Source organism: Rattus rattus, chromosome 11 (assembly GCF_011064425.1).
Source record: "Rattus rattus isolate New Zealand chromosome 11, Rrattus_CSIRO_v1, whole genome shotgun sequence".
Classification (NCBI taxonomy): domain Eukaryota; kingdom Metazoa; phylum Chordata; class Mammalia; order Rodentia; family Muridae; genus Rattus; species Rattus rattus.
The window spans coordinates 68,512,636-68,634,531 of record NC_046164.1 but is presented as its reverse complement, the minus strand read 5'-3'; the positions used below and the strand labels follow the sequence as shown (position 1 = coordinate 68,634,531).

Sequence of the window (121,896 nt, the reverse complement as noted above, 5' to 3'; positions counted from 1 at the left end):
TAATGTTCCCCAAATTCAAGGTTCCATCATCACTGAGTTTCTCCCTTTAAGCTGTTTTGAACTATTTAGACAAAACAAGCCAGATGAAGGGCAGCCTGACACAGCCGAGAAAATGTGCCTTTACGTGCTGCATTACCACACACACTGCCAGACTCCTGTGGTTGCATAGTCAGCCCTTTTCAGCTAAAGCTGCTGAACAGCACAAAGTTCTGAAGGTCTAGTCAGCCTTGTTCATAGGCTCCATGTCAGACTGAAGAAAAACTGTCAGAGGCTAGCAAGGTTACTCAGCCAGTATAGGTGCCTGCTTCCAAGTCTAAAAGCCTTGAGTTCAGTCTCTGGAAACCCATGAAGGGAGAGGAATCCCAAGAGTTGCCCTCTGACCTCCACATGCACTCAAACACAGTAATGAAGTCTAAGAATGGTTGACATCAAACATGAATGGGATTTTTAAGTCTGTATATGGCATTGTGGAGAATGCATAGCTATATGCTATTTTATATAAGCCACTTGCATACCCTGGTTTTAGTTTCCTGGAACCAGTCAGGTATGACTAGCCTGACTAGTGATATTTATAAATCAGTCAGCACTAACAGGAGATATGTACACATTTCCCCTTGAAATTCAGGTCTTGCTCAGCCACATGCAAGTCTAATGACTGGAAGCAGCTGGCTAAGTTGTTGAGTTCGGCTAACCAGAGGCAGCTGGAAATGGGCCCTGCTCCATGGAAATCTTTGGCCCTTTCAGGATCAGATTCACTGTGATGTGTAGCTGCATGGCCCACAAAGCCTTCTGCTCTGCTGACAGCAGCTTACCACCTTGGGTCAAAAGCTGGTTTAACAGCAGAGTGTGCTATGAAGCTGGAGGATCAAGAAGCAAACAGACACAACTCTGTTCTCAACAATTTAATGTAAAAGAATAATAAAAATGGTAGGGTTTCAGTTCTTAATACATTCTTGGAATGTTGGCCTCCCAGAGAGCATTATTTCAAACAGTTGAAGAATTATCTGACTTTTCTGACTCAAAGACAGTTTGTTTAAATTTGAAAAGACTTGGTTCCATGGGGATGTAGTAGCTAATTTATCAAGAGAATTAAATACAAACATGTCAATGTCTGAGCTAACAAAGAGTAATATGCCAGAAACAGCTGGGGCAGACAGGAGAGCAAACAATCCTAATATTACTTTTCCCTTGTAACAATATTAATACTTGAACATAAATTAATTATACATTCATTATGGTGTTTTAAAACAGTCACGCCCAAATAAATTTATATCATCGAAAGATGTACACACACTATATGCCTGCTTAAGCACAGCTTTTTGTCCAACAGCCCTTGGCCACTTGTTGACAGAATCCTCTGCTTCTCAAGCTAATGTAGGTCTGGCTGTCATTTTGTAGAAGACACACTGAAACTTCAAACCTCACCAAGCTGGGACTGGTGCTGGAGAACCAGGACAAAACCAGTGGTTCTCAAACTTGAGCTTGCATCCCAGCCACGGGAACGGTTTGAAAAACACCCTGCTAGTTCCTGTTAATGAAGCCCCCAAATCTCTGCTTCGAGAGTTACATGGGGTATGACTGTATTTCTGACAGTGCCTGGGGAACCCTACTTTGAGAACCACTGGCTTAACTAGGCACTGAGCACCAACCACCCCATCGCTGTTCAGCAACACCAACTATGTCCACTATTCAGCTGCAGGGGGCAGTGTGGAGCTGGTCCTGACACCACTGCTCAGCATCTTCTGGTGTCAAGAGGAATCTGGGCCTGGCTCACAGGGCACTCCCCTGCTAGCCCACAATGCACTTTACAACTAAAGCCATATACGGTATATTTGAAATGTTTTATTTAATGCTGAAAAACTTACCCTAGGGGACAGAGGATGTAAAATGAAAAGGCACGTCGTCATGTCGTCCTTGGAAATGAGTTGTTTTCTTCAAAATAACTTCACTTTTACTTCCGAGCCCAAACACTCTATGAGGTAAACAGGCTCTTGTACCTCAGGGACAGGGGGTAGGGGCTGTGGTCACTCCAGGACTCTAAAGCAGGGTCTGGGCGTGAAAGCCCTGAGCAGCCGGAAGACAAACGCCTTCCTCAAGTTTAGAAGGAAGGTACCATGAATCCTTGAAGGAGGCCCCAGAAACAAGCTTTTCAGTAGGGCTGGGAAGGAGCCATTTCTGAGTTTGTTTCAAGATCACAAATCAAAGCAGTGTACAGGCTCCAAGGCACAAGCAGGATGCTCTGTACTTCCAGGCCCCCTGCCATACCCTGATCAGCTCACTGAGCCAGGCTAGCTAGCACATCTTAATAGTGAACGGGAATCCGCAATGGTGGTAGAAGTCCTCAGCACCTACTGCCCCATCTCAGCACTGCACACCCTGCCTTGAACTCAAAAGGGCCTTCCAAGTCAGGTGTACTCTAAGCGTTCACAGCAGCGAAAGGCAGCCCTCATCTGACCCTGTGGCCCTTCCATTAACTGCTTTCCCAATTACAGGGGACAAGAATGTGCCAAGAGAGCCTGCCCAGGGAGCCCAGACTAGGCCAGGCTAAGATGAAGCAAGCACTATTGAGGGCCTGAAATGGCTGTAGTCAGGCAAGTGGAAGTTCATGTGGTCACTGTGTGCAAACGAAGGGCTCATTTTAAGTGGCTCAGTGGGGAGCGGGCCTGGTGGTGGTCTCTGGCCTCCACAGCAGAGGGTTCTGTGCACAGCCTGCCTCCCGGTAAAGTGCGGTGTGCCGGGGCTGTGCTTGGGGTGTCAGCTGGGGGTGGAGGGGGGGTAAGCAGTGGGCTCAGCAAAGGGGTGCCAACACCAGCCCACCTGAGTAAAAGCTTGTGTCACCAAGGAAAAGCTGATGGTAGGAACACACAGCTCCTGGCTCCCACAGCATAACAGCTTCTAAACCCAAACGGGGAAAGGCTCATGAAATAAAGGGTACTCGCTCAAGGTGGGGGACAGTCTTCAGAGGAACACAAAGGCAGGCTGTCTTCTGAAAGGATTACCTTAGGACTAAGTTAAAAAGACACACGCTTATCTCCCCCATGAGTCAAATTTAAGATTGCTACTATTGCTTCTTCCAGAGGGTTATGAAAAAAATTAAGCCTTGAAAAAAGGATTCGATTTGTTTAAAAGAGCAACAATGTTGGGGGAAGCCCCCGATCATTTGGCTCACAAGCTGCTTTAGCATCGTCTGCCTCAGGAAGCATCCCTAGATATCCACCCACTTTCTGTGAGGAAATTTAAAATCCTTTTCTTTAGGACCTTGTCCAGATAACTGGGAAGGCGACTTTTAGAGGGGATCCCTTGCCGCTTCTGGAGGTGATCTTTAATTATAATAGTCTTCACAGTCACATAGCGTGCAGGACTCAAGTTCAAAGAGCTACAGAGAACCTTCTCCCGATCTGACAGCAGCTCAAACCCTGGAAGGTTCTCGATGGCTGCAAACTCGCTGTCTTTGCCATCCTCCTTCCCCCTTTTAGAGCTGGCCAGGTTTTTGTTCTCCTTCCTCCTCTCCCGTTTGTGTCTGGCAGCCTCGTATTCAGCCGACTCCTCCATCTTCGTAATGCCATTGCGCCGGTACCGCTGCAGCTCTCTGATCTTGGCGCGAAGCATCTTCTCTTTGTGCATGTTTTCAAATAAATCGTCAAATTCTTTGCAGGACATGAACTGGTAGAGTGGCCGTAGTTTCAGCCGCAGCTCTTTCTCCTCCTTGGTGATCTTTCTCTTCAATGTCTTCTCTTTCTCCTTCTTGTCCTTGCCCAGGAAGGCTGGTACCAAGTTATAGTCTCGGGCAATATTCTTCCGGCGCTGCCTCTCCTTCAGCTTCCTCACATACATGTCTACATGAGCACGTTTGAGCTCAATCTCCACATCATCATCATCATAGTTCACAGACAGCCCACTGATGAGCGTCTCAGCATCCTGGTCGTACTCAATCTCATAGTCATCTCGCAGCGGCATGTAGCCCAGCTGCTGCTGCTCAGCCACTGAGATGTCCAATGGGGGCAATGGTGTGGTAAGGCTGGGTGAGAGAGGGCCTCCACTGGGGCAGGTATGATCTGTCACCCGGTTGGGGATGGTGTCAGGGATACAGGCTTTGCCCAAGTTCCCATGGATATACATACTAACGTAGTGCTCCATCACTTCCTGGGGAGTCCGTGAAGCACCAACATGAGCAGCCATGTCTTCCTATAACGACAAAAGCCAGACCATCAAGCCACTTCACTCAAATTCCTCCCACCATCTCACAAAGCTTTATTTGGGCCACTTACACACACACACACACACACGCACGCACGCACGCACGCACGCACGCACGCACGCACGCACGCACACACACACACACAATTATCCCCTGAAAGATCTTTAGGTATGCATCGCATCCAGATGTACCTGAGTAGGAAGATCCAGACTTGTGCAAGGCGATGGGGGAGCTAGTGACAGAGCTGGCTAAAATTCATTCTTTGTTCTTTGACTTCTTAAAGAGAAACCAGACATGTGCTATTGGACATTATACCCACTGAAAACCCTGAAGAACATTTGAAGACAATCTGGTGTCAGAGGACACACTTCTCACTCAGACTAGAAAGCAGACTTGCCAACTTGCCCAAGGGCAAGCAAGTCCACGCAGAATGACTACAAAGGGGACCGTTTCTTTTTGCATCTCTAGGACAAGAGGCCAGAACTCCTTTAGCTTTGTCCCAGCCTTGGGTTCTAGAATGGAAACGTGTTCCTCTTAGGTGGCTGGAGATGATGGGTATTCAGAGGCTAACTGCAGTGCCGCCACTGCTGAATGCATTCTCCACTTCTGCCAAGAGAGGAAACTGAATGGCTCCCTCAATCTTTTCCTTTTGCCAAGAGGCCTCTTCCTTAAAGTCAACCACTAAAGCCACTTCAGAAAGTAATTGCTCAAAATGCACACTCATTTCCCGGTTGCTATTCTCAACACCAGTTCCAGAACCAGCAATACCTCTTTTGAACTGCAGGCTATACACAGCTTAGTGGGGTCAAGTTGCTTTGGACCCCAAATGGTCATTCCTGATCCAATTTCTATGCCCTTGATGGCCAGTTGGAGCTGATGGCTGTCCTGATCATAAGCTAGGTACTGTGTGAGGTAAAAAGGCCCAATTCAGCTAAGGAGCCCTCAATCTGGGCCTCCTATGGCACATACACCTGGAACATAGAGCTCCTGGACCCTCCACTGGCTTAACCTTAACAAAGCAGAATGAAGAAAGCAGTTCTGAGACGCAGTGGCGGGTTCTCCTAAGACTCCTAAGGAGGAAAGTGAAGATTATAGCAAGGCATAAACTCTGGTCTTCGGAGTTGGGGGTGGGGGGCTTTACATGACTCCAACTTTAAATGTCACTATTAGCCTTCTATTTCCCCCTGCTCGTTCCTCTTAAGCAGTCTAAAACACCAAGGCATCACTATGGCTGGTGCTGCTGATTCTCGCAGAGCCTCTGACCCTGTCCAGCAAAGACACAATCACTCAGGTCAGACAGGGTCTGGTTTTCTCAGAGGTGCTCCTTAGTGAGATATTCAGAGAGTGCACAAGGCTTCTCAGTTGCAAAGATTTAGATACATGTGTGTATATGCATGTGGTGCAGGGGCCAGAGGATGACATCAGGTCTATTCCCTAACCATTCTCCATTTTCTTTGGTCTCTCTTTTTTTTTTAATTTATTATGTAAGTACACTTGTAGCTGTTTTCAGACACACCAGAAGAGGGCATCAGATCTCATTACAGATAGTTGTGAGCCACCATGTGGTTGCTGGGATTTGAACTCAGGACCTCTGGAAGAGCAGTCAGTGCTCTTAACCACTGAGCCATCTCTCCAGTCCCTTCTTTGGTCTCTTACACAACCTAGAGAGAGGTCACTGATTTGACTGGATTAGCTGACCACTTAGCTCAAGAACTTGAGATTCTCAGCCGAGGTCCCGTTCACAAGGCAGTAGGAGAAGGTCAGATGCATTGGGAAGCACAAGCACAGTACCCAGGGCCAGGCAGTCTTATGCTCTCCAACATCATCACTCCTGCTATTAGGAACTATTAGGTTCACTCAAACTGTGAGTATACTTGTGTGTAAGTGGTCCAAGTGCACAGTCTTCCAAAGCTTCCCTTGTGGCTCTACCTCTTCTGTTCCCTTCACTTTTGCTGCTTCCCAGCCTGTGATTGCTCCTCTTAGGGGTTTTGTTGTAGTCCAATTAAAAGTAACAGGTAAGTGTACCTACATACATCATCTCACTGAGACCTCGTAGCTGTACCCAAGAGAGCAGTGTTCTCACTGCCCATAGTTCAAGGTCAATAAACCTTTGGGTGAGCTACCATAGGCCACATGGCCAGTCAATACCGCGCATCTCAAATTTAGCAGTCTGGTCAGGAGTACTACCTGTCACCACATGCTTGGAGCCTCAAGCCTCTCATGATTGTCAGTGCAGCACATGCTGGCGCGTCTTTGCATTACAGACTCCCTGACACTGTGATCACACATCAAGGCTGGACTATAGGCCATTGCTCTTTCCTGGTTCAACCAGCTCTCAAGCCCCACAGCATGGCAGGCCCCCAATCAGACTGGTGGAAGGGTGCTATGCACACAGTTCCTGACATTTCCAGCACCTTGACTGACTCGGGCGGGCCCCACAGTTTCCTTCCTGTCCTTCCTCTTCAGTAGACAACCCCACCACAACCCAGCTGACACTTAACTCCACTGTTGTCTTTATTCTCCCAGCAACTGGACTGTGAGGCACAAATCAGGCTGAGGTTGGCCATAATCAGGGGCTGGGCTTTCTTTCCTAAAAACTTTGAGGCTGGACTTTGGGGTAGGAAGGACTGTGTGTCCTCTGTGTAGAGGGAGCCCTCGCTCCTCTTCCCCCTCTGCAAATGAAAGCCTTTATCCAAAGGGGCAAAATCCAAAGACAAACCCCTTTCCTGGGGAGGTGCATTAAAAGGCTGCCAGGAAACAGGCAGCATCTACAAGGCCAGGAAGAAAAAGGAAACACAATGCCCTTGAAAGAATTTTGAAGCCACCCAGGGAAAGGGCAGGTACAAAGCACTGATCACAGCGTACCCAGCAAAGTGCTCCTAGGCAGTTCTACCTCATTCTCTTTGTCCCCAGATGGTCAGTACTGGACAAAGCTGCTGTCAGCCTCTCAAACCCCCAGTGAGCTCTCACAGCTAAGCCACTGCTGCACCTGCTACCCCATCATGGCTCTGTGCACCCTCAGATCACACCCTCCAGGGTCTTGAGAGGGGCAACAGAACAGTGTGGTCAGGAAAAAGGCAAGTCAGGCCACTACCAATTCCCTGAGATAGTAGCTAGCAGGCTAGCTCTGCCAGTTAATACAAAGGGACATCTAGACATGACTTTTCTTCCTGCCTTACAGGGCACAGTTGGTCCTTGAGATGGCTGACTCACACTACTCTTCTGAGGTATTGGACAACTCTGAGACCTCATTCCTTGGGCCCTGCTCCAGCCTCTTTTGTATTTAAGGGCACTCTCCTGGTTGTTCTGATTCAGCTAACAATTGGGAGTCAGTGTTTTACATGACCCCTTAGCTGTTTCCCTACTCGGGATCTTTCTTCCTCTAGTCTGTCCTTATCATGTTTACCAATCCTTCTGTCAGACACATAGGCTGGTGACTCACTCCTGCTGCTAACTAAGAAAGTCTTCTGCACTGATGAAAAGGGTGATGGTCCTACAGCCTGAGAGTTCCTACAGATGACAAGTCAGTACCTGGGCTGGTACCTGGCACCAACAGGCCGGTACTATGCTGTCAGTGATCTAACAAGGCATGGGCCACAAAGACTTTCAGTACAGTTGGCTTTTCACAGTAAGGGGGTGAGGGGGTGGGGATCTGCCTCAGAGTGTGGGCAATCAGAGGAATAAGGGAATAGTATAACACACCGGCCTTGAGGCCTGGCACCAGGCAATGAACATCCTCATCATAACCCTGTCTAGCACCTGGCACATGGTTCAGCTTGGGTGTAGATGTGCTACCCAGGGTACTCCATTTGTCCCTAGGGACAAGAACCTTCTCTGCTGGTTTCTCTTACTACATTCAAAACCACATACGTTGGTCTAAGCCCCACTTCCCCCTGATGGACACCCCTGTAGAGGAGCTAGTCCTCTCAAACTGCCTCTTCTGTGATAGTCTGATGTCTTCAGAGCCAAGCTTTAAACACCCCAATCACACATTGGCTGGGGCTTAAGGCTTTTCCACTCATGATTCTATACAAGTTCACCTACATTCCTTAACCATTCCATGGGAAGAGTCCTCGTCTCCAGCCTTCTACTCAGTAAAGCCAAACTTCTGCCTAACCCACAAATACAACCAACTCCTAGATCAAAAAATACCTCCTTCCTCCAGGCTACCTTCCCACCTATGCGGCCTTTTCTTGTCCTTCTCCACACTGGATAGAGTTCTACTCAGTCACACCACAAGGTCACAGCTGACCCAGCAGTGTCTCTCCAGAGGGGTTAGCACATAACTGACTGCAGAACACATGCCAGTGGGTAGAGGAATGAATCTGCACATTGGGCATGGTTCAGCCTTTGGGTGTCAACTGTCATCTAAAGAGTCTACTCCACCTGCCCCCAGGGACAAGTACTTTCTCCGTTGGTTCCTCTACTACACTCAAAACCACATACACTTGCCTGAGCCCCGCTTTCCCCTGATGGACGCCCCTGTAGAGGAGCTGGTTCTCTCAAACTGCCTCTTCTGTGACAGTCTGATGTCCTCAGAGCCAAGTAACAAAATTGATGGCTCATCTACTAAAGCTTAGAGTATCCTGAAGCTCTGAATGTCTGCATATTTGTTCTCATGTGTTCCAGAGTTCACACATCACTGAACCAGCAGAGCCCACCACAGGACAGCTGTCTGGAGCCTCTAGGCCTGACCTGGGTGTGTTGCTGAGGGCCACCTCTCCCTCAGTCACTCTCCCTTCTATGGTATGAGCGCTCTGTGACTTCTCTGTGGTACAGGTCTTAGCTATGGCTGGTATGAAAGCCTTCTGGTGGTACTGCACCTCCACTACTGTACCAGTAAGCTTCTGGTCTCCAACCACATTACTTAATGCTCTTAGTGCTGTAGCGGAGGTCCAAATTATAATCACACCTAGCTATCAGGGGCAAAGCTATGGAATTCTTGGCAAGTAGCTTATATTCTCAAAGTTGCCGTCTTTCAACTGCAAACTAAGACCATAAATTCACCCCCACGGTGCTGCTTGTGCAAGTCACACGACATGTACATAAAGGGTACAATGTAGACTGGCATAGGTTCTATACAGGTCCAAAGTGAGACATGCTTCAGTGTAACAGGATATAAGCTTGGAAAAGAGTCACAAATCCAAGATGTAGTGCTTTTGATGGAGAAAAACAAGGCTCAGAGGAGTAAAGCAACTGGCCTAAGAGAGCACAGATAGAGGGGGTCACAGTGCCTCCTATTCCTGAGGCTCAGTGGCTACATTACTCAGCCTGACCCTGAGACTCCTGCTGCTTCAGCAGGTAGCAGTCCATGTGCTACACACAGGCAGCCAAGCCCCAAGGCTCTTCCCCTTGGGCTTTACTCCTTCCAAAGCTAAGACTGGGCCTTATGAGAACTTGCATCTTAACTTAAGCTCCTCTGGCCTTCAAGCCTGAAAGTACTGCTTCAGAAGAGGCCTTCCCCATCTAGCCTGTTTATTCATCCACGTTTTACATGCTTTAGTTCCTGAGTGCTGTGTGCTTCTGACTGTACTACATGAATGGGGCACAAACATGAGCCCAGGTACAGACTCTACAGACCAAGATTTCTTTCCTTTTTAACAAAATAAGATAGAACAAAAACCATAACATTGAAGTTGGACAAAGCAAACCAACAGAAGCAAAAGAGAAGGCACAAGAATCAGAGACCCACCGTTCACACTTGGAAGTCCCATAAAAAATACTAAACTGAAAAGTAAAATACATACACGATAGCCTGGTGCAGACCCATGCCAGCCCTGTGCTTGCTGCTTCAGCTCTGTTCATTTGAGTTCATCTGAGCTGTGCTCAGTTCATTTAGAGGGCCTTGCTCTCCTGGTGTCCTCCCCTCCTCCCCTCTGGTATCTTCCCCTCCTCCCCTCCTCCCCTCTGGCTCTTATGTTCTTTTCACCTCCTCTTCTGCAGGGGTCCCTGACTACAGCCCATATTTCAAGAGATAAAGTAAGCTCAGGGCTGGAATTAACACTCTGGAAATAAGTGCTGCGGAAGAAAGAAAGGCCCTCCAAAGCAGTGACATGCAAGGACAAAGATCAGTCAGTAAGTAGTCTTGAGGTGAGAGCACCTCAGGCAGAAGAAAGGAAAAATGATCAAGGCAGTAAGCGTGAGCTCACAGAGAACCATAGACACTGTCAGGCCTTGCAGGCATTGTTTGTAGTGTAATTTAAGAAGCAGCAGTACTGCAAGTTGCTGAGGGCCAAAGAGATGCTGCTTATGCTTTTAAAGCCCTATGTTTGTATGTGAGAAGGGCTATAGAACAGAAGGAAGAGGCAGGTAAACCATGAGCAGTAATCACAGGAGGTAATCCGCATCTGGTTCTGGCCGGAATTAGCAGCTACCTTCTGCACATCTTTTTAAACAGATGACCACTGACCAACTAGATGTGGATGAAGGCTTTAGGTTGGCTCTGTGTGTAACTGAGTCTTCACAGGCAATCAGGCGGAGAGGGATCATCAGGTATGTGACAAGCTCCAGGAACAGAGCAAATGAATGCCACACTTTCTGCTCTGAGGCTCTTCTTCAAGGTCCTTCATGCTGCCTGATCTGTACAAAGCAAATGCTCAATACACACCAATAAACACCACTTACAAAGTAACCCATTGTTTTTGGAGAGCAGGAGCCATGGTGTTTGCCACTGGGAAAACATCTGTGGAGTAGAATCCTTCCTAAGTGGGGAAGTGGGTCCAGAGGGCCACTCATATGATGATCAGGAACAGGAGGGCAGTCCGGCTGGAGCAGGGGAAGCTTGGAGAAGCTAGAGTCAAAGGGTCCTAACATACCAGGGAAGAGTCTGGACAGGACAGGGTCGTGCTTAGCTCCCTGCTTCTCTGAAAGCCTAAAGAGGCTACATATTCCTGGAGGCAATGGTGACAATGCAGCCAGATCTGTTCCCTAACACAGGTGAGGAATAGAATGGAGAACTCCTTAGATACCCCTAGAGAACACCCAGGAGCCCAGCACACTATCTGGCTGGCACACACGAAGGCTCTTGTCACCAGCAAGCCACCTCTACAGAAACCTGACAGCTAGAAAGCAGACCCCAGGATCCATGCCTCCTCAGGAAGACGCCTTTGTTCATTCTTTACTGCCCACCCATCACACCGTGTCCTGGGTTCTGTGGAGACTAAGAATTAAGCAAGACACTTCTACTCATAGAGAACCTTAGCACAGGGCACATGCTGACACCCACAGAAAGCACACGAAGCCCCGAATGCAGACTAAGTGCAGGCGGTATGGGCAGCCCAGGCTTCTGGCCTTCCCCACCACTATGCCCAGGAGAACGCAACCGTATCAGGGGAACTCAGCAAGCACCGTGGGATCTAGCTCAATGCCATCGGACTCAAGGATAAGCCTGGCAAGGCACAGGGCCTACCCTCCACCCGCGTTCAAAGCACACCTCTTGAGGACGAGTGTGAAGGGCAGACAGCTCCGGGTCGGGGCCATGGGTCAAGGCCCTGCTCTACCAGCTGTGTGGCCGCTGGTGACCAACACATTCTGGGCAGAACCGCCCGACCACCTGCGGCCCTCCGCAGCGTGCACCGAGTCAGCCAGCCATGCCCTACCCCTAGCCATAGTCCGCCGCTCACCCAGTTGCCGAAGCCGAACTGCTCGATGGCGTCCAGTAGCAGCTGCTCCTCGCGGCTGGTCCAGCCGCCCTCTGCCTCAGGACCCCAGAGTGTGAATCGCCCGCCGTCTACCAGCTGGTAGCCGTGGTAGCGGCGGTGGTGGCCGATCTCCGCGCCGGCCGAGAAGCACTCCGGGCACAGCTCGATGTCCTGGCACTCTGTGCAGCGGAAGCGCAGCGGGCTCACCTCGGCCAAGCAGTACACGCAGTACTTCTTACCCAGCTCCGCCATCTTCCCCGCTCGCCGCCGCCCGCCCGCAGCCGCCACGCCCCCGGCCGTCAGCGCCCGCCGCCTGCCGGGCTCGCTGCGCCTGCCGCGCCTGCGCCGCTGCCGGCGCCCCACGGGCCGCCCCTGAGGCGCCGCCGGAGCCGGCCAGGCGGGCCGCGTCCCGCCTCAGCACGCAGGCGCCCTCCGGCCTGGCCCGGCCGCCGCCGCCGCCGCCGCCGTCTCCCCGCCGCATCGCGCAGGCGCCCCGCGCGCGCCCCCTCGCGGACAGCAGAGCTTTTGCTCTGCGCCTGCGCGCGGGCGCCTCCCGCTGCCTCATGGACTGGAGAAGCCGCAAGGCCCCCCCCTAAGCCTGTCAGCCGGCGGGGCGCGGACCGGAAGTCGGCCACGTGAGCCACGCCTCTCGCAAGCCAGCGTCCAATTAGCGCCTCCCTTCACCTGTTCGCAGATCTTCATTGGCCTAATATTACCGGGAGGTGGAGAGAAAGGAAAAGCAAATGACCAATCGCGGGGCCCACCGCGCGCCCTGTTGCCCCGGGAAACCTAACAGCAGGCATCAGCGGGGCTCAGACCCGGGCCAGCGGGTCGAATATGGACAGCCAAAACGGGGACACCGAGGGCGAAGGCCGAGCCGAGGAAGGCCTGATCAGGCAGCCGCCCGAGATTAAGGTTAGCTCCGAACCTCTGACTCCGGCCGACCCTACGGAGCCGGAGCGGGAGCCGGGACCGGAGCCCGAGTCGGGGCAGGAGCCGGAGCCGGGGCAGGAGCCGGAGCCGGGGCAGGAGCCTGAGCCGGGCCGGAGGAGCCGGAGCCCGGGCAGGAGCCGGAGCCCGAGCCCGAGACCCAGCCGGTGGCGGACAGCTTAAAAGCAGAGGCTTCAGAGGAGCATGAATACACGCCTGTTGAGGCCCCGGAAAGTCCCAGGGACTCTGAGGTCGCGGGCGAGGCAGTAGAGGCTGCGAGCGAGGCGGTATCCCAAGAGCCAGAGAGTCTACCACAGACCGAGCCCAAGACCGAGGCGGAGCCCAAAGAGCCGGAGGACAAAGACGAGGACGAGGATGAGGATGAGAGCGACGAGGACGAGGATGAGGACGAGGACGAGGACGAGGAACTCGACAAGTCGGAGAAGAAGAAGGGGAAGAGGGAGAAGACGAAGGAGTCACGGTTCCGGCCCTCTCTACCTCTGACCACGATTGTTGAGGAGGCGGCTGCCCCAGCCCCACGAGCTGCGAAAGAGAAAGCAAAGGGGCCACAGAAGAGAGACAGTGAAGAGATCGAGGTGATAGGTGGAGAACCGCGCAAGAAAAGCACAGAAGAGCATCTTCAACCTGGAGAGGAGAAGGAAGAAGGGGAAGAGAAAGTAGAGAAAGAAGAGAAAGTAGAGAAAGTAGAGAAAGAGGCGGACGCTGATGAGTTTGAGTGGTCGGCGGATGTGCGGAAGCTGCAAGAGCAGCAGCTGCGGGGCGAGCTGGTAGAGCAGTATCACTCCCTGCTGGTGGAGCGTAACCGTTATCAGCGCTACAACGTTTACCTACAGCAGAAGATTCATGAGACCCTACGCAAGAAGGGTCTGGAAGCAGCAGCGGAACCTGTGGACAAGAGCGCTGAACCAGAATCTCCTGAGAAAGAGCAAGCATACTTGCGCTATCTGGCCATGCTGGAGGAACTGAAGAAACAAGAGGCAGATGACTTAGAGTGGTACCGTCATGAGGTGCGTGAGCTGAAGCAGCAGTGCCAGGAGAAGCAGGCCAAGGTGGAGAAAGAGTGGAAGCGTTTCCAGGCCCTCAAGAAGCAGGTGGTGATGCAGGTCATGGGCAGTTGCCGCATGCGCGGTGGGCGCCAGGCTGCTCTGAGAGAGGTGGAACAGATTCAGGCTCTGGAGGATAAAAAGGAGAAGGAGATGAGCGCCGTGCGTCTCGAGAACGTGCAGCTGAAGCAGAGCCTGGTACACTTTGAAACCAGGATGAAGGCCCAGGAGGACTTGGCTGAGGGGCTGCTCCTCATCGACTTTGAACAGCTAAAAATTGAGAACCAGACCTTCAATGAGAAAGTAGAGGAACGAAACGAGGAACTTTTAAAACTGCGTACTAAGGTGACCAGCAACGTCCAGATTATAACACACGTGAAGGAAAAGCTGTCTTTCATAGATATGGAGAACTCATGCAAAAAGGCACAACTTTCGGAGGTGGATGCCAAGGTGGCCCTAGGAAGAGACCTATTGACGAAGACAAAACAAGCCCGAGACAGCCTGCGAACCGACAACGTCAAGTTGAGTCAGAAATGTGGGCTTCTGGGTAAGGAATCACTGCTCCGAGATTTGGAAGAAAAGGTGGAGAAGACAGAATTGCTTAATAGGCGCCTGGAATCCCTGAAGCGCCATCACGCCGGGCTCGCCTTGTCCTGCAAAGGGGTGAAGCAAAAGATTAGGGAAGCCAAATCGTTCCTTCCCTCTTGACAGTCCTTGACAGGACAGTTGGCAAAATGTCTGCAACTCCAGAAACTGTCCCTTACTCTCTTCTGCCTCTTGATTGTCATTCTGTGGAACTTGGAATGCAACTTTTTGGTCTGGCTTCCAGCTTTCAAATTTCTGATGAACATATCCATCTAGCAGTAGGTTCTACATGAGGTTAAGTAAAATATATCTAGAGAGTGGGGTAATTAAATTGACTTCTGATGAAAAGCCTTTATAGCCACGTAGCCCCATGGTCTAAAGGAACTGTTTCTTGCCTATGTCTAAGGATGGCTTAAAGGTTCAACGAGTGGGCAAGGTACAGAAAACCTCTATGCACTGATCCGATGACTCGGTTGTCTTTGTACTAATTAAACTTAGAGTATTTAATCACTGACTTGATTAGCTCACAAATTATCGTCTGTGTGCAGGTGTGTGTGGGCATATGAAGGCCTGAGGAACATATGGGGCATCTCTTTTTTATTTTTTCCGGAGCTGGGGACCGAACTTAGGGCTGTGAGCATGTAGTTTGGGCTACACTGTCAAGCTAGCATGAGGATCCTGGGATCTGCTTGTCTCTGTTCCTCAACACTGGGGTTACAGGCATGCAAGGCCAAGTCTGGCTTTTTTATGTGGAGGCTAGGGATTTGAATTCAGATCCTCATGCTTTTAAAACAAGCACTCTTCTTACTCTCTGAGCCATAACCTGCATCAGCAATCTGACTGTTGATAAAACCCTGCTTCCTTCAGATGACACGACATACTTTTATTTGCTGAAATATATTGGCTTCGAAGTCAATGAAAGTTAAAAGTCCCTTGTCTGACTTTTATGGCTTGAAAACATTTTTTCTCACACCATACAAATGCATTACTGAGAATAGTTCAAAAAGCTGACTCTTTTCATCGTCCTCACTGAGTTGCTAGTTTTAGTGTTTCCTCTACCCTATCCTTCAAGGCCAAAGCAGTTGTCTTTGTGCCTCCAACCAAGAGCAGAGGGACTTACAGGGCTACGTAGCTGTGGAGACTCCCAAGTGAAACACTGTCAGTGGTACCAGAGGCATTTTCACTGGGATGGTGTCCTTCAGAGTTTTGGTTCATTCAGCTGATTCCTGTCCATCAGCTACCCAACTGAATGCTTCATCCTGAACATTGAACATGGTGAGCAGTGGATCGTGTCTGGCACCAAGGTCTGCCTTAAGTTACAAATGTATCCTAAGTAACTTATATAGTAAGTCCCCAGTGAGCCCTTGATCATAGCCCCTCATCCTGAAGGCATTGCACTAATTACCAGACACTCTTCATTTGATTACCTCCCCATTGGTCTGGTCCTAATTAGATCTCGGATGAGTGCCTCATCATGAGATCTCAAGTAGCGCAGGACCTAGAAAAAATGTAGGTACTGAAGACATTCGGCCTGATATTTTAAGTCTTATGAGAAATATCTCCTTCAATATCAAAGGAGGGTCTATAACTCAGCCACCTACTCAGGGACAGCCCAAGGTATTAGAAAAGGAAACTTTATTTTGTTGACGTGCCACAATTAAGATTCTTAAAATTACGTAAGTAGAAATAGATTTTAAGTTCATCTGCAGCTGTAACATGAGCTACTATGTCCATAAAGGATCAGTCAATGTCTTCCAGCCCAGCTCATGTATTTAACTTCAGAAGGTTCCAGAGTGCAAGTGACAGAGTACATGAAAGGATAGCACCTCAGAGTTGTGCAGTGTCTAGTCTGCCTCCCTCTCAAAATATCCTTATTTTTACTTAATGACAAAATATGTGCATTAACTTTAATAAAATTGAACTCCCTAGGGTTTTTTGTTTTGTTTTGTTTTCTTTTGTTTTTAAGGTTTTGTTTTGTTGTTCAAGCAAGACAGGGTTTCCCTGTGTAGCCCTGGCTTTTCTGGAACCAGCTCTGTAGGTCAGGGTGACCTCAAACTCAGATGTCTGTCGCTATCTCTGCCTCCTGGGTGCTGGTATTAAAGGCTTGTACCACCATCCCAACTCAATAAAATTACATATACACCTAGAAGACACAGAAATGCCCAAACTTTGATCCTACTGACCTAGGATGGACATCTGTCTAAGCCTCATGAAATGGAGAAGCATTTGAAAAAAGGACGAGCCTTCCTTTCAGCAGTAAAATTACAAATATATTTATATAATATATTCTGGTATGCATGTATTTATAAAATATATAAATATTATAAAAATATTCAAGAGAACATTTTTTTTTGAAACCAGAACATTTATGACCGATTGAAATCCTCAAGATGAACTGGATGCTGCAACAGCTGCCCTCTTGGGTTTAGGTGTTGTTCCTTCACGGAATCCATGTCTGAATCTTCAGGAGACAATCTTTAGGTGCCTCATCCGACCAGTCCCAGTAGTGTTTCGCCTCTTAGCCTTGGCACTCCAGTTATACTTCCTCTTGCGCTTGGTAGGGTAGCCACATTTGCCACAGGTCGACTTCTGAAGGTGGTAGGCCTTGGAGGCACAGTGGCGGCACAGCGTGTGCGTCTTATTGCAATGCTTTCCAAAGGATGATGTTCCTTTCATCATCTTGCTTCTACCGGTGAGGCCAAAGAAACCAGAAGAGCCAAGGAAACATTTTTTAAATTCATAATTCACAACCAGAAGACACTAAGAGTCCTGGGGAATATAGCTAAGGGATAGTGTGTTGGTGTAGCATGAGAAGGGTCTTGAGTTGATTCCCCAGTGCTGAACTGGAAAATGTACAGCCACATACCAGAATAAGCTGGGCTTGTTGCACACTTGAAACTCCAATGTCACAAGCTACAATGTGAGTCTACGTCTTTTTCCCTCCCCCATTCTCTCATGTACACAAGATACTAAAAGTTTATAAGCTAAGGACACTAATCTAGCTGCCTGGAGAATAGCCATGGATTTATGGGGCAATTCAGTCTCTTATTAATATTTCACAAGCTAGTAGAAAATAGGTCTCTCAACCTTTAGTTATAAGAGGAGAAAAAATGGCTTGAGAATTTCAGCAAATTCTCCAAGATCACAGAGCTTCTAATGCCAATGCTTGACCACTGACCACGAGATTCAACTCTAGGGCCCTGCTCTTGCCCTCTAGCCAAACTACCTGCAGCCTGGGTTTATTTCTGGTTAGGAGCAGTGTCTACTGGAACTCTTAAGACAGGGACAAGAAGCTATTTGGAGAAGGTGGGTTCTCTCATGCCATATGAAACTCCCTGCAAGGTATAGAAATCCTGGGGTGGGGGGTAGATTGTAAGGCGTCCAGGGAGCAGCACATCATCTCAGTATGAGCAAGCTGTGGGGGGTTATAGGCAGTGCTCACGGAAGATATACACACACACGCGCACACACACACGTATGTCATGGCCATGTCTCTTGTGTAGGGAGCTGGAACACCACCAAATATTTCATAGCATATTTAGTTCCACATATAAGCATATCTACTCTTTTCCATTCAAATCCATCAAAGTGCTTCCAGGTCTTGATGAGGTTCCATCTAAGAACTGGTTTTAGGTTCTAAAGCTGCCATCTGCTGGGCAGTCCTTTGTCCTTATCCACCTGAAAGCTCTGCTCAAGGCTCAGTAATATCACTAATACTCGTGCACAGCTCTTCCCTTCTTCAGACAGGCTTATGATGGGCATTCGTGATGGGTGTCTGAACTGCTGGCCCCACATGAAGGCTTCAAGCAATGCATACTGGAAGTACTGGAAGGTATGAAGAATCTAGACCTTACCCAGCCCTGTGCTCAGGTTCCAAAAGGCCCCAAAGCAAGCCAACACTTTTCTCAGGGATGGTACGGATGCCAGCTGTTACCAATCTGCTGCAGGAGCCTGAGAAACATTTTGTACCATATTCTTGGAATGGGAACAACCAGTCTCTTCCATGGGGCTGCCATGGAGATAATAATTCAGGTATCACACTTGGCCCAGTCAGCCAGTTCTCAGCAGCCCCACAGTCTATCACCTACAGATCAGTGGCTTGGAGAATGAAGCCATTGATTTAAAGGCGGGCTCTGTGTAGGTCCCTGCTGGAGGCTGGAACACTTTAGGCAATCTCCCAGCAGTCTTGGAAGGTTCAGAAGTGACAGCAGTAGGGGTTTGGAAGGAGAGTGACATACATAAGCATTTGTCCTATCTGGTTCCAAGTAGCCTGTGGATCCTACTACACACACAGCTATTTTCCTAAGCAGCTTACAGGAAGGAGCTTACCCCGCTGCACCCCAGAGTTTAGAAGTTAGAGCTTCCAAACTCTAAATAGCTCCAGAGTTGGAAAAAAAAAAACAAAACAAAAAAAAACAAACAAACAAACCCAAAACCAAGAAGCTTTAAAACCTCATAGCCAGGTAGTATGGTACACATCTTTAATCCCAGTACTTGGGAGGCAGAATTGTCCATCTCTGAGTTTGAGGCCAGCCTTGGTCTAGAGTAAGTTCAAAACAGCCATCTCTACACAGAGAAACCCTGTCTGGGATGGGCGGCGGGTGGATTAAAAGCTCAGAGTGTGAAGAGCCTTGGCTCAGCGCTAGTACAGCTTAAATAGATGTGGTTGCCTGCTCTTGTGGGCACACGGGCTTACAGTGGGGAAGCCAAGGCTCAGGTTCAGAAAGTGCAGCACAGCTGGGATGCCCGGCAACTCGGAGAGGACAAGGTCAACTCTGGAGTCCCTAAGGAGAGTAAACCCCTGCCCTGCTTTGTGTCTCATAAGCCCTGAGTATATATTCTAAAATACTTTCTGCTACACTTCAAAGCAAAAATGTCAGCTAAACCAAAGTACACAGTGAACATAAGTAACAATTTTACATGACTTTATTTTAATAAAACCACATATTTACAATTCAAAAAGTCCTAGTTTGATACACTTTACTAAACAAAATTAAAGGTTAACTGTACAAGCAATTAAAACATGATATGTAGCAAGTGTTATCAGGAGTTTTCTATTGGCAAACTGTTTAAAAAAGTCACAAACTGAGCAGTTAGAAGTACCTTCGAAGTAAGCACTGCTCCCAAGTGACAGGAAGCCTCTCCTGAAAGCTCCCCCAAGAGTGCCAGCTGCCCAGCACCCTCAAGTTTGGGACTGAAAGTCAATGGCAATTGAGGTGGGAGGTGCAGACCTCTGTAGGGTCAGTTTCCAGTTTGCCAACAGGAGTATGAGGGACGCCCTCAAAGTAGAGGAACGTGGAACTGTATAGCCTCGAAGGAGGGCACATTAGGCTCACACGAGCCCCAGTCAGTCTATAAAGACCTTGTTTGGACTAGAGATGCAGTCAGTGCTTGGCTGGCATGGAGTCTTGTTGGAGAACTTCATGCATGCCCACAGATTTATGTCAAACAAGAAAAAGTTAAGGGCTGGGTTGTGAACACACAGAGAATTCTACGATGGCATTCACAACAAGGTGCCCAAGTCCCCTTGTCACAACACTTTCTGTATGACTTAAGGAATGTCTTTATGTACAGTAAGAAAATATATACATCTTGAGAGAACAGATGCCCATGTAGTGGGAGGAAACTAAGTACATCTGCAAGGAAGGACAGCAGACAGGGCTGGGTAGTGCGCTTCTCGTGGCCAGCTGGGCCTGGGCTACATTCAGTATCTGATGTCAAGAATGGCTGGATCTGGAGGCCATTGGATGGCTGGTGAAGACATCCTCCTCCAAGAGGTCAGACATCAGCCTTTCACACTAAGGCAGAGAGCGACATGGAGGGTGCTCTGTGGCCTCCCTGAAGAAGTCACAGACTACAAATGAGACTCCAAGAAAAAAGTGGGAGCATGGGGTGAATAGCATGAACATGACAGCCTGCTGATACACTAGATGATCACCAACAGGCACACCAGATGAAGGGAACCCATGCAAACACAGCGCCATGAGGCTGACCCAAGCCTCCCTGCCACATGCTGTAGTCAGTCAAGGGCTCCCCTACAGCTATCAGAAACTACACCGATGGAGAGGGTGAATTCTGGGGTAGAAGGTATGGCTGTAGAGGGCTGTGCACTACAGACTACACAGGTGTTGGCTGGAGAATATGTCCTCAGCCCTAGGCCAGGACTGGCCTACCTGTACCTCAGGGTTCAGAATGCCAGTGGATGATCAGGAGGTAACCCGTTTCCATAGATACTGGACTGTCCTATTCTATGTAGAAACTGTTCACTTCTGTGAATTTGGATAATCATTTCTTGTACAAAGTTCTTAAGTCAAGGAAAAGCTAGAACCACCACCACCTCCCCAGTGAGCTGAGAGAAATCAGCTGCAATGGGGAAGGGCTCGGGACACTGAGAATGTGGAAGACTGCCGTACTCCAGTCCTTTCAGCAGTGTGTGAAGCTCATTTTCTAAAGCCAGATGGGGATAGGGGACAATCACTGGCACTTAGAAGGGATCCAACTACTCAGGTGACAAAGGCAAAAAGGGACATTCAGCTTAAGCAAGGAAACCAACTCCTACACAATGGTGTTTTCAGAGGCTGTCATGCTAGCCTCCCCAGAAGCGAGCGGGTAAGAAGAGGAGAGTTTGCAGTCTCGTCCTACATCTCTCTTTACAGGGCCGGCCTCTGTCCCTCTGCAGCAAGTGGCTTCCCTGCTCCAACCACTGTGGCTCCCAAGATGCAGTGAGTGCTACTTTGAAGAGTAGGATCCTAATATGAACTCAGCCTTCTTGCTCTCATGTGTCAAGGCAACAGGGTCAATGTCAGCACAAAGGTCAAGTGCATTTTCGGAGCCTGTGAGCATTCACCAGCAACTGCCCTCCAAGGGCCCGTCTTCCTTACCCTGTCCTTGGTATGAGATTTAAAACACACCCTTCATCTCTGGAAAGCTTATCTCAGTAACTAAATAAGTAATTCCTTTCTCACAAGCATATGAGCCAATAACAACTCTGAGGTTTCCTAATAACATTTCTCATGCATCTTGGCTAAGAAAGATTGTAATGTACCTTCCAGTAGTTGGCATAATAGCATTACAATTTAATTGACTGTTGCTGGATTTAAGGTTCAGAGACAGCCTGCCCTTTCTTGAACCCATGTAGAAAATGCAGCGGCTAGCCATGACCAATGACAGTGCATGGGTCCACTGAGCTGCTTAAGGCTAAACCTGGATGTAATTCTGTTTTGTTGTAAGGCCAACTTGAGCATCAGAAAGCCAACATGGAAAGAGCCCTGTTCATGCCAGGCTTCAGTCTGAAAGCACACTGGTCCATGTCGAGCTCTGCTGTAGTGGCAGGTGGGAGTTAGCCCTGAGCCTCAGTGTCTGAGCGATGGGCTTCCTTTCTCCATTTCCCGGCTGTCTTTCTGCAGTGCAGACAGCACCTAGAATCACAGAGAAGACAACTGTGGTTAGACCCACAGGCCACACTGACCCGAGAATCTCATAGAAACATCGGAAAAGCAGCAGTCATCTCACACCCCACCCCAACCCCACATGCCTCTCTGTTAGCCCCTGAGCACAGCATTGAGGCCCAGGCTTCCTCTGGGGCACTAACAAGATCTTCTCCATGTTGCACATGCAGCTGGTCTCTTTCACTGGGAAGTTGGCCAGAGGTGTGACAGCCTTGAGGTGACTGTGCTCCCCTCTGCTCCCCCAGCATCCCGCTGTACTGCTGCCTAACAGCAGTGACAGTCAAAGGCTCCGTTGCTACCCACCCACTGCATGCCAAGCAGAGCCTCTGTGAGGCAGGGCTGCCCTCACCTTCAACTCAACATCTTATCGACCCAGAGTCAGAAGGTCAGTGTCCCTCTGAGGGTCCTGGACTTCTGTCAAATGCACCGAAAAGCTGTCCAGTTTCAAAACCCTGGGAATCCCAACAGCACAGGACTTACCTTGCAACACAAGTGATGGGGAGTGAAGCAGAAACCTATTAAGTGAGGTTCAAGAAAATTGGACAAAGGGAGCAATAGCAGACTAAAGCACCCTTTATGCTCAAAGGAACACAACTGCCAACCTAGCCTACATAGTGTCTTGTTGTGAAAAGCTCGCACTACCACACACTCTAATACAGGGCTGAAACCGAATGTGCATATCCCTGCGTGAACTCGCCAGTGCCCACTACAATCAGATTATCTGCTACCACTAACCCACTAATGAGACATTGTTTCACGTCAAATAGCCCATGACCTAGTTCTAACCTAATCCCTAAAACATAAGAAACAAAACCTGGACTGACTCCTTCCTTCTGCACGCTGTGTATGTACAGCAGCCGACAGAGGTGAGGCATGAGCCCTGCTATCTCTGGAAAGACCGTGGAAGACAGGCAGTTGTGGCTGTGAGAGCAGGTAGTCAGGGAAGGGCAGGCCTGCCTCTGAGAAAAGGATCATCTCAGAGGATCCTTTCTCTGGATCCAAAAAACCAGAATAAGTGAAGATTCCAAAAGCCCTCCCACAGGCCTCCCACACAGCTTTCAAAGTGACTCTTTCTCTTCAGGCTCTGTTGCCACCATCTTAAATTCTAAGCCTAACTTCAGAGCCAGGACCCCAGGTTTCTATTCACACTGTTCTTTACTAATAAAGAAAGGCTCTCCTCTGTCCCTGGATCGTGGACAGCACAGTCAGTCCTGCTCCCACTGTGCACACCTTTTTAATTGCTTTGTGGAACCAGAATTCATAGCCAACTCACTCACATAAAGCATGCAAGTCAGTGGTTTTCAGGTTTTCAAAGGTGTGTGCAAACCTTTCCAAAAGTCAACTTTGAAGCATTTTCACCTCCTTAAGAAACACCTTGGGCTGTTGAGACAGCTCAGAGGTAAAAGCACTTGCCACCCTGAAGACCTGAGCTCAGCCCTGGGACTCACACAGTGGAAGGAGAGAACCAATTTCCATGAGTTGTGTGCTGACCTACACACTCTCATGGGGCATGTATGCTGCTCCTCCCTCATACAGTCATATACACAGAAAATAATAAAGGGAAAAGTTAGGGAGGAGCAGAGGGTTTTGGCAGAGTCCTACAGACTAGAAGGGCTGACACGTCAGAATGGAGGGGTCTTCCTACACACACTCCTCCCTCCGGCTGTCAGAGCCAGCTCTGCAGCGGGCTGCGCACCTCCAGCCTGAGCACTATTTTGAGCAGCACAGTGCTTCAGTCTCATGGCTGTGCTACAGACTCGCTTACCTGTGCCCATTTCTTGTTGCGGCTTTGCATCTGGACTGTAGAGATAGCTGCGAACACGTCGTCTGCTGGCAGGTCCTCAGGCAGCCTGGTTAGAAACTGGGCACTGTGGATGAAGTCCATCCTGGTCAGGATATCCTCAAAAAGCTTCAGGATGCCCAGAGCTGTGCGGAAGAGAAATTCCTCTCCATCTCGACAGAATACATCCCAGATGCGGCAGGCCAAGTCCAAGGGCAGGGACTTACTGTACAAGGTAAAAATCCTGGGGAGAGATGGAACTTCAGGTTTGGGATCAAGTAAGGCATTGCACAGCACCTGGAGTCTACATCTTTTACAAACTGTGAAGGAAGGACACTGGCCTGCGTTCACTCAGAATGCCAATTTACGTTTTACACAAACAGCACTTCAGCATCCATGTGTTATCAAACACCGCACAGCTTCTAAATCAGACACTGGATAACTCCTACTTGTGGCAGATGTCCATCAGTCACCTACTGTGTGCTTGCTGATACTGAGTCTAGTAAGACATGCCATAGTAGGACACGTGTCTAAGACACCCTTAGTAGAGCTTGGAGTCAGCTAGGAAATAAGAAGAGTGAGAAGACGACTCATTTTCCTAATAGGAGTCAGCAAAACAACAAGGTATCATTCTTTCTGTTATCATTGCTTGGGGTTTTGAGACAGAATCAAGTTACACAGCAGACTAGGCTGGACCAGAATTCACTCCTGTTATAACCTCTGAGTAATGGGATTACAGGAGAATGCCACTATGCCTGGCTTTCTCAATAAATCTCACTGTAAATTACTAAAAACTGACCTTATACTTTAATAATGCAAACCATCAGATGAAAGGTATTCTCTTAAGAATGTGAGAATTGGGAGCTGTGGAGATGACTCAGTGGTGAAGGGAGGACCTGGTTTGATGCCCAGCACCAGGTGCAGTGACAGGCACCTGTAACCTCAGATGCAAAGGCGGGCAGTTCCCGGGGCTTACTGGCCAGCTTAGGCAGTCTACGTGATGAACTCCAGGCTGATAGGAAACCCTGTCTCCAAAAACAAGTTGAACGGCTTCTGAGGAATGACCCCTGGAGCTGACCTCTGGCCCACACTGTCTACACTCAAATACAAGTGATAATTACAATCTAAAATCCCTAACAACTGTGCTAGAGTAACAGCTGTGTCCTGGGGTCAAGCACTTCTAACCTGGACTGTGCCTAAGCTGGATCCATGTGGATCCAGAACACGTGCTTTGTTTGGTAGTACACATGTGTAGTCTCCCATCCTTAGGGGACTGAGACAGAAGGATGGATGGCAAGTCCAGGCCAGTCCGAGCTATAAAACAGCACTCTGTATAAGAATAACTAACAATCAGAATGTAGAAACCTAACCACACCTCCCACACACAGGTTCCAGACCACACACGGCAACGCCGTCTCCTGTCCCCTTAAAGACTGATGGGGCCAACGAGAGCAACACAAAGGATTCCCCTCATAGTCCCAATCCATGAAGTAAACTTGATTCCCTTCTTTTTCTCATGGAGCATAAAACTCCTAGAGTGTATGTGCATGTGGGTCTTCCTCAGCTCCTCTAGGGAGATACGACCAGCACTGAAGAGCAAGGTGTACCCATCCTTTCTGATTCTAAATACATCAGGTCAGACAGCGTTTTTTCTCCCAAGATTTATTTATTGTTTTAAATTATGTGTACGTGTGGGTATGTGCACATGAGTACAGGCACCTGTGGAAGCCAGAGGCATCAGGTCCCCGTGGAGCTGGAGGTATAAGTGACTGTGAACCACCTGATGTAGGTGCTGGGAATCAAACCTGGGTCCTCTGGAAGAGTAGAACATGCTCTTAATCCCTGAGCCACCTCTCCATCCCCTTGGGCCTCTTTAAAAAGAAAAAAGTAGTCCAGGATGGCTTCAAACTTGCTATCCTCCTGTGTCAGGTCTCAAAGTCCTAGGTCATAAATACTTCCTAGAAGCCTGCTGTATGCAAGTTGCTGCTCACTGGCGATGAAGATCCCAAGCACTGGACAGACAGACAACTCAAGAACAGAGGGACAGACGAACAGATGGGGTTTAAGGATAGGAAGGGACTGTCAGGACGCTATGCACTAAGCATGCACAGAGGGCTGAATGCATGCGAATGCTCTACATGGTTGGTCAGGAAAGAACACACTGCAGAGGAGAGACACCTCCATGCACCCTGAAGAGGAAGCTGGGGGCCAGGAGAGGAGCTCCAAGGATTCCCCTATACCTATGGCGGAGTTCATGACAACTACACGTGTGAGGCCGGCATGATGACGGATCGTGCCAGTGGATAAGGAAAGGGTGCTGGAGAAAAGGCTGTCTGGGTAAGAACAGGGCCAGGATGGGCAGGGCGGGTAGGCTGTTCTACAGGCATTGGACTTTATCCTGAGGGAACTCTGAGGGAACAGCTTACTGACAGCTCCTAGAGATGCAGGCTGGACAAGTGGTCCAGACAGTTGCTGTCTTGAATTTGGGCATGGAGCAGAGAGGGAGCAGGGGAACTGGTATACTTCAAGTATGAACCTGGGCAGTTGTGGGGATGCAAAAAAGAAACCCAAGACTTTAGGTCACCAGCTAAATTACCCAAAGAATGAAACTGTCATTTTATAATCTGAGTTTGAGACACATTATGTGATGAAAGTTGGACATTCAAGTGATACTTGAATTGACTAGCAGTTCAAAGGAAAGTTCTATGCCAGTAACATAGCTGTGCAAACAGTCTGTGGAAAAAGCACTAAGCCAAGAAAAGACCACCAGGATCAGAAAGTGAAGGTCATCAAACTGCTTCCAGCCTACACCATACATCTGATTGAGGCTTAGACTATATCACCTGTGTGTGTGTCTCTCTCCCTCTCTCTTGTCTCTCTCCCTCATCCTCTCTCTCCCTTTCTCCCCCCTCCCCCACACTCTCTCTCTCCTCATCCAAGTCCCAGACATAGTGACTTCCTTGGGAGGCTGTTTCCGACACTAGGGTCAGAAAAGGGTAGGTGTTTGCTTGCTGTTTTGTTTGGAGGCATTTTGCTTTGTCTTGTTCATGCTGAAATATGGACATCTATTTCCATACAATTTGGTGTCTTTGTGGGATTAAGATGTAAGCAGGGATGCCCAGCTTCTTCTGAGACCTCCTACCTGGCTTGTAGAAGGCTTGCTCCTCTCTGTGTCTTCACATGGTCATAACCAAGTGTTTCCTGTCAATGTTCACATTGTACCTCATGCATCCCTTCCCTGTCTGCCATTCAATGCAGCCATGACTCTCTGAGACAGTACAGAGCTGGCAAGGAGGTGACCTATCATTACTAATATCGAGTTATTTCTCTGTGCCTTGCAAATCTTTATACCTTCAGTGCTTTGCAGATTCCAGCAGACGCCTCAGTAACAAACTCTGCTTAGGTCAGGGTCAGGGGCTATCAATGCCATGGGCTCCCCTCCTGTCCTTGCTCTAGGCTGCGAGTTCCCCCAGGGCTCAGACCGGCAGTGCTTGGCCGCCCCTTCAGACTTCCTTCCCCCAGCTCAGATGCTTGGAGGAGGTGCCCCATCTCTTCTCTCTTACTGCCAGGAATCTAACTGCTTAGCTAGACTTCAAACCACACTCAGACGCAAGAGTCTCTGAACAGAGACTCCTGAGCAGAAACCTCACAGGCCAGGAATTGATGCCAGATTGGTCCTGGTCCTACAGAACTGGATGGAGTGGGAGGGCTGATCTGCGCATAGCCTTCCCCTGATCTCGGGGTTCAAATTAACATCCTCTCTAGGACTAAACCCTCAGACATTAAGTCAAACCCAGAACAATCTCCAGGTTAAGGCAGAAGCTACACAACAGATATCTGACGCTCATTCCCAAGGATATAGGCAGGTCTGCTCTATCAGGTGGTTTGGATTGGGCTTTGTCAACACTCAGAATTACCTTCTAGAGGTTCTTTTGCCTCCTGAGGAAAAATGAGGAGAAACTCGAACAAGTCAGCTTTCTGTCCAGAGTAGCTAACATGTTCATTTTACCTCTCTGAGTTAGTGTTGCAGTTCAGATAGCCCCCAAAGAGCCCCTTTTCCAAGACAGTAGTCACCGTGAAATGCCCTGAACAGCCAATCATCAAGGTCTCTGCAGGAGCACAATTAGAGATTTCCTGGCCCTTGCAGACCATGATGCAGTATGTCATGCCTGGCTGGGACACAGGGTTCCTGAGGCACGTAATTCCACCACATGACAACTGTTTCCTGCAGCACTCAGGTCTCCAGGTCTGTCACCTGCCCTCAACCTGGTACTCTTGAAGGTGACCCAACTACTTCTCTCCAAAGACTTAACTGATCTACTGCTTAAGCTGATAATTCTGAAGCCTCCTACTCACAGGTCTCTGGAAACTTCTATTTCAATCTCCCAGAGCCCCTCAAAATTCTCACGCTCAAAGTCCAGCCCCTCTGTGTTTTAGATCTCAGCTGCTGATACCAGCAATCCCTCAGCAGCACCACAATCAACACCACGATCCCCTGGCAAATCCACAACACATTCTTAAAACCTGCTAATGACTCTTCTCCCTAATTTCCACCACCCCTGCTTTCCTTCAACTGAGCTCTCACCCAGGAACTCCTACCTCCCAAGCTGCTTCAAGCTGACTTATATAACAAGCACAAACTGTCAACCATGACCTATGGCCCACAGCTTGGCCTCCTTGACCCAGATGCTCTGGCTTCCCAAACTCCCCACCTTTATCCTTAGCCTTTAGCAATGGACCCCAACACCATCAACCTAAGTGCTATACTATTGTGAGGTCACACATGTTGCTCTCCACACCTCCATGAGCCTAGGTTCAGGTCCACCGCCTTCTCTCTCAGTGTCTCCAACTGGACAGTGTCCAAAGTTATGAGGGCCACATGCTGCTTCTCCCTCAAACCCCCACATTACATAGTGGACTTCTAGTAAAAGGTCTGGCACAGACTTGCTGCCCAGAGACATTTATTTAATGGATTGTGCTTTAAGAACAGATAGGTCTAAGACTGAGCGAGTCAAGAAGGCCAGTGAAATCGCAGACTGTGACAAAGAGCCTGGAGGATAAACCACAGGTATTCAAAGCAGAGGGGAACTGGGAAGCAGGAGAGGGAAACTCAGATGAGTCCTCCAAGAGGTTGGCAGTGACAACAGGAAGTAAGCAGGGATGAGAAGAACTCTGGAAAACAGAAAAACTGAGTCTTACCAATCAATTAGGTAGATGTCTGCAGTTAAGTTGTTTTTCTTGAAATGCGCAAACAATTTCGGCAAGTTTTCTTCAAAGAATACCTCAAATGCAGCAAAGTAAGTCAACATCTAGGAGACAATTTAAACACATTAGTAAACTAGTCGTCAGCATGATTTTCCAATCCACAAGAGTCAAGAGTTTTGCACACTTAGAATATAATAACCGTTACCCAGGTAACACACAGATAAGTTTATCTCTGTCTCTAAGCTTCCCAGAGCAGCTCTGTTCAATCCCTTCATTTCTTCAAGTTATAGGGGAGACACCAAAATCCAGAGCGAGTGCTTAACTTGCCACACAGGGGCAAAGCACAGGTACATGGGAGGTGGGACCTGAACCATGCCCTGTGGCGCTATGAAGGCTGCAGGAGCCTGTGTGAGAGAGCTGGGAAAGCAAGGCTGCCTGCTGCCTATGCCTGGCCCATCCAGAGGGAGAGGCAAGACTAGAGTCTGAGGGAAGGGCAACAGCTCCAGCTTAATCATGCAGGCCTTGACTACAATGGGTAAAGACACAACAGGCCAGCTTCGCACAAGCTTTGTAAGAAAGATAGCAGGGTGGGGAGAGACAGCAGGAAGCAATCCCCGCCCCCCCCACAGAAGGAAGAAGAGCCCCTGCTGGGTGGGAGCAGCCATGCCTGCAGCTCTACAGATGGCACACCAGGTGCAGGGGCAGAGCCCAGCCCTGACCTTTTACTCATTTTCATGGCAGGACTATACACTGCAGAGTGCAGGGATGTGAGGCAACGTCTACAGACTTGTGTGTAGAAGCCTCCAATGAGCAGGAAACCCCACAGCAGTCATCTGGCCTAAAGGTTGCCAGTGCTGCCCTGAGCAAAGGTCCCATTCAACGCTACATGCTGCTTCGCCCTTTCTCCATTCCTAATTCAGGAGAGTAAGCTGAAATTAGCCAAGGCAGGTACCATTACTGTATATCGAATGGGAAAGTTAGAGTGTGGCGTGTTAGCGCACACCCATGGCTCTAACAGTCAGAAGGCTGAGACAGTAGGCTTACGCATTCAAGGCCAACTGGCTTATCAGATAAGACCTTGTTCCAAAACAAAACAAACAAATTGATTCAAGGGTGTGAATCTCTCCTGAAGATTTCGCTCTTTTTCTTGGAGAGGAGAGTTTTCATCTGCTTGTTAAGGGAATCTCTGTAACTACTCAGCTAAGAAAACTTAAAGCACAGGAACACTGTAAGCCAGGCCTATGGTATATCCCGATCCCAGATGGGAGGCTATGGCAGGGGACCAGGAGTTTGAGGCCAGCCAGGGCTACACAGTAAGACATGGCCTCAAAATATTTAACAAAACAATGATTAAAAACACTAATTCATGAAGGTCTATAAGTCATAGTGGTTATGAGATTAATCCCCTACTATTACGTGGAGTGACTGCCACACGAGGTGTCCTTCATACTGTCTAAGTGTGACAAAGCTGTGCTGGGGGGTCTTGGTAGATTTCACTTACATCCCATTTCCCCTTACCCCATTTTAAACCCTTCTAATAGTTACAACTATAAATAATCATGTAATAACAAACTCTTTACATAATGCTTTCTTCACAATTAGGACTTTTCTCAGAACCAATTCTTAAAAGAATTTTGTACCAAAGCCACTCTCAGCTACAGAAGTGGAATACCAAACGGTCCTCCTGAAGGGCCATAGCTGACCCTCCCCTAACAGCCAGAGTGAGCAGCAGCTTCAGAACAAGGAATGTCTGAGGAAGAAGTGCTCAGCTGACGTGCACCCTCAGACCACTGAGGTATGGACAGGCAAGTGGTAATGGCCAGGAATTCAAAGCAATGCCAACTTAAAGGCTGATGGATTAGTGAGTTTTCTCACAGAGAGAACAAAGGGTTCAGGACCTGGAACAGATTCAAACCTCAGCTCTCCCACGTACCAGATGTGTCTTGGACAAGCCATTTCTTTCCTCAGTCTGTCCCCACATCTGGACTATGCAGAGGGCCCAGCTGTGAAATTTGTGGGAGGTTCTTAAAGGCCACCAAAGGTAAAGGCCATCTGCACAGCATACTAAAGCACTGCCCCATATGGGAGCACGGTCAGGAGCACACCTCCTTCTTCCTGTGCACGCGCTCACTCTGACAGTGAGCAGCGTAGTCAGCCCTGGCACTCAACAGCTAAGGAGAACACTGCTGTTACACCTCCCTAACCCAAAGAGCATGTGCTTGCCCAGAAATCACCTTCACCCTCATTTTAAAGAGTACAGTGTTTCAGACACTCTCTCTCTAGCAGATTGCATTAACCTGTCCATGCGAGAGGTGATGGCCGTGTGCTTCCACACAAGTTCAAGTGTTCCCCTCATTATGAACAGCCCATTAGAAAGGGCATATACATTTCCTGCCTTGAAAAGACAGAATGGTTGGAGAGCTCTTGCTGCGTAAAGACATGGTACTAAGATATATAGACAGCATACTCACAAGGCCATGGTCCACTCGGAAAAACGCCATTTGACAGGGTTTATTCAAAAGATTAGAAAAAGCAATAAAGGCATCTGCAGTATCGAGGTTCAAGATCAACACTGCAGCTATAAAGGACATGCCCTGAACCTGAGGAAGGAGAGAAAGGTTATGTTAACTAATGTGGCCATAAAGGTCAGAGCAGCTTTTATTTATGAGAAACCAGCTTTCCACTAAAAAGGCCCACACAACTACCCTTTCACCACCTGAATAAACCCTGTCGAACCAGACCCACCCTCTGCAGAGCCACAGCTCTGGCCATCAGCCACCTGCTTCCCCTCTATCCTTTACCCCCTCCTAATGAAAAACCATAAGCCAACCCCACCATAGGCCTTTGGCATCTGAAATATTGCCCTCTGGTATGTGCCATACTGGGTGTGGTGCTGTGGTCACACATGAATTTAGCAGGCTTAAGACCATGCACACATACACATCTGTTAAACCACAGGAATAGCAGCAGCACACTTTCGAAAAATGGTTAATGGTAAAGCTTTTTCTATTTAATGTCAGGAGTAAATCGCGTGCAAAAAGTAAGCATCACATCTAGTTAAAATGCGATGCATACCACAGAGCAGCTGCTTCAACCCAACTTGGCCAAGGAAACTGAAACAACTTATTTATCTCAAGGTTTTGCATAGTCCTCAAAAAGCCACAATGACATTCGATATAAAAGATGGGCAATGTTTTGACTTTTTTTTTTATAGACGATAACATCATAAAAAAAAACTGGAAAACATCACTTACATAACCCACATCCGGCCGGTAACAAGTATAAGCGCCCAAAATACTGTGCAACATGTCATGATATGGACCACCCTAAAAGGATTGACATATAAGATCAACACATGCGTAAGTACTGTTAGTCTCAGAACAGCGTCTGGTAACACTGCTGCTACTTCTGCTACTGTCACCCTGCTGGACACGCACTCTGCTGGTAGCTCTAGATGCATTATGCAATTAATAAATGAGCTAGTAACTTGCTGTTAATGAAGAAGTCTGCAATTCTGTCTATGAAGCTGCTCTACAAAAGCTGAAGGGTCGGCTGTGCGCAGGACCCTTGTGAACTGCCCTTCCTTTGGCCCCTGTCATAAGTCATGCTCCATTCCGAGTTCAGGAGGTAAGCCGCATGGCCAGGACTCCTCAGAGCACGTGGCCTTGTGCCCACAACAAGTATGGCCTCTCCTGTCTCCCTTTCCTGCCTGTCACTGTTTCCTCTGCATCTTTCTGAACAGCGGCTTTGGAAAGCATGTTTTAAGTCTTAGCTCCTAGTAGATGCCATTTCATTTCAAGCGCTCTCCCAACACCCTCCCCACAGCCTGCTAAGATCTCATTTGTTCTTGTAATTTGTTGCAAAACTGTCTGATTTCCCCCACTTAATTAAAAAGGGAGACAAGCTCAGGGCTGCCCCACACTGCTTTCAGTGTGCCAGAGACACTCTAAAGGGACGAGCTGGACCCACCTGCAGCTCCAATCACCTACCACACAGCCTCAGTTAATGCAGGAATAAATATGCTTTCTGGCATACGACTAGGAAGTCACTCCACAGGTAGCTCTGGGTGGCTTACAAAGGAATGACAGGAACCAGATGATCACATTTTTTGTTTGGTTTGGTTGGTTGGTTGGTGATAGGGTCTCACTGTATATCCCAAAATGGGCAAACCCTACTAATCCTGCACTCAGCCCCTTAAGTGCAGGATTTACAAGTCCCAGCACAGACTATTATATTCTCTCCTATAAAAAAGCTATATCAAAGAAGACATACTTTCAAAACACAAAGAGCCAAATAAAGAAAATACAGTGAGGTGGAGGAAGGGCAACATCCAGGGCTGGAGACAATGGTGGCAGATCCATGAGCTGACCTGAGGGCTAGAGTGACTACAGAGATATTCTATGTGATCTGAGACTGAGAAAAACTATACTGATCTTTCCTTAGAGAATTTTCCACCTTGTCATTCCATCCCTCACAGTGCTGCCAGCTCCTTTTCCTGAGTGCTCCTTCTGCTAGGCTCTCAGGCTCCCTCCCCAGCCTTCACACTTACTGTTCTCTATTCCCAAGAGTCTAAAAACCTCGGGCCCACTGACCGAGGAAGTCTCACTTAAAGGAGGCCTGAGAGAAAGAAGAAGCTACCTAGAAGGGACCACGGCACTTCCATGTCCCCTTCTTTGAGCTCACCCTGGGCTCCCAGGTAAGCACCAAGGGACTGTCCATTTCAACACTTCTGAAGTATAACTCGGGGACCATGTTTCAGGAGAAGCTCCCTCAGACCCCAGGAATGCAAAGCTGGGCCCTCAGCCTCTGCAGAGCCTTTACAGGCTGTTAGGGCTCCATGACACTGAGGTGTGGCCCACGGCAGAGAAGGACCTTCAGGAACATGCAGGGAAGCCTGTCCTGCTTTGCTCTGAGTCCCACTTGCTTCTTTGTCTCAAATTTCTAGTTTTACCTCTGCTAATGAAAAAGGTTAGGAAGCCTCTCTCTGGCAGGCAAGAGACCAGGCCACAAGCTCCCCCTGAAGATTCCCATGGTTCCATTTCTGGCTGTCTCTAGTGAAAAGTCTTTAGCCTTTGATGGACCTTGCTGTCATTTAGCTTCAAATACAGTCCAGGATAATCAATAGTCGGTACATCACTGATGGCTTCCCTCTGTGCGTTAAGTACTATGAACAACCCCGTAAGGCTGTGGAGACCATCCCTAGTCACACGTGACAGAAGAAGGGGCAGAGAATGAAATGTTTTACCTGAGACCAAACTACTGGCAAGAAGGCAACTCACTGCAATCAAACCCAAGTCAACCCTTGTAAAGCAGCGCTGCCTGATCCCCTTCAAGACCTGGGGCCACAGGAACCCCACTGAGATGGGACAGCCCAAGCATTCTGGACACAGAAGGCCTCCAAGGAGATGACCAAGAAGTGGGCTGAGGCCTACAGAAGCGAGCTAGGAGGAGAAAGACAATCCTTCAGAGAGAGTCTTCTGAAGAAGACTGCGCAGTACTCCCAGGGGTTAGACACTCGGCCACAATTCTGGACTTTCTCCATCACCTCGGCTGCAAGCGTCCTGAAGACTCAGTGCAACATTTCCAAATGTATTAGGATACAGGAAGCCAAGAGAAAACAAAGGCCCCATCAGGTACCAGGAGGGTCCTCATCTTACCCTCTGATCCAATCCAGAGGCACAGAGGCCAGAAGAAACAGTGAGAGAATGCAGGTGGGGAGCAAGGCAGGCAAGGGACAGCTTATGGTCACTGGCAGCTGACGGTACCCAATGTCTTAAGCTCCTCCACACTTAGACACCGGGTCCCTGCTCTGTAGAATTACTGAGCCAGCAATAACCCCATCACTGGAAGCACCCACAGCACTCAGCATGGTGCTACTCTCGAAGCTGTCTAGTCTCTGATGCCTGGCCAAGTCATGCCCCCTGCCTGCTTCTCAGACACAGCCAAAGTCCTAGAACTCTGCCCTCTACATTCTCTGCTCAAGTTGAGGAACAGTCCTCACCAGTGCTGCATTTACAACCACTGGGAACCCCTCTAGGAAAGCTGCAGGGACAACTGTGTCTTCCACACTCAATCACTCAATCCACAGAACCGACCCCACACTTCTGCCCCAGGCTGTCCTTCTGCCCCAGTTGTTGTTCTGCCTGGCACCCACTCGCTGCCAGACTACAGTAATTAAACCTAGTGTATGCACAGACAAGACTGCTCCCTTCCTCCTGGATATGACCTGACTCTCCAGCCCTCAAAAGAGGACAGTGCCTCTCTTGTGCTGTCAAGGCTGTCCAGCCCAAGCCCACCTACACTCTGTTCTGAGCCTGTTCATTCTGCAGCCACTTCACCAACTCATTCCAGTTTGTTACACCACCCTTTCCTAGTAAGCCTCTGTGTATGAGGCATGTCAACATACTGGGAACCATGATGCATGACTGGAGATTCCAATAGGATCAGCAAGGTGAGTGGAAGGACACAGGGCAGTCAGGAGAGGTGAAGGAAGCTGCAGTGGTGACCTACAATGCCTAGGCTCTCTAATAAAGCAGAGAACAGAGAAGGGAAAGATGGAGAAGTATTATGAAGGAGAGCTGGTGACATTCTTAGCTTACAAGAGAAGCCTCAAAGGACACCTCTGGATGTACATCTCCTGGCTCAAAGAACACAAGACCTTGAGAAGAGGACTCTAAGTCCAAACCCCTCTCATCTGTGCCCAAATGACTGAGGAGAGGCCTTTTTGATGCACTAACACCCAGACAAGAATCCATTTCCAAACCCCGTGGCTCGTCATCTCAGAAACCCCACCACCTCTGCTCAGCCACCCATCCTGGCTACCTCAAGGCTATGGGGCACTACTTCCTGACACTCCTTTCAGCAGATCCTGAAACCACACTGAGGCTCCTACAAAATGGACACAGCTACCTACAGTCCTCGAACAGAAGAGCACCAAGACCTCTGACAACACACTACCCCTAAGCCTTCTGCAGTGCCTGTCAAGGCTCGGCATGCACTTTACAAAAAGAACCAATAGCTTTTAACACAGAAGTGCGACCAGGAAGAACCAGCTACACCCATTTTAAGCATCTAAACGCATTGTCCCTGACCCCCATCTTATTCCCCCTAAAACTCTAACTAACCTTTCAAACACGACTACAAATACATGCGGCTGAGTATTCATAAAACTTAAACAGGGCACACTTGTGACGAACCCCACCACTTACTTGCTGGAAAATGCAGAGATTAGGAAATGTTCTAGAAATGTCCAGTTTAATAAGCTCCAGACTGGCCTCTCTGTCTGCTGCTGAAAACCCAGCATCTGTCAAAAAAAGCAGAAGTCATTGCACCAGGCTTTATAACATGACACCTAGAGAGAGTCTCTTCCCAAGTACAATCAATTACGCCTTTTCTACAGTGTCCACCATCATAGTGTGTGCACGGGGAGTACAGAACCTCTCACTCCAGGGATCCAAATGCCTCACAGCATGAGCTGGAACATCGAGTCTAAAAATCAAATCTAATTTGATAGTACTTGTTATCATCGACAAGTTGAGAAACACACACAATGAACCCAGGAGTGGGGAGTCATAACAAAGATGACCTTCCACCTAAACAATCTCTGGTAAAAATGTTACGTGTTGCCTCAAAACCTTAAAAGCAAAACTACGCACAATCCAGCAATCCCACTCCTGGGTGTGCAACTGAAGGAAGCGGGAGGGTTCTGCAAAGACCACTGCATGTCATGTTTGCTTCAGCACTATGCATGGCAGCAAGAAACACATCAGCCTACCTGTCTGTCTGCAGGTAAACAGATGAAGAAAAGGTGACAGATATGGACAGCAGATGAGCTGAGGGGCACTGTGCCAAATGAATAAACCAACCCCAGAAAGACACGGACTGTGTGACAGCATTTGTACATTCAATCTAAAAAAAGCTGAACTCTGGGTAGCAGAAAACAGAACAGGTTTACCAGAGGCAGGGGAGGATGGAGCAGGAAGGAACCAGGGAGATACTGGTCAAAAGATAACAAACTTTCAGATAGGAAATCCCTACAACATGATGGCTATAGTTAGTTATACACTGTATCCTTGAAATAGGCCACAGGAACAGAGGTAAAGTGCTTTCCCCATTAAAACACCCTAAGGAAGGGGTTCAGTTAGGGACACAGGTCAGTAGTAAAATGATGACCTAGCATCTAATTTGATATTACTTATCATCAACAACAATGAGGAAAATATGTGCTGAGATAGAAAAAGGAGCAATCTGTGGGAGGTAATGCATATTATCTTATATAAATTACCTAAATTTATACTTTCATCTTAAATACTGAAATCCCTAAAGTAAAAAATCCTGAAAATAGAATTCTGAATTTTTAAAAACATATTTAAAGGCATTTACTTACATTTTTATCATGCTTCAAAATATGTACATGATAGGCACACACGATCCCGTCAATTTATAAAGTAAAAATAGGATCAGCTTGTGTTTAAGTATTCATAACGACATGACTGCCTAGCCACTGAGGTATTGCTGTGTCAGTGGACCTTTCCTAATCTCACAGCTACACACTGGTGCCTCTGGAAGCTAACACTCAATGAATCAGGCTACTGGGCAACTTTAATTAGAAGCAATTGGTTGTGAAGAGACACAAACCCTCTCAGGAGCTGTGGGGTTCTATTTCTTCTAAAAGTTATTTCCTTTCCATTTTTGTTTTTTATGTATGTGAGTATATTGCTGCTCTCTTCAGACACACCAGAAGAGGGCATCAGATCCCATTACATGAGTCATGTGGTTGCTGGGATTTGAACTAAGGACTTCTGGAAGAGTAGTCAGTGCTCTTAACCACTGAGTCATCTGTCTAGCCCCCATTTTTGTTTTTTAACAGTCCCTTTGCCACAGGCCACACTAGCCAGTGAGGAGTACTGCCGTGAGTCCCCACTCAGTGAGGGAAGAGCTGTACCTTCATTCTCCACTTCTGAGCCTCCAGTGCTGAGGGACCGCCACCGCTCCTTGGCCCGAGCAAGACAGATGTCAAAGAGCTCTGAAAGAAAAGGTTCTGGTAAGTCTTACATGTACATGTTCCTTCGACAACACAAGAGAACACACAACTCTCTCTTTCTCTAAATAGAGTAAGGCATTCTTCTGACAATTCCTCCCGGCTTAGCCTGAAAGAGAGCCATTTACAAAGGAAGGCCACGCACACTGCCACGGGGCTTGGTGCCTTCTTCTGCTACACAGCTACCTATTCATATCTTGCTCTGACCTTCTGTGACTGGCCCACTGCCTCTCAGATGACCAGTCTCTTGCTTACCTCGGTATCCAGACTAATGGCCTGGGGACTGAAGAGAACAGTCAGTCAGTGTCTCATCTTTGTATTAAGGGGTGGGTGGACAGAGTCCATCTGGATTCTAACAAGATTGAATCATAATCTTAAAAAAAAAAAAGCTTTAATCTGAAATCCTTAAGACTTAAAATCCTGAAAATACGATTCTTAAAAAAAAAAAAAGACTATTACTTCTTAAGAGATTTGAGAAACACAAAAACAATGGAATACTTCATGTATTGATTTGTGCAACAAAACAGGCATCAATGCTACCTTAAGTGTCACAGTGGATGGAGGACATTATACACCTAAGTCACAAGCAGATGACCTATATAGGCAGAAATGTGCTGAAAAGCAAAGGATATGAATAGCTATCATTATGGTTCATAACTGTGCACTAGGCTTCCTAACTGTGGCCATGTGAAACACTGGCCAGGAGACCTGAATCTTTAATCAAAACTAAGATGGGTTACCCTGCATACACAGTCATCCAAAGAGCCGAGACTTTAAAGAATGTTCACAGATGCAGATGTCCAAAAGGACATCTCACTCCACTATGCTTGCAGACAGGGGCCTAGCATACATGTCCTCTGAGAGGCCCCACCCAGCAGCCAATGGAAACAGATGCAGAGACACACAGACAAACATTAGTCGGAGCTCTGTAACAGTTGAGGGAAGGACTGAGGGACCCGGAGGGGATAAGCCTCCACAAGACCGGGGTTGGGGATTTAGCTCAGTGGTAGAGCGCTTGCCTAGCAAGCGCAAGGCCCTGGGTTCGGTCCCCAGCTCTGAAAAAAAGAAGAAGAAGGAAAAAAAAAGACTCCACAAGACAAACAGAGTCAACTATTTGAACCCTTAGGGGCTTCCCAGAGACTGAACCACCAACCAAAGAGCAAGCATGGGCTGGACCCATATATGTAACAGATGTGCAGCTTGGTCTTCATGTGGGTCCCCCAATAACTGGATTGGGGGCTGTCCCTGACTCTGTTGCCTGCCCAAGGATCCTGTTTCCCTAACTAAGCTGCCCTGTCTGGTCTCAATAGGAAAGATTTTTCACCTAGTCCTGCAGTGACTTGATGTGCCAGAGTGGGGTGATACCCAGGGGCTCCCCCTTTTCACAGGAGAAGGGGATGGGGGAAGAAGCTATATGACAGGGGGATCAGGAGGGGGGCTGTGATCAGATGTAAAATGAATAAATTAATTTTAATGAATGAAAAACAAAAGGACATGTCTTTACGGACTAAGAAGATTTTTCATGCATGCACACAAACTCACACATCATCAACACCATAGTAACTCACTTTCACATGGTCAAATCTGCAAGAAATTTGTAAAATGAATCACAGTGATCTGAAGTTTATAGACAATTTCTACTTTGAACACTGAAAATGGCATGAAGACATTGCACAGAGCACAGGGGCTGAAGAGATAGCCCAGAAGTTAAGAGCACTGACTGACTTTCTAAAGGACCTAGGTTTGATTCTTAGCATCCATACTGTGGCTCACAAGCATCTGTAACTCCAGTTCTAGGGGTTCTAACACTGCAAATGTGGCTCTCAGACATACATGCAAGCAAAACACCAATAACCATAAAACAAAAATTAACAAAATCTTAAAGCTGTGCACGCGCACACACACACAAAACAGCACAACTGCAAAAACAAAACATTGACAACTTGGGTTACTTAAAGACAAAAGAGAGTAAAGGACAGGAAACCATTTTTCAGTGGTAGAATAGGGACAGCTCTACGAAGGTGGCCCACAGAAGCTGACAGCACATCAAGTTGCTCTCTACTATAGGCCATGGCTCTGCGTGTCACTGCTCCTTCTCAGATTCTAGGACTCACCATACACAGAGGTAAATGTCCCTGTGACACTTGCTGCATGGCCTCCAGGACATACTTCCCGCACCCACTCCACCTGCACTCAACAAACCACAGAAGCAGAAGCTGCAGAAGCAGAAGCTGCAGAAGAAGCACCACCCTCCAGCCTGCAACAATGTTGCCAGCTTCTAGAAGAATCCCAACCAGTAACTGCTGACCTCTTCAGATAAATGCGGCTCGAGTTCCTTAAAAGCTTCTGGATGTCATTAGCTTGGAGAAACACCACTGCTGACAAACACTTAAAAAACAACCCAGGCATTTTAGACCCTGCTGCTTTGCATCTTCCAGAGAACTTGGGTTTCTACCTCTTCTCCATGGGAATTGCTTTGGATTTCTGTTTCCAGGATTTCAATATTGAAAATTTTAAACTTTCAGGCCTATGACTTCTGGGATTAAGATGAGTGTTGCCTTCAAATAAGGACATGGGGAGCTTGCTACACACATATGGCACAGGATTCCTCATCTCGCTGCTGAGGGAGGGGCGTAGAAACTAGTGCTCTGAACAGGCAGAGCCCTCAGAGAACAGTGATTTCTGCTGTCAGAGAATTGTCACAATAGTCTTGAACTCTCTTCCACATTCAGAAGCCGTGTTTTCAGCAGCTTTGCTCCTCAGGCAGTTGCTAATAATCAGGTAACTTCAGCTTCCAAATAACTACTGCAGGCCGGCAGACTGGGCCACTAGAGGACCACAGGCCACGCTCATGACTCTACAGGGCATCATGCCCCATGCACTAGGTTTACCTCTTAGTGTCCCAGCTCCTCCGCCACCCCCACACCCTATACCTCCCTCTGGCTTGTTTATTCCCAGCTCCCATATGCTGAGGACTGCTAACCAATCACTGCCATTCTCTGAGTGTTTGCCACGTTACCTTTCTCATCATTTACTCTGCAGGGTAAAGCAAAGCACGGCTGCCTTCATGTATCTTACTAAGTGTAGCTCATCCTAATGATCCCATAAGCTGGCCTTATGACAGCTCTAATATACATGCAATCTATGCGGTGTGCCATGGCCAAACAGCAGTTATGACACACAGCTTATATTGTTGTCCTCTAAAGAGAAACACAGAGTGCTCAGGGCTGGGGTCTAGAGCATGACCTCTGCCCTCAAGCTCCAGGTGGGCTGGCAGATTTAGAAGGACATGTTCAGTTTGAGAAAGCCCAGCTTTGTTCTTAAAAGCTGAACAACAGAAATTTGCTGCATCTTAACCTAATCAGACTATTAAGACTTCCTGGAAAAGTGAGGCTCGGAATCCAAAATTAGGGCTTAGGTCAAAACATTTTGTCACTCTCAGAGGATGCACACAGGACTACCTCACGGAATGTTTATTGCTGGACTTTCTTGAACCTGCCAGTGCGCCTCCAGGCACATCAGACTTCCTCTGCATCCTGCTGGAGAATCTTCCTGCCTCTCAATTTTTCTCCCAGAGTCCTTATCTCTGCCTGGAAGTTCCTCCCACCCTTCCTGATTCAGCTATTGGCTTTATTAAGCCAATCAAAAGGCGAGGAATGTGATGTTTACAAACTATTGAGGCCGGTGAAGGTCCATAAGAATAACAACACCAGGGGTTGGGGATTTAGCTCAGTGGTAGAGCGCTTGCTGGGGGGGAGAGGGGGATGATAACAACAACACCAGAATCTGAACAGCACACCAGAGTAATACCAAGACAACCTCCACACAGGGTATGAAAACGTTACCCCAACAGTACACGCCCATTAGGGCTCCACCTCACAAGTGAAGAACTCAGTGCCTCAGAATAAAATATGTCTGCGTCTGAGCCCACAGAATCTCCGCCACAGCCACAGTTTTACTGTCACATGTATAGTCATGGTAGAAAGGCAACACTTCTCTCAGGACCCCAGCTCCAAACTCTTTTTAAAATTCAATTTATGGGCTGGAGAGATGGCTCAGTGGTTAAGAGCACTGACTGCTTTCCCAGAGGTCCTGAGTTCAATTCCCAGCAACTACATGGTGGCTCACAACCATCTGTAATGGGACCTGATGCCCTCTTCTGATGCGTCTGAAGACAGCGACAATATACTCATATACATAAAATAAAGAAATCCTTAAAAATAAAATAAAATTCAACTTATTATTATGCATACACAAGTGTGTATTGGGGGAAGAACTCCCATGTGCCCCAACATACATATGGAGGCCAGAGGACAATTTTGGGGTCAGTTCCCTCCCTCTATCCTTCTATGTGTTCCAGGGATCAAACTTATAGCACTAGGTTTGCATGGAAAGTGCCTTTCCTGCTAAGCAATGCTACCAGGCCCCCAACCCCAATTCCCAAGTGCAAGCCTGTCTTCCCTAGGTGTGAGGTTTGGATGTTTTGCTCTACTGGGGAGAGGGTTGTTTATGTAATTGGATTTAGTTGTTGTCAACTCCTCCCTCACAACCCCACACCTACACACATCCACCTCAAGGGCCAAGATGAAGGCACAAGCGCCACACCCGCTCAAGAGTGAAGCTTAGTAGTGCTACTGGACCCTGGGTCTTCAGAACATGTACTTCAGAACCAGCCAAAAGTAGAATGAGAACTTTGACCCCACACACACTGGTCACAGATATGAAACACAATACCTAACCTTTTTCAAGAAGAAAATGAGGTCGCAAGAGCTGCCTGAGACCATCACAGCTGACATTTAATGAGACATGAGGTAGTGAACAGCAGCTGGTGCTTGGCACCCAGCAAACCAGAATCACTGTCTCAGACTGGCTGGGACAAACAGTAAGGTGAGGTCAGAAAGGTGCGTTCGTTCACTCAACCAACACTTCAGAGGGGCCTGCCACATCCAGAAGATTAGGCTGGGCACAAATGACAGAGCAGACGACAGTGCAGTGAGGCCACTATGGTGGGGACAACGGACAGGACCAGCATTCACAGACAGACATAAGCTACACAGAGTGAGCCTGGACCAAGGCACAGGTCCTGGGCAAGATGTACACACAATTAGGCAGCTGCTCGGCACCATCTCCTCAGCATCTAGCTCGTCACAGGTTTTAACTGAAGTAAATTAAGCCAAGTTAAATACATCTATGCACTACGTGGGGCATCCAATTAGCCACAGGACTGTGGTGGTGTTGAGAAGATCCTCGAGCACACAGATCTTTGCATGTTCAGCAACTTCTCACCTCTTCTTCTCAGAGGCTAAGAGCTACTTCGACATTACACATCTTCTCACACAAAGATCTTACAGTGAAATTTTGGCAGCAGATTTTAGTCAGAAAAGGAGTTTGGAGAAGAAGGTTCCTCACCCTGCCATCCTCCTTGAAGGAAGCCAGTCACCACAGAGCTGACAGCTCTGCTATTCACCATGGAGACACTGCTCAGAACAAAGCTGCTGCCGTGGCAGAAGCTATGCTGTCAAGATGAACACAGTAACCTAACTAGAGGGGTCAGGCACAGCAATCTGCCTTAAACCAGAGTAAAAGCAGCTTGACCTCCATGAGGGGAAGGAGAGGCCGGCCCGCCTGCCTGCCAGAGCAGCTCACTTTCAACAGGAGGAAATAGGGCTCCCCTGCATTAAGGCTTCACCCTTGACCTACGTGCTTCTAGACCTCTGACACCCAGTGCCTGCTGGGAACTACACGTACATGAGTCAGTCAATCTAGGCTGCTGTGGCAGAGCACACAAAGGCTGAGCACTTGAGAGACTTGAGGATTTGTTTTATCTTAGAGACAGGGTCTCACCCTGTAGCCCAGGCTGACCTTGATCTCGAAACAACCCTTTTGCCTTAGCCTCTCATGTGCTGGGATTACAGCCGTGCACCATCACGCCCACTTGTTTTTCTTCCAAGTTTCAATACTGGAGACTGAACCCAGGGCTTTGCTTATGCTAGTCAAGCACTCTACCATGAAGCTAGCTGCTTGAGAAGCATTGTAAACAGCTTAAAAACTGGGGGCAGAGGTCTCCCTCCCTCCCTAACATGCTAGCTTCACATGCTAATGCCTACAGATACCAACCCTCGCCTCTCTAGGGCTCAAAACAAAACAAAAACCACCAAAGGGTATCCTAACCAAACACCTCCACTTTCCTGTCCGACAATGAGGACAGATTCTGCCTACCCCACTGTGCCTTAGAGCCCTATGTCTGCTGTCTTTCTCTTTAGGAAGCCTTCTCTGACCTGTCAGGAATCTGGAGCAGCCAGCACTGAACCCACTACTCAGATACCCTCTCAGAGAAGACAAATTTACCTGGCCTTTCCACCAGAGCTTCATGGCAGTGGTTACCATACTCTCTAATGTGGCAAAAGGGACAGAAGGGAGTCCCAGAACCCCAGAGTGAATCTCGATGCCTAGAATCACACAAGCCACTCACCGTGAGTGATGTTCAGCTCGTTGCCAATGGCCAAGCTCCAAACTTTGCCTCTTACACTCGGAGGGATTCCCTGCCACCACAAGTCTCGAACCTTCTTAGAGCACCACCTGAACAGAATGGAAGCGTGAGTTTCTAAATTTGCTCTCAATGGAGGAAGGCTCAGCTGCACACAAGCCTCACCCCCACTTACCCTTTCCCTCAGGGAGCTTACCCTCCTGACTACTGACATCCAGACAATACTGCTGTGACAGGTATTGAAGGCACAGCACGGAACACCACAGACCAAAGAACAAGAAACCTTCCAGAACCAGGTTTTGATTGATTAGTAGAAGTTTACACACATGAAGAATTGAAAAGACTTTCTGAGCAGAAAACAGACAGGGGAAACAGAGTGGACTCCTACAGGACTGCAAAGAGCTGTGCACAGGTGAGCAGCACAGGGCTTAGGTGAGGTGTGCTGGGCACAGGGGAGGCATGCAGGCCGTGCTCTTCTACAGAAATGTAGTGGGAAGGGGCCTCAAAGGGCAGCCGCACACTACCGCACACTGCAGACAGGATGCTAACTGGGGAACATCTAAACAACACAGTCATTTAAGACTGCTGGTCACAATGACCCTGCCCGTACTGGCCACACAGGAAGAAAACAAGATCTACAGCAGATCCTCAGAACTGAGGATGCCACAGCTGCCAGGCACTGTGGGGTGCCACTCTGTACTGACACTGCAGGTTGACATCAAAGACAAGTGGTTTCCACCCTCAGAAAGAGACAGATGCTCAAGCAGACAGTGCCAGGAGACTCAAGGGAGTCTTCCACAGGTGGGGGCAGGAAATTCTTCCCTGTGAAGACTAAGCCAGAAAAAAACAGGATTTAGGATAAGGAAAAGGTTCAGGACACTGTGGACAGGGAAAGGGCAGGCAAAGATCCCGAGGTTACAGATTAGCAGCTCCTACTGAGTAATCTTAGGAACAGTCTGCAGAGACAGGGCAGGCCATCTCACACAGAAGCCTGTCCCTTCAGGTACAGAGATCAATTTCATATGGAGACTGACTCACAACAAGCTACCAGAACTTTAAGTATGGAGTGACACAGGCATAAGCTTTACAAACATGGCTCAGGCTCTAAAAGATAAACTGGGAGAGGCTGTCACCATATCCAGCAACTACTGGCCACAGACTCCAGAAAGGAGTGGTCACACAGCACCAGTGAAGCAATGCTTACATGGTTTCCCAGTTAGGCAAGATCTCATTATTCCAGGTGAGGACGGCGTTTCCAATGCTCTCTTCAACCTTGCACCTTTCCTCCAGCTGCTTCTTCCGCCGCTGGGCTTCTTTAAGCTCTATAAATTGTGATGAAAATAAAGAAAACACTGAGCAGAATGCCAGGTTCACCATGCCAGAAAACTAACAGTGAGGGAGGAGTTGGAGATGTGACTTAGTAGTCAAGTGTTTGCTGCAAAAGCATGAGCCTGGGGTTCAGATCGCAGCACCCACATAAAGGCTAAGTATGACTGCATGCCTGTAACCCCAACACTGGGGAGAGTGCACAGGAGGATTGCTGGCTGCCAGTCCAGCAGAAGACATAAGCTTCGAAGTCAGCAAGAGATCTTGCCTCAAAGAGTAAGATGGACAACAGGACACCTGATAGATGCCCCCTCTGGCCTGGGCGCATGTTTGCGAGAGTATACACACACACACACACACACACACACACACACACACACACACACACACACACAGGTGGGGGGCTGGGAGGAGGGAGAGAGAGAGAGAGAGAGGGACAGACAGAGACAGACGGGTGGTGTGGGTACACAGCAAACGTCTACTCTTGATACTCACTTCATAACCTATGGGTTTACTGTGTGAACTCGGGGTCTTGCTATGTAGTCCAGTTTGGCCTCAAACTCAGTATTTTCCTTTCTCCAGAGTGTAGAGATTACAGGTATAAGCTATCATACCCTACTCCTCATAGACTACAGAACATTCTATCGATCCTTCAGTAAATGCTTTAAGTATAGCTTGCTTTTTTTTTTTTAAGATTCTATTTATTTTATGTGAGTACACTGTCGCTGTCTTCATGCACACCAGAAGAGGATATCAGATCTCATTACAGATGGTTGTGAGCCACCATGCGGTTGCTGGGAATTGAACTCAGGACCTCTGGAAGGGCAGTCAGTGCTCTTAACCACTGAGCCATCTCTCCAGCCCTATCTTGCTCTTTTAAAACAGTGTACAAGCACAAATATAATTCAATGAATACCACACACAAAGCCTATGAAAGCATCCAATGAAACCAACAGAATACACAAGAACACTGAAAGCCCATTCCATTCCATTCCCTACCCCACTCTTTCTGAATTCAACCCCTGAGCTCACTCTCAACATCCTATGCAATGCTCTTTTTTCTAACTTTATGTGTACACAGTATCTTGCCTGCATGTATATTTGTGTATCCTGTACATGCCTGGTACCCTCAGGGGTTTAAAGAAGGCATCAAACAAACTGAGGAACTGGAATTACAGATGATTATGAGTTATCAAGTGTGTGTTGGGAACCGAGCTTGCATCCCCTACAAGAGCAACAAGTGCCCCAGCCCTTTGTGTTTACTCTCCATTTACCACCACCAGCAGCAGCAGCAGCAGCAGCAGCAGCAGCAGCAGCAGCAGCAGCAGCAGCCGAGGAAAACTAAGCACATCTTCTTAGTTTATACCACGGTAACCTCTGCGTTCCTGGGCTCTCTCAGCTAACCAAATCATGTCTGTACCAATCATGTGTAAACTGTCTTCTTGTCATTGTTCCCTGAGCAATCCTCTGATAAGTATCTACATGGTATAAAACTATTGTGGGTATACAGATGACCTGAAGTACAGGATGGTGTTCACAGTTTATATGCACATAGAATAGTGCCATTTTATAAATATGCCAGTGACTAAAGGACAGATCGTATATGAGCATCTTTAGATGCTGGAACAGCAAAAGGTTCTGGAACCCATTCACTCTGGATACTTGGGAACAGTTAGTTTTTTATTATGGAGAGACATAACACAGAATTTACTATTTTAACCTATAACTGTCTAACTTCATAACATTTATTCTTACTGTGATACACTCCCATCACTATCATATCTAGAACCTTCTCATCTTCTCCTTGACTAAACCACTAACTCCCTGTCTGCCCCTCCTTAGGTAGCCCTCTGCTGAAAAGACTCTCGGCACACTACCTCATGGCACCCAGAGAAATGACATCGTACTACCTGTCACTTAGTCACAGGCTTGTTTCACTTTGGATCGATCATGTTCAACCATTTTGTACCGTGTTAGACTTTCCTTCTTAAAGGGTGAATGATATTCCATTTATTTATTGTCTGTACTTTAAAACACTCCAGAATCACAGCACCGTCTAGCTTTTTAAATGCTGCAAAGAACTTATCTAACCCCTCACATCTTATGAAGAGAAGAGCCAAGGAGGGGAAAGAGCGGCATGCCACTGTTAGCTGCAATTCTTTCTAGCACGCACCTCTTACCCTAGTCTCTTCTCATGTAAATCTATGTCAAGGGGTCTTGTTATATAGTAAAGACTGGCTTTGAACTCATGATTCTCCTGCCTCAGCTTCCCAAGTGCTGGGTTAACAGGTGTGCCTACCACACCTTGCTCTCATGTAAGATTATTAAGCTCCCAGGAGTGGCAACATATCCTTTTTTTTTTGTCTGTTTAATGGAAAAGTCATTTATTTCAAAGTGTGAATTTGCCTTTGTCAAGGTTAAAGCTAACGAACTTAAACAGAGTAGAAGAGAACAGAGCTGGCTGGCTGTCACAGTACCTCGTTTCTTGGCCTGCACCACCATCTCTTCATACTGCTGTCTGTGCTTTTGAGCTTCTTCAGCTGGCTTTGCTGGGAGATTCCTTGACAGGAAATAAAGAGAGTTGCACTGTTAACAACTAGATAAAAGTCTGAGGGAAAAGCAACACCTGAAGCATTATTGCATAAAACCTCTAAAACCCAAGGTTTAAAATCCATTTTTTTTTTTTTTCCCGGAGCTGGGGACCGAACCCAGGGCCTTGCACTCGCTAGGCAAGCGCTCTACCGCTAAGCTAAATCCCCAACCCCTAAAATCCATTTCTTAAAGCTACAGTTTTTCAGACACTGAATCTACATTTGTTTTGTTGAGATTTACATGGCCCAGGAGACCCTGCTACCTTAGTCTCTCAAGTGCTGGACTACAGGTGTGCGCTACCTTGCTCAGCTGGGCTCTGAGCCTGGGGCCTTACACACACTAGTCAAGCTAGGGCTCTACCACTGAACTATCTCCCCCAAAGACATTACGGACAAAGCAAGCTCCTCAGTGTGAAACACTGGGTTATAAAGATTCATAAAAAGAAGTCAACTGGGGTTGGGGATTTGGCCAGTGGTAGAGCGCTGTCTAGGAAGCACAAGGCCCTGCTTTGGTCCCCAGCTCCAAAAAAAGATCCAAAAAAAAAAAAAAAAAAAAAGAAAAAGGACAAAAAAAAAAAAAAGAAGTCAACTTATTCTTCAAAGAAATGGTTCATACTGCAAAGCTGTGTCAACATCTGATCGCTGCATCAGGATGATCTCACAGTGTATATCTATGGCAGCTTAACTGCTTAGCTTCTTTCAGATCAGCTCCTATGATGGTTAATCACACTGCCAGCTACAACCCCTGAAGAAACATTCCCTGGGTGTGCCTGGAGGGTATTTCCAGACTGGTTTAAAGAAGGAATGTGGGTGACACCATTCCAAAGGCTGGGAGGAAGCAAGAGAAGTACCAACATTATCTGCTTCCTGCCAGCTGATACCACGTGACCAGCACCTCCTGCCGCCATGCCTTCTCCACCACAATGGACTATATCCTCAAACTGTGAGTCAAGTTAAGCCTTGTTTCCTTGAGATTCTTTTTCTTTTGGTCAGGTGTTCATCACAGCAATGAGAGCAAAAATCTATATAGTGCTGTAGTTCCTTTGCTCTGTTTTATGCAGATGCACACAGGAGCTCCATGGATCCCATAGAGAATGCCAGTAGACTCTGGCAGCTGACCTGATGGGATGTGATGGCACCTGGCCTGTATTCCTCAAGCACTAGAACCACTTTCCCTGTGAGAGACTGCAATACCGACACCTGCCAAAGGGGGCCAGCCTGGTCTACCTTTCAGCACACTAAGAGAGCTTGACCTCTTTAACCTAGAGTTCCAACCTTCTCTTCAGGGTTTTCTACAACCCTGAAGATATACTCATTAGACTTCACATTTTAATTGTTTAATTACATTTTCTCTTCCTTCTCAGTCCTTCCTCCTCTCCATCCTCCTCCATCTGTGTATATGTGTGTGTGTGAATGCATGTGTGAGTGTGAGTGTGTGTGTGTGTGTGTGTGTCTGTGTGAGTCAGAGGCTAACCTGCAGAAGTCAGCTGTCTCTTTCCACCATTCAAATGCCAGGAAGCAGGCTGGGCAGCAAGCATCTTTCGTTACCTACTGACCTTCATGGTTTTCAGTATCAGGGATGGACAGGAGGCTGGAATGAACTAGCCCAGGGCAGGACAACCTGTCGTTCTTGTTCTTCCTCAAGTAGGAAACCTTCTCCCTGACACACTGTTGTATGTGTAAATTCAGTAATGAGATTATCTATGACTCCCACCTCCCAGCATGATTGCCCTATCACACAGTGGGGATTCTAGGCCCAGAGAGGAACCCTGACTCAAACTACCCAAGAAATTCCACAGGCAAGTCTAAGAGATACCGAAAACAACCAAAAAAGGCACCTCCAAAGCACTACTATGAACCATGCTTGCAGGGTTCCTGGTACTCCCCAACTAGCCTCGCCCTTACAGCAGCTACACAATGCAAACCTGGACAATAAACTACAAGCAAATACTGCCTGAAAGGACGAGTCTGGTTAAATTTCTATGACACAGGACAGTTTCCTAAATCACCATGAGATGTCACACTGAGTGAAAGCCAACATGGAGGTAGTAAGAGACACTCTTCTCCCCTCTCCTGCCTCCAGAAAAGGAGCGTGTATCCCCACAGCAGACAGCACAGAGGCTCTTCCTCAGACTCACGCGGGTCTGTCCTCAAGGATGAGCGCTGTGGTAGACAGTGGCTCAAAATCCAGGTTCTTCCTCACATTCTGCTTTGGAGAGGGCGGCCTGCTTGGTCTTCCAGCCTTGTCTTCATATTCCTAGGACAAAGAGATCAAGGTGACTTTGAGCCCAGCCAGTTCCGTATCATCAAAAACAGAGCTACTAGGAGCTGAGTTCGTTGTAAGGGTGAGTGCACTTCAAGTCTCCCCTGCTGTTCAGAAGGAAAGCCTTGGGCAGAAGGGGCCACCGGCTCCCTGCTGTGCTGATGCCTTAGGACAGGCCCACACTCCCAGCTGTGCTCACAAACCTACAGGGGTCGGCAGTCCCTGAACCACAATTCCCACATAGTGACTGGCCTGTACTTCTTAGTAAGAGATGAATGGCTATTGTGATGGCCATTGCTGTGCAGTGACCATCGCTGCACAATGTCCTGTCAATAATTCTACCATGCCCTGGAAATCTAAATGTGACCTCCAAACCCACTGAGTCACAAATTAGATCCACGGACAGCAGCCACAGCAGCTTAGTCACGCCTAGTGACCCAGATTCCAAACACCCAGTAGAAGGGTTCAGGAGAGTCAGCTTCTGGAATAATGTATGATTTGGGCTCCCTGCAAAATCAAAACATGTTCATTGCTGGTTCTCTGTCACAGGTGAGAAGCATCTCTAAGGAAAATGATCCAATTGGGAAGAAAGGTAGAGTTGCCAGAGATTCATAGCATTCTGGATGCCAAGAGCTATACCATCCTGGGAAAAGGATTTATTGACACTAGCTAGAAAAGTTACTTCACAAGCAATTATTCCCTCACCCAGAAAAGACAGCTACAGCTTCTAAAAAGTGTGACAGCTCCCATACATTGGGTGCACAGAGTTAGGATCCTACCTTGCCTAACGTAAGCTGATCCCCACTGAAGAGGGAAATCCTTTTCAGTTACCTAACTCTCTAAAGTTGAAAGACTGATGCTGGCTCATGGACCATGTGCAAGGCTGAGTGGCGACAGCACAGTGCTAGCAGCAGGATGTTCAAGTTAAGTAGGCCTCAACATCTTCATCTCTACCCAAAGCTCTGAGCTGATGGGGATTCTACTGCAAGTAGCATCTGGCAAGAATCAGTAACAATCATCCCATTGGGTGCTACCTATCTGCAGAGCCTGGTCAAGTGCGATTTATGCTAAGGCCAGCAATCTCATACCACAAGTCAGATGCCAGAGTCTGGATGCGTCTTCCCACTTGCTGTGGCTCTAGATACGGTCTGACCTGACCTCCCTAACAATCAGCATGTCACCCCGCCTTACAGACAGACAGGATGCTGCAAGTTCAAAGTGCAGGGTTGGGGTTGCAGGTCCTCTGCACTGCCACTCTAAGGAGACCTGACCTCCTTCGAGACTATACTCAAACAAATGTGTAGTTTGGGAGAGAAAACACCAAGTCCTCTACGGGTTACAGAGGTGCAACACCCAGGTCCACTAATCAGCAGCTAAGATTCAGGCAAAGAATGTTCTTAGAATTCTCAAGCCTGGTTCCCACAGCCACCGAGTGGGCATGAGCACTACCAGAGCAGGCTGCTGCCAGCAACAGGGAGACGGGCATACACCAGTCAGTTAGCAAGTATAGCCCCTGCAGCATAAGGACAGGGCTGCACGCACCACTACGTTTTCCCTCAGACCTGAAATGACTGCAGAATGCAAGGGAAAACACTGCAGTTCAAAACACCGATCAGAGAGTCCAGCAAAGTCTGCAAGCCCAAGATATGGGACACAGAAGCAAAAGGAAGGGAATGCCTTGATTCGAGGCCAAAACACCAGATTTTGCCAATAAGCACTTGTTACTAACTCAAGCGGCAGCTGATCAGGCTAATGTACCAAGGGCCTCCCAAGCAGAGCTGATTTAACCTGCACACCAATCCGGGGAGGCAAAAGATGCCACCATCACCACCCCAATCCTAAGGGAGATTGGAGGCCCTCAGATTTTCTCTGCTCTGCAGAGAATGGGAAATTGATCAGACTCTGTGGGGTCTCTGTTTTAATCTTTTGCCTCTCTCCCCTAGGGGTATTTTGTTCCTTTAAAGAAGGAGTGCACTGGGTTCTTTTCCAACCATTTTAGGGACATTTTCACCGCTCTGAGTTTCATTTGTTCTATAGGCTAATAGCCACTTCTGAGTGCATTATACCAGAATGATATTTTCACTGAGTGAGCTGCTCACGGGTAAGACTCCATAGGAAGCAACCTCATTGCATTCAGCCTCAGCATAGCTTCCATCCCTGACAGAGCTGGTAATCCTGAGTCAGTCAGTGCCAAATGGGGTCAAATAGCATGGTTCATCACACAGTGATGCATCATTAAATGATGGTATCTGGCCTGTCGAAACCTGAAATCCCAGGCAGAGCCTTTATAAAACCCAAATGGGGCTGGAGGGAGGGCTCAATGGTTGGGAGCACTGGCTGTTCTTCTGGAGGACCCAGGTTCGGGTCCAGCACTCACATGGCAGCTCACAACTGTCTGTAACTCCAGCTCCAGGGGATCCAACACCCTTACACAGACATACATGTGGGGAAAACACTAATGTACATAAAATAAAAATATAAATAACTTTAAAAACTCAAACAGTACTTGTAAATACAAGTAGAATGGTACAGCATGGTCACAAGTCCTGCCCCAAACCTAGTTTTTTCTAGAGCCACTAGAGATGTCCACAGTAGGCTCTCTGTGCAACCAGACAAACCAGCTCCAGATACAGGAGGACAATACTCACTACTCTAAGGGCTGAGAAAGGACGCTCGCTACTGGCTAGTGCCAACTAGGGCCATAACAATGCGGCAGGAGCAAAGCCTCAGACGACCAAGATCTAAGTCCTTTTACCTTAGGCAAGTCTGGACTACCTCCTGCTTCCACTCCATCATTATAAACAGAAGTGACTGTGAGAGTTAAACAGGGTAGGATACTGTAATGTCTCCCTGTTCTCTGATGAACTGAGGTCTTCCTGTAGGGTAGGCAAAATCTGTGGGATCTGTCCCGCCTAACTTGTCACAGGATGGAAACAAGTGAGGGAGTCTTTCTGCCTCAAGTTGAGCAATGCGTCTGTGTACCACTATTGGGCTTATCAAAAGCCCTGCAGACCAATGAGTAAAATAAACTGCCCATACAATCAACTGTGGCCTCACCCACCCTGATCATCCCAGCAGAGAGGAATTTAGAACAGTATTCTTCAAAGTCCTAAAGCAAGTCAGTTTAATTGGTTATGAAAGACTTAAAAATGTTGCAAGCCCCTGGTTTGGAAGTACCTGGATGAAATTTCTGACCTGAGCATCTGGTAATAAATCCCAGTGAGGAGGATGAGACCTGGCCAACATAGCTGCTAACCATGGGAGAAGCTGGAGGGTGCAGTCTGATAAGTGAGTAAATTCAGAGAAAAAAATCAAGAAGCCGGAGTTAGGCCTCAACTCTAGGCAGAGGCTATGAGCAAAGCAAATTTAGCGGGGGAAAAAGGGAAGACCACCACACAAAAGGAGAAGCTCGTTTGTGAAGAGACCATGAGGACTCTTTAAGAGACCCTCACCCACAGCCTTGCAGGAACCCCTCACAGGAAAAGTAGGTACAGGCACAAGCTACTGCACAGCGCAGACCATGAGAAATGCAGAGGGCTAAGAAACAAGAAGGAAAGGGCCAGAAGGAACAGGAGACAGCATCTCAGTACCTGTACCATTTAAGCAAAGACAGATAAGGTTTATGCCAGAGGCCACAAAAGAGAGAGACCTTCTGACAAGACAAGCAGAAGCCAAGGGGCACACAGTGCTGGTGGGGATGGCCCTCCCTGGACACAGCAGATCATGGCAGGCCCACCCCACATTGTCTGTCTTCTCAGGTTAGTTTACACTAGCCCAAGTCTCTCCTTCATGGGATGGCCTACTTCAGACACAGATCCTAGTCAGTGGGTTAGTAAGACATTTTAAACATTGATACTGAGTCAAAATTGTCCTGCCTAGCCATGATGGTCTCAACACACAGCTACCCACAGCTGGTGGAACAATCCAAAGGAGAGGAGTAGAGTGTGGATGTGGTTAGACCTTATCTGTACACTGCCTAAGGCTAAGAACCAAGAAACAAAAATCAGTAGACAACAGAATTTGTTTTAAAAAGAGAAAAAGAGAACATGTGTACACGTGCATACATTCGACACCCAGCAACAGAGGAATTTGTATTAAAAGGGAGAGAAGATCAGATCTGAAGCAATGCAAGAATGTCTCCCAGGAGGAAGAGAAGAGAGATGGCTATCCATCAGTACTATCCCTAGAACTAGAGTCACACTAAGAAGATAGCCAAGAATGTCGATAATCTGATCAGACCCCCACTAGCTTCCTCAATTAGTCCACTGAAAAAAGGGCCATCAATCAGGCCTGTGCTCACATCTGACTCAGCCATCTACAGCAGCAGGATCTGTCTGCTGATAAAGTCCAGGGTTCAGGACCTATGTCTGGAATAGGTTATCCCATGGGTACTCGGGCTAGCATAAACTAACTTGAGAGAGAGAGAGCATAGGGCGGTTCTGCCAACAGCAAGGCAGTGCAGGGAGGAGCTGCAGGATGAGCCAACCCTAGCAGCACTACCTCCCTGGGCACTGTCTTCCCCTCCATGCCTACTCCTTTGTCTGTTAAGATTAAATGAGAACAAGTAGGCATGAGACATGTACCCAAAGGAGAGACCAGAAATGTCAGGTGCATGGTTGTCACTGTGTTGCTATAAAAATCACTTCCTGCAACATTTCTCTGAAAGGGTTGTAAGAAAGACAAAGGAGACTCAAGCGTGGCATGGCAGACTGGTTTTACTCCTCACCGGCTGGAACAAGCGTTTGAGAGACAACTGCTGTTCTAGGACAGGAAGCTGTCCCCCTTCAGGTTTTACAGAGGCTCAGCTTTCCAGAAGACAGTGATGGTGATCATGCCTTGACCACAGGGCGGTAGGTAAAGGCTCTGAACACCTGGGAAAGCTCCTCCTCCTCCTCCTCCCCCCCATCCCCGGCCGGGACTCTGGTCTCTACCCAGGCACAGTATCCTCCCAGAAGGCATTCTCTCAAGTTCCCAGGAATGCTGGCACCCGAAACAGCAGCTCTCAGGAGACCTTCCCTGGTGGTCAGATTACTCACAAACATAAAGAACACAAAAGTTAACACAGCCACTAGGAACTGAAATGTACCAAAACTGCACTGAGTTCTGAGAAACCCAGCTCCTGTCTGTCGTGAGTCTCCTGTTCTCCAGACGCCTCAAACAAGACCATCCTATCTCTAGTTGGCCCCTGGCCTAAACTGCCCTGACTCTGGAAAAGGAGCGGCGACTCTAGGAGTAAGAACGAGGGCTGGAAGGGTGAGTTCTCTGAAGCAACACTGAGCCCTGAAAGAAAATCCTTCGTGCAGCAGACACAAAGAAGGCCATGGGGAGGAGGTGCCTCACTGGTGTCCCCGGCAAGCTCCAGCTAGTGGGTAAAACAGATGCATGTGATGTGCGCTCACCTGCACTCAGGCTTACAGCACACAGCCGCACACACCGCACACAGGACCAAGCAGGCCTGGAAGGGCAGGCCGAGACGCTAGTGAAGGCCAAGCTGGGCGGCAGACCCGCATAAGACTCACCATGAACGCCAGGCCTCAGAGGCGCGTGGCCGGCGGCTCCATGCCCAGTGAGTGGAGGCCAGCCTCACTCCAGCCTCTGGACCACGGATCTACACGCAGCTCCACACTGGGCGGGTGAGGCGGGCTGGTGGCCGGGACGGCAGGACACTCAATCGCTCGCAGATGCAGCGATTCCCGGATCCCTGTTCAGTGTTCCTAGGTTGGGCTGTGCTAGCTGTCAAGGACCTCCTCCACAACAGACGGGGCGGGGCTGGCTGAGTCAATGCTCAATGGCCTCCGTGCCAATTTTGCAGAGCCCAGCCCCACAGAGGAACCTTGGGGTGCTAACTACAGAAAAGGGAGTTAGCAAAAGACAGCATGTTAAAGAGAAAGAGCTAAGTTCTACTTTGTAAGATTATAGAAAAAAAAAAAAGAAATATGTGTCACCAAAAGAAGCTCCATAAACATAATTAACACTTCTCGAAGCTGGCCTGGTTATAAGCATAAAGTACATACTGACGGAGTTCACGATACAGCTTCCTTCTGGAAAGTTATCTGAAGAGTCATCAGACACCTTCCAGAGTGGCTGAATTGTTATCTGAACATGCATTCATTAAAACTGACTAGTACCTTCAGATCAGAAGGTTCCACTGTAAATTACACCTTATAAAAATTTTCACAAATCTGTATAAGGGCCAAAATTATTTCTAGTGAGTAGGCCAGTCCAGTGCACTAGAATAAAGTCAGTAAGAGAGCCACATATTCCTGGACACACACACACACCATGCAGATGCACACATGTATCCTGGACTAGGAATTACAAGGTACCTCACCCACCACTGGTTTTCTGACAATTCAGCACTTAATTATTCATTCACCAATAGGAACCTCCTCACAAAGCAGGAGCCCTGGAGATCCACCATTAAAGGAAACACTGGCAGAGCACACGGTGACACCCATGCAGAAAGAAAAGCTGGGATTCTCTGGTGGCAATACAAAACAGGAGGGCCACTTTGGAAGCAAGTTTCTTAACAGTTCAACATACACCAGCCATACATCTGAGCAGCTCTCTAAAAGAAACCACCTATAAAAAGCCCCATGTGCAAAACTTCACAGCATCTATGTACCAACCAAACAGTAAGACAATCCAAATGTCCGCCAGCTGAGGAATGCATGAACAGCTCTGAGCCAGCAACAAGAGGAAACTACTGACACATGCTGCCGGTCGGTGTGCCTCAGAAACACTGTGGTAAGCAAAAGCTATCAGAAGGAAGCAAGCCAGGGTGGGGCCATGTATATTAAATCTCTTCAGAAGACAAATCTGTAGAGAATATTTAGCTGGTATTTGTCTGAAGAAGGGATGGGGACAGACTGCAAACTTTTGAGGATGGAAATCTTCAAAGGTAGCATGCAGTGGCAGGTGGGCAACTGTACATTGGGAGCCACTAAGCATTTATGTGGATACCATGGAGGCCATGGGTAGCATGCAGGTCCAGTGTGGGAGGCACTGGGATCGGTTTTACTACTTTAAAGGGGGGAGGGGTGTGATTTTTCAAATCTGTGGAAGTGCTCAAAAAATAATTTAATGAACACATACACATGCTCCACCCAGAACATAAAATGTTACAGTATTCACCTTACTTACTTTGAAAACATTTACCCTTTGAAAGAAAGTTTGCAGATATCATGGCTGCTCCTATAGTTAAGTCGAAGGGGAGAAAGAGGGGAGGCTGGGTAGTGCGTGTACCATTATTGCACACCCTTATAGAAATACTCCAAGTCTTAACTCAGCAAGGTCCTGCATCCTGGTTTTAGTGACATGTACAATTGTCATTCCATGCTCAACAGACTCACCTTCTCTCACTGACCTGGTGAGGGTCCAGTGAAGCATGTGGCAGAGGCACACAGAACCTGTGGAATCAGTATGTCATCACAAGAGGCCATCTGTCTGCATGCCTGCCTGTCATCCAGCAAGTACACCAAGTGCTTGGCCCTAGCAAAGAAGCGGAACAAGGCCCTTGCCCTAAGTCACTCACAGACAAGCAAACAGGCAATGTCTACCCAGTGCTAGAAGATATGACAGAAAATGGAGGTTGGAAAGGAAGTCCCCGCCAAACACTAACATTATCTCCGGGAAGGCAGCCTTTCTGGGAACAATGCTTGTGGAGGAACCCTCTGGTTAACAGTGTGAAGCTTAGTTCCCAATGACAAGAGCAAGTTCTTGGCCTGTCCATACCTGCTACTTGGGTCTCAAAGCTTAGTGCCCACCCAACATTTTTTCAAGTTAGCCAACTGGGGCCAGAACTGAATACTCGAATTCACTCACATTAAATCCAGTCAAGACGGACATAAAGCATGCCCTAAATAGTGTTGGCACCTGTGACTTTTGTACCGTATTTTAGAACTGAAGATCATTTATAAAGTTTTGACTGTATATTATACCAGGAGATAGCGAGCAGGGTGACTTCTACTCACATGTGAAACATAAATGACCAAATACATCTTTCAAGGTTTTTTCTCCTTCAAACACTGGCATAGAATCCTGACTTAACCAGAGCTCATTCCCAGGCTTCGTGCCTCCCCGTTAGTGTGTTTGGTCTCTCTGCTGCTTGGTTTGTGTGTCTGTAACACAGACATCTCTACCCACTGAGGTCAGGAAGGCGAGACTGACTCCTGTTCACTTCCTAGCAGATCAAAACCTCAAGGGCCAACAGGACACTGAACACCATAAGAATCAAATGATGGTTGTAAGAAAAACTTCAATGTCCAATCTAGGGTGCTGGTCAGTAAATTATTAAACAGCAGCTTCAAAGACCACTATAGAAAAAATGAAATCCTGCAACAATATGTAAAGCTATAGAGAAATATATATGTTGTCAAACAGTAGAACCTGTCTTAACCGCATCCTAAAGCTGAGCATCATCCTAAGCCACCAACGAGCAAAGGCGATGTGACTTTACTCTCCTGAGCGTATGCTGGTGCTGCCTGAGAGACACGCAGTGAGCCACAAACGAATGGACAAGGGTCCCAATTCAGAAAAAAATGCTGTAGGGGCTGGGGAGATGGCTTAGAGTTAAGAGCACTGACTTTTCTTCCAGAGGTCCTGGGTTCAATTCCCAGCAACCACATGGTGACTCACAACCATCTGTAATGGAATCCAATGCCCTCTTCTGTTGCGTCTGAAGACAGCTACAGTGTACTCAAATAAAATAAATAAATCTTTTAGAAAAGAAAGGAAGGAGGAAGGAAGGAAGGAAGGAAGGGAGAAAGGAAGGAAGGGAGGGAGGGAGGGAGGGAGGGAGGGAGGAAGGAAGGAAGGAAGGAAGGAAGGAAGATGTTGTACGGGAATACTTGTGAAGCCTGATGGAATCCCTTTAGACTAGGTCAGGTTAACTGAGAAGACATACCTGAACTGTGACCACCCCTTAAAAACCACACCGAAGGAAGGGCACAAGCAAAGGGGAAGGGAAACAGAAAGAAAGTCAGGAATCCCAAATGGGGGAAGGAGAAATGTATGATGGGGTGCACTGGGTGGAGGTGGTCCTTCCAAGTTCATATTTGGCCCAAATGTGATCAGCAGCCATGAGACAGCGTGTACTGACAGACTTTGTATCTGGAGTCTGCACCAGGATGGACATTAACTTCCTAACAAGAGGTGGTCGATCTGCACTCAGATTCAACCAACTGCAGATCAAAAGCATTCCTCAAGAAAGAAAAACAAAAACCAGAAAACAAAGTTGCCTGGACTGACCACCATACTCCCTGCACAACACAATGCTTCCTACACAGTCGTTACACTGCTATGGAAATGTAAGCAATGTAGAGACAGTTCAAGTGCATGACAGGGTTAAGTTACCATTTTACATGAAGGACTCGAGTGTCCAAGGATCTGAAGCCCCATAGAAGGTTCTGAAACAAGTCTCTCACATGCCACTAAGACAACTCTCTAGGTTTCGTGCTGTAAGAAACCCCACCATGGACATGGTCCTTCCCAGCTGCTGCGGCTGTCTTTGTAGCATCCTCTACCAGGTGAAAGGTTCTGTTCCTACTTTGCTGAGTCTTATCAGAAATGATTGCTGAATTTTGTCAAATACTCTTTGGGCCTCCACAGGACCATGTGGTTTTCTAACCACACAAGTGATGACGGTTTTTCACACATCATGCCATCCTTGCATTCCTAGGACAAATGTTCCTTAGTCCTGTGTTGGCTTCAGAACGTTTCTGAGGTTCAGTTTGCTAACAGCCTGCTGAGGGTCATGGTCACTGGCTAGGGTTCAGTATCAGCAGCATCAAGGATGAATTGGGAAATGTCTTCTTCCTTCTAAACTTGGCAGCGTTTTAAGATAATCTTTAAATTTCATCAGTGAAACCATGTGGGCCAGGAGTTAACTTCCTGGAAAGTTATGTCTTGCCATTCTCCCTGCTGTGGTCAAATTCCCTGACAGAGGCAACTTAAGGGGAAAGAGTTTGTTGTGGCTCACAGATGCAGAGGGATGGAGTCCACCATGGTGGGGAAAGCACGAACAAGAGCAGAAGACCAGCTAATGACACTCATCAACACACAGCAAGCACAAAGCTAGTAAGAAATGGAACCCCAGCACCTTAAGGCCCACCCGGGGATCCACTTCCTTTACTGAGGTTCCACACCTTTCCCAAACAGCTCCAGCAGCTGTGCCCAAGTCTTCAGACGTGAGCCTGTGGGGAGCACTGCACATTCAGCAGCACAGTATTTAGCTGTGATTTCCTGTCCTAAACAAGAGAGTAAAACTAGGAGGATCTCAGTTCTGCCCCCTTTGCTCGTCCCTTGTATTGAAAATGCGCCTCTCCTTCCTTGGCAGCTCAGCTGAGGTGCGTCAGGACTCGGATCATTCAGAGCCCACCCTGCCCCCACCCACACCCTCCACCGTTCTAATTTCACTTCTATGCTTCTGTATCATTCGTTTCCTTCTGCTTTTTAGAGTCTTAAGATAGAAACCTGGCTTACTGATGTGAGACCTTCCTTCTCGCATTTGAATGTTATATATTTCCTATCCAAACTGTATCTTCCAAGCTTTGGTATGTTGTATTTTTATTATGTCAAAATATTTTCTAGTTTTCCTTATGGCTTCCTCAGAAGTTTGCTACTACTTATCCACACTTAAGGAGAAGCTCTTAATATTTGTTACTGCTTTGTTTCACTATGATGAGTAACATATTTTACTTTAGTCCTTTTGAATGTTTAAAGTTTCTTTTATGACCCTCACATGATCTGCCTGGTGAGTGTTCCACACACACTTGGGATGGCTACTATGGAAGGGTGGAATGTTTGGCCAGGTCCTTCAGCTTCTCCAGGTTTGCTCTGTCTGCAGCTGGTTCTTCTCACGTGTGTCAGAGCCGCACTGACCCTCCATTTGTGAAGTAGACAGGTCTAGTTTTGCGCATCTCTGCTTGGATTTGCTGCAGTCACTAATGTAGGAAAAAACCCTCCAAGCTATCTGGTCTTCATTAGGCAAAAGCCCTTTTTATTTCTGGGAACTGCCTTTGAAAACCAGTTCTTACTTTTTATGGCATTAATATCTACCCTAAGGAAGGTGCTGACGATTGGATCCAGGGCTCACCAAGAGCAAACTCTACCACTAAACTACACCCTCAGCCCTATCTTTTCCTACCTCTTAAGTGTTATCTTACATGTTTTGTATTTGAAGAATTCCTTGGCAATAACAGAACTGGGCCATTTTTTTCAAGCCTCCTTAACACTTGTGGGGGAGTGTGGGGAGCATCTATAGCTCACATAATTTATAATTTGGTCTGAGTTTAAGGGCCATCTTACCTGCCTTTTGTTCTTCCCTGTTTCTTCTTTTCTGCCTTCATTTTGAGATTACTGACTTTTTAATTCCATTTTAATTCATCTGTCATGTCACCTTTCTGCAGAGTTCACTGATTGGCCTAGGAACTGAATTATATATTTAATTTTCCATGACCTAATTGAATTAGTATTTTATCGATTCAAGTGAAAACCCATTGATCGCCCTTGCCTTGGTACATGATTGTCTTACATGTTATTTCTACAAACAGTTAAAGACACACACAGTACTAACTTTTGCCATTAACCTATTTTTTAAAGAACCCACTGAGAATTAATTACCTATCTGCAATTATATCTTCTGCCCTGCGTCTACCATTTCTATTCCTCTTTCTTCCTGTGTTCCAAGGTTTTTGCTAATGACCCTGCCATGGCCAACTCTCATGAACTATACAGAAATGATCTCTGAAAGCATAGTCTTCGGCCAACTCTCTTACAACAAGGCTCCTGGCAGCAAACACTTCAGTCTCCACCTGGGAGCACTTTCCTTCCCCTTTGTTCTTGATACAAGATGCTGGGTTGACAGTCCTCTTCTGTTAACAGTCTAAAACTATGGATTCCCTTGGTGAGTTTTTAAAAAGGTTTTCGTTGTATTCTGAACTGTGTGTATGTGGGGTTATGAGCAGGTGTCTGTGGGCGCCAGCAGAAACTCACAGGGGGCACTGGGTCCTTGGAGCCTGAGTTGCAGGCGGCTGAGTCTCCCAACCTGGATGCTGGGAACTCAAGTCTGGTTCTCTGCGAGCACTGTAGCTGCTGATTGTTGGGCTATCGCCTCTCCAGCCCCTCTGTGGTTTCTGATGAGAAATTCACAGACATTCATATTATTATTCCCAGTAAGCAATGCACTGTCTTTCTCTTGATGACGGTAGACTTCTTTGCCTTTACTCTCAGCAGCTGGGTTATAACTCGTCAGGCCACGAACTTCTTAGGATTCATCCTGTTATGGAGCCACTAACTTGGCTTGAATCTGTGGGTTTATGTCTTTTGCCAAATTTGGGGCATATTCCTTTACTTATTCTAGCAATTTTTTTGGTAATGAATTCTTCCTCCTGGGATTTCAGTGACACAAATTCAAACTTCAGTGATTCTGGCTTCTTTTTTTTAATTTTTGTTTTATTTATTGGGTAGGTGACTGTGGGTGAGTACAGGCACACCCATACAGAATCTGGGAATTCCTCTCAGGTTGTGAGACCACATACAAGCACCTGGCCCTGCTAAAACTGTCTCCATCTTGTTGGATTTTAAAACATTTTAGTAGTGTCTCCTATGTTCAAGATTATATTATTTTATGGACTTTACTTTGATCTGTACTGGTTAACTGATTGCATTCAGTTGTGCTTTTCTGTTACAAATGTCCACTTATTTCTTATATTTTCTATTTCTCAACTAAATTTTTTTGTCTTTCACTCTCAAGAGTATCTACCCTATTTGCTGTAACATTCTTCTAATTGCTTCTTTAAGGTCTTACCCAATCCAACATGTGTTGATTTTAGGATCAGTGTCTACCGATCATCAAAAGACAGTCTAGTTCTGAAATCCAATAATTCTGAATGGTATTCTAGACCTTTCTTTTTAATATTTTTTAAAGATTTATTTTATATATATACATATACATATGCACATATGTATATGTATATATACCGTTGATGTTTTTAGACCAGAAGAGGGCATCAGATCCCATTACAGACGGTTATGAGCTACCATGTGGTTGCTGGGAATTGGAACTCAGGACCTCTGGAAGAGCAGTCAATGCTCTTAAACACTGAGCCATCTCTCCAGCCCCTCTTTTTAAAAATTTTAAATATTATTTTATTTTGTATGTATGTGTAGTTTACTTGCATGTGTGTCTGTGCACCACATGTATGTCAGGTGAACCTCCTTGTGGATGCTGGGTATCAAATCCAAGTCCTTTGTAAGAACGAGTATTCTTAACCACTGAGCCAATTCTCCAGCCCACAGACTTTTCAAACATTATGTTCCAAGACATGGCCTTGTGTAAACGCTGACAATATTATAACCTATTCGGATTCCAGACATAAAAACCTCCAAGTGCCAGCTGGCTTTTTTTTTTTTTTTTTTTTTTTAAATCAAATTGATGTTCAGCACTTTGGATTCTGTCTTGCATGTGCACCACCCAGTGGCCAGTCAGAGATTTGCATGTGCTCTATCTATCCAGTTCCTTAAGTTACATGTACCCAGACAGACAGTGGCAGGAAATCCAGGAGTCATAACAACCTTAAAGAAATCACTTTCCGGCATGTCTCTTTGCAACCACCAAGTGCCTCCTAGTTCCCTGAGTCTCCCTGTTGTGGTTAAATAGCCACACACTTCCCGCAACTGTGTTGAGAGAGGTGCAATCTCCTTTTCTCATCAGCTTCCCCTCCCAAGAGTGTTAGGTCCTCTCAGATACCATAAGAGCCACCATGAGACTTATGAGGGCTGGAGATTTGGCTCAGCTAAACCAAGACCAGCCCCCAACACCCATAGACATGGCTGCTCAATACTGTCTGTAACCCCAGTCTCAGAGGTTCTATTACATCTTGGACACCTCCTTGGGCACCAGGCACAGATGTGGTACACATACATACAGACAGGCAAAATACATATAAAATGCATACAAATACACAGAAAATAACAATTTTTTTAAGATCAGAGGGAAAACAACACAAAGGAGAGTCTCTGCCTATCTCTAAGTATTGGACCCATTCTTTCCCCACAAACCCCCTATTGCTGCTCTCTTTGGGTTTGGTCTGCCTCTGTTCAGGCTAAAAATGTCAGAAGGGGAAAATCCATGAATTCAGTTTCAGTCCAGCAGCACTGTGAATCAGTCTTCTTGCGCAGCCCTACTACCACATGCCCTCCCGCACCAGCCAGCGGACGCTCTGCGCACTCGGTCCACAGACACTCTTCCTGGGCATGACGAGGTGCCATATGCTCACTCTGCTTACCTAAAACTGGGCCTGTTCCAAATACTTCTCTTCTAAAATCTTTACATTGTGTGTGTGTGTGTGTGTGTGTGTGTGTGTGTGTGTGTGTGTGTGTGTGTATGCACGCGTGCCTGTGCACATGTGCAGGCACGTACCATAGCTCCCAAGTAGAAGTCAGAGGCCAACTTGTAGGAGTTGCTTCTCTCCTTCCAACATGTATGTCCAGGGGTTAGAATTCAGACTTAGTAAGTAGAGTTGATGAAATGAAGGCTGCATTCATTTCTTTGTGTTTTAAACTTTGTAGATTTTCAGCTACCTCTGTTGACCAAACATATCCTTCCTGTAATGTGTGATCTTTTGTATCCCAGACCTCTCAGAAACCAGAGTTCAGGAGAATGAATGTCACTCTAAGCTGCCCTGGATTTACCACTTTCTGGGGTTTTCTAACATCTAAAAACTGACTTGATTCCATGAAACCATCCAAGATGTTCCTGGGAAAACAAAGCTAACAACAGACCTGGAAGCCTATGGTTGCCGGAACCAGCAGCTGCCTCACCGAGAACCAGCAGCGAGCGCTTCCGCTTTCTGCTCTGCCTCACTCCCAGAGAACCGTGCTGATTCCTTAACAAACAGCAGTAGGGTGCACAGAACAAGACACCCCAGCTTATTCACTATTGACAAGGGACAGGACCGTCCTTCTGAAGTGCTATCACCGCCCCTGCTGAGTGGCCACAGCCCTGTCACTCAGGCCCAGTGGGCGGACAGCTGAAGGCAGCACTTCTCTCTCCAGCTAGAGATCGCGTGCTGCTGAGTGAACTCCTGGCCCTGCGTGGAGCCAGCCACAGGGATGACCACCTTCCTCCCAGCAGCCAACAATCTCACTGCACAGCCATCATCCTTAGTATTATCTCCAATTACTAGAACATGGCTCTGGGTCCCCAAACCCAGGTTTACTTCAGAGTGCTGGAGACACGAAGCCTGCAGACTTACATACAGGTAACAAAGACACACCTCATCTCACTTCAAGAATCACGGCTTTAGTTTTATTCTCTATCCTGGGTCATTTTTCATTCCCGTAAAAAAGTGTCTCTAAAGTCATCATGTAAGCTGATGAAAAGCAAGACAATTTTCAAGGTTTTTATGAAATTTGAGAAAAAAAAAAAAGAGTGACATTTTAGCATCCCTCTTCTCTCCCCCAACTCCCCACATGCGTCCAAAGAAACTGAAGTCTCTAAGGCAAAGCCAAGAAATGTGACTCAGATTGAATGAGGTCAGGTGCCCTGGGCAAAGCACAGAGAGTTACTTCCATGACAACGTAGCCTATTTATTAGCTGGAAATCGCAAAAGCATCCCTTACCAACTCTGGGCAAAATACATCACATACACTATGTCTTATGTTAGAGCAATACTGTATTCTAACACCCAGTCCACACCTGAGGAGACCCAAAAAAGACAACTGCTCCAAGGCCACACAAGTGCAAGGAATCCAGCTCATGACTGGTATGCACACCCTCCCTCTGCTCTACCACAAAGTCGGCAGCCGCATCAGCACACATGCTCTCACGCACCTGGTGCCTGGGACACCACCTAATACAGCACAGTGCGCACTGTGTGCTGGTGCACAGCATGTTCCAACAATGCCTATGTGCAAGGGTCAAAACACAACTCGCAGGAGTCAGTTCTCTCCTCCACTGTGTGAGTCTCATAGACTGCACTCGGGGAATTAGACTTGGCAGCAAATGTTCTCTCTCTCTCCTTCCTTCCTTCCTTCCACCACCCCCTGCCCTGGTAATTCCTCCACCCCAGCCCCCATCAAGACAGGGTTTCTTTGTGTAGGCCTGGCTGTCCTGGAATTTGCTCTGTAAACCAGGCTGGCCTCGAGCTCAGAGATCCGCCTGCTTCAGTCTCTCAAGTGCTGGAATTAAAGGCATACTTCACCGTCACCTGGCCCAAGTTTTTTGTTTTTTGTTTTTTTTAAGATTTATTTACTTTATGTATGTGAGTACATTGTTGCTGTCTTCAGACACACGAGAAGAGGGCCTCAGATCCTTTTACAGATGGTTGTGAGCCAACATGTGGTTGCTGGGAATTGAACTCTGGTCCTTTGGAAGAGCAGATGTGCTCTTAACCGATAAGCCATCTCTGCAGTCCCCCTCCCCCCCAAGTTCATAAAGCACCATTTGATGATGCTTCTCCACAGAAAATAATTCTAGAAAGAAGAATGAAGCATTTCAAGAATCCCTGATTATGTTTTAGCTCTAAACAGAGTTACTGTCCCTGTCTCAGATCACACGTGTGGACAATCAAAGACCCAACTCTGGCTTCTGTAAAGTCAGAGCTACCAAGAGTGACAGAAGCCATCTCAAGCCAGAGGTGCCCAACGTATTCACCCCGACTCTTCCTCTCTGGCTTTGCTAGGTTGGGGTCAGACGTAAGATATGAGAGGGCCAGAGACATACAGCATATACAAACAGGTCCCAGGCAGGACTGTGTGACTCATGCATGGGGTACAGTTACTCTCTTCATTAGTGATGGGTAAAGCCAAAGGTCTCTCAGCAGAACCCGTTCCTGCACAGCCAGCTGGCCTCCACAGTCCGGTTCACCATAAGACTCCAGAGCAGACAATACAGGAAGCAAGTGATCTCAAGAGCCACATGGATGGATGCCTATTAACTGTCACTCCATCTAGGTGTGATGAAATAACCTTACCCTATCTCCTAGGAAAGTTACAACTGAGTTCTGCATACATACTCATATTTAATCGTATGCTCTCTTAATAAGTCTCCATAATGACTAAAAAAATCAAAATGTAATTTATAAATGAGGTGGTGCACACCTTTAATCCCAGCACTTGAGAGGCAAGTCAGGAGAGTCTAGAGTGAAATTCCAGACCAGCCAGGATACACAGAGAAACCCTGTCTTGAAAAAAAAAAATTTCCAACACTGATGACCTTAGTGAGTTTCCCAGGGAAATGGTAAACAATATTCTAACAAATTCAATTTGCAAAGACCTTAAAATGCACTCTGTGGAAACCCATCTTATTCTTGCATACCCTACATCTACCTACCAGTCATCCGTCCTGTCCTTTGCACTCACGACCTCAGCCAGAACAGGTGCCTCTTCTCCAATGCGGACTTGCAAGTGAGCTCATCACACTCACCTAAGAAGGGGTCCAGCCAGAGAGGCACCAGCAGACCGCTTGGGTCACAGCCTGGACCCCCAGGCTCAGCTCTCAGGGCTCACATCAGGTACCACCTGTCCAGCCTGGCCCCTGACTCCCTGGAACAGTATTCCGGCCCTGCCACTCTAACTATTATGACTCTGCACAAGTCACTGAACCTTGGCACCTCCATGCTTCCCCAGTCAGCTGAAGACAATCACCATGTCTTCCTTATAAGGTGGGTGGTTATACGGGCAGGAGAAGGAAATGCTGTGGGAGAAGGGAGAGCTACAGTACTAAGAATAATAGAAAAAGCAATAGGGGAACATGTTACGTTTACTTAAAAATATGTGTGTATGTATATACATATATAAATAATTTAAATGAAGTTCATTTGAGGTGACCATGCTCTCCCTGACAGCCATAGACTAACAAAGACCCCAGTGCCAGATAGGAGAACCCTTCCTTCAAATTTTGGGTCAGGGGAGTCCATGAGACTTCCCAAAGAATAAAAGCTGTTGCCAATGCCTTTGGTTGTCTCCCAAAACTTGAAGATAAGACATTACTAAAGGTACCACATACTCAGATAAAGAACAGTCGGAGGACTCTAACTGGAACTGAGCTGTAAGCCTGAGGACCAGCACTCATGGTATTTCAAAATGCTACGTAAGCTGCCAAGGGAGAAAAACAAAAGTCCTACTCAGCTGCAAAGCCTACAAATGACAACAATGACCGCATGGCAAGATACACCCAAGGTCGGATGGTGGCACCCACATCTTAGAAGTAACCAACAGCCACCCCACTGGACTTAAGGCCCACTTCATAGGAGGGAATTCCTGACAGCCTTGTACACCTGGGCAACTATCCATGTCTGGTAAGGTCACGGACCCTACAGGACAAATACTACTGTCATCTTCTAAACCAGCATAGCTCCCAGTTGAATTCTAAATACCCATTTTTACACCCACGGGTAAGTGTAGACCTTACTCACAAAGAATCTTTTTTACAGCAGGTGACACCATTGCAAAAAACACTTAATCAAAATGCAGAGAACAGCTGATGGTAGGGAACATCTATAACGCAACCCACACCTAAGGCTTGGGAAACATCATGGCTCATTATTTAAAATAAACTAGAAGCACAATGCTACAGGTTAAAACTAGCACACAGTAAGCCCTCAGCACACAATCCCCACATCAACGTGCCATCTTAAGGAGAAAACCTGTCTACACCATGCTCTGCCTGAGGTGGGCCATGTCCTTTCTCAAACCCAATGTCAGTCATGAGGACCAGCACTTAGTTGGTTCCCAAGATGACTCAGAGACTCAGCTAACTGCCAGTGAACATAGAGCTAAGGTGGGAAGAAAGCTGCTGAGGACAGCTACTTGGCCAACAGTGGACTTTCAAAGTAAGCAGATTCAGAGACTCAGAGAAGTTGCTGGTGCTATAAGCCAGGGCTGCCTAAGAGCTGTCACCATGTGGCCTGAGCTCCTCCCTGAGAAGATGAGCAGGTGCTCCTGCTACAGACACAAGGAGCAAGGAAGTCAGAGGGGTTTTCGTACAGGCCTGGCCTAGCCTAGGCTTGAATCTAAGCAGACATCTAAGAAACCAAGGAGTAAGGTCCTCCCAGAGCCTGGGAGTATGGTAGCCTAGCCTGCATGTTCCAGAGCAAAATGAAGGATTAAAGCTCCAAGATAGTGGAGACTGCTTTAGTATCAAAAACAATAAACTTGATTATAAAGACATCTGCAACTGTTACTGGAAAGACTGACTAAAATTTATCAAGTTTAAGCATCTAAAGCCCAGCTGAACTTCCCTGTATGCATGATACAATCTGTCAAGAGGTGAAGAGAGTTAGATCCCAGCACACGCTGTATTCAGATTTGCGTTTAAGATCCCAGGCACCCAATGAACACAGAGAGCTTTCCAACTTCAAGCCTCAGTGAGGACTACCTGTGTGGTTCATGGGCACATGCTGCCCACATCAATGGCTTACCTTTTGTGTTTTCTTTGAATCTTTCTGAGCAGTCTCTCGGAGTGGGACTTTTCCAAACAGCTTCCATCCCAAATCTCTCTGTCTATCAAGTCTTGCATTTTGCTTTCTAGCAAGCAAATTCCTATAGAAAGAAAAGAAAAGGGCTAGGCCATTTCTGGGTGTTTATAGAGACACTAGGAAGGCCAAGGCAGGCTAACACAAACAAATCAAACTTTGTTTTGTTTGAGAGGGACTCTATGCAGTGAGCACACATTAACACCTCAGACTTGGTTTGCACACACACAGACTACACAGACACAGATCTTAGATACAAGATTGCTATAGTCAACTACGATGTATACCAATTCCACTATTTAGAAATTTTAAAATGTATTCAATAATAAAGTAAATCGGCAAAAGTCAGCCAAAGCAAGCTGAATGCCTGGCTCTGCCATTCACGAGCTGTGAGTCTGGACTAGGAGGGTGGCCTGAGTCTTGGTTTCCTATGAGTGAGAGATCCCATATGTGACCCACAAGTTCACTGATAAACTGACATTTCAAGGTCAGCAGTCTTTCAGATCAGAATTGCTTTAGTAGTCACCCTCTAGCTTAAATTATCTACAAAGTGATCCATACAGCCTCCAAGGACCAGAGAAAATCACTCGTGAGATGGTCACAAGGTCTTCTCTCCCAACAATATGTAAACAAAAGGCCCCAAAGTACAACTCCTAACTGGCAGTGTAAACAAACCTGGGCCTCAGCTCTACTGTACAGGCACAGTCAGACACAGTCATTAATGGAAATGGCTCCCAGGGTGCTCCCCAAAAAAGACATGCCTGTAGCATTCCAGTAAGGTTAAAAACATATCAAAACAAAATCACAAAAGCTTCCAAAAATAACAAATAACCAGCCATGGTACCACGCACCTATAATTTTGGATGTTGAGGCAGGAGGACTACTCTTTAATTCAAGTTCAAGGCCACCTTGGGCTTTATGATGAGTCTGAGGCCAGCTTGGGCTGCATTATAGCAAGACCCTGTAAAAAAAGAGGTAAAGGAAGGGGAAAAGAGGGGAAGGGGGGGATGACAAGACTATGAGAATGAATTGGTTTCATGTGTTCTTCCCATGTTTCTCTCGTGACTGTAATAGAATCCATTCAGAAATTGTTTTACAGCCCAAAATATTTGTTAAAGCAAACAAATGAACTTTGGGCACTCTAGAGTTTCAACACATTCACCATCTAAGAATAATTTATGCAATTTAAACCAAGAAAAGCCCCAGGCACCCACAGATACTAAGAACATGGGATACCTAGAACCCGAATTACTGGAAGGGTTACGTATGCCTGAAGAGGAGCTGGCGGAGATGGTGAAACAAGTCACGGGGGAGGGAAGGCTGCACACTGGCAGCAGCAAGGACAGTACTGAATGTTCAGGGAAAGACTCTGAGATCTCAGAGCAACCAAGGTATGGGATGTATAAAGGGATGGGAACCTAGGCACGCTGAGACTGTGCAATGGAAGTGCAGGCACAACTAAAGAGTATCCAGATTCAAAGCTGTTTAGTCAATGCCAACCTAAGATCTTAAGCTCATAAACAAACCAAAACTTGACAGATTCATGGAAAGCATCTTGATTATATTATTTTTTTAGTTAACACCTTGAAAACCCTAGCTCACAATGCTACATATAAAATGGTACTGCACGCAAGTGCTCTCAACACACAAGTGCTTTTTAGACTAGTGTGCATCACATGGCAATGCCAGCATCCAGCCAGGCACTGTGAGCACATAAGGAACAAGCAGGCACGAGCCAGAACCCTGTATCACCTGGGCAATCCTCCTGCCAGGGGTCTGGTAGCACCTTCGGGACATCATTTAGAACCCATACATGTAGTACCATTCTTGTCTAGTATTCAAGAGCTCCTTTCCAAGACTATGTCACCATCTGCCCACACTGCCCATGGGACACAGAACTGGGAGCAGCCCTATTCAAGCTTTAGGCGGCTAGCCTCTGCCTAGCAATAGACCCTCACACTTGTCCAAGGCTCCCAAGAACTGTTTCCATAGTACTCAATACTTCCTGCTGTCTTCAACACAGGCTTAATTCCCTCCCCTCTGCTTTGTGTCCCTAGCAGGAGGGCAGGGAAGTCGCCTCTATATTCCCAGAATCCTCTAGCAAAAGGTAGGTGCTCAGCATGTTTGCTGGCAACTGGAGTGGCCACATGTGTGTCTGCAAGGAGGCAAGGGCAGGGGGATGAAAAGGCATGGCTACCAACTCTGTCTGAGTTTAATATTAAGTGTCCGCCAAAAGGTTCATGTGTGGAAGGCTGGTCTCCAGCTGGTGGCATTACTGAAAGGTGACTGAATTCATCAATGGGTTAATCCACTGTTAAATTCACAGCTGAATGGACTATTCATTAGGAGGTGGGGTCTGTTTAAAAGTAGGTCAAAGGGGGTGTGTTCTTTTTTTCTCTATTTTTAGATTTTATATAATTGATAAAACAGTGCTTGTATAAAAATTCAAACAAAGTTGCTAGAGAGCATACAAGTTCTGGGTTTGTGGTACATTCAGTTTTCTAAGGGTGCACTCAGATCAGTGTAACAGGCAGACATGACATGGTATCTCATTCTCTTTGGTAAAACTATTCTTGTTATCACTCCTCACAGTAGTCACTCTGATATCCACTTTGTGCAGGGTCTGCGCTTCCTGGGATGTCAGACATTAAGGCTGGATCTACAAGAGGCAAGGGCTGCCCACAGCAGTGAGTGACAGCCAAAGGGGTGTGTTATTGAAGGGTGTATCTAATCCCCGACCCTTCTTGCTATTCTCTCTGCTTCCTGTCTTACCACAGCCCAGAAGCAATGGAGCCAGTTGGACTTGGAAGCAAAACCTCTGAAACTCTGAAGCAAAATAAATCCTTCCCCCATGCTGTTTTCCTCAGGTGTTTTGTCACAGAGCCTGAAACATGACTAACATACATGTACACATAGCCACATCCGTTAAAGAAGTCAGCAACCCTGTTTATATCACAAGATCAACAAAGACCTCATTGCAGAGGCAGAAGAGCCTAGGAAAGAAGGGGCAATGCAGGGCTGAGGGGAGTACTTAGTAAAGTACTTGTCATTTGTCTTAGTCAGGGGTCCTATTCTGCACAAATATCATGACCAAGAAGCAAGTCGAGGAGGAAAGGTATTTATTCAGCTTACACTTCCACATTGCTGTTCATCACCAAGGGAAGTCAGGACAGGAATTCACACAGGTCAAGAAGCAGGAGCTGATGCTGAGGCCATGGAGGGATGTTACTTACTGGATTGCTTCCCCTGGCTTGCTCAACTTGCTTTCATATAGACTACCAGCCCAGGGACGGCACCACCCACAATGGGTCCTCCCACCCTTGATCACTAATTGAAAAAAAACGCCTTACAGCTGGATCTCATGGAGGCATTTCCTCAAGGGAGGCTCCTTTCTCTGTGATAACTCCAGTTTGTGTCAAGTTGACACATAAAACCAGCCAGTACAATCAACAACTTGACACACAAACACACTATTAAGCCTCAATCCTTACTTTCTTATTCATCCCCAAGATCTAAATAACTTTAAAAGTCCCACAGTCTACAAATCCTTACATATTAAATTTTCAATCCCTTTAAAATATCCAATGTCTGTTGAAATTCAAAGCCCTTTTACAATTCGAAGTCTCTCAACTATGGGCTCCACTAAAATACTTCCTTACTTCAAGAGGGGAAAATATCAGGGCACAGTCACAATCAAAAGCAAAAAATCAAACTCTTAACTGTCCAATGTCAGGGATCCACTCAACAATCTTCTGGGATCCTCCAAGGGCTGGCTTCACTTCTCCAGCTCTGCCCTCTGTAGCACTCTAAGCTCAGGTTGATCCACTCCACTGCTGCTGCTGTTCTTGGTGATCAGCCATGGTACAGGCATCTCCAATTCACTGAGTCTCTGCTGCAACGAGGCTTCACCAATAGCCTCTCACAGGCTCTCTTCATGGTGCCAAGCCTCAGTGCCTTTGCATGACCCCTTCAGTCCTGGGCTATCAACTGTAACTTGAGGCTTCTTCACTTTTTTTTTTTTATATTTATTTATTTATTTATTTATTTATTTATTTATTTATTTATTTATTTATATGTGAGTACACTGTAGCTGTCTTCAAACACACCAGAAGAGGGCATCAGATCCCATTACAGATGGTTGTGAGCCACCGTGTGGTTGCTGGGATTTGAACTCAGGACCTCTGAAAGAGCAGTCAGTGCTCTTAACCACTGAGCCATCTCTCCAGACCGGCTTCTTCACTTTTACCAACGGCCTTCCAGGCCTCTCACAGTGCCCAGCCTCAACTGCTCTTCATGACCCCCTCATGCCTTCAAACCCAGTACTATCTGGGTGACTCTTACACATTATCAAGTGCAGCTGCAGCCTGAGATACAACCTTGGCTGTCTCTGGAACACAGCTTCTTTGTGCTCTCAGAAAACACTTCCTGGAAGATTTCACCTTAGTGATGCTGGTCTCTTCCTAATCACCACTAATTTCTTAGCTCCAGCTGACCACCATCAATAGTCCCAGTAATGCAAAGGTTTCACTTTAGTAGTTCTGGTATCTTGTTAATCACAGCTGATTCTTCAGCCCCAGCTAACCAAAACCACAGAATCTTCACAATCAAAACAGCAATGACCCTGATAAACATCTGTAATCTTCCCTCTGAAACTTCACAAGCTAGGCCTCCATCTTCTGCACTGTTCTCAACATTGTCTTCCAAGCTCCTACAGAACATCCCACAGAGCTCTTAACATCCAATGGCTCTTCTAGCCCAAAGTTCCAAAGTCCTTCCACAGTCCTCCTCAAAACTTGGCCAGGTTGTCACAGGAATGTGACACATGTGCCTACTATGTGTGTACTAATTTGTCTTCGTCAGGGTTTCTGTTCCTGCACAAAACATCATAACCAAGAAGCAAGTTGGGGAGGAAAGGGTTTATTCAGCTTATACTTCCACATTGCTGTTCATCACTAAAGGAAATCAGAACTGGAACTCAAGCAGGTCAGGAAGCAGGAGCTGATGCAGAGGCCACGGAGGGTGCTGCTTACTGGCTTGCTTCCCCTGGCTTGCTCAGCTTGCTTTCTTATAGAACCCAGGACTACCAGCCCAGGGATGGCACCACCCACAATGGGCCCTCCCACCCTTGATCACTAATTGGGAAAATGCCTTACAGCTGGATCTCATGGAGGCATTTCCTCAAGGGAGGCTCCTTTCTCTGTGGTAACTCCAGTTTGTGTCAAGTTGACACATTAAACCAGCCAGTAATGAGGACCAAGCATGAGGACCCCAATCAGATTCTAGAACCTAAATGAAATGCCAGGCATGAAGCGCACTGGGGAAGCAAGGTGGATAGCTCCTGAGGTTGACTGTGGCCTCCACAGGCACATGTGCAAATACACACAAAAGATGGAGCAGTGGAAGGTAAGGACTGGAGGTGCCAGGAGAGAAAGGGCACTCACTATGCTCTTGGGGAGAACAGAAAGGTGGGGGACAGTTTGCAGGGGGTAAGTGTCCACTATAGAGAAGTACTTGAGAGAAAACAGTTCCCATAACTGCTGGACTCCTTGTTCTGTATCCCTAGAAAATTATGGCTCCTTGGTGAAAAGATATTTTTGTGACTCAAAGAGGAAAACTACCCTCCTTGAAGCATTAGGGACAGAGAGCCTCAGGGGCTACCAACATGCAGTCCGGCCTGTGGCCCTGCTTCCAGTCCATGCAGGCCTCATCACACTGCCTACAATGGCGTCCTGACCACTTCCGACTCCAGATCACTAGTCCTGTGTGTTCATGTACACACTAATGTGGCCCTCCTCTGCCAGTGTAAGCCGGTCTCAGTTCCTCACTACTCACTTCCCAGATGCTCCCTCAAATCCCCCTTCCACAGAGGAGGCACAGAACCTCTTTCTACAGGCATCAGTCTGGGTAAGAAGCAGCCTTCAGGCTTCACTCCTGCCATATTTCCTGGGACTTCAACTGTGTACTCAAGGATAGAAAGTCCCAGGTGAAGGAAGGCCTCTTTGTAGTAGCCGCCTTGCCTAGGACCCAAGAAGAGGCCTGCCCTACCTACGTACAAGTCCTGGCCTTTTCTTCAGCTACCCTTCAGGCCCTGGACCCAGGGTCCAAATACATCTAACAAGCACCACACTCTGAAGGCAGAAATGGCTCACACTAGCCCTCCCATCTTCCAGTGACTTGACCCTGCTTTTAGGGGCCATGTGGCCTGGCTCCATCTCCATCCCTATTCCACAGTCTGCTCCCCATGCCTGGGGGGGGGGGGTTGCAAATAGGTGGCATGAATGTTAAGTGAGGTGGCGGTCAGAGCTCAGTATAGCCATATCCTTGGGCTGCAGGAGAGCTGTCCCCACCCATCCATGTTTCCATGGTTCTCCACTGAGCAGGCCCCAGACAGCAGGGACTCCATGCCAAATCCACCACCCTGACTGCATCAGTACTCAAACTCCCAAAACAGATCTGCAGAAAATGATCTCATGACAACAGGATGCTCCCGAAGGTGGTGGTCTCAGAAGCAGTACTCAGCTTCTCTAGCAGCCCCAGAAGCTGCCTGCACCAAAGTAATTGCAGAATCCCACTGAAGCTGTCTCAACCTCTCAGACTGAAGACTAGGGCGGCGTGCAGGAAGTACCAGTGACGAAGCCACACCGAGTACAAGGGACTAAGTAGGATTCTAACAGCGGGAAGTGAGGCCTAAATAACCATGGGCAGACAAAGCTGGGCTGCAGCTGTTTTATCCAGGGGCTGGGAAAGTCGTTCTTTTCATCTCAGTGCATCAGTAATAACTCAGGAAAAGACACAGACACCCAGACAAAGTAATGTTGGGAACAGTAGTGTGTCAGCTTCTGGGAAACCAGGAAAAAGTTCATCGGTACAATGTGCGAAACACACAGAGAATTGGGAACTAGAATTGGGAACAAGACAGTTCCTGACACATTTTACCAGGGGCTGACTAGGATTCCAGCATGAAGATGTAGGACCAGAATCCCTGGCACCTTACTCTTAGGCCACCTAGGGTACCCTGTATAGCAGGAAGTAGATATAACACAAACACCGGCAAAAAGACAAGGGAGACTAAGAGCCAGGTGAGGGGACAGCACCAAATCTGAGACAGAAACTCTCCGTACCCACAGTCAAAGGGTTTGGGTGCAGCACTGTACAACAATGGAGTCACCACCCACTGTTTCTACCTTAACCACAGAAGGCACTGCAGTGAAGTGTGCTGACTGAAACACAGTGTTATTTTTTAAATAAAGAGTGAAAGCCAAAAGTTTGAGACATATTTATATAGCTTTAAGAAGGATAATGGATATTTTATTAGAGACTGAGAATTATCTGTTGTCACAGCAAAAGCCAGAGTCTTAACAGTATTAAGTAAGACATCTGACCGGGTGCCAGCCTCTGCTTGTCCGGGGGTGGTCTCCCTGCTAACAACCACCCCTCCTCTGAAACAAGTTACTAGATATGACATGCAACTTTCCACCACATACTCCACTGTACTCTTTGAATTGTGAACCATGCAAATGTATCACCTGTTTAAAGTGTATAAACAAGAAAAGCTACTACAAAGCCACTAGAAAACAAAACACTTGCATTTCTCCCCAACATCTCTCCCCCACAGCATCACTCCCTAATATTGCACCTCTCTCATATTGCGTCACTCCCTGATACTGCACCACTCCCCCATTGCATCTCCACACTACATCTCTCCCCACTGCACCACTCCCTCACTGCATCTCTCTCTCTCACACACACACATACTGCATCACTGCCTCTCTGCATCTCTATACACACACACACAGTATCACTCCCTCACTGCATCTCTCTACATACATACACACACACACACACACACACACACAGCATCATTCCCTCACAGCATCTCTCTCTCTCTCTCTCTCTCTCTCTCTCTCTCTCTCTCTCTCTCTCTCTCTCTCTCTCTCTCTCTCACACACACACACACACACACACACACACACAGTATCACTCCCCTCAATATGTCTCTCCTCTTAAAAACTGCCTAACTCACAGGTAATCAAGTCCCAGTGAAGCATTGAGTTTTCTGCAGCCCTGCCACAAACCCTTGTTAGTATAAATGAGTCCATGGTGCTCTGTAGAAGTGGCCTTAAACAAGGGAGAAGTTAAAGGCAAAATGAAATTACTCAGTGACACCCCACTGGCACCACAGACCAAAATCTTTTGAAAGAGGAACTGAACAAGCTTGCTCAGCTGCTGACTTATAAGCTTTGCCTCAAATCACTCACTCAGGCTAATCCTTTGCCCTGCATCATGGGCAGTGTGAGCAGCCTGCAGAGGAGGCTCGATGAGGAGCACCTCAGGAACTTTTTCCTGAGCCTTTCATGCTGTGCTTCCCGGAGGCTGAGCTCCTGCCCAAATCTAAAAACACTAGTAGCAGGATGAAGGCCCCAGCCCTCATACCAAAGCCTAGAAGGGGAAGGTAGGGACTAAGGGCAAGGCATTCAGTGGGGCAGATACAAGAAAGTCAAGAACATTTGAGCGTTAGCCAGAGGCCCTGTACCCTAGCTCTAACCTTTCTCTTTTCCATCAACCACACAGTGGAAGAGAGGGAGGACAAGACAGAGGTCATGACACCTAGTAAGCTATCAATCAGTTCTCATTTCTCTCCCTGTCCATCCCCAGCCAGTGTGTGTGTGTTGTTTTGTTTTTGTTTTATTTGTGTGTAGGTAAGACACATCTATTAACCTCTATTTCCACCTCCTAGAACCACTAATATCAGGATGCTTAAGAGATAATAACCTACCCAGGTCCAGCTACAAATACAAAGCAGTTAATGCTGTGCTGGGAAGGCAGCTACCAGGGTGCCTGCAGGTCCAGCTTAAAATACAGACCCCGTGGAGGCCACCTATGGCAGCTATCTGGACAGTAGCACATCTCAACAGATGTGTAGCAAACACTATGCTCAGCTGCTGGTGAGACAGAGCATAGGAAGCAGTATCTGCCCCCAGGGACCTCACAATATGGGAAACCCACAGGACCAGCCCACTCTGTTCAGATTCCCCATTAACTCTGAGCCTCCACCCCTTGACTTTCCGAGATCAGACTTAAACCACAGGTTCCTCTCCCAGGAATGCACCAAGCACTCGCTGCTCCACCAGCAGCCTGGATTCCTCCAAGATGGCCAAGGAGGCAGTATCCAAAGATAACAGGAACCAGAAGCCTTGCACAAGAACAAGAAAAAGGATCACAGCTTCAAGAGGATAGAAATGCCCATCACGGTATCACAAGGAAACCTGAGTCACATGAAAGTTTCACCTTCGTCTGTCTAAACACTTCCCAACTGAAATAGCCATCCAGATAGATACTGACCTTCTCTGTGTGCTCCTCTAGCATGGACCTGCTGCCCCACAGAAGTAAACACCACCTGTGGCTTCTGGTTAAGATTAATGGTAATATTCCAAGGTGTTGGGTAAACTCCTAAGACCACCCGCCTGGCAGTCAGGCCTCCCCAAGTCAAGTGAGGAAATAAATAGCATTGGACATGACCCACAAGTCTGAGTTTTCTTTCAGTGCGTGCGATAAATGGCTGACTCTTATCAGAAGAGTGGTTTGCAGCACAGGGAACCATTCTCCTGTTCTGTTCCACTTCTAAGACAGAGGAAAGGGGGATGATAAAGAGCTTGCTCAACTGTCCACCTCATTCATGCAGATACCCTCATTCCTCTATCGCCTGCTTGCAGAATCACATGGGTAAGGGATGGTCTTCCTGGTAAGAACCCAGCCACACTAACTCAAGCAGTTCAGGCACTTATCTACTTCAAGACAATGGTACAGTAAGAACAAGCTCTGTTTTCTAGAGTGCTCTTCAATGTCAATTACTGGTTGAATATTGTTTGTTTGTTTTAGAAATCTCTCTCTCTCTCACACACACACACACAGAAAGAGACATACAGACACAGACAGATACAGAGACACAGACACACACACAGACAGACACACACACACACACACACACACACACACACACACACACACACACACACACACACACACACACACACACACACACCACCCCTACCTACCTGGGTTTCTGGCTTCTCTTGAATATCCTATGTGAGCACAGTGGCAGCCCAGGGAGCCAGAGCCATGGCAGCCTGTAGTATATGTTGGCCTGTAGCACCCAGCCCTGCCCCCATTTATCACATAGCTAACACCAGCATTTCCATCATCTGGTTTTAGGGAGGGCCTGACCGAGAGTTTTAGGGACTCTCTAAGCTTTGATAGCTTAGACAGGAGACCCTCTAAGAAAAAAAATTAATTATGAACACAAAATTAGGGTTAAATGATGAGAGCTTTTGGAGACTAAGAATCATTAGCATTGCCCTACATTTAATTTAGTCCCAGCCCTGTGGCATGTGAAGCCTGGAGCATGTCAGCAGCCGGGGAGACTCTAGCAAGGACTTAGAGCCAAAGTCCATACCCTGTTGTTAAATGCCTCTGGCCTTGGATTGTTACACTTGTCCTCATTAACTTTTCAGATAAACTGAAAACAAAAGACGGCTTCAAAAGCAATATGAAATCTCACTGACAACAAGATGTGTGCAGGAATGCACCTGGCCCCTGCCCTCAGAGGGCAGTCACAGAGAACACAGGGACAATGTCAATCTAGTATTTCACCAGGGTGTAAAGCTCCCAAGGCTGCCTCTGCCAGTCACTGCTTCATCTCTAGTGCCCAAAGCAGGTCCTGGGTACATTACAACACACTTTCCAAGGCACTGAGGACACAGTTCAGGCTCCATTAACCAAGGCACTGGAGTATGCCTGTAATTCCAGCACTCAGAAGGTGGAAACAGAGGGACCAGAAGTCTAAGTCATGCTTGACCACATGATAAGTTTGGGGCCAGCCTGGGCTACACAAGACTGTCTTAAAAATAAAAAATGTAAAAATCTTGACCAAGGGATTTTTATAAGGGTTACAGAAGGATTGCTACTGGACACTACTATAGAGGAAACCAGGCTCTAGAGCACTCCAGGAGACATCCAGCCACATGGAACTAGGAGCAGTTGGAGGAGGAGGTTGGCTGAGTGGGTAGATAGCAGCCCCTGGCCTGGTGGAGCAGGTTCAACCAGCCAGGCACTCCTGTGGGATTTCTAAAGCTGCTGAGGTGTCAAGGAAGTGAAGCTGTGTAAAGGCCTCCACCCTCGGGGTTCTGCACATGTGAGGGGCATGCAGCTTGTTACTGGATCCCACCATCATTCCTTATCCCTTCCCTCCTAGGGCTCAGGACATCAGAATCCAAAGCTGAACTGCGGCACTCATCTCCAGGAGAGCTGCTGGTCCATTTCCAGTCACAGCTGCCTGTTGTCACCCTCTGACAGCCTGGAGCTGACCAGGCATTTGTCACACATTTTACATTCCCCTCCCAGCATTCAGCCACCAAATAAACATGAAGAGGCCAAGAAGAACCTAGGGAAAAAGAACATGGCTGATCCTCTCCAGTCCATCATAGTGTACTTCTACCCTCAAAGTCTGGAGTGTATGTGCATCCAATTAGTCGTCTCTAGCCTAGCTTTGAGAAAGCAAGGAAACAAAGCTAGCCCACTTCAACAGTTACAGGGCTGCTACACAGACACATTTTCCTCAGCAATCCCACACTTACACAGAAACCAAGTCAGGACACTAGTAGAGTTCTAGGCATGTCTGCACTAACAGGCCCCAAAGAGCTATATCTCCAACATCCTCCCTAAACACAAGTGAGTATGTCCATTTTAAACAGAGCCACCCAAGGAAACATCCCTACCGGATCAAGGGCATCAAGTTATCTCACACCAAATCCTCCACCACAATGAGAAAGACCCTGCCCTGGCTGTCCCCAGTTACACAGCTAGAGAGGCATAACAGCCACTCACCTGTCCATGAGCAGAAGCAAAGAGGAAACAGCCATGATACTACTGTGACCACACAGTTCTCAGGGACCAGCCACAGACACTCTGAATCTCCTGGGGCCTCATACCTGGCAAACACAGTGTCAGAGCCACACCAATGTCCTTCTACCTGTTCTGAAGGGTGAAGACTTGCAGGATGGAGCAGATCGGCTGGAAGGGCAGGGGTGGGGCACGTTACATGTCACAGGAAGGGTGGGAGCAGAGAGGCAGGCAAAGCAGAGCAGCAAAGCCTGAGTGCTTGGTTCCCAGGCCAGGACACAGTTCTAGCACAAGTCAAATAAGAAGGGACAGGCAACTTTCTGCTCATAGGCTCACTGTCACTTCATACTCAGACGTGCTACAGCACTGTGCAAACTGCCACCCAAGCAATACCTGTGACCACACTGTGCTGGACAGAGAAGGATGAGTAATGTTTAGCTAAGCAAGTGGCTCAAGTCGGGTGTCCTGTCCAAACGCACCTTTGAAAACCAACACTGGAGAAATTCCTCTCATTCACAACTGCAGGTACTGGTTTTTTGTTTTTGTTTGTTTGTTTGTTTGTTTGAGGTATTTTTCTCCATCTTTATTAAATTGGGTATTTCTTATTTATATTTCAATTGTTATTCTCTTTCCCAGTTTCCAGGCCAACACCCCCCACCCCCGCAGATACTGTTTTAAAAAACAAAACACAAGTTAGAAGAAGGTGCTGCACACCTTTAATTCCAGCATTTCAAAGGCAGAGGCGGGCGGATCTCTGTGAGTTTAAGGTCAGCCAGGTCTTTGGAGTGAGTTCTAGAATAGCCAAGGCTACAACAAAGAAACCCTGTCTCAAAAACAAAACAAAACAAAACAAAACAGAAGCTGGAAATGACTCAGTGGTATTTAGCACTTCCTGCTCTTCTACAGGACTTGACTTTGGTTCCTCAACTCCGGCTTCAAGAAATCTGTCATCTTCTCACCTCCATGGGTGAAGGAGTTCAAGGTCCTCCTTGGCAGCATATAAGTCTAACAGCCTGAGCTACTGAGACTCTGCCTTAAAAAAAACACAACACCCTACATGTGATGATTCATAAACTCAACACTCCAGAAGCTGAGGCAGGAGGGCCAAGCGTGTGAGACAATCCTGAACTACACCAAGATACCCAGTGAGACCCTGGCTCAAAAACAAAAAAGACCTAACGACCTCAAGTTCAACAAGTACCTAAACTCTAAACCCACCAGCACTTACTACAGGCTGATTCTTCCGGGGGCTGCCATCAACTTAAATGCCAACTGTCAGTCCCGTAAGAGCCCTTCCACAGGCAGTTGTCAGTTCTTCTCTCAGCACTTCAGAGAGATACTGTCTGTAGCTACACCAGAAACATCTGCTGAACAGCCAGTGACCTTATCTGGGACAAGGAGGTAGTGACTCCAAGGAAAGCAATGTCACTTGATATACGTAGAAAAGAAGTGGGGAAGTGAGGTTATATAGTATAGGATAATAAAAATGTTGACTCCAGGGCTGGAGAGATGGCTCAGAGGTTAAGAGGGCTAGCTGCTCTTCCAGAGATCCTGAGTTCAATTCCCAGCAACCACATGGTGGCTCACAATCATCTGTAATGAGATCTGATGTCCCCTTCTGGTATGTCTGAAAATAGCTACAATGTACTAACATTAAATATATAAATAAATCTTTAAAAAAATTCTAAAAAAAAAATGTTGACCCCATAATTTTAAAACTAAGACACATACAAAAATACAAGGTTCAGATGGCCTCACGGGCAATCTTCCAAACATGGAAAGTAGAAATACAGACACTTAAAAGAACAAGCCTTTCCCAGTCCTCCTTTCCAAGGTTCATCCCAAGAAATTTATTAGGTCACTCAACAAACCCATTCGCTGGCATCATTTACTAAGAAAAGCACCTCAGTGACAATCCCTGCCTGGGCTACAAGAAGTCCAGGGCTCGCTCTGTAGTGATGGAGAAGGGGGCAGGGTATAAGCGGAGTATCAACAAATATTAAAAGTCCCTACACTGCACTGGAGTATTTTACTGTGGAATTCAGAGGCAGTCAGACTTTGGTGGCATATATAGGTCAGTAAGTTTTAATATATCCATAGCTTCAACTGCCAAAAAAGATCTTTTTATTACATTTTCATTTATTTTGTGTGTAGAGGAAGTGTGTGTACCACAGCATCCCTGTGGACATCAGACCTACAGAAGTCAGTTCTCTCATCACATTAGAGGTCTCTGGGACTGAACTCATTATGAGTAGCAACCACCCATCAGCTGAGCCACCCAATCAGCCCCAAAGAAAATCAGAGGAACTATCTGAGAACACAGAATAGGAAATCATTAAAAGAAAAAAAAAAATGGCGTGCGCGCGCACGCGCACACACACACACACACACACACACACACACACACACACAAATAGAATAAGCTAAAGGAGAAAACACAGCCATCAATGGATGGAGAAAAGCCATTCAATAAAGTGCAAGACAGGCATGACTTTTTTTAAGATTTTAAAACTAGGAATAGGGGCTGGACAGATGGCTCAGGGGTTAAGAGCACTGACTGCTCAGGGTCCTGAGTTCGAATCCCAGCAACGACATGGTGGCTCACAGCCATCTGTAGTGAGATGCCCTTTTCTGGTGTGCCTGAAGACAGCTACAGTGTACTTATATATAATCAATAAATAAATCTCTTTTAAAAACCTAGGAATAAAAAGGAATGTCCTAGTTTAAGTAAAGATAGCCAATAGAAAGCCATCCATCTGATCAGAGCTACAGCAATGCTGACCACTCTCTCCACTCTCTCAGGGATCAGGACCCTGGCAAGGACTTTGTTAGCAGCACCTCAATGCACTGCACTGGAGAGGAAGTGAGGAAGCAACAAGGTAATAAAAACAAGATGAGCGGTAACAAACAGAAAAGGAGTCATGCACAGACAGTTATGACAGTCTAAGAGAAAATCCAAAAGAGTTTACAGATAAGCTATTAGAGTAACTGAATTTAGCCAGACCACAGGACTCAAATGGTATACATAAAAATTAACACTACTCAGAGTCACAACTATATATTATATTATAAAACTATCAAAAAATAGTATCTTAGAACGTTTGACCCTTCATTCATTCACTCATTCATTCATTCACTAGGGAGAGCACGTGGCACGGTGCACACGTGGAGGTCAGAGAACAACCTGTGGAACTCCAGGATCTTCTTCCACCATGTGGTCCTGGGGATGACCTTGGCTTGGCAGCAGCAGATGCTTTCATCTCCTGATGCATCTGACCAGCCCATTTTTTAAAAAATAAATTTAATGAAACATAAAGACTTTACATTAAAAAAAAACATAACAAACAAACAAAAACCCAAACTAACACACTAAATGGAGAAACTAACACACTCAAGGTAAGAAGTCTTCGTTGATCTATGTCAATAAAATTCCCAACAAAACGCTGGGGAATTTTTTCAAAAGGAAACTGCAGAACTATAAAAACTGCTATGGGAATGCAAAGGAGCAAAGCTGCCAAGGCAATGTCACAGAAGAGCAAGCAGGAGAGCACAGGTAGGCAGTTACAGCCTCACAGAGCCACTGAAGAACACCACGCTGCTAGTGAAGGAGACAGGAAGGGCAGGAGACACTCACGGGACCCCTCAAAGATTCAGGGGAAAGAAAATCTGCATACGGCATGGAAGGGCTCCTTCAGACAATCACAGATCTATTGGTAATGGCAAACAACAAGAAGACAGCGACAGTCCTACACAGGCACAAGAAATCGCACCTCATAAAAGGAAGACGGGTAAGGTAGAATTGGTTACACTCTAAAATACCTTTGTTCACAAACAAAAACAAAACATAACAAACATTAGGAAAATTAAAATAAGATCTCCACTTCCAGTCACTTGGGAAGAACACTTGAATCCAGGAATTTAAGACCAATCTGGTGGAGGCTAAGTATGGCAACATCAGGGCATCCGGTCTTCTCTGTCGCTAGGAAGTGGGCAACCGGAGGGAAGATGGTTTACAACTGGAATGGTCAAGTGTTGGACAGCCAGAATCAGTCCCCATGGAGATTGTCTTTCATAACAGATTTCTTCTGGGGAATACCAAAATTTGTGGTTTTTTCCCCCCCAAACTCTGCTTCAGCAAGATGTGAAGAAAAGAAGAGGCTATGGGAGCCCCTCTGATTCCAGATATGATGATGGAAGAGGGCCACCAGGAAACCCTCCATGAAGAATGGGTCGGATCAGTCACCTTCATGGCCCCAGCCCTCCACTGGTGGAGGAAGGTAAATGTCTGCTCTGAGAAGCAGACAACTAGACATACACACGTATAGAAGGAAACCATCAAGAGGTGAAGAGCGGCTCATGTCAGAGAAGATGGTCTATGTCCAAACAAGAATTGCTCTGTCCTCACAGATAAATGAGGACCTCTCTCCGCAGGATCTGGCCTGACTGATGTGCAGTTCTATAAATGTACATGTGTGTCTCCTTATCTTTTCTGTAAAGTTTACTAAAGTATTAATATAGATTTAAGAAGTAAATATTTTTAGGTTGCAAAACTTGATTCTTCATCTTTATATATGATTATACCCAATCTTTGATCTGGAAGAAATAAAGACCATGTATTTAGTTCTGGGGATAGGGGACCAATCTGGGCAACATGATAAGCAGTGTGTGTGTGTGTGTGTGTGTGTGTGTGTGTGTGTGTGTGTGTGTGTGTGTGTGTGTATTAAAGTGAGCCACAGCAAAGGACAAGGTATCTGTGGCACATGAATCTGACAAGGGATGCTTATCCTGAATATACAAATCAATTTTTATGGGTATGCAGCCCAGAGATGGAACACATGCTTAGCATGTATAAGGCCTAAGTTCCTCCCAGCCTTCCGGGAAAAACAGTAATAAACAATAAATAAAAACCACTACAAAAGAAATTCCAAGTGTCAAATACAATATAAAAAGATGCAGCCTATTATTAGAATAAAAATGTAAATTAAAACTGGCACAGCCCTATCCTGTCACCAGGATGAACAATAAAAACAACATTGGCAATAGCCATATCCAGAGAGGCTACGGACCAAACTGACTCCCAGATGAGCCAATGAAGTGTGAAGCGCTGTAGCCATACTGGGAAGGGGCCTGGCGTGGACAAAGCAGCCTCTGGGATTCTGCCTAGGTATGTGTGCCTCAAAGCACAGGCACCAAAGTACTATGATCAACATCACCCCTCATTGCTGAAACTCAGCAAAGTACCATCCACAGGAGCACACACACACACACACTGTGAGCAAAGGATTCCAAACCCAGGGGTGCACACTGGGTTACTCCATTTATCTCAACAATGGTCACCCTCTTCAGGACAGATATTGTGAGGGAAGTGGTCTCAAAGAGGCTTCTGCGGACTGCTAATCCAGTGGCATTGGTATGAATGTGCTTACTCAATGTGTGCTTTGCTGTACGCTCAACTCCAGCAAAGTGAATTCAGCTCTACCACAGTCCTCTGTGGCTCAGCTGGAAATCCCTCCCCACACAGCCCCTGCATGCTCCCAAACCACTTCCACCAGACATTTACACAAAGAGCTGGCAGCACGGGTTCTAGTTTGTCTGTCTTTCTTTCTTTCTTTCTTCCCTTCCTTCCCTTTTCTCTTTCTTTCTCTCTCTCCTTCCCTTTTAAAGGAAATATCTTTTTGTTTGTTTTCAATTGTATGTGGAGGGAACACTATGTGGATCATGGTAATCAGGCTTGGTAAAAGGCAAAAGCCTTAACCTGCTGAAACACCTTACAGGCTCAGGATCTCGTTTCTACCTCCTACTACATGGGTGAGACTTCCTACTTGTTCTGTGTATCCCAAGGCCTGGCAGGAAACCTCCTGGGTAACTCATTAATCTAACCCCAAAGTGGCTCCTCTGCAAGTCTCCAGAGTTCACAAGGGCCGTATTTTCTTTATCCACAACCTCCCAAGTCTTCCAAACACTCCCTAACATGTAAATACAGGGAGGAGAAAGGAAGCAGGGATTCCATTCTAAAATCAATTTAGATTTTTTTTTATAAGGAATAAAAGAAAGCAACGCAAAGGGAGCTAGAGAAATGGATCAACCATAGGAATACTTGTGCGCTCCCTAAGGGCCCAGGTTCAGTTCCCAGCATCCACATAAGGTAGCTCACAACCTTCTGTAACTCCATTCCAGGGGATCAAATGCCTCTGGCCTGTGGCCTCCACAAGAACTTAAACTCAGGTACACATATATTCACATGCAGACATGCACACCTACACATAATTAAAAATTATCAAACTAAATCTAAAAAAGGAAACTGCATGAAAGTGGCTACATAAATATAAAATATACATTACTAAAAATTCGTAATCTAGTCCTAATCTCCAACTGAATACTAAGAAAAAGAAAGGAGTGCCATGTTCTGTGGTGCTGTAAGTGTGTCCCTTGGCAAAAGTGTCCTGCATACTGATTGATTTAGAGGCATTTGTCTGAGAAGGGAACAGAGCTCAGTGCTTTTGAACAGATGCTGCTCTCCCCGCTGTCCTCTTGTGTGGTGGGAGAAAGCCCAGTTCAGTCCTAACCCTGGTGTCTTTTAGGCGTGCTGGGCATCAAAGTGAAGATCATGCTGCCCTGGGACCCAAGTGGTAAGATTGGTCCCAAGAAGCCTCTGCCTGATCATGTGAGCATTGTGGAACCTAAAGATGAAGTCTTGCCCACCACCCCCACCTCAGAACAGAAGGGTGGGAAGCCAGAGCCACCCGCCATGCCTCAGCCAGTGCCTACAGCATGACAGGGTCTTGGCAGCTGCATCTGGAGGCTGGATGATGTCTTGTAAAGACGTTTAATAAAATCTTGAACAAAGACACAAGGCCTGACTGGATTATGTCCAGTGTTCAGCTGACTCTGTTATGGTGGCCTGTGGAGCAGTGCTTGTTCTGTTGGTTTAAGCTGTAGGGCTTGAGCAGAGCTGACCAGAGAAGTCATGGGTCCATGAAGTTGGTGGCTACAGGGCAGCATCCTGACCGTGTTGAACAACCGAGGGTTAGAAGAACAGTTTGGTTTGGTGCTCGTAATGGAACCCAGGTCCTTGGACATAGTACATATTTATAAGTAAGATGGCTATGTCTCCGACCTGGAGTGGTCTTTTTTTCTAACATGAAAGAAGATAGCTCAGGGTAAAAGGTACTTTCTATGAAAGCCTGTGTACTGTCGCATTATACTCTGCACGTAGGGAGTAAATTGGCCTCTGTTTTGCTGTGCTATACTGTTTTAGTCTCAGCATCCCAAAATAAAAAGGGAATTTCTGATGCCATTTGAGCTTGGAAGTTTGAGATGTTAAAAAAAAAAAAAAGAAAGAAAAAGAGAGGGGAAATCGGTCAATAGTCACGAGTCTGTCTACATAGTAGTCATAAGTAATCTTGAAATTGCAACAATCTCAGGGGAGTCATGAGAAGACGATACTCCCTTAGCACTAGAGAGAAGAAAAGTCTGACTAAAGGTGGAAAGTGTATTCCTGGGATATGGACTCCAACAGAATGTGGCTCAAATCCCAGCTGCCTAGCTTGCCTGACTCTGGGCAGAAATGAGCCCCACCACCTTCATTTATGTTACAGTGAGGTCACCATTCAGTTCCCAGGACTGTATTTGTCAATGTGCTTATTAACAGACAACAGTTGACTGATTACATAAGGCCAAGCATCTCATCTCATTTAACATGAAACATAATGATGAGTTATTTTTTTCATCCAACATATGCATATTGGATCAACTATGTACAAACTATGCCAAATACTGGAAGTGATTATTGACAACCACAAGTCTAGGTCCCTTCTCCAGGAGGCTTTCCACTGGAAGGCACTTTATTTATATCATAATGGATGACGTTCCCCAGAGAGGAGACAATGTGGAAACCACCTGCCTGTCGCATCCAGAAGAGGGAAGAGCTCTCCAAGCACAGCCTATACTTGAGAGCTGGCCTTGCTTGCACTACATTCCAGATTGCCCTAGGAGAGCTTACAAGTTCTGGTGCCTGTGTCTCACCCTAATCCAGTTAAGACTAACCTCTAAGAGTGGAACTTGGTTGTTCTTTCTCATTAAGTGGTGTTTTCATAATTATTATTATTTTTTCAGTGCTAAGGACTAAATCTAGGGTCTCCACAAGCCGGAGACACATGTTTGGTCACTGAGTATCTCCTGCTGAACATTTTGTTAATGTGTCTCTGACACTTTTATTGAGCTAAGAACTTTGCTCTTTAACCAATAAACACTTCCTACTTCTTTAATTGATGTTTTACTCTATGTATTTAAGATAACTATGTTTATGGAAACTGCTGGAAAGAAGTTATCTTTAGACTTTGCTTTAAATCTGTGCCCCATTTCTATTCACTAAAGCAAAATTGATCAACAAGCCCTGCCCTGCAGTACGTGTACTGTCTAGTGTCTTCGAATTCTTCTAGCCCATTGATCCAAGTTGGAAGTAATTCCTAACCCAATGGGCTTCTAAAACATAATGTGCCATTCCTGTACCCCAACAAATCTGGGTCCCTTTCCCCATAAGCCAGCAGATCCCCTGTTTTCTCTCATACAGCAAACACCAAGCCATAGAGTATCACTTACACTGGCTCCAGAAACACGAGTCTATTGGTATGGGTGAACAGAACCAAGCCACTATATGCTGTTCATGTTAAAACACTGAGGAACCTCAGCTGGGAGGAGCTGAGATCAGGAATGACTAAGACTCAGGCCCAGTCCTGGGAGAGCTCACAGAGAAAGCAAGGCCACATGGCAATACTAGACTATAGGAGACCTGCAGAAGACAGGACAAGGTGATAATAACAGACTACAGGGTGCCTGTAGGAGATAGGGCAGAATGACAGAGTGACAGTTCCAGTCTATAGTGCCCTGTAGGAGGCAGGAAGTACTGTGCTGTGGTAGGAGCCGCCTCTGGGCTAGAGAAGCTTCAGAGAAGAGTGTCTGTTGTGCTATCCCTTAAGAATGCTGCAATTGGGCGGAAACAAGGAGTAGAAGGGGGGGAGCACCTCAGGCAGAAGCACAACGTCTGAAGCAGAGCACTGAAGCCACAGTCTATAAGGAAAAGAGAAGGCTAAAGAAAGAAGTCCTTTCCAAACCCATATCACACTAATCAGAGGGCAAAGAAATGGCAAATTCCAATAGCCACTGCTACGTGTACATTATTCATAAGACAGAGTCTGGGTGTTCACTGTTTGGAAGCCTCCCCCAAGAGCTCCTGGCACATAGCACTCTGCCCTCAGCGGAGAGGGGTGGGGAGGGCAGTCAGAGGTGACAGTGATCAAGGACAACGTTCATGAAGTAGCAATTCTGGGGAACCAATCCCCTATTTCATTATCTAAAATGTGGACCCGAGCAGGCTGTAGTATACACAGCGGAAACGAAACCCATTTCCTTATTGATAGGAAAGTAAATGACTCATAGGGAGGAAGACCACAAAGATACTATACCATACATTACAGGATCACCGTACCTTAGTATACTCATGAATAAATATATGAACAACTTTTAATTATGTAAGAAACTGTTTTCTCTATGTTAAAATGTAGGACACCATCCATAGAAAGAGTCAGTGAGTCTCTGTTGCTGATACTGTTCTTTGATTTTTACAGTGCTGAGCACAAAGCCCAGACCCCACATATGCTAAGCATGTGCTCTACTCTGAGGCAGGGCAAGCAGCACTAAGTCTATTTCATTTTAACATTTAAAACTCATAAAAAGTCTGTAAGGAAATAAAAAGTATAGTAGGTATGAAAGTATAATGACGCCCAAAGCCTTGCTGCACATTTTTAAACAAGGGGAGCTTGTTTAAATAGTATTTAAGGGTTAGAGATGGCTCAGTGGTCAAGAGCAATCAATGTCAACATGCCCCTGGCCCTGTGCATGGTTCTTTGCAGGTTTCTCTCAGCTTCATTATTTTACCCCTTTTATTGTAATGTGCTGGTTAAACAGTCACTCTGGGTTGCTTTTCTATCAAAGGGACAAATTTAAAAATAAAGTCACAGGCTGTCCTCTAAACTAGGCTGGCAACAGAACTCCCCACCACAATGGAAATGTACCCATCTGAGCTACTCATTACAGTAGTGGCTGACTCCCACGTGGCTATTGAGTGCCTGACTGTGGGTAGTAAGGCTGAGGATCTCAATTTCCCACTTTAGGTTATTTTAATTGGCTTTAATTAATGACTAACACACTGGGCAGCACAAGTCCAGACTGCAAAGCAGACTCCTGATAGCCAAAAGGAGTGAACGTGCTAAGTGAGCGCCAACTGCCATGAGGGCCCAGGACCAGGAGCTGGTAAGCTGCTTAGCAAGGCTCTGACGCAGGGCCTGAGCAACTGCAAGAGAGATAGGAAATAAATAAGGCAAGCCCCACCCACCAGCCTTAGAAACACTGTCTCCACAATGATATCCTTGGAGAGACCTCCCTTACCCAAACTCCAATCTTTACTTGAATGCCACCTGTCCAGCAAGCCCCAGCACCCTATCTAAACACAATCTTTCAGCCTTCTCATCCCCATCCTCCCTGACACTGCCCCCCTTCTCCATTGCACCTATGGTCTGGCAGCATGGGCATCACCACTCTGCAGATGCTCTCAGACTACACAGGCAGAACGAGATCTTAGGTGTGGTCAGGCAGGTCCTGCCTACTACAGAGCTGGGTCCTCAGGTGAACATTCTCTCTGGAAATGTATGATGGCAAACACTGAGTTCCTCTCTACTGCAAGCACCGAATGAACAGAAAGATGGTTTCTCAGTGTAGTAGAGGGGACCCAGTCAGTCAACAGTGCCACGTCATAGCAACAACACACAAGTGAGGACTTGCAAAATACCGTGGGGGGAGCCCTCTGATCCCAGAGGCTTTCTTGTTAAAGTATACATGCAGTAAGAAGTAGAAGGAACCCACTGCAGGAGGGGTCTCCAGACCTGCAGAAAGACAGGGGCCATAAGCTGAGATGTGATTCAGGAAAGCTCTTAGTCATGAGTGACTCTGAAACTAAATCTTTACCTAACACACAGGAAAACATGTCTACAAAGCAACTTCTCCATTTATCACAAGAAGGGATGGCATGGTCGGACAGCTTCTGCTACTAAAGAAGAGTCTGTCATCAGCCACCTGGAGGGCTTCACTATGTCTCTTCAGCCCTTACTCCAGGCAAGTCCACAGAAGCTCAGGAAAGCAGCCATCCTAGTCATTCAGCCGAGGCATCCATCCCTCTTGCAGGTCCCATGTTGTCTGTCTGTGAAGGGTTCCAACCAGCAGAGATAATCTGCTGAGTGTTGCCACAGGCAATACCCAAGGAACTAAACACAGAGCCTGCCAATACAGCTGAAGCACTAGCATAGAGCAGCTTGGGACGACATCCAGCATCCTCCATGGGCTGGTCTATTGAAGATAGGAACTACTTAGGACATACAGATGATCTCCACGGCTGGACAGAACATGCTCTCTGGGTTAAGCATGTGCTGCATACAGGACTCTGGGATGTGGCCTCTCAAGAGAAGCAAAGAAACAGTGTCACTAAGTGTCTGCAGGCTGGTCTTAGGGAGGAGTTGCTGTATAGATTCTTACCCAGCAGGGAATGTGAAGGGAACATCAAATGTAGACAACCAGCTGTAAGGGTGGGGTCCCTGGAGAGAAATGAGGAAGTAGCACGTCATACCCACATGATGATGGTCCATGTTCCTCTGAGCATTTCCTCTTAGCATTCACTTCCCCTCTTGCCATAGTAACCTGGACCTCTCTAGAGGACAGTGCTTGGTTATGCCCACCAGGGTGCAGAGCACATGGAACAACCATGGCCCACATACTTCCTAAGTACTTCAGTCACTAGTGGGCCCTTGACAAGGACCATCTGCATGGCATACATTCAGGGCTATTCAGAGTCCTGGCCTTCCACTAGACAGGAACCATGCACCAACTTCTACCCCAAACCAACCTCGGCCTGAAAGATAGGTGCTACTCATAAATGGAACCTTCTTAAACCATGGGAAGGTCTCTTTTATCAAGGCCAAGTGTGCCTATCAGAACAAGGAACTTGAGTCGACATCCTGCCTTCCTCATCCTCAACATTTAAGGGTGAGTATACATAAGAAGGGCACTTTGCCTCTTTTCCTCAACCTTCTCTGCTAGCATCTCCAAACACAGCTTAAACCACCAGTCAAATGGAATAGGCTCAGATAGGAAAACCTCACAGTCACCACAGAGCTCCTTCTGACCTCCTCCCTTCCGAGTACCATCACCTGCAAGAGGCCCATGCTGCCTAGCACAATTCCTACTTCTTTCTTACTTCATTGTAATAAAAAAAAAATGACAACACTGGTTTGTATATGCTTGGCCTAGAGACTGGCACTGTTAGAAGGTGTGGCCTTGTTGGAGGAAGTGTGTCCCTGTAGAGGTGGGCTTGAAGACCTTTCCTCCTAGCTGCCTGAGTCTGTTCCTGGCTTCCTTCAGATGAAGATGTAGAACTCTCAGCTCTGCCTGCACCATGCCTGCCTGGATGTTGCCATGCTCCTCCTGCCTTGATGATACTGGACTGAAGCTCTGAAACTGTAAGCCGGCTTCAATTAAATGTTGTCCTTTATAAGAGTTGCCTTGGTCATGGTGTCTGTTCATAGCAGTAAAACCCTAAGTCACTGCCCCACCCAAGTGCCTTTGTTTCAAGGGAAACAAAGCTGGGGCTGAGAAGTTAACAGGCATACTGACTAGCTGGCTTCCAGTCACTCAGCAGTACCCAGCTGTTTCCTTCCCTGCCCAATACCTACTTGTCAGGATGACCTCAGCCCTACCCCTTTCCTCAAACACAATACTCCACCCTTGTGGCTAAGGCCTGAACATTTGTGTTCTCCGCCCCCAAATTTACATGCTGAAATTCTAATCCCCAAGTTGACAGTACTGAGTGACAGATTTAGGAAGACTCACAGGCAAAGGCATCATGGCTGACTGGTATCCACATACAAGAGGCCCCAAAGAGTTGCCCCTTTAGCACGTGAGGATACAGCAAAAAGATGACTACTGGGGTGGAGACATGGCTCAATGGTTAAGAGTGCTTGATGTTCTTACAGAGGACCCAAGCTTGGTTCCCAGAACCCACATCAGGCAGTTCACAACTATCTGTAACTCCAGTTCCAAGGGATCCAACACCTTTCTCTGGCATTCATGCTCCCAACCCCCATAAATATTAAAATATTTTTTAAAAGATGGCTGTCTGGGATGATTAACCTTGATTGCCAACTTGATAGGATTTAGGATCACCACAGAAATAAATCCCCAGTAGATCTATAAGGGCATTTCCAGAAAAGCTTAATGGAAGAAGGAAGAGCTGCTCTGAAGACGAGTAGCACTGTCCCATGGGCTCACCTGTCTCTGCTGCCTGATGTCGGATGCCATATGACCACCTGCCACACGCTCCTGTCACCATTACTTCCCTGCCACGATGGACTATATGAATAAGCGTGAGGCAAAATAAACCCTTCCTTCCGTTGCTTTTTGCCACAACAACAAGAAAAAAAAAAGTAAGACACTATCCATCAAAACAACCTTGCTGTGTCCATGAATACAAATCTACTGGCACCTCTATTCTGAACCTCCCGGTCTCCAGGATTGGTGTATCCAGACATCCACTCAATGGTATTTTGTTGTACCATTTGTTATCTTACACCAGAGAATTTTCAGCTGAGGACCCTACATCCTACTTGACCAAAAACAAAACAAAACCACCAGAGTGATACAAGAAGGGATGAGAGCAAACACTGGTGAGGGAACAGAACAAAGGGAATTCTCATCACTGCTGCTGGGAATATAAAAAGTGAAGCCACTGTAGAACAGGCAGTTTCTCCACTACTGAACAGGCTTATACAGTATAGCAACTGCATACCTTGGGATGTACCCAAAGGATTTGAAAACCCTCCGCCCACATGGCTCTTTACAACAGCAGCTGTTCAGATATGCCAAAACTCGGAAGCAACTGCGATGCCCTTTGATGAGCAAACAGATAAACTATGCCAAATCCATACAGAGGAATATCACTCAGGTTTTAAACATGAGTTATGCCCTCTACAACAACAGGATCAAAGAACAGATAGACTCACAGAGACTGAGCTCCTGCCCAGGTCTGATCCAGATGGACTCGTAAGAACTGAAAGAAAGGGACACATGCCCCCATCCCTAACCCAGAAACTATCTCCAGTTGACAACCACTTGCAAATGAAAATTTAGTTTTCTCCCAGGCAGGCAGGCAGGCAGTTTGGGGAACAAACTCCTCTTAAGGGCAGGCTGCGTGCCCAATACTAGATGTCAGCAGGCGACAAACAGCCTCACGGGAGTTCCTTGTCCAGGTCAGATTTCTATTTACGTTTACTTTATTTAAATACACTTTCCCTCTCCTTTTACCCTACAGGTCCTCTGCATATATGTGATGACACCCAGTTTAGAATTCCCATGGGATTCCCGAGTGTATAAGTGGCCTCTGCATCTGGAACTGTTTCATGGCCCTTTTCACAGGCCATTTTCCTTCTTTTTGTTTTGCCCTAGTCCAATCTATTAGCTTTTCTCTTAAGTTAGATTATGTCTTGTTTCTTGTCCTCGTCCCACAGCAGAAAGATTTAACACAGTGACCTGGGCAGCGCCTGCCCATCTTGGAATGTTCTTCTCTTGGAAGCTCAACCGCTGATTACGTGAGATGGCTCTCTCATTCTCACAGACCCCCAAGCAGGTACACCTCGGCTTATCTCACGGACAAGCACACAGACACTCAGTCTGAGTGCCTGCCTAACCCAAGACCACAGGCCAGCACACCACGGCACAGCTAAGTCAAGAAACCACAACCCAGCCTTCCTTCCCAGGCTTCTCAGCCATGCACAAGCATGTGCCCACACCAGCAGCAGCTCCAATTCACAGCACGTGTTCTGGTGCACATCAAAACTAAGACATAGGACAATAGCAAACAGATTTTGTAAGAAAGTCATAATTATAAATCAGTTATCTCTCATTTCCCTAGTGCTAATTCTAAAATCATCGTAACATTAGAAAATAAGTCAACAACATAAAACTGAATCAATATTACTGTGCTGGCTACACACCTCCCATTTTGCCCAACAACACCTAAGTGTGAACTTTTCCTCTCTTGCAGATCATAAACCTAAAGGTCAGAGACCCCAGCCCTGCATCATCTTTGAATCCCCTGGCAAGTTAATCAACCTCTGCATGATTTTCACACATAGAAGCAAAATTACCAGCATGTTCCTGAATCAGTTAAGTTCCCAGTGCAAGATACAAAAACATTCTAAGTGTTTAAAGCAGAAATGGATTTAACACAAGGAATAAGATGGTCTCAAGGTCATAGGAAGAAGCTGATTCTGATGATTCCCTGACCCCTAGAGTAGGTCACTGAGCAACACGGAACTGATTTACCTGAGGTGCAGATGTGGCTGGACTCGTTCAAGCCAGCAAGAAATCAATATCACTGCCTTTGGGAGGGAGCACAGGGCTTTCCTGCACGGCAACTGCCCTCGGCATCCAGGAAGCTGAAAACAGACACTGTCAACACTGCAGGAAAGCCTCCAACTTCTCCAACCTCAGTAGGCACCAGAGAGCAGCAAAGAGAAAAAAATGGCTTGCATCTTATTTCTGTCTCAAACCTCCCACACTGGGAGGAACTGGATGGCCCTAATCCATGTCCAAAACTCTAGCAGCAAGAGGCTAGGAATAGACATCTGCTCTGCAGCTAATAAAGTCCAGAAAAGCAGCTACAAGGAGAGCAGCCCAAAGGATAAACAGGCAGCCCGGTCCCACCTCATGCTACCTCTCCATTACCATGCAGCCTGAAAAAGGAAGCCACGCAAATCAAAGAGCAGCACCAGGCACACAAAAGTGCACCCTCGTCCTGGTAAATGAATTCACCACCTCTTCATAAGCTGCCTCCAGTCCACAGATTTCCTATTTATCATACCCTATGATCACCAGTCAATGGGTCAAATCCCAAAAGCCCAGTTCTGTACAGGAACTAAGACTGTGGTTAGACACATTCATATCATATCAAAGTATCTATCTGAAGATTCACTTTTAAACTGGTGGTTGCAAATATCTTTACCCGGAGGACAATTTTTAAAAATAACACTGAAATCTCATATGAAACCTCAACAAAAGGAGAAAAGCAAGCCAAAAGCAGCATATGTATGGAGCTCACTCTGCCTTGCGAGTTAACTTCTATTTCCTCACTGAACACTTGCATTATTAGCTCTTTGCTTGCGTGGTTTTTGTATTTGTTTTGCAGTGCCAGGGATGGAAACCAGGGCCTCACACACACCAGACAAATGCTCTAACCCTGAGTTATGGCTCTTTCCCTCTCGTCTTACCTCTTCACTAGAGAAGTAATTAGTCCCAGGTCACCCAAATACACGCTAGAGGCTGCAGAAGTTAAATGGCTTTCTCAGGGTTACACGGCGCAAAATGACAGAGCTTCTGAGGCTCCCAGCCCTATTCTCAAACCACCATGGTCTTCGCACTGTCTTTGAATTACAAGTAAAAGTCATGCTAGCCAGACATAGACTGTGCCCCCAAAGGGTTCTCTGCCAGGTCAGGAAGCAGACTAGAAAAATCCATCATTCTAGACCTTTAAGCACAGCCAGGCACATCCCCAAAGGCTGTGTCTGCCCCCATAATTATTAGCAGGAAAAGCTAATTATTACTTCCTAGACCATGTGGATTAGCAGATTAAACCTTTGGCTTCATGGAAACCAACCCCATAGCCTGAGGGAAGTGGCCACACCACAAGCATTGCTACTGAATTCCTCAGCCACTGGACTGTCACACTGGACTCAGAGGATCCCTTAACACTGCTCTCTTCCATGTAAGATGAGGAATTCTGCTCAAATTACACTAGTAAATGAGCTTTGAGGAAGCTATTTGGGAGCAAAGTTGTCATCTGTTAGTAAGCCCAGTGCATCAGAAAGGCTTCATCCATCGCCATCCCAGAACATGTGGCAATGTCCAGAGACACTTTGGTCTTCACAGTTGCAGGATGGTGCCAGTATCTAGTGGGCAGAGGTCAGGAATGTTGCAATACACTGGACAGCTGCCCACGGAAGTACACATCTCAAACATTAACAATGCGTGGTGCAGAAATTCTGCTCTAAGTTACTGGGCAATGGGTTCAACTGAAGAAATGTACAGTGTGGGGTCAAAAGCTCACAAAAGCATTAAAAAATAAAATATGCTCTGGTCAAACCAGAGAAAGCTACTACTTAAGTAATCCCAGGAAGCCAGGTGCCTTAGCTATTTGATCTTCCTGGAGCCATTTTTCCCCATTAAAGCTATACAAGGTCACACAGCTATTAAGAGAGCTGACAATAAACCTATGTCACCTGAGCCCTGACCCAGTGTTCCCAACTGCAGGGCCCACCCTCCCAGGATATCCACCACGTCTAGGAGAGCAGGAACCAGTGCAGAGCTCAGGGTAATATGATGCACGGGTGTATGTTACAAAAATAAAGGTAAAACAAACGGCAGCGACACCCCCAGTTTCCATGGGGCAACACCAGACTCCGTGCATTGCTGTCTCACTTGGACTCCTTTGTTTTCATATCCCCTGCTTCAGAGCTTCAGTGTGGCTCCTTATAACGGGTCAGAGCTGCCAACCAAGAATTCAGAAGCAGGAACCAAGAAATAAGAGGGTCTAGAAACTGCAAAATGCAAAGTATTTTCTCCAAAGGGGAAGAAGTTTCAACAGGCAACTCACCTCTACCCAGTTCCCCATAAGACAAAGGTAGCGATACATCAGGGAGTAGCCATGATCACCCAAACTGCTGATATGTAAAGTCATCTGTGCTGAGTTTATGTCAACTTGATACAAGCTAAAGTCACCTGAGAAGAGGGAACCTCGATCAAAAAAATGCCTCCATAATATCCAGCTATAATTGTTAACTAATTATTAACTGGTAATAATGGGGAGAGGGCCCAGCCTATTATGGTTGGTGCTATCCCTGGGCTGGTGGTTCTGAGAAAGAAAGCAGGCTGAGCAAGCCTCCATAAGCAGCATCCCTGAATGGCCTCTGTATCAGATCCTACACCCTGTTTGAGTTCCTGTCCTGACTTCCTTCAATGATGAACAGTGCATGGAAGTATAAGTCAAATAAACCCTTTCCTTCCCAAGTTGCTTTTGGTCCTGGTATTTATCACAGTAACAGTAACCCTAATGAAGACCTCATCCATGTGTCAGGTTATCTATATTAAGCCTTAAACATATTAATCCACCTAATTCCACAGTCACACAGGAGCTCTTCACTCCAATTCTGGGGAAAATAAGCAGAGACAGCAAACACTGTGATGATGGGGACAACGAGGTAAGTGAAGCAAAGCCAATGACACATCAGGCACCCACGGCCCTCCTCAGTACTGCTAGGGAGGGACTCAGTAACCTCAGTGAAGGTAAGTGATACTCAAGGTCACATAGCTAGGATGTGACTGACCTGTAAACCAAGCTGTCCCCACTGCACTACTTCCCAGGCACCCCTACTTCACAAAGTCTCCAGGTTTGCTAAGGGTCCCTGTCTCCTAGGTGACTATGAAAACCTGTGTATTGGCAACTCCTCCCCTGAGATTGACTGAGGAGTCACTCATAAGGCCCTCTGGTACTCCTCAACATGGAAAAACTGCAAACACTCATCCAAATAACAGGATCCAGCCAGCTACACAGAGGAGACCCCCCAGCACTGCTGCATGGGAGGCCTCAGAAGCACACACAAGGGCTTCAGACACTGAATAAGTTCTCCAGTGGGCACATCAAGAACAAAGGTGTCCGGAGAAGACGGCAAGCCATGTGAAGACCATCTCACTGAAGACTGGCCTTAGACTGACTGGGAATACTCACATTTGCTTGATGAAGCAACTGGGGAACCCTAAGTAGCTACATGTCTCTGGTTAGCTCTAGACAGCATATCACACCAAGTATTGCAAAGTCCAACACTGACTTGCTAGAAGCATGTGCCATATGTTCCTACTTGCAAAGTTCATAGCCCAGAAGCCTCCAAAGAACAAATGTGGGGCAGATTACAATTCTAAATAGATAATCCATAAACCCACACCCTCTGTAAAGGACCTCAGCTTCTGTGACTGGTGGAGGCATAGCAACCCCAGATTATAAACTCTCCCTCCATCGTGACCTAAGATCATGTCCATCACCCTGTGACTCCCATATGACCTGCCTAGAACAAAGCCTTAGATGCTCTTGCTGAACAAAAGCATAAAAACAAATCAGAGGAAGAAATAGAAGCAATACTCCCCAGAGTACTCTAGGGACACACAGGAAACCCAGAAGGCTTGTTGGGGACCTGGGTGACAAGGCATCACATAGCACATGGTAGGATCAACACATTAAGAACTGTGTGGCTGCAGGGTGCCCTCAATAGCATGGCCAGGACCAGAATACAAGAAAAAGGCCCACCAGACAGGTACTGGCAGCATGACTAAAGCATTTGGAGATGGCAGCCCCAGTGTCTGCCACTAAGAGCAGGATTAGAAACAGAGTTGCTGATGCCAATCTCACCAGCACCCTTTTGCCTGCCCTAAGAAACCATTAGTTTCTTAGTGAATTAGTGTAACTCGCGAATGACAAAGTAAGGGCACTAAGGGCCTGTGGGTGACCCCACCCTCAAAAGGCAGGAGGCCAACAAGCAACAAAGACTATTCACGTGAGCCAAGGACACAGAAGGGGAGAGGGCAGTGAGAAGCCAAACCGCTGAGTCAGCAGCCGACCTGGCCACAACACACTACTCCACAGTACTGAGGTGCCAGGAAAAGGCACAGTTGTCTGTAGGACACAGCTCTTACTAACAACGCACAGGAGACATTACAGTTAGACAAGGAGGCACAAGGCAACAGGTCTGCATCTGTTGCCCTGTCTCTGCTCCAAATAGCGAAGGTGTTACCTTGTGAAGAAGTGGCTGAATGGTTGCAATAGCCTCAATTTCCTCCCCTCATCAGTCTCAGCAACACAATCCTGCTGGTGTAAGTCACTGGTTTCCTTGATGGAGCTCAGGGTGACATCAGTAAACTGGGGGTCATCATCGTTCTCCAGCGTCACAATGGCACTGGAATTGCTCGTGACCATGAGGTCCAAGATGTCCTCATTGCTAACCGACAATGTGGTTGACAGTTCTGTGCCAAGACTAGACACACTGCAGACCGAGACATCGTCACTTCGGCTCAAGGCTTTGGAGGTGGGGCTGTAGAGTTTCACTGAGTCATAGCCTGTCCTGGGAAAGGTGGAAGACTTCCGCACAGCTTGCTCCCGTTCGCTGCCAGTGGGAGCTGAGGGTGTACAGGATGGCAAGGGGCACGCACTCTGGAAGGCCCGCTCCGGGATGATCTCTGACTCAGACTGCTTTCTCTTCACGTGGACCACACTGCAGGGAACAGGCTCTGGGTTGCCAATCTCCAGGGTAGGAATGCCCGAGTCCACTGACTGAAGGCTGTGTCGATCTTCCAAAGCACCAAGTTTTAGTGTAGGTCCATAGTCAGGCACTGAAAGGGATCTGGGCACTGCCTTGATACTAAGGTGTTGCAAGTCCTGAAGGGAGTCTCCTGGCCGACCATCTAGAATGCCCATCAATGCTACACCATTCATAGAGGTGGAAAGGTTTCCATCAGTCATCTTGGTCCAAGAAGAAACTAGAGAAATACAGACATGGGAATTAAAAATGTGTATATAGATCCTAAGATGCTATTCCTCAGATATCTCTGAACACAGAGCTCCAGAGGCTGGATGATCCTGCTTAAAAGGGTGCCTTTGAAAGAGAAAGTTGGATGTGGTGGCACTCACTAGTAAAACCAGCACTGGGAGACAGGCAAGACTGAATTTGAGACCAGCCCTCATGATACTCCATGTCAAAAAGAAGTTTAAAAAAAAAAAAAAGTCCCATACACTCAAGTTCTAATCGAGGCTCTGAGCAAAAACTTGAACACACTCTCATGACATGAAATAGCAGGACAATAGCCCACACAGAGGATCATCTAGAGAAAACAGTTTCACCATGAGCTCCCCCACTCCAGTCACATCTCCTGCATCCAGGCCAGCAATGGAGGTAAAATGTCTGTGCCAGGCAGGAAAGACATTTTCTTGTAGAAATAGGCTACATTCTAGATCTTGTATGCCCATATGTTGAAGGCTTGGTCCCAAGGCCGTCGTGCAACTGGAGGTGGTGCCTTTAGGAGGTTGGATAAAGCTAGATTATCTTGTTTCCTGAGTGCTATGAGCCAATCAGGACTCTTCTGTCACCTGCTCCTATCATGGCATTCTATACTTCCCTGGGCCAAAGCAACAAGGCCAAAACACCATGGATTGAAGAACTCTCTGAAACAATGAGCTGAAATACACCTTTCATTCTTACAAGTTGCTTGTCTCAGGCCTTCTGTCACAGTGGTACAAAGATAACACAGGGGGCAAACTGTCAACAGAACACCTCTGACTTAAAGCTGTGAACTAGGGCGGGAGAACATTGCTTAGTAGTGCTACTTAGCTAGAATGAGCAAAGCCATGGGTTCAGTCCTAGTCATTGTAGAACAGCATTGAAAACACGCTAACTTCATTAAGATAGAAAAATAACAATGTAAAGTATACACTTACAAACATGCCATCTGCAGGAAGACTGCCCATGCAAACCCCAACTGTCCACTCCCTTCCACAGCATTACCACGGTCACTCAAGCCCAAGACAGGGTATGCTTTTCCTTCACAACAGAAGCCAAACCCTCAGAACAGTCCAAGATCAGACTTAGCTAGAGAGGTAGGATTTGGGGGTCGGAACGAAGGCCATACCTAGTTTTAAATGGCTTGGAACAGGCTCCTTAAGTCCAGGGCAGGAGGTTAGTTCAGTGAAGATATGTTAGTAATAGAAGAGCAAAAGCCAGGGCTTGAGGGAAGAGTCTAAAGCACTGGCCACACACACCTCAAAAGCCATGCCAACAATTCTCTGACCAAGAGGCAGGCACAAGCCAGGAGAAAATTCCAGTCTGAAGAACAGAGCCCCTAGCACACAGTCACCCTCACCTGGGAAAAGTTACCACTTGTTTTCTTTTGAAATGTCAAAACTAGAGAAGGGATGGTGCATCCTAACCTGACCACAGAGTAGAACCTAAGGACCAGAACTCCAGCCCCCAGCTACTTCCAGACTGAAGCCCAGCTCCGCTACAGACAACCTTGGGGAAATTAGTACCAAGGAAAGCAACGAGCAGGCACCTGGCCCAGGAGGAGCATCTGCTCTCATCAAACAAGAAGTGGCAGGAGACGCCAGGGCACAGCAGACACAGGAGTTCACTCGCTAAGATGTTAGCCTAGCTTCTACAAGAAGCCTTCTGCAGCCCTCAGGAAGCCAAGCTCCTTAAGTGCAGCAGAAGCAAACTGATTAAAAAGCAGAAAGGGGAAGGCAAGTAATCTCCTCCTCCCAGAAAACTGAAGAAGCCAGTCAGACAGTGCAGCAAAGAGCAAAAATGGAAACAGAAGGGAGTGAATGGAGAGGCAGAATTCAGAAATAGCCGAGCCACAGAAAACTATGATCCTGCAAGTAAGGTTCATTTAACTCCAGAGCTGTTCTGACTAATAACCTATTTTTCTTACAAGTTAGAACCACAGTGTACCACAACACAAGAAAAACACAGGCAAATTTAGTTGTTACAGAAACAAAATTATATAAGGGCTGAAAAAGTTTTTAAACCTACAACAAAAACTCAATTCATTCTCAGGGAGTTGAGCGTCCCTTCGGCAGGTGTTGGCACATTTTAATTTGCATGGCTCGCCCTAATGTCCACCTTGAGTCCAGCAGCCATGTGTCCCTCAAGGACATCACACACCATCTGCGTTCCCTGCTGTGGGAAAACCTAGCCAATTGTTATGTTAAGAATCACGAAAAGATACAAGTAGATTCAAATCCACACAAATTGGAAGTTGCACTCTTTTTAAATTAAAGCAAGAATAAAGAAATATGTATCACATAGTTAAGAGCTAATCTTTGACAAAGGCAAAGGTTACTATATTATCAAAACACCATCAGACTCCAGCAGATCAAACGGGCACAAGACCTTGGTCGGAAGAGGAAATCTTTACAGCTGAAATTCTGGCTCTGCTACTTATCAGCTGGGGTGACCTCAGGAGAGGTGCTTAACCTTTCTGAGCCTCAACTTCCTGCCTCCCCAGCAGTGAACATTAACAATACTATACTACAGGTTGGTCTGAAGACAAAAGAAACAAGGAAATGTGGTGAAGCCAGACACCAGACCTCACAGGTGCTCCACAACCATATTTCCTTGTTTTCTAGCTGGGTCTGGAGTGTCTGCAGGAGATGCAGTTCAACTGTAATCAAGAGATTGTGCTTTTAAGAGTGCACATCAGTCAGGGCCTGGGCAAACACCTAGCTAGTGCTGTCTGTGGGGTGAGAAACCATCTTATTCAGACAATGGCACCTCATTCATAGAATTAATTCCAAGGACCCTCCCCCTCAAACCTATTCAAGAAGTGGGGAAGAAAGTAGGGCTTCGGGGTTGGGGATTTAGCTCAGTGGTAGAACGCTTGCCTAGCAAGCGCAAGGCCCTGGGTTCGGTCCTCGGCTCCGGGGGGGAAAAAAAAAAAAAAAAGAAAGTAGGGCTTCGAGCCCAGAGCCATGGTGTTCCCTGTCTCTGGGGCCTCTTTCAGGGAAAAGCCAGATGAACTCTGAGGCCTCTGGTGATTCATTAAGTCTCAGGAACAGGGTGTCTGCCTTTGAGGAAATAAGCCTAAAAGGGGAAAAGTGCTCCACTTGCAGCATATTTGTGCTGGCTACTCACTCTTATGTCAACTTAACACACAAACTAGAGATAACTGAAAGGAGGGACTCGTGACAACAATGCTTCCATAAGATCTAACTGTAGGACATTTTCTTAATTAGTTATTGACAGGGCCCAGCCCATTGTGGGTGGTTCAATCCCAGGGCTGGTGGTCCTGGGTTCTAAAAGGAAACAGGCTGAGCAAGCTTGGGGGAGCAGGCCAGAAACAAAACCCCTGCATCAGCTCCTGCCTCCAGGTTCCTGCCTTGTTTGAGTTCCTGTCCTGACTTCCTTTGATGATGAACAAAATAAGGAAGTGTGAGCCAAATAAACCCTTTCCTCCTCAACTTGCTTTTGGTCGTGGTGTTTTGTCACAGCAATAGTAATCCTAACTAAAACTATGCTCTAGAGCCAACTCTGCAAAGGGCTAAGGCCACCTGCTCCTTGGGCCCTTCCACCTGGTACTACCAATGCCATAAAACCAGAGGCCACACTCCAGGCCTCCTGCCTTCTGCCAGTGCCCCCAAAAGGGGAGGTTGCACAAACAAAGCACATGCTTCTGAGACAAGGCTGTAGGGTGATCTTTGGAAGTTGGCCTAAGGAAGGTGGCCTGCCTCCAAGTCACATGCTTTCTAAGCACAGACTGAGCCCGAATTCCCCACACTAAGCAGATACAAAGGCCCTCCCGTCATCTCTACCTTCCCCCACTTTTCAACATGCAGCCCAACTGGGGCCACTGTACAGAGCAAGGAGCTCCAGCCCAGCAAGGTCATTGGGGGTTTTGGGCTCTAGCCAACTGTGGCATGGGAAGCTCCAACTTGGGGAGCTTACCACCTCCTTCCTCCTCTGTCCCCTCCTTGGCTTCTTCAGGAAGCTATAAAGCTCTTTCTAGGCTCTTCTACCACACCCCACCTAAAATGATGAGATTTTACAACTATTCTCCTGTTTACAACTGTTCCCTGGCCACCAGGTCTCAAACTTTAGGCAGGAACAGTTTACTCATTTCTGGACTTCAGCATCTGCCATAGATTAAGGATTTTTAAAAGTATGTGCTGAATTAATTACTAACAACCAAGTCCTCAAGTGGGCAGGTTTCCCAGACAGCTCCATCCATGAGCATTCGACTGAAATCTGGGTCATATTCTAAGAACAAGGCAATGCTAACAGAACCAATACAAGTGGGAGAAAAGCTCACTGAGTCCTGGTAACATGTGCACACCCCAGACACTGCAACTGGGCAATCCACTCAGAACAACAGCAGGTTACATGTAGACCTACGATGGGAACCACTCTCCACAGTGATAGTCATTTTCTGACATCTACATCAGAGCAACACAATGTGCCTACAGCAGGCACTCTAACCTGGGCAGACTTGGCATTAACTGAGTCCATTTAGGGAGGAAGAGCACACTGCCAGGGGAGGGACAAAATGCAGGGTAAATGGTGATTAGTCACCACTTTCCGGACCAGAGACAAACACACAAGATATGAAACAGGCATATGAGGAAGGCTGTTTTTAACACATAGCAAGACCACGTAAGTTTCATGTGTTCTGCAGGAAGCAAAGAGGAAACTGCCTGAGGTTTTGGAACAGCCCAAATCCATCCCATAGGGCTGTTCTTTGTGTAAGACAAGTAACAAAGAGAGCCAAGTTCTACTAATAATGTGGACAGGGCTATGTGAGACAGTCTAATCCAGTCGCAACCACTTGATTTCCTCCTCCCCAAATCCATGGCCATAATCTTCACACACACACACACACACACACACACACACACACACACACACACACATCCCACCATTCTGAAACACAGACCAAATGATTAGATTTGTCCTTAGGAAGGGAAATCCCCTCCCTGGTGGTTGCAGAAGGACAAATTGCCCTAGCTAGGACCATTCCTGGGGACTTTCCCCACCCCCAAAGGTTATGGGCCCAAGTATCCCTTCTTGACGCAGCTCCTCTCTGATGTTCCTGGGGAAAGGCGCATTCCTGGTACCACCAGTAAAGGAATACTACTGTTTTCTCTCACCATCAAAGGACAGGACAGTACACTCACCTTAGCTGCCAGGTCTCCCCTCAGCCCAGTTCTACCTGATTTCCAGGTCCTTATTCTAAGGGCAAAATACCCAAAGCTTGTTTCTACTCAGCCACGCCTGAGGGCACACACATCAGTCAGTACCAGGGGAGCAGGATTACTTGTAATATCTTCCACATGTATAGCTACCAGTTAATGCAGACCAGACTGCTCTAAGCTGAACAGGCCCCACAAGTCTTCTGTATCTAACACCCACAACATCCTTGAGAAAGCCTCTTGGGGTGCCCCATGTTTAACAGTAAGGGTTCTGATGAGGTCTTCTGCTTTTTTTTTTTTTTTTTTTTTTGTTCTTTTTTCGAGCTGGGGACCGAACCCAGGGCCTTGCGCTTCCTAGGTAAGCGCTCTACCCCTGAGCTAAATCCCCAGCCCCAGGTCTTCTGCTTCTTGAAGCAAAGTTCCACCAGGCTGCATCTCAGCCCAGAACACAGGGTGTTCAGGATAAACTTTAGCTCAGGAAAGGCTACCAATGAGATCTAACACCAGAATTCCTCAGGTACATTCCGCTTGTGTGAATTCCCCTGCACTGCAGAGAGTGTCACGGGAAGTAACTGGGGGAGAGTCTCTCTTTAAGTCTTTAAGTCTCTTTAAGTAGGAAGGTCAAAGGGACCAGGATAGTCCAAGAGCATTACACCAGTTTACAGGAGCGGCTACCTGCCAGGAGCACAGAGCCTGCTGGGTGCTCAACCTTCACACCCATCTACTTAGATAAGAGACAGCAACCTCAGCTCCAGACAAAGAGCGAGGGCTAAGAAAGCAGCCATGCTGGGCTAACCTGGATCTCACTCAAAAGTGGGAGGCAGCCCACTGCTCACTCTTTGTACTGCCACTGTACAGAATGGAAGTCGATTATAAAAGTTCTTTCTTAGGTTATTCTTAGGGCAAAAACAGTCCTAAGACAATTACCTAAACTCATACATCCCTCTGGAAGGCTAATGGCAACTTACCTGAAGCTCTCACATTCTGGGTGAACTATTTCACCCGTATATTTCAGCATACCAGACTTCAAACTATTGAAGATCCTAAAGACTCCCTCGGAGCCCTAAAGATAGACACTTAACTTACAATTTAAAGGCCGGCAGGAGACCCTTTAAATTAAGGACAGAATATATGGAGTGTTCCTTTCTCTCCCAAATGTTTCAGTGGCATTTAATGACTAAACAGGCAGGTGTGAAGTAGCGATAGATCAGGAAAATATGCAGACCACTTCACAAAGGCGATGTAATTCTTTACTTCTGTGTTTGAGAGAAAGAGTCTCTTTCACCAAGTAGTCCTAGCTGGCCTGGAGCTCACTAACTGACAAAGCTGGCCTCAAACTCACAGAGATCTGCCTGCCTCTGCTTCCAGAGCCCTGGGAGCAAAGGTGTGCTTAATTCTGAACAGAAGCGACCACTCTGAGCACTCACCACGTGCTGTACATGTGAGGGCCCATACAGCCCAGTCACAAGTGTGCTAAGTACACCGCAGACACTGAAATGTAAAGAAAGCAACTTGCTCCAAGTTGCTCAAGGTATGGCGGGTGTGACATCAGAGCCCCACACAAGGCCTGCAGGAATACTTAAACCAAACACTTAACAATTTTTACTATTTCATATGGTAGATGCGAATAGAAATGAACATTATTATATCTGTATGAGTATTTTGCCTCCATGTATGTCTGTGTACTAGAGTACCTGGTGCCTGCTAAGGTCAGAAGAGAGCACCAGGTCCCCTGGAACTGCAGTTACACAGGTGGACTGCCATGTGGGTGTTAGGAATTGAACCTGGACCTATTGGAAGAGCAAGTGCTCATAAATGCTGAGCCATCTCTCCAGCCCCGCAAAACGTTTAAAATTAGGGCCAGTGGGTTCAGTGGGTAAAGGCACTTCTTGTACATGCCTGGCAACCTAAATTCCATCCCTGGAACTCTCATAAAGGTACAGAGAATTGACTCCAAAGCTGTCCTCCAACCTCTACACACATGCAGCAAAGGCATGCTCAACCACATGCACACATCACATAAACCCAATAGTAAAAATTTATAAATGTTTTTAAGGCCATAGTAATGGCTCAGTTCATAAAGGTGCTTGCTGCCCAGCCTAGCGACCCGAGTTCGATCCTTAGGACCCACAAGTTAAAGGATAAAAAACTGACTAGAAATTGTCCTCTGACATGTACACAAGTAAATAATAAATGTAATTTTACAAGGAAGTTTTAAAATAAGTAGGGTAGGAGGAGCTATAGACTCTGGAATAGACTACCTGGATTCAAATCCCAGCTCCTCCACTTACCCATTATGTAGTTTAGTTTAACTTCATGTGTTTCTGTTTCGCTGCAAAATGAAGTTAATAGTAACCTTAACCTTATCAAGCAGTTAGTAAGATTAGGAGAAGAAAGTCACATGATGCTTTTAGAACATGCCTGGCAGAAGTTAAGCCTTAGAAAATCTTGGCTAGTGGAGTCACAAGATGGACAGCCAGCTCAGGCCCACTATTTTAACACCTTTGCATTACAAAGCCCAGAAATAGTCAATCTGTGTACACAGGGCCTCTTCCTGCTGCTAACATCTCTCCTCATGCATGTGGCACTGACTGAACTCTGGGCCTCAATTTTCCCAAGGAAAATGAAATTACCCAAATTGACCTACTCCTGAGAGTCTTCTAGCTTGAGAGTCAAAAAGTTTCAACATTCCTGGCCTAAGACATTTACTTTATATCTAGTCCTAAAGCAAATATCAGAAGATGAGACAATACGCAAATTTCCTTTTTTATATATAAATGTCTACTCTGATGAATCCTCTCCAAGGTCTCATGTGACAAGGATGCTCAGTGCTGGAGCTGAGAACATGAAGTTAAGGATCTCTGACCCATCAGGAGTCAGACTCTAAGACAAGGCTCCCTGAGACCATATCCTTCTCACTGTTGGAGAGACTTACACAAGGAAGTAACCCACCCTGGTAAAGGGGGGAGATAAGGAACTCACTCCCTGCACAACAGGAGTCAGAGCTAATTGAAGGTGCTAAAGAGACACAGATCATCCCCAGGAGCCAAGTAAGATGCTGGATGTGAGGGGACAGGATGATGGCAGAGGACAAAAACTTTGCTGCTCAAAAAGCAAGCAAGCCTAACTCACACAAGAAAGGTGCTCAACAAACACACACAAGGGCCAACTGGGGCCACTGAGGACATCGGGATGAGCACAGCCTCGTCTTGTGATACGCCTGCTTCAGTCTGCGTTCCACCTCTGTCTCTCCTGCCTAATCTCCCACAGGCATGCCTCCTTCTCTTAATGTTCTGGCAGAGTGCACCCAGTAACCCTAAGCAGCAGGTATACGCCAGGTTCTCATTACAGCTGGATCTCATCAGGATCATGGAGCTCAGATCTCAATGGGCCAAACCCATACATCAGAGAAAGCAGTGAACGAGCTCTGGAGGAGGTGAAGGGGGTACCAAACTTGAGACTTAGTTTGGCACTGGTAAGTGTGCCAGGACTGATACAAAGGCTAGCCAAGTCCCTTTAACAGAGCTCCCAGCAGCCAGAGGCAACCCATCCTCCAAAAGTCTGCCCCCAAACACTAGGACTCCCTCCTCAGCCAGAGAACACAAAATAATCATAGACTAGCCAGAGTCTCTGGAAGTGACAAACTGCAATAGTGCACACAGATTCTTACAGAGCAAATCTAATTCCTCCTGGAAGATAAAGGTTCCATCTATGTTACTTTCAGACAGAGGCAGTTTCGAGTTTCACTGGGCCTGGTCAGGAGGTATCTCTGACATTCTCAGCCTCACTGGAGTCTGTGCTGGCTAGCACCCTCTGGAAATCTAACCAAGGCCTGGAAGGAATGACAAGATCCTGAGTAAGGTAGAAGTCAGGTTGTTCCTCTAGACTACCAAGATGGCCAATACTGAGTGTCTCTACAGATAAAATGGGTTCTACAGCTAGAGAGTAGAAGAGCTGAGGAGGACATGGCTCAGGAAACGAGTCTGAGGGAAGTGAGGTCTAGGGTTCTCCCTGAAGGACCTTTTGCAGTCCAGAGACCAGGGTAAGGAGGCCCAACATGGGAGAAGACCCAGTAAGTCAGGAGATTAAGGAAGAGGTTTTGGCAGTCTGAGAAGAACTGGGCATGGGGAGGAAGAAGATATGAACACACAACAAAGGGCTGAGGAGGAAGGAATGAAAGGGGTCAGAGGTCTAAACCCGTCAGAGATCTGAGGAAGATTCAGGCTTAGACCCTCAGAGCAGACTCGGTTTGCAGCCCACAGCCCCGCGAAAGTCAGACGAGCCAGTTGCAGCCTCTGCTCTGTGAAAACTTTAGCAAGTTTTGAAAAAACGTCTTAGCAGGATAAACATCTGAGACACACCAGGGGTTTGAGGAGCACTAGGATCTGAACAGGAGAGGGGTTTGGGGAGGGCAGAGATCTGAATACCACAGGGTCTGAAAAGGAGTAAAAGCAGAGATCTGAACCGGACAGGGGTCCTAGGAGGAAGGACCCTGGCTCAGGGCACGCAGAGCAGACACCTCTATGGCTCGTAGCACCACATCTGAGGAGAAAACTTTTCACCAAGTTCTGGAAAAGACGCAAGTCGCGACAAGCTCTGACCGAGGGCAGTCGCACGTCAGCCGGACACCAGCCCTCCCACCCGCCCTCTCAGGCCGCCCTGCCTGGCCGACGCAGCAGCAGGTGGCAGCGGTCAGCGTCAGCCCTCCGCAACCTCTCAGCTTGACCCTGCAGAGCCCCTCAGTACCCGAGCTACCGCAGCTCCAACGCCATCTCCGGGCCTGTGGCCCCCAGCCCAGGCCCCGTGGGGCCGGCAACTTGCTGGGCTAGGAGGCTAGACGCTGCAGACGCCGGGCCACAGCAGGTGCCTGTCAGCGGCCCGCGGCTAAAAGCAGCTAGCGCCAGACTCCACCCCCTCCACGCCCGCGCTCCATAACCACGCCCCCACAAGTCCATCGCTCTTCCGCCGAGCCTCTTCAGCCCAACACCCAACTCCAAACACTTGCTCCCCGGGCCTCAGGCGTACCGCCACCCCCCGAGCCCCATAGACACGCCCCCGAGAGCTCACTAGCCACGCCCTACGCTTTTCCGTACTGACTCTCCAGCCAGGCTAGCCACACGCCAAAGGACAGGAGCGTTGCCACGCCCCACGTTCCCTATCCACGCCCTCTCGTTCCATATCCACGCCCTCACGCTCCCTAGCCACGCCCCCGCCAATCTTCCACTGCTCTTCCGCCCGGGCTCTCGCCCCCCGCCGCGGCTCCGTAGAGCTTGGCGCCTGACATTTACTGGCGCTGGTCCTCCAGCCTGCCAAGTATTCACCCTGGGTTTCGGGAGTTGTGTCCCCGGCCCTTTTCTGTCCTCAAGGCCAAGCGGGGCTGCGAAGAAATCTCTGAGAGAGTCACAGTGTCCACACCGGCACCGCAGACGCCCGGCAGGGGCCCCTTACCTGGTCGGCTCCGCCCGCGGCCATCTTGGAAGTGGGAAGCAGAGGGAGGGGGAAGAAGCGCGTGGGGCTGGTCCAGGCGTGGGGAGCCGAGCGGCGGAGCGCATCGATGGGGCGCCCCTGTCCAGTAGTTGGGGAGTCTTCACAGCCCACGGGAGTATGCAGGGGCACACCTGAGCGCAGGTTACGGATCGTTGACCTTGGAATGTCCGCCCAGTATAGCCTTAACCTCTTTACCTGTCTAACGGGCTTTTCTGATCTCTGACTCGTTGCGCTTAGTACCTAGAGCGCTGTAGTTCCCAAACTTTTGCCTTCACTTTAGTATTTCCGTACACAAAGCCCAGCAGGCCGGACCTCGGAAGATGATATACAGGGTTAATCGATGTGTTTTGAAAGTTGTGTGATGGACTCGCTTAGGAACTAGACGAGGCTTCACTAGATCCACCTGCTTCTGCCAATGGATTAAAGGTGTGCCAGCACGCCTGGCTTTATGTACATGTTTCCTTTTTAAGTAGCAAAAATTACAGAGATACAATCTATGAACAAGTATGATTCAGGAGGTAGAAGTCAGCTATAGCTGAGAAGGGTAAAGCCAGATACCTATAGAAGATGTCTCCTTCTAGGCCAGGTCACTGAACTCACTGTTTCCCGAGCCTCAAAAAGCCTAGAGACATGAGTGTCTATTGGATCCATACTAAGGGTACTTGGCATGATCTGGGTTTATTCTAGGAGATGTCAGACCCCGAGGAATTGCAAACACAAACAAGCCCCTTTAAAGCCTGACTACATCTCAGCCAGGAAACCTCTCATCAGGCTGGAAGCATCACAGGTATACCGGGGGAAATTTATTTGTCTTGGTTACAGTTCTCAGTTCATGCTAGCCTCAAGGTTGCAACCTAGAAAGAGATGACTTTGAACTCCTGATCCTCCTGTGTCTACCTCTGGGATTATTATTACTGTTTTGATTTGTACATTCATTTCAAAACATTAGGCGATGGTTTGACCTCTATACAATTCTCTCAAATATTTTTAAATATTTCCACAAATCTGAACACAATCCAGAGGAAGGGTTTACAAAACCCAGGTTATGATCAAAGGCTATGAGATGCACACCATCCCTGGGGATGAATGAAGACACAGAGAAGTTGGGGGATAGCTCAGTGGCCTGAGTTCCTTGCCAAGGGTGCTGGGGGAGGAGAGGAAGAAACAGCAGACCGAGGGCCAGGCCATATCTGAGTGTCTTGGGTCTGCACATGTGTTGTTAACTTAAACTTCCATGTGGCATGTGCTGTTTCACAGGAAGCAATGCTGGGTCCCACACAGCCATCTGAGGCCATGAGACTGAGGCTCTCAACCCATCACACCAGAGCCTTGAACTAAGCAAGCCCAGCCCTGTGCCTGTTCGATGCCCAGGAAAAAGGTCTATCTGAGAGCCTGACAGCATTGGCTTCCGTTGTGAGAACCATTCAAGCAGGGTGACTGCTGGGCTGTAGTACTCCAGACTTTAGCCATTCTAGGAGCCTACAGACTACTTGAAAGCCTTGAACTTTCAACTTCCCTCTCTGATCATGACTGTAATTACTCTTAGCTACAACTTACAATGGCAAGCGGGTATAGTCTTAAATAGGCAGTCTTTTGTTTGCAGAGAGTGAGAGACTCACAGGGCATCCCTCAGTATTTGTTGCATAATAGCAATTTCAAAGGTGCTTAAGTTGCTGGCAGTTTTACGTGAAAACAATGCCAGGTTTCCATCACACTCCTTGGTGCCCTCACAGCTGGATTTAAACACTAACTAGAAAGCAGAAACGTGCTTCAGTCCCATCTCACACTGCCAACACATTGGATTCGTATGTCTGTCGGCACAGGAGTCCTCATGACTCTTCACCTTCCAACCCCAATGCTGAGTATCAGTTTAAAAGCCTTGCAATGAGGGCTAGAGAGATGCCTCAGTGGAAGAAGCACTGTCCCTTCTTCCTGAGATCCTGAGTTCAATTCCCAGCAACCACATGGTGACTCACAACCATCTATAAGGGGATCTGATGCCCTCTTCTGGCCTGCAGGTGTATATGCATCAGGGCACTCGTACATTAAATAAATAAAAATGTTTTTAAAATATAAAAACAAAAAAAGAAAAAAACCACCAAACCTTGAATGACAAGGGACCATTGTCCTATTTCCAGAATGGACAACTCTTTGTGGTGCACGGTTTTGCAGTTGCCACCCTCTGACTGCCTCACCCTCAGCAGCCTGGTGCCAGAGCCCAGGTGTCTCCCTGGGAACTCCTCCTCACTCCCCATCCCTTTGATTTGACCCATCTCTTACCTTTTACCATCAGTCCCCAGAAGCGGTCTAGATAAAGCCTCATTGTAACTTGAGTCTGAAACAAAAACAGAATGAACAGCACTAAAGGGGTGTAGTCACTTTCAGGCCCTTACTCCCTGAGAACCTAACACTTCTAGCTCCCAGCTACAGAGAAAACAACCCTGTCAAGCTGACAGCCCTCCCTGCAACTGCACTAAAACCCTGGGGAAGCCATTCCACCTCTTTTTCCCCTTTAGGCTCTGCTAGAGGGTTCCAGAAGGACTGCCCCTGTGCTTGGTTTCTTCAATGGCTGTAAACCTCTCACTTGTAGACAGAAATGCCAGCTCCTAAGAGACTCTGGCTGGCTAACTCCTAAGATTCTGTCCCCACCCCCATCTCTGAAGCACATAACCCTTCCTTCCCTTTCTCACATTATTTCGAGATTGAAAAAGTTCAAATAGTTGAAGCAACGGTCATGTAAGAAGGGAAAGTTCAACTTTGTCAGTTTCCAGCATTCTTGGAGCCTTCCTAGAACGGTCTGACCCACCCCTAACAATACAATATGACGAAGAATGCTAGCTACCCAGCCTTGTGGGAGGAGGGAGACCTTGCCAGGGATGACTTCCATGTGCTCTGCTGAACATCTCTTTAGAAAAGCAGGAATGCTTCAAGATGTCCAGTATCCATAGAAACCATCTCTGTGCACCTGCTATACACCCAGGACACACCACTCACAACAACTGCTTTCATGAGCGCTCCCGGGACAGACCGAGGCAGTGCTCTGCAATCTGTAGCCATGTCTTCTTCTAAGGAAAATGGTTATCTAAAGCTCCAGGAGGGTCCTCCTTAGAACATTAGGTTAACCCTCTGTGTTATTGGAGAGAAAGTAGGTCAAGAGAGGAGGATGGAGACTCCTCAGACAGGTGAGGGGTGGTAGGCACAAAATAGCTGTTCCATTAGGACCCACTGACCTCCCTTTCAGAGATAGAGGGATCCATCTCCTGCACACATAGATATTCCCAATCTCCGTGAAAGCCACCAATACAGTAGCTGCATGAATGAGTCATACCCGCACCTGACTTTACCTGGAGTCATTCCTGGCAATGGCTAGCACCTTACCTCTGTGACAGAAGTTGATCTCCACGACCTGCCAAGCTCACTCAGTGCCTCGAACCGTACAGAGGAGGATAGGGCTGGGAGGTGAAACAACGCAGCCTTGGTGTCACCGATCTATCCCACTGTCCCCAGGTCAGGTCCCGCCCAACCCAAACCTGCCTCCCATGCTACTGGCTCCTGGCATGGCATGGTTACAGTCACAGTAGGTTCACATGCCAATCCCTGGGACTTTGCTGTCTCTGTCCAGCGTCTTAGGCCAGGGGCCCTCAGAGCCCCTCCACAGCCCAGTCCTTTCCCTCTCCATTCTGTTAGAGTGTTACCTCCTACACCATGGAGACTACAGTTCCCATTTTTAGGACACAATGCTTGGAATTTGGATTCCTCTGGTTGGTTCTTAAAATTATACAAGAAAAAAAAAAAAAGACAGGAATCACTAGTGAGGTAGTGGTTAGCCACCTGAGGCAGGCAGAGCGTGCTAACAGAACAGCAGTAGGCAGCCAGAGTGGCCACAGCGATCCACACACCTCTCTGTACTTGGACTCTTACACCAGGGCTATCAACTAGAATATTCCTTTTTCCCCCCAGTGGGAGGGGGAGGTGTTGTCCTGACTGTCCTAGAACTCACTGTGTAACCAGGCTAGCCTTGAACTCAGGGATCTGTCTGTCTCCCAAGTATTGGGATTAAAAGTATATACCACCATTACCAGCTTTTTTTTTCTCATTTTTTTGAACCAGTATGATTACCAGCTTCCTGGCTTGCAACAGATCTAAAGCATGGAGATTCAGAGGCCCAGCCCCATCAAGGAACACCAAGGGGAATTTATTTGTGTATTGGAATGCCTTCAGTTTGATGACACGTTTAAAGGAGGAATTTTTTTTTTTTTTTTGGAGCTGAGGACCGAACCCAGGGCCTTGCGCTTGCTAGGCAAGTGCTCTACCACTGAGCTAAATCCCCAACCCCTTAAAGGAGGAATCTTGACAAGACTCACTATCACCTGCAAACTCCGATTCTTTTGTAACAAGACCCCACCATGGGGTCATTTACAACAAAGATAGACTGTGTAGATGCCCCAATACAGAGAGATTTTCTAAATGAAATGCTATACACAGCCATCAAGAAAATCTTTAGGGTTGTAGCTGAAGAGGAGGCATAGTCTCAAATGGTCCGTGATACTATAGTAGGGTTAGCATGGCTGATAACAGGTCGCCTTTTTAAATATGTGTGTGTGTGTGTGTGTGTGTGTGTGTGTGTGTGTGTGTGTGTGCGTGTGTGTGTGTGTGTGCGCGCGCGCACACACACACACACATGCTGTGCACAAGTGAGTGTGCATGTGTTTGGGTTTTTTTGTTTTTGTTTTTTTTTTTCCCGGATCTGGGGACCGAACCCAGGGCCTTGCGTTTGCTAGGCAAGCGCTCTACCACTGAGCTAAATCCCCAACCCCATGTGTTTTTTTTTTAAATGACAGGGTTTCATGGAGCTCAGCCTGGCCTCAAAGTTACTACCTGGACAAAGATGGCTGTAATCTCCCAATTGCCCTGGCTCTAACTCCTCAGTGCTGAGATTACAGGACTATCATCACCGCTCTGGTTTAATTGTGCAGTTCTTTTTCTTTTTCTTTTCTTTTTAAGATCTATTTTATATATGAGTGTTCTATCTGCATGGATACCTGCATGTCAGAAGAGCGCATCAGATCCCAGTATAGATGGTTGTGAACCACCATGTGGTGCTAGGAGCCTGCCCTGCTTGGAACTTGCTAGTAGTGGGACACAGCTTTGGATGTTGCATTAAAGACTGATGGTCTCTGGCCTTCTAGCTCTCAATCTATACTGAATGATACTGATGCCGTCTTAAGATTCAAAAACTTTCTTGCTTATTCTATAGTTAAAACACACTGGCTGGAGTTGGGGATTTGGCTCAGTGGTAGAGCACTTGCTAAAGGCCCTGGGTTCAGTCCCCAGCTCCGAAAAAAAGAAAAAAGAAAAAAAAAAAAAAAGAGAAAAAAAAAACCCCCACTGGCTTCTTTTCTCTTTAACTCTGCTTTATTTAACTCTTTATGCTTAAATAGGAAAACCTAACTCTTACTGTTCTGTGTTTCACTGAGCACTAAAATCTTAACCCTTTATTAACTCTTTGTTACTTGTGCTTTAGTAAGTGCTAATTTCTGGTGAATAACACATACTGCTTAGCAGCAGGGAATTAAAAGGATTTATTGTTAGTGACTCTGATGAGTCAGGCAGAAGCTTCCCTGGCTAACCTGGTTAACTCTTTGTGAAACAGAGAGGAAAGAAAGGAAAAGAATTAAGATGCTTTATACAGGCAAATATGCACAGACACATATACATTCAAACATTCATGTGTTCACACTCTGGCCAGGCCCAACCATCTGTCACAATCAACTCCATGAGTATGCATGCATGCTTACATATGTACACACAAACATATAGACAGACAAATGTACATTTAGATGTCTGACTGGCTGGATGGGGCAAAGCTCTCCAACCCAAACCACTCAGTCAACAACTTTATTTCTTTTCTCTGGTCTTTTTATACCTTCTTAGACAAAAAAGTTCTTTAGAAAATTACCTCAGAGATAAAATGTTACATAAAATGGGAATTACAGAAGGATGTTGATATTAAGTTCAAAGCAGTGTTTCATTATAATATACTCATTAAAAGTTCAAAGCAGGGGTTGGGGATTTATCTCAGTGGTAGAGCGCTTGCCTAGCAACCGCAAGGCCCTGGGTTCGGTCCCCAGATCCGAAAAAAAGAAAAAAAAAAAAAAAAGTTCAAAGCAGGGCTGGAGAGATGGCTCAGTGATTAAAAGCATTGACTGCTCTTCTACAGGTCCTGAGTTCAGTTCCCAACATCCGATGCCCTCTTCTGGTGTATCTGAAGACAGCTACAGTGTTCCCATATAAATAAAATAAATTAAATCTTTTTAAAAAAAATGTTCAAAGCAAAAGTTCTTACATGGCCTTGCCTTATCATAATGCACACCTGTGACTTTATCCTTGGACCTAAACGTTTTCCTTGAACACAAAATTGTCGCAAGTCTATTTCTCTTTTTAGTGTAATTATGAAAGCCCATTGTATTTCTTATTATGCAGCCTTTACTTACTATTCTGAGAAGTGGACACATTCTATTCTTGATTCTAACTCTATATCTTTCTGGCAACTAAGATCAATCCCTAAAAAACTTTCTTCCTAAAAATTTTTGAATCAATCAGAAATTCTATAGACTCATTATCTATTTGTCTCTGTAGCAACTCTACAAGATAGTACATCATCATAAGGTCTGCAGAAATCTACTCAAATGGATGGGTCAATACCTAGTTGGTGTTATATATTTAATAATGAGATAATCATGTTAATAGCAAGAATCTTTCCTAAACTAAAATTCTTCTCGGCCTTGCCTAGAGAAGCAAATCCATTTTAGATTTTAATCCACAGCAGAACCATCTCAGGAAGATCACCTGCTAATTTTTAGCCTCTCCTAGATGACTCTTGGCAATGTGGTCACTGGGAATTGAACTCAGGATGTCTGGAAGAGGGGACAGTGCTCCTAACCGCTTAGCCATTTCTCCAGGTCCCTTAATTGTATTTTCTAACCAGTTAACTTAGAGAACTTAGCCACCAATACAGAGGAATGATAAGTGTTTGAGGTGATGGTTTAACCCCTGAACAACTCTGCCAAATGTTTGTCAATATGCTCTGAGATCTCCCAATGGCCATGTGTAACAATACAGTAGGAACTAAGAGTGCTGGCCAGACCTTTGCACAAATTTGCATACAGACGAGACTATCATCAAAGGCTATGAGGTGCACACCATCCCTGGGGATGAATGAAGACACAGAGAAGTTGGGGGATAGCTCAGTGGCCTGAGTTCCTTGCCAAGGGGCCTGGGGGAGGAGAGGAAGAAACAGCAGACTAAGGGCCAGGCCATATCTGAGTGTCTTGGGTCTGCACATGTGTTGTTAACTTAAACTTCCATGTGACATGTGCTGATTCACAGGAAGCAATGCTGAGTCCCACACAGCCACCTGATGCCATGAGACTGAGGCTCTCAACCCATCACACCAGAGCCTTGAGATAAGCAAGCCCAGCCCTGTGCCTGTTCCATGCCCAGGAAAAAGGCCTGCCTGAGAGCCTGATAGCATTGGCTTCCGTTGTGAGAACCATTCAAATGACTGAAGCTCCGCCCCACAGCTACCTGGCAAAAGCCAGGTGTGCCTGACTTACTATTAAAGGGGCTGCTCACCCCCTCCCCTCCCTCTTGCTCTTATCCTTTTGTCCCTTCTCCCTCTCTCTCCCTGTGCTCATGGCCTGCCTCCACTCCTGTCTCCCTCTCCTTCTCCCTCTCCCTCTCCCTCTCCCTCTCCCCCTCCCTCTCTCTCTTTCTCTCTGTCTCTACTACCCTCTCAACTCCCCTCCCCATGCCCTGAATAAACTCTATTCTATACTGTATCATCCTGTTGCTGGTGCCTCAGGGGGAAGGGATGCTCAGCTTGGGCCCACAGAGACACCCCCTTCCCCCACACCTGACTGCACATCCACCATACATGTTCCTTCTCTACTTATCTTTTTATAAACTCTAGCCACTCTAGGAGCCCAGTGGTAGCTCCAGGCCACCCGAGAGCCCTGATCCAGGCAGGGCTGGCTCACAACCCAAGGTCATTCACATCCTGTGCTTCCCAAGTCACTGATAGGAAGACTAAGACACAGCAGAAGAACAGATCCCCCTTTAGTTGGCCTTAAGGCCTGGGCAGCTCAGGATAGGGGAAAGATGGGTGCAGATAGCTTGTGGCCAAGCTCCATGCTCACCAGGAAGTGACCATGCTGAAAGCCTGCAGGCTGGAGAGACTCTAGCTAAGAATGGTGCTCTGTGTCACAGCATACCAAAGTGGAATTTTCCAAACAGCTTTGCTTTGAAAAGCATCACCCAGTTGCCTGCCACTGCCACCATAGAGAGTAAAGCCCAATTTAGCTGTGTGCAGGAAGCCGGTCTCATGTGGAGCACCATGTGGAGCACCACGGAGGTGAGGAGGTGGGAGGAGACAAAGGCCCAGCTCCCACCACCACCACCTGCTAACCCACGGCCAGTCCCACCCCCAGGGCTTTGTTCACCAGGCCACATCCACCCACCCCCAACACACCCTCCAGATGCACAGAGATACATCGGGACTTCAGGGCAAACCCTTGCATCTGCACTGCCCCCCACCT

The 121,896-nt window shown here is 47.0% G+C and overlaps 3 protein-coding genes and 1 pseudogene across 7 annotated transcripts; 1 reads left to right on the top strand and 3 right to left on the bottom strand.

Moving 5' to 3' along the window:
- Positions 1-887: 887 nt before the first annotated feature.
- Tada2b (transcriptional adaptor 2B) lies at positions 888-12,147 on the bottom strand. The gene is made up of 2 exons (XM_032916057.1): positions 11,821-12,147; positions 888-4,185 (listed from the first exon to the last, which is right to left on the bottom strand). Exons 1-2 carry the CDS (start codon positions 12,088-12,090, stop codon positions 3,193-3,195), a joined length of 1,263 nt encoding a protein of 420 aa, XP_032771948.1. The 5' UTR covers positions 12,091-12,147; the 3' UTR covers positions 888-3,192.
- Positions 12,148-12,608: 461 nt separating this feature from the next.
- Positions 12,609-14,931, top strand: Ccdc96 (coiled-coil domain containing 96). Its single transcript, XM_032916934.1, has 2 exons — positions 12,609-12,812; positions 12,887-14,931. The coding sequence occupies exons 1-2, from the start codon at positions 12,676-12,678 to the stop codon at positions 14,538-14,540; spliced, it is 1,791 nt and encodes a 596-aa protein (XP_032772825.1). The 5' UTR covers positions 12,609-12,675; the 3' UTR covers positions 14,541-14,931.
- Positions 14,932-16,788: 1,857 nt separating this feature from the next.
- LOC116912374 lies at positions 16,789-17,886 on the bottom strand (annotated as a pseudogene).
- Positions 17,887-19,325: 1,439 nt separating this feature from the next.
- On the bottom strand, positions 19,326-113,298 carry Tbc1d14 (TBC1 domain family member 14). 5 transcript variants are annotated; one of them, XM_032917123.1, is made up of 14 exons: positions 113,261-113,298; positions 101,874-102,615; positions 69,982-70,102; positions 50,433-50,551; positions 48,181-48,263; positions 45,582-45,699; positions 44,363-44,469; positions 37,795-37,875; positions 36,059-36,153; positions 32,105-32,176; positions 31,322-31,450; positions 28,845-28,954; positions 23,631-23,889; positions 19,326-21,835 (listed from the first exon to the last, which is right to left on the bottom strand). In XM_032917123.1, the coding sequence occupies exons 2-14, from the start codon at positions 102,596-102,598 to the stop codon at positions 21,770-21,772; spliced, it is 2,085 nt and encodes a 694-aa protein (XP_032773014.1). In that variant the 5' UTR covers positions 102,599-102,615; positions 113,261-113,298; the 3' UTR covers positions 19,326-21,769. The 5 variants fall into 5 exon arrangements, with proteins under 5 accessions (XP_032773014.1, XP_032773013.1, XP_032773016.1 ...); XM_032917122.1 differs by lacking the exon at positions 113,261-113,298 and adding an exon at positions 112,559-112,705; XM_032917124.1 differs by lacking the exon at positions 19,326-21,835 and having other exon boundaries at positions 23,772-23,905.
- Positions 113,299-121,896: the final 8,598 nt, after the last annotated feature.

What these genes read in the sequence shown, in the direction of transcription:
- Tada2b (XM_032916057.1), bottom strand. Translation starts at nt 12,090, where the DNA reads ATGGCGGAGCTGGGTAAGAAGTACTGCGTGTACTGCTTGGCCGAGGTG. An exon ending in AGTTCGGCTTCGGCAACTGG is followed by an intron (nt 4,186 to 11,820) that starts GTGAGCGGCGGA and finishes TTGTCGTTATAG; the next exon opens with GAAGACATGGCTGCTCATGT.
- Ccdc96 (XM_032916934.1), top strand. Translation starts at nt 12,676, where the DNA reads ATGGACAGCCAAAACGGGGACACCGAGGGCGAAGGCCGAGCCGAGGAA. An exon ending in CCGGAGCGGGAGCCGGGACC is followed by an intron (nt 12,813 to 12,886) that starts GGAGCCCGAGTC and finishes AGCCGGGCCGGA; the next exon opens with GGAGCCGGAGCCCGGGCAGG.
- Tbc1d14 (XM_032917123.1), bottom strand. Translation starts at nt 102,598, where the DNA reads ATGACTGATGGAAACCTTTCCACCTCTATGAATGGTGTAGCATTGATG. An exon ending in ATCCTTGAGGACAGACCCGC is followed by an intron (nt 48,264 to 50,432) that starts GTGAGTCTGAGG and finishes TTTCCTGTCAAG; the next exon opens with GAATCTCCCAGCAAAGCCAG. An exon ending in GACATCTACCTAATTGATTG is followed by an intron (nt 23,890 to 28,844) that starts GTAAGACTCAGT and finishes ATCTCTCCCCAG; the next exon opens with GATTTTTACCTTGTACAGTA.